Source organism: Oryctolagus cuniculus, chromosome 12, assembly GCF_051225735.1.
Source record: "Oryctolagus cuniculus isolate XC-2025 breed Fujian yellow rabbit chromosome 12, ASM5122573v1, whole genome shotgun sequence".
Taxonomy (NCBI): Eukaryota; Metazoa; Chordata; class Mammalia; order Lagomorpha; family Leporidae; genus Oryctolagus; species Oryctolagus cuniculus.
The window spans coordinates 39,210,006-39,350,000 of record NC_142878.1 but is presented as its reverse complement, the minus strand read 5'-3'; the positions used below and the strand labels follow the sequence as shown (position 1 = coordinate 39,350,000).

The 139,995-nt window shown below is 44.6% G+C and overlaps 3 long non-coding RNA genes and 1 pseudogene across 4 annotated transcripts in view; 1 reads left to right on the top strand and 3 right to left on the bottom strand.

Moving 5' to 3' along the window:
* Positions 1–8,702, bottom strand: part of LOC149123006 (uncharacterized) — an 11,023-nt gene extending 2,321 nt beyond the window's left edge. Inside the window, exons 1-2 of the long non-coding RNA XR_016218515.1 lie at positions 8,650–8,702; positions 3,601–3,743 (exon numbers count right to left, since the gene is read on the bottom strand). This is a non-coding gene — a long non-coding RNA (uncharacterized LOC149123006). The remainder of the gene's footprint in view (positions 1–3,600; positions 3,744–8,649) is intronic.
* Positions 8,703–30,986: 22,284 nt separating this feature from the next.
* LOC100358635 (large ribosomal subunit protein eL32 pseudogene) lies at positions 30,987–31,465 on the bottom strand (annotated as a pseudogene). The gene has a single exon (XR_016217409.1). The product of XR_016217409.1 is annotated as a large ribosomal subunit protein eL32 pseudogene (transcript).
* Positions 31,466–54,404: 22,939 nt separating this feature from the next.
* Positions 54,405–117,465, bottom strand: LOC149123005 (uncharacterized). The gene is made up of 4 exons (XR_016217411.1): positions 117,350–117,465; positions 109,841–109,947; positions 103,768–103,918; positions 54,405–54,538 (listed from the first exon to the last, which is right to left on the bottom strand). It is a non-coding gene; the product is annotated as an uncharacterized LOC149123005 (long non-coding RNA).
* Positions 116,992–119,322, top strand: LOC149123004 (uncharacterized). The gene is made up of 3 exons (XR_016217410.1): positions 116,992–117,195; positions 117,451–117,551; positions 118,531–119,322. It is a non-coding gene; the product is annotated as an uncharacterized LOC149123004 (long non-coding RNA).
* The last annotated feature ends 20,673 nt before the right edge of the window (positions 119,323–139,995 follow it).

Below are 139,995 nucleotides of genomic sequence, written 5' to 3'. Positions count from 1 at the left end.
TGTGGCATTCAGCAGGGGGCTATTACAATCCTAATTTTTTTTTCTAGACCACCTAATTCTAAGTTAAAATTAAATGTAATGAGAGCCACTTGGAGTTCTGAATATTTTAAAGCATAATTCCCACAGAAGGGATTCGACCTAAACTGCAGTGAGCATCAGTTGGCTAATTATAGCTGCATTTTATATTACAGCAGGTGTCAGATGCAGCCATCTCAATAAAGTCCACATAATACTCTGGGAAATAACAAAGACTTTTCTTTGAATGTGGGTACTAATTTCTGCTAGGTGTCATAGGAGCCTTGATACTTCTTATTGGCATTAACAAGAGCACTGCGGCACTCAGAAATGCTTTTTGCTTGGGATGAATTGATACTGTGAAGCACTTACCAGCCAGACTTGGCAGATGTCAATAGTTAATACTAGTGTTGCAGAGGTTGGAATACAATGCAGAGTCTTATGTAAATACTCCTAGATGATGGGCTGGTTTTGAGAGGCGCCCGCACTGCACTAACTCACTTAATGAAAGTTAAATAGATAGCAGTGGGGTATCTGCATTTACTTTGGCTCCTGCTTTACTGCAAGTCCTCCAGAAGTGCAGGGCAGATGCTAAGGCGGCAAACGAGGGGAACAAAGTGCCCCAGACTGGGATAAGGACTCGTGATGTTCACGGTGCTGTCCCTGCACTTGTCTGGGTGCTTCCCGTGACTGAAGTGACAGAGCGAGTTCAAAAGCACGCGTGAAGAGAAGCCCTCCTCGTCTTACTAAAAATCCGATTTAATTTAGAAAATCTGCACATGATGAAATGCAACTGGACAATGGGCTAGATGGTGGCGACTGGCCTGCATGCCTTTCTTCTTCTGAGAGTGACAGTTTGTCCAACCTATTGTAGTCACATTGGATCATAGCAGCTGAGACCAAAATGGAGGACCTTAACAACTGTGGTACAAAATACTCTCTCAGAAAGAGGAACCGGAACTCTACGCACGCTCCGCCTTGGCATCAGTTCCGGGATTTTGTTTGCTTGTTTGTTTGGTTGGTTGGTTTTCCTTTCCAATCTGGTTCACAGTTGGCAAAGCCAAGGCGGTTTGTCCTTAATTCTGATACCCAGCAAGAGCTTCGGGTTCTCCCTTTGTTAGATTACGATTTACGGCCATCTCATAGCGGACCTGGAGGGTGCTGCTGGCAATCAGCCGCGAAGTGGAGGACTTCAACACTCACTGGACGCGGAGTGAGCACTGGGAGGCACAAAGCACCGTCAAGCCAGCAGTGAAATCCAGGATGAGAAGGACGACCCAGGGCCTGTCCCCAGAGCGTGGACTACCTGTTCACAAAAGTCACCGTCCATCGCAACTCTTCTGGGGATTTCTGTCCGTTTCTTTTTGGATCAGTTGTGTTCATACATTTCCATGGAGCGCAGACGAAGCAGTGAGGCTATGCGAGAGGGCGCAGAGAAATCACCACAAAGGAACAGAGGGACTCAGCTGCTTTCAAGTGTCAGCTTACAGAGTTCCCTCCAATGTTCACGTGGGTTTTTAAAATTGAGTTTATTCATTTATTTATTGACAGGCAGAGTTAGACAGTGAGAGAGAGAGAGAAAAAGGTCTTCCTTCCGTTGGTTCACCCCCCAAAATGGCTGCTACAGCTGGCACGCTGCGCTGATCCGAAGCCAGGAGCCAGGTGCTTCCTCCTGGTCTCCCATGGTGTGCAGGGCCCAAGCACTTGGGCCATCCTCCACTGCCTTCCTGGGCCACAGCAGAGAGCTGGCCTGGAAGAAGGGCAACCGGGACAGAATCCAGCGCCCCAACCAGGACTAGAACCCGAGGTGCCAGCACCACAGGCAGAAGATTAGCCAAGTGAGCCGCGGCGCTGGCCTCATGTGGTTTTAATACAGATCCAAGGCCTCAACTGTGAATAATTCTTCTTCTTTCTTTCATAAATGAATGTTTATCTTTCATGGAAAATTTAGGAATAAATGAAAAGGAAAAATCTATATTTCTATGAGTTAGGCTCAGATAACAGTGTTTATATTATTGTATATATCATGTTTATTCTTTTTTAAAAATTTTTATTTACCTACTTGAGAGGCAGAGTTACAGAGAGAGAAAGGTCTTCCATCTGCTGGTTCACTCCCCAGATGGCCACAAAGGCTGGACCTGGCCTTATCCAAAGCCAGGAGCCAGGAGCTTCTTCTGGGTCTCCCATGTGGGTACAGGGGCCCAAACACTTGGGCCATCTTCCACTGCTTTCCCAGGCCAAAGCAGAGAGCTGAATGGGAAGAGGAGCAGCTGGGACTCTGGTGCCCATATGGGATGCTGGTACAGCATACGGCAGCTCAACCCACTACACCACAGCACTCGCCCCTATGTTTATTCTTTTTCCATTCGTGTGTGTGTGTGTGTGTGTGTGTGTGTATATATATATATATACACACATACATATGACGCATATGTGCATTTTAAGTAATGAGATGATACAATTATCTTTTTTTGCAATTATCTTTTAAAACAATCCTTATAAAATATTCAGAATATTGCTTTACTAAATATTCTTGCTCAACATCATTTCAGTGGTTATACAATATTCTAGTAAATATTTTATTTATTGGTACAATATTTTAACATTTTGTATTATTATACATTTACCATATCTCCAATTTTCTCCTACTATAAATCACAGTGTACTGGACACGTGTGTGCTAGATTCTTTTTCTAAGCCCCTGATTACTTGAGTATTCTTGGTAGTAGAATTGCTGTATAAAAGGATGTACGATTTTGATTAAATTTGCAGATTTTAAGACACTGTATCTTAAAGAAGGAAAATACCCTTAGTTTGAAATTCTTCATTCTTTTTATTTAGGTGTGAGATTTTAATCATTGATCAACTTCATAGTAAAAGTTAAGAGTTTGGGGGCCAGTGCTGTGGTGTAGAAGGTAAAGTTGCTACCTGCAGTGCTGGCATCCCATATGGCACCAGTGTGTCCCGGCTGCTCTACTTCTGATCCAGCTCCCTGCTGATGTGCCTGGAAAAGCAGTAGAAGATGGCCCTGGTTTTGGCCTGGCCCAGCTCCTGGCTACAGGCTTCTGGGTTTGGCCTGGCCCAGCCCCAACCCTTGTGGCCATTCCACCATGTCATTGAAGATTCTCTTTCTCTCTCTCTCTCTCTCTGTATCTCTCTATCTCTCTATCTCTATCTCTGCCTCTCCTTCTCTGTAGCACTGACTTTCAAATCAATAAATAAATCTTTAGAAAAAAGAGTTTCATTTAAAATACTAAGTTAGGAATAAAACAACATCTTCTTGTCACTGGGGAAATCAGTCGGTTATTATCTGCTTATAGGCAGCCTCTATAGCCATGAGATTTTCAGTAGAAACAGGATCTACACATGAACTGTATAGTACCAGGTGGCACAGTGTGAACAGCCAAAGCTACCAAGGTCATCATATAGACCCATAGAAGGAAAGAGTTGCGGTGCATATTTGAAAATTGCATATTAAAGGCTGTTGCTATATATCCAAATATGTACAGGAGAATATATACACATTCTTTAACTAGAATAATACCATTAACACAGTGACATGACTGAGAATGAAAGGGTCGTTACCTTTGGACTGTTTCCGGAGTAACTCATCTAATTTCAACCCGCCCTCCCTGTGGCTCAGGTACACCTTGGTGCATCAGGTCTCACGCTGCTGCACACACACAATGCTTAGCCCAGCTTTCTTCAAGCTTCTCCAGGCTGATCCTCTAGGGAGTAAAGGCATTAACATTTATGTTTTCCATTGAAAGTGAAACTTGGAAAGATTTTGCTTTAATAGAAAATTGGGGATAGGATATAATCCAGGAAATATCCTTGCCACATCTTAGGAGGAGAGTTCAAAAAGTTCACAGATGAACAGAATTAAAAGATAAATTGTGGGGGTTGGCACTGTGGCATAGTGGGTTAAGCTGCCATCTGTGGTGCCAGCATCCCATTTAGGCGCTGGTTCGAGTCCTGGCTGCTCCACTTCCAATCCTGCTCTCTGCTAATGTGCCTGGGAAAGCACAAGTGTTGGGCCCCTGCACTCACCTGGGAGACCTGGAAAAGGCTCCTGGCTCCTGGCTTTGGCCTGGCCCAGCCCTGACCATTTGGGGAGTGAAGCAGCAGACGGAAGATCTCTCTCTCTCTCTCTGTAATTCTGACTTACAAATAAGTAAAATAAACTTTTTTTAAAAAAAGATGAATTGTGGCACAAAATTTTTAAAATCCATGCACAGTTTTTCTTCATATGCATTTTATGAATATTTTGAAGACCTTTCATATAACTTAGTCATTAAATAAGTGGGAGAATTTAACTGAGCACTGTAACCCTGCGTCTAACCCTCCCACAGGGCTGATGCATTTCTACTTAGGAGTACTTTGTTAAGCACCTACGTCCTACCCTAGTAATGCATCACATAATTTAACATAGTCTCTCTCTTTAAGTCCCTCATTTCATAGAGTAGACACAGAATGAGAGAGTTGTCTGACACTTGGCATTCCTACATTCTGTCTGGGCTATGGGTCTGCCTGGTTTTGGAAGAACTACTTCTTTCTCACCTGTAAACATCAGTGGAAGTTAACACCTGAATGTGGTTAGGGAAAGAAGGACTGTGGGAGTTCCCCCAAGAAGGCATATTATTTCACGAAGGAGGGAGTGGGAAGATGTAGGGCACTAAAATAACCCAGCCAGTCCAAATAATGAAGCAAATGACAACAGCAAACCCCAGAGCAGGGAGAACAGGACATATCAGGAAAGAGAATGCATGCAAGAAACACTGGGCACACGGGCCCAACTGACTACTTGTCCCAAAGGCCAGTCCCTTGTGTGACGCCTTTATAAGCCAATCATACCCCCCTTTTTGTCTTTTACATGGACCAATTAGAATTGGCACACAGCCCTGGCTGATAAATACTGTTTCTTATTTTTCTACCCTCAGAAAAATTTCCAGAGTTTATAGTGAAAAATTAGAAGTAGGTTCCTCTCCCCTGAGCTCTTAGTTGAGAACCAGAGAAATACTTCCTAAAGATTGATTCACTTATTTGAAAGGTAGAGAGAGAGAGAGAGAGAGAGAGAGATTGATTCCACCTGCTGATTCAACACCCAAATGACTGTAATGGCTGGGTGCTCCACCCAGTTCTCCCACGTGGGTTCAGGGCCCCAAATACTTGGGCATCCTCCACTACGTTCCCAGGTGCATCACCAGGAAGCTGGATTTGGAGTGCAGTGACCAGGACTCCAGCTGCGCTCCCAAATGGGATGCTGGAGTCCCAAGTGGCAGCTGGCTGGGCCACAATGCCCACCTCCAAAGAGAAATATTTAGAGAATTAACACGACAGCCCACGAAATATTCTGAAATTTGTTTTGATAAGTAACTCTTATGTGTATTTTAGTTATTTGATTAAGTCCATTATTCACCACATAATCATTTACTAATGTTTTCCTATGTGCAAGAGACAGTACCGTAAAGGTGTCAATAAAATGGCTCTCCTTACCTTCACGAGGCTTACAACTTGGGAATGACCATGACAGCAAACACATGCCAGGGCATTATTCTATGTGCTTAACACAGTAACTCCTTCGATCCTCATCACAACCCTATGACACAGGAGTTATTATTGCCTCCGAGTGTGGGTGATGAGACAGAGCCATGGACTGCGAAAGCTTGCCTACTGTCTCACAGCTGCTGTGGGATGGAGCTGGAGTTTAGAAACTGAGCTGGTGGCCCTCCAGCCCAAGCTCCTAACCTCTACTCTGCCACTTCTACTGTTAAAGACTCAAACCTTGTGAAAAGCAGTTCTTACATACCAAGGTAGAGTCACTATCCACATTAAGTTCTTTATTTAGCTAAGTGTCAGAAGCACGGATCTTCTTTTTATGAGTTAATTAATTTCTATTTACTTGAAAGGCAGAGAATGAGAGAGTAAGAGAGAGAGAATAAGTTCACATCTACTAGTTCAATCCCCATATGCCTACAAATAGCCAAGGCTGTGCCAGGTTGAAGGCAGGAACCAGAACTCAGTTTGAGTTTCCCACGTGGGTGGAAGAGGATCAACTACTTGAGCCATCACCTGCTGCCTCCCAGGAAGCTGGACCGAGAAGTGGAGCCTGGCCTCGAATCCAGGCACTCTGATGTGGGTACACGTCTTAAACCACTGTGCCAAATGCCTGCCCCAGATCTTCTTAATTGTACCTGTACGAATGTATCTACAAGTTGTTAAAGTATTTACATATGCATAAACATCCATAACATGGATATAAATAGGTTATTTACATGTTTAGCAATTAAAGCTGTTCCTTACGAACACAAACTTCCTTAGTATTTTCTAATTACTTTTTTCCCTGATTCTGAGAAGGATATATTTGTTTTGAATATATAAAAATACTGAAAAATTTCAAAATTATCATTGATTCTATCACCCAAATATCTATTAAAATCATCATTCAGTTCATACCATAATGTTACAATTTTTATTGACATTAGGTAGAACACTGATACCAGCAAGTCCTATTTCACTATGTCACCAAGCAGGAGAATGCCAATTTTAATACATGTTATGAGGTTTCTTCTACTCCAATTTAGATACATAGGGATGTTTTTCAGTATATTATTGGTTTCTTGATAATTTACATTGCTATTGATTGGTGCAACACATAGCTACATTAATATAATCCCTAAAAACTGAGTGTGCACTAATTGTACATTTCACAGCTATTATACTTCATTTAACTGGGTGCATATTATTGGACACCCACAAGCAGGGCTGACTGGCCACTGCTTATTTAAGAAGCATCAACTTGCTTTTCTTTAAGCAAACAAAAAATTTTCCCTACCTCCTGTGTGAAATAAGACTTTAAAAAAAAGACTCACCTGATATTTGAAGGAGTTTGATTTTTAGAATTGCATTGTCCTTTTTTTCTTTTTAAAGATTTATTTATTTATTTGAAAGGCAGAGTTAAGAGAGAAAAAGACACAAAGAGAGAGATCGATCTTCTGTCCTGGTTCATTCAGAAATGGCCACAATGGCCAGAGCCGGGCCAGCTGAAGCTGGGAGCCAGGAGTTTCTTCCAGGTCTCCCACATGGAGGCAGGGGCCCAAGCAATTGGGCCATCTTCCACTGCTTTCCCAGGTGCATTAGCAGAGAGCTGGAGGGCAAGTGGAGCAGCTGGGACACAAACATACCCACATGGGAGGTCAGTGTCGCATGCAGCGGATTAACCACAACACTAGCCCCAGGATTGCAGTTAAAATGTAAATATTCTGGAATCTTAATAACCTTAACTAGTTTCAACCAATGTCTTTTTTTTTTTTTTTTTTTGGACAGGCAGAGTGGACAGTGAGAGAGAGAGACAGAGAGAAAGGTCTTCCTTTGCTGTTGGTTCATCCTCCAATGGCCGCTGTGACCCGCGCACTGCGCTGATTCAAAGGCAGGAGCCAGGTGCTTCTCCTGGTCTCCCATGCAGGTGCCTAAGCACTTGGGCCATCCTCCACTGCACTCCCTGGCCACAGCAGAGAGCTGGCCTGGAAGAGGGGCCACCGGGACAGAATCCGGCACCCTGACTGGGACTAGAACCTGGTGTGCCGGCACCGCAGGCAGAGGATTAGCCTATTGAGCCGCGGCGCTGGCCCAACCAATGTCTCTTAACTTGTAAACTGGAAAGAGCTTAGTTAGTGATCTGGAAAAGAAATCATGGCCTGGCGCTGTGGCGAGCAGGTGAAGCCACCTCTGGAGGTGGTTCCATGCCCGGAGAAGCAGGTTGAGGGCACATCAGTGTCCCCACACCAGGCACCCAGCTGACAGAGGAGGAATAGCAAGTGGAGAGAAGCTTGCCATCATCCGTACCTCCAGCTTGGAGATTTTGCTGGGAGCTGGGAGTGGGTGGGAATCAAATCATAAACCAGACGGTTTCTAATTTCTCTTTCCAGTTGACTTTCCAGTTGACTTCATTTGCAAGGGATTATGGAAAGGTTTAAAGGTGATCTCAAGAAAAGCAGAGGTTGCAATAAAAAGGCAACGGAAAGAGACTGGCGCTGTGGCATAGTAGGCTAAGCCTCCACTTGTGGCCGGCATCCCATAAGGGCGCCAGTTCATGTCTCTGCTGCTCCTCTTCCCATCCAGCTCTCTGCCTATGGCCTGGGAAAGCAGCAGAAGATGGCCCAAGTCCTTGGGCCCGTGTACCCATGTGGGAGACCTGGAAGAAGCACCTAGCTCCTGGATTCGGTCTGGCCGTTTGTTGTGGTCATTTGGGGAGTGAGCCAGCAGGTAGAAGACCTTTTACTGTCTCTAACTCTGCCTCTCAAATAAATATATAAAATCTTTTTTTAAAAAATATACACAACTTAAAAAAAAGGGAGTGGGAAGAGATTTGTGAATCTAATGAAGATATAACAATACTGGTTGCTGGCTAGTTTCCTGGAGAGAAAGGAGGACCAAGACAGCTAGGAGCAGGCCTCTTGGTTTCACAACAAATATCAAACTCTGACATCAGAAACAATTCCTTCAGAGGAGGCATGCTTTGTTTGGATTTATTTGTAGAGGAATTCATGACCCCAGAACACTGTCAGAAACAAAGAAAAATCACCCAGCAATTAGTGAAATTTAACAACCGGGTGTGGTCAGGGAAAAAGTTACCTTGGGCACACTCAAGCCGCATTTCCCTGAGGGTCAGTGTCAGCAATATAACACTATGGGAAGAAAACAGATGTCACAAAATTAGTCCAGCCTATCACTAAACAAATAAGCAAATAACAAGCAGGAACAAACCTTGCACCGGGAGGGAACTAGTATCCACATTTGCTCCAATAGGTTATCTAAAATGTGCAGTTTCTAACAACAAAAAAATGATTATACCTGCAAAGAAACAGGAAAATATAACCCAAGATACACAGGAAAGTGGAGGAAGCAAGCACCAGAAACTACCTGTGAAGGTGACCTGATGTCAGATTAACATAAAAACTATTTCAAAGCAGCTGTTATAAATATGTTCACAGAACAAAAGGGAAGCAGGAGTGAAGGAGTAAAGGTAGTACTATGACAACGTCACATCAAGTAGGAAATATCAAGAAAGACAATTTATATAAAAAATGGAAATTTTGGTGTTAAAAAGTACACACCAAAAGTTAAAAACACATAAGAGGGCTCTATGGTAGATTTAAATTGGCAGAGAAAAGAACTAGTGAACTTGAATATACATAAGTAGAGATTATGCAAGACAAAGAACAGAAAGAAAACAGAATGAAGAAAAATGAACAGAGCTTCAAAGAAAGCTGGATCACCATTAGGTGCACCGGGACACCAGTCATGGGAGTATCAGAAGGAGCAGGGAAAAAAGGAGAAGAGAAAAATCCCCAAGGAATAATAGCTGAAAAGCCCTCTAGTATATTGAAAAATAATAACCTGAACATCCAGGAAGCTTCTCAACAAATTCCAAATAGGACCCATTTAGAAAAACAAACAGACCCATTTAGAAAAAAAATGTCAAAAGTCAACATAAGGAGAAAATCTTGAAAGCAGCAAGATACAAGCCATGAGTCAGTTACAAGGGAACCTCAATAGGATTTTCAGCTGACTTCTTAGCAGAACCAGTGGAGGCCAAAGGCAGTGGGATAATACACAGGAACTTCAAAAAGTTTGTGGCGGATGGGTATCTGGCCTAAAGTTGAAGACTCCAGCTATGGTGCCTGTGTCCCACTTCAGCATACTTGGGTTTGCTCCTTGGCCTCAGGTCTTGATCCCAACTTCCTGCTAATGTGGACCATGGGAGGTAGTGATGATGACTTCAGTGACTGGGTACCTGCCACCCACATAAGAGACCTGCATGAAATTCTAGCTCCTGGCTTTGCCCACCCCAGCTCCCCAGCTGTCGTGGGCATTTGGAGAGTGGGCCAGCCAATGGGAGTGCTCTATCTCTTTTTCTCTCTCAAAACAAGTTTGTGGAAAAGTGGAATTTAAACATAAATTTATTTTGGTGTGAAAAATTTTGAACTTCATGCATAGATCTTTCCATAATATGCATTCAAGAATCCTATATTCTTGAATACATTCTATATATTAGAAATAAAGGCAATATAGACTTTCCATGATAAATAAAAGCTGAGAATTTGTTGCGAGCAGACTCTCCTTACAAGAAACACTGAAAGAAGTTCTTTGGGCTAAGATCAAGTGACCCCAGTGAATGATCTGAATCCATACAAAGAGCAGTGGTAAAGGGCTTCTTGCTGTAATGATGAATTTCAGGATTGTATCAAGGAGATCGCATGAACCTGGATGTTGTATTGTGCCAGAGAGTAAGGAATTGCATAAAGAATGCAAGAATACAAAAGCCAAATTGAAGGGACCTCCATTGTATAAATCTGGGACAATTTGAACATCAAAATAAATATAGTAACTGATAATAAATTATTCAATTAAATAGTAAACCATAATCTGTATATATAAAATACATGAAATCTGTTCACCTATTATATAAATAAAATAATTTTAAAAATAGTAAACCAGGAGTGCCTACTGATGAAATAAATTGCTAGATTAAAGTGTGATTAGAGCTGGCGCCGCAGCTCACTAGGCTAATCCTCTGCCTTGCGGCGCCGGCACACCGGTTCTAGTCCCGGTTGGGAAGCCGGATTCTGTCCCGGTTGCCCCTCTTCCAGGCCAGCTCTCTGCTGTGGCCAGGGAGTGCAGTGGAGGATGGCCCAAGTACTTGGGCCCTGCACCCCATGGGAGACCAGGAGAAGCACCTGGCTCCTGCCATCGGATCAGCGCGGTGTGCTGGCCACAGCGCGCCGGCCGCGGCGGCCATTGGAGGGTGAACCAACAGCAAAAGGAATACCTTTCTCTATGTCTCTCTCTCTCACTATCCACTCTGCCTGTCAAAAAAAAAAAAAGTGTGATTAGGGTGGCTGGTGTTATGACATGCAGGGTGAAGTTGCTGCCTGTGACCCCAGCATTTCATATCAGAGTCCCGGCTGGAGCCCTAGCTGTCCCACTTCATATCCAGGTTCCCACTCAGGTAACAAAATACAGCCCAGTGCCTTGGCCTCTGCCATCCATATGGGAGACAAAAAGGGAGCTCCTTGCTCCTAGTTTTGATCTGGCCCAGTCCTGGCTGTTGTGGCCATTTGGAGAGGAAATTTAAATGTATTTTATGTTAAACCAAAATTTTAAAAAATAATAAATTTTAAAATGCTTCTAGAAGAAATAGGAGACAGTTATCTGGTACTACCAAAAGTGGTTGTATAACTAACTGTAGGGGACCTCTGCACTCTGCTGACTCTGTTTTAGTGTAGCAACTTTCTCCTGTGGAGTTGAGGTCTTACTTCTTATTTATACTATCAGCTGAATATATATTCCATTGCTTTGTACGCAAGACTTTCACCTTTGGTGTGTATGTGTGCATGCACTTGTCTGTCAGAAATAACTCGATGGGGCAGGCATCTGGTGCAGCACTTGGGATGCCTGCATCCCATATCAGAGTGCCTGAGTTTGAAGCCTGGCTCTGCTCCTAATTCCAGCTTCCTGCTAGTACACACTCTGGAAGGCAGCAAGTGATAGATCAAGTGGTTGGGCTCCTGCCACCCATGTGGGAGACCTGGATTGAATTCCCAATCCTAATTAATTACAGAAATATTTTTGATGTAATACAGATAGGTAATTAAGCTTTACTTCTTTCTAGCCTTTTCTGAATGTTTAGGGAAGGGGTATTCAGTGGTCAATGACCATGTGCCACAGCTGTAAAATCTACTTCAGACCATGTGGTAAATATCACTATCCCTTCTTTATAGCCCCAGTAGATCAGATTAGCATCCTCAGTTCTTCTCTGCTGCCCTCTGCCATGTAGCTTTTCAATACTTTCCACGAGACGAGCAGAGTCTGCTTCCTCACTCTACTGATTGATCTTGTCACTCACTTGGCCCAAGGGTATATGGAGGGCAGCAATGTGAACCAAGGATTAAATATATTTGTGTGAGTTGGTTTCTCTCTACTGGTCATCATTTATCAACTGCTACTATTCTGAGAAACAAGAAGAAACGAGGAGTAGAGCTGACTGTAGCTCAAGCCTGGAGCTGGCCAATCCAATCCTAGCTGAGCCCAAAAGAACTACAATCTTCCCAAAGCCCTGGTCCTGAATGAGACTTATCTGTTTACTGTAGCAAGACATTGGACTTTGGGGGTTGTTATATGACATTACTGCAGCAATAGCTTATTGGTATACTGGTTCAAATCACACTTTTGGGGGTGGCCATTGTGGCACAGTAGGTTAAGCCACTGATTGGGATGCCTGCATCCCATATAGACTGCCTGGGTTCAAGTCTCCCTGCATTTCCTATCCAGCTTGCTGCTCACGTGTACCCTGGAAGGCAGCCAGTGATAGTATATAAGTACTTGGGTTGCTGCCACCCATGGGTGAGAACCCGACAGAATATTCCTGTCTTCTGTCTTCATTCTGCCCCAGCCCTGTTTGTTGTGGGCATTTGTGCAGTAAACTAGTTGATGGAGGTTCTCTCTCCCCAACCACCCTTGCTCAGACTTTCAAATAATTAAATATAAACAAATGAACTTTAAAAACCCACACCTGTAGTCAGCAGGTCTAACTCTGAAATTTGTCCTCTTTATTACTCATACACTATTGCCAAGTCAGATCAGACTGTGGTCACAGAAAAAAAATAAACCCTACTAGTGTTAGCTAAAATCTTTTCAAAGTATCTTGGTTATTTTTTTCTTTCTATATTACACATTTGTATATTTTTAAAACCATCATGTTTTGGCAGTATCCTCAGGCACTCATCACAAAACCAAATAAACCTGATATATCCAGACTGGTGATTTAGGACAGATTTACCATGACACAGGTTGTATCAGTTACACTTTTCAAATAGAAAATGTCAATATTAACACTCCAGTAAAATTATCTAGGGTATGGCCAAAGAGTTCATGATTATTTAGGATCTATTATGATTACTATCTATATTAGTAAGAACATTTTACTAACATTAAGGTATGTATCATAGTTACTTAGAACTCTCTAGGATATTGCCGAAGGGTTATAATCCAAAGGATTAAATTCCCAAGTAGCCCATGAGGATTTTTTTTTTTTTTTTTACAGGCAGAGTGGACAGTGAGAGAGAGACAGAGAGAAATGTCTTCCTTTGCCGTTGGTTCACCCTCCAATGGCCGCTGCAGCCGGCGCGCTGCGGCTGACGCACCGCGCTGATCCAATGGCAGGAGCCAGGTATTTATCCTGGTCTCCCATGGGGTGCAGGACCCAAGGACTTGGGCCATCCTCCACTGCACTCCCTGGCCACAACAGAGAGCTGGCCTGGAAGAGGGGCAACCAGGACAGAATCCGGCACCCCAACCAGGACTAGAACCCGGTGTGCCGGCGCCGCAAGGCGGAGGATTAGCCTAGTGAGCCGTGGCGCCGGCTGCCCATGAGGATTTAAAAGTTCTTCAGAGCAAGCTCAGTTGGTATAGGAGGAACCCCTGTAGTCCCCACAGCATCCTTTCAGCCCACCTCTGATCACAGCACGGCTTGGGGGCGGGGGTGCAAGTTCAGAATCACGCTGATGGGCTCCAAGGCCACACATGCACCTTGTGTTTTTCAGGCGTCTGACCCAGAATCTGCTCCACCGATCCAGGAGCTTGCAGGGCCCCCTTGTAAGGGCAGCCCAGAAGTGGAGATGTCACTGTCGCCGGGCACTCTCCACTTGCACTGGGCAAGTGCTCTAACTGGCCTTCTGCTTTTGGGGTGGGCAGTTCTGGAACAACTCTGTAGCTCTCGCAAAGGCACAGGTGTAGTGCAGCCACCTTTGCTAGCAGCCGCCATGACAGCACACCTTTCATTGGTGGCTCCTCCCTCCCTGTCCCCGTGACATCCCTTCACCTCCGCCTCCTAGCATCATCTCCCTAGTAAATCACCTGAACCCAATTTCTCCTGTGGGGGGAGCCTGAACTAAGACAGAGGCATTTCCCAGAAACTGAAGGGCAATTAGTCCTCCTCTAAACCTGTAAAGGTCTGGGCATGGCCGGGGAGATTGGAAAGGCGAGCTCAGGGCCCAGTGGGTTTGGTTGCCCTGTTTGCACTTGTGGAGGTCTATAGATGCATGCATGGGATAGAATTTTTCCTAGTAAAGGAAGAGTGATGAGCTTTAAATATGTGTGCATTTTGGAACAGTTTTTCAGAAAGAGCTTGTGAAGTGTTTGGGTCAAAACCAGTCTGCCCTGGAAACCTGGATACTGACCCCGTCCAACTATAGGATTCTGCTTGAGCCAATAATTTGCATAAAAGAATAGAAAACTGAAATTCAGCCAAAGGGGGGGGGGGAACCTTGAAGCCATATATCCAAACACTGCTGCCTTAAAGACAATATAGCAATGGGATTAAAATATAACCTGAGGAGCTAGTGCTGTGGCAAAGTGGGTTAACGCCCTGGCCTGAAGCGCCAGCATCCCATATGGGCGCTGGTTCTACTCCTGGCTGCTCCTCTTCCCATCCAGCTCTCTGCTATGGCCTGGGATAGCAGTAGAAGATGGACCAAGTGTATGGGCCCCTGCACCCACCAGGAGATCCAGATGAAAACTCCTGGCTCTTGGCTTCAGGTTGGCTCAGCCCTGTTGTGGCCATATAGGGAATGAACCAGCAGGTGGAAGACTTCTCTCCCTCTCTCCCTCCCTCTCTCTCTCTCTCTCTCTCTCTCTCTCTGCACCCACATGGGAGACCTGGAGGAAGCTCCTGGCTCCTGGCTTCAGATCGGCCCAGCTCCGGCTGTTGTGGCAATTTAGGGAGTGAACCAGTGGATGGAAGACCTCTCTCTTTGTCTCTACCTCTCTCTCTGTCTCTACCTCTCTCTGTAACTCTTTCAAATAAATAAAATAAATCTTAAAAAAAAAAAAAGAACAAACATTTTAAAATATATATAACCTGAATCCAGGGAGTTTTTGCAAATAAGATGAAGCTGCAATCTGCGGTTTTTCAATGGACCAGCTGGGTTAGATCTGCTCCTGAGAGAGGCATCTTTTTGACAAGCCCTGGGAACTGTGCTCACTGGAAGGCAGAGTTGATGCCTGCAAAGTTAATTAAAAAGGTAAATGCATAAAAGGCGCGGCTTGATAAGATCCATGCTACACATTTTTCAAACAACCCTGGCTTTATTTATCAGGGTTTTATGAAGAGACATAGAAGCATAGGTAGTGGCTACAGAATGAAATTTGAAAATTAGAGAAACTGAATAGCCAAATTAATGCCTGACTGTAAAGGGTCAGAAAATATACTGTATCTGCTACAGATATTTCTCTGAATAAAATAATTCATTCTGATACTGGACTTTTTTTTAAAAAAAAATATAAGCCCTTTATAGTAACATTTTTTTTTGACAGGCAGAGTTAGACAGTGAGAGAGAGAGACACAGAGAAAGGTCTTCCTTCCGTTGGTTCACCCCCCAAATGGCTGCTACAACCGGCGCACTGCGCCAATCCGAAGCCAGGAGCCAGGTGCTTCCTCCTGGTCTCCCATGCAGGTGCAGGGCCCAAGCACTTGGGCCATTCTCCACTGCACTCCCGGGCCATAGCAGAGAGCTGGACTGCAAGAGGAGCAATCGGGACAGAATCCAGTGCCCCAACCGGGACTACACCTGGGGTGCCAGCGCCGCAGGTGGAGGATTAGCCAAGTGAGCCGTGGCGCTGGCCAATAATAACATTTGAATAGTACTATTTGGGATGTGTGTGTGTGTGTGTATAAAGCTAACATCTTTTTTAAAGATTTGTTTATTTGAAAATCAGTGCTACAGAGAGAGAGGGGAGGGAGAGAGAGAGAGCGAGAGGGAAACAGGGAGACAGGAGGGAGAGAGGGAAAGAAGAGGGAGAGAGGAGGGAGAGAGGGAGAGAGAGAGATCTTCCACCTGCTGGTTCATTCCCTATATGGCCACAACAGGGCTGAGCCAACCTGAAGCCAAGAGCCAGGAGTTTCATCTGGATCTCCTGGTGGGTGCAGGGGCCCATATACTTGGTCCATCTTCCACTGCTTTCCCCAGGCCATTAGCAGGGATCTGGATCAGAAGTGGCGCAGCTGGGACTCAAACTAGCACTCACATGGGTTGTTGGCATCCCAGGTGGTGGCTTTATCTGCTATACCACAATGCTGGCCCCTATAATGCTAACATCTTGAGTTCTTAGAACTTGTGTCATTTCTTCCAAATTGTGCCCCTGTTTCACACATGCCAGTGTAATGTCAATGGAACCAGGATGGATGAGCTGGGCTCTGGTCAGGCAAATCCTAATATTTAGACATACGGACAAGTTCTCTTAGAGCCATGAGACACCATAAAAAAATGGCTAAGACTTCTGGGGCCGAGGTGGGAATTCTTTACCCATAGGATCTGAAGGCATGTAAATTCTGAAGCTGCATCTGTCATCTTGCCATCAGGTGGAGCTTGCAGCCAAGTAAAGCTAACAGCCAACCCTTCCTGAGCACTTCATAGGTGCTAGAGAAGAGTTCTCAGTATTTTGTGTTTTTTAAAAATTATTTATTTGAAAGGCAGAGGGACAGAAAGATGGAGATCTTCCATCTGCTGGTTCATTATCCAAATGCCTACAATAGCCAAGGATAGGACAGGCTAAAACCAGGAGCTAGAAACTCAGTTCCGGTCTCTCATGTGGTTGGGTGGGTCCCAAGTACTTGCACCATCACCAGCTGCCTCCCAAGTTTACATAGGCAGGAAGCTAGAATTGGGAGTGGAGCTAGCACTCAAATCCAGGAACCCTGATGCGTGATACAGTGTCCCAAGCAGTTTTAACTGCTACTCCAAACACCCACTGTCTTCATGCTTCTTAATTTATTTAATCTTCCCTACTATCAGGTAAAATTAATTCCATTATGTCCCACTTATGTGTAGTTGTCCTGTGCTTCATTTAGTTAGTATGGAGTTGGCATGTAGGAGGTCGTATGTCATATGCATCTTGTTGACATGCAAGTTGTATGGTCACATAGTTTGGTGTTGTCCACATGTATTTTGTTTGCAGGTATTCAGAATGTAGGGACATGTAGGTGGCATGACTCTCATGTCATTTGTGCGTAGTTTACATGTGGTCCATCATGTGCTATTGACACATGTGTTTACACAAGGTAGCATGTTACTTGTGTGTTGCCATATCTGCATGCTGACATGCATATCACATGCTGTTGACATATAGAGCTTGTTTTGGCACATAGTTAGCATGTCTAGGTATGTATTTCATGTGTTTTACAAGCTGTTTGGCATGTTGCTAACATATAGCTTGTATGTATTCAGTGTGTTTCATCTAATTATGTAGTTAGTGTGTGGATCACATGTCATTTATATGGATTTGGCATGTGGCTCATGTGTCAATCACATAGTTTGGTGTCCGCACATATTCAATGTTTCCATGTGGATTTCACGAAGTTAACATGCTGTTGAAGTATAGTTCACATACAGTCGGCTTCATTTAGTTGGCATGTAATCCACATGCAGGTCACATGTTCACATGTTTCAACTTGTAGATCCCATGTATTTTGGTGTTGTTCACATTGTGTTGGTGTTGTCTGCTGTAAATAGCACGTAGTTTGTGTATAATTCATCTAGTGTTTGGTGTCATCGTTACATATTTGATATTTATATGTAGTTTGCAGGCAGTTTTGCAGTTTACATGTGGTTGCATGTTTTGACATGTCATTAATATGCTGACATGTATCTGGTGTTCACATGTAGCTGATATGTCACATGTGGTTACCATGTAGCTCATTTTGGTTATGCAGTTAATGTGTAGCTCATATGGGATTAGTGTATTAGGTTCATGTTGGTTGTTGGTGCATACTTCACGAGTTGGTATGCTGTTTGTATGCTGTTGGCATGTAGCCAATATGCAGCTGGCTGCTTTTTAGGTCACATGGAGTTGACATGTATATTGTACATTTTTCAGATGCTATTGACATGTAGTTCTTGTGCAGTTGTGTCATTCACATATAGTTGGCATGTCACTTGTATGTTATGTAGCTCGCATATCATTCACAGTGTTTGGTTTTGTCTGCATGTATTCAGTGCTGTTTATATGTAGTTTGCATGCATTTTGTATGCTTGTTGGCATGTGATTAGTATGACAGCATGTGGTTCCCATATATCTGACATGTAGTACACCATTCATAGTGTCCAGTGTCATCCTTGTGTAGTTGGCATGCTGTTTTGCATATATTTTGCATGTCACTGGCATGTAGTTCACATGATTCACATAGTGTTTGAGTTTGTGAATCATTAAAACTGTTTGGTATCTTATGCATGTGTTGATATTCATGTGAAGTTCATGTGTAGTGCACATTTTTTTCACATGTGGTTGGTATGCCATTTGCTTAATAGTGCTTGGTGTTCATCAATATCTGAGGCACCTATGTAGTTGGCATGTTGTTTTTACGTTGTTCATATGTGTTTTGCATGTAGTTTGCATGTAGCTGGCATAAAGTGGAGGATGCTGATTCCAACCTCATTAATCTACTGTGACGGTAACACAAAAATCACATAAGTAAAAGGGTTTGATGAGCTGTAAAGGCCTTGACAACATACTGGGGATACGGTAGCTCTTCCTTTTAGAGCATCAGATATGGGGGCCAGCGATGTGGTGCAGGTCTACGCTGTGGCACTGACAACCCATTTGGGCACCAGTTCATGGCCCAGCTGCTCCACTTCTGGTCCAGCTCTCTGCGATGGCCTGGGAAATGGCCCAAGTGCTTGGGTCCCTACACTCACATGGGAGACCTGGAAGAAGCTCCTGGCTCCTGATTGGCCCAACTCCAGCTGTTGCAGCCATTTGGGGAGTGAACCAGCAGATAAATAATAATAATAAAAAAAAAAGTTTTTTTTTTTTTTTTTTTAAGAGCATCAGGAGTAAAGCCACCTGAGTCCAAACTACTGTTTCACCTTGGGCAAGTGCCTCCGTGTCCCCACCTTCGATGGGGATAAATAACATTACCTATTTCAGAGGGCCCTTAAGAAGATATAATGGGTAATGCATACAGGATTTAAACAGCAGGTGAAACACAGTTAATAAATGGTAAGTACCATTGTTATTTAATGTGCTATATAATTAAACAAGTTATTGAGTTCATAAAATAAGCAAAGCTTTGAGCAGGAAACACCATGGTGCTGTGGATGGCTAACATTAACTTCTGATGAATACAATCACCATGTACCCAAATAGATACAGAAAACTAGCCGCGGGCTGGCGCTGAGCCGGGCAGGCACGGAGGGACGGCTGCTACACTGATACAGGAAGATGGGGATGGAGTGTTTCAGTCAGCAAGAGGTGCTGGAGCGAGACAGCAGATGTCAGAGTGTCGCGGGATTTCCGGCCAGACAAGTGTGGTGAGGCCAGGTTGTCAACAGTGCAAAATAGCAGGCCCTGGAGGCTGAAGGACTTTTGAGCAAAGTGACGTGCACAGAGCCCTGCTTTAGGAAAACTAATCTGATGGTAGCTTGTGTAAGAGAACAGTGGAGAGAAGGCTTGAGCCCGAGAGAGCGGTGGGAAGAAATGTGCAGTACTCCAGGGGTGAAGTGATACGGGCAGCGGGCCGGAGAAGTGAGGCCGACATGAGAGGCGTTTTGTTGAACAAGTCAAGAGGATGTTACGCTCTTTATCCTGTCCTCATTGAAAAGAGCTTCTCCGCCTGGTTCCCCTCAACACAAAGCAACCGGTATCGGAAGAGCCCGAGGTCCACACTCACGGGCGCAGTGCATCCGTACTTACGGGGCGGGGGCGTGCTCGTGTGAGATTCACAACAGGGGACCTCTCCACGCTGAGGCGCGGGCTTCATCGCTGTGCAGGCCTCTGCCCGTGACACTGGGAACATGAAGAAATGAGTTAGTTCCCCACAGCGGCCAGGACGCGCATTTCCCGAGGGGCAGCCGCGACCTCTGATGAAAGACCTGGAATCTGGGTGTGGGCAGACTGTCAGCATTACTAGGGAGAAGCCCGCGACAGCCCTTGTCGCTGCTTCACCGATAGGAAGACCCAGGCTGAACCTGAGAATGGTATGAAGTTCTTTTCCCCAAATCCTGCCTGTCCTTGCAGCCTGATCACACGTGTCCCCTCCTCTCTGAAGCAATCTGAACTCCCTGAATACCTACTGATACCCTTTCTTCTTTTTAAAGATAGATAGATAGATGCATAGATTTAAAATGCAGAGGGACAGACACACACACACAGAGGGAAGGGTGGGGGGAGGGAGAGAGGGAGAGAGGGAGAGAGGGAGAGAGGGAGAGAGGGAGAGAGGGAGAGAGGGAGAGGGAGAGGGAGAGAGGGAGAGAGGGAGAGAGAGAAGGAGAGAGAGAGAGAGAGAGTTAGTTCTATCTGCTGGTTCACTCCCCAAATGGCTGCAACGGCCAGATCTGGGCCAGGCCAAAGCCAGGGCTCAGGGGCTTCATCCTGGTCTCCCACACAGGTGCTAGGGATCCAAGCACTTGGGCCACCTGCTGCTGCTTTCTCAGGCACTTTAGCAGGGAGCTGGATCGCAGGCAGAGCAGCCGGGACTCCAGCTGGTTCTCACCTGGGATGCTAGCAGCACAAGCAGCAGCTTAACTCGCTGTGCCACAATGCTGGCTTCAGTTCTTTCATGGTAGAACCTGTGTTTACAGCAGCCCTTTCATGCTTTATCTATTTGTTCGACTGCAAATTTGTTAAGAGACGGGTCTCTGTATGAATCTTCCTATTCCCTACAGAGCACAGTCCTAGTGCCTGACATATACCAGGGGCTCTGCAAACATTTGTCAAATTGACTAAAGTGTGAGCACCAATACGCCCTAGCCGACTCTGTGGGTTTATTTGGGTGGGTAATTGGTGCTTTCTCCAAAGATTCCCCTGAAGTGAGTGCGGATACCTCAGCAGCTGTTGCAAGCTCTGGTGCTTTTAATGAAAATGTATCCTCCTTTCAGAGTTCTTGTACCAAAAGGCACACTGCATATGATAGTGTATTCACTGTGGATTCAGCAACAAAAGACCTGTGCATCTGTGCCAGCATTCAGTTAACAAAGACCCCAAGCATGAGGAAGAACAGACTTCTAGTCACCCTAGATCAAATAGCTCCGGCCATTTGGGGAGTGAACCAGTGGATGCAGGACCCCTCTCTCTGTCTCTCCCTCTCTCTATTTGTAGCTCTGCCTCTCAAATAAAGAAATAAAAAATCTTAAAAAAAAAAAAGTAAATGATCATGCTTAGCTTGATACTTAGTATGTGCCTGGGACACAGCAAGTACACAGTAAGTGTCAACTACCCAGCAAACTCTCCTTTCCTACTATCCTATCAGTGATCTTGCCTCCCAGAGGAGGTCGCTATACCCAGGATATTGCCCCTATTTAATTAAAAAAGATCCTCGGAGGATCCTGTTTTAGGATTGGAAAGGATCTCCAGGCCTCATAACACAGGACCCTAAGGGTGCTTGCTAATTTGGGGTCTAGTCCATGCTCACTCGTGATTGCAGATGACTTTTGTAGGACCCTCTCCTGTCCTCCCCCGAGACTGGGGACCTGGCTGACCTCACAGACAGATCCCTCCCTTGCTCAGGAAATCCTCACCTCCTGGTCCTTTGTTGGTTGTAGGGTTTGCCCTTTGCCATCAGATAGCAGAAGTTTTAAGAATGCAGGTCCTAAACCTCAGGGTTTTCTTCATCACTAGCAGTCTAAGAGTTACCCTTGTGAAACCTCTGCTGTAGGTTTGTCCAGTTCTCGCTTTGCTCAGATACCTCTGGATTAGACGCTACAGTCTTAGTCTAGGATTCCCATCCTTTTCCATTGCTTTATGGAAAAATACTCTCCAAGTACCTAATAAATGCACACAAAGACGATGCTGGTGCTTGGTAAATGCTGTGGCCTTGGCTCAGGCCATTCTGCTGACTTTGCCTTGGGAAAATTCTATATTTCCCTGATTCCTTCTCATTTTAAAAGAAATCTGAGACCCAATCTTTGTCCTCTGAATCGCTCCAGTTTTAAGAACCACTTCTTTGTGTGTGCTCATTTGTCAAGCCAAACTTTAACAAACATGTCCTGGAAACGCAGAAAAGAGAATTTGGAGGCATTCATGTGCTTTTCTTGGCATTTACTTCCTTAAAGAAGTCAAGAAATTACCGAAGCCTGACTTTTCATTCCAGAGCCGGCGCGGGCTCCCCTTAATCAAGCTGTGCTTTTCTCCGCGTTCCCCATTTAATCTCCGAAAATACTTCCTAAGACTTCGCGCCCCACAATGGAATCACAACTAAATGGTCTGTAATTTCCTCAAGTGTTCCCAGATCCTGTTGTAAATAATGACATTGTGCTGGCCACTTTCCAGTCTGAATGAGGTGACCTTGTGAAAATGTCTCCTCCGTCTTCTATCGCGTCTTTTGCTACTTTGTGTAGGGCTCTTGGATACACTCTGGCAAACAATGCCTTTTCCAAGACACACCATTCTTCACCTCGTCATGCTATTTCCTTGATATAGGCAGTACTGTATCCAGAGCTAAAGGACATACATTTAAAAGTTAATTAATATTTTGAAATAAGGAATTCGAGGTGCAGTGTGGCAGAAGGCCAGACTAGATGACCTATGAATATTTGAATTGACAAAGAAGAATCTATTGTGGTTTTGCAAACTCTTCAAGAACATGTTGAACTTGCATTCAATCATTAGATAGCTTTTCATTGTCATCAGATTGAATACCTTTTTTTTCTAAAGAAAAGAAACTATTTCCTACTTTGAAACATAAAGCATTTTAAATTAGTTACTCCAAGCCAGCAGTTAGAAAAGGTGTATTTTACCCCAATGTAAAGATGGATGTTCTTTCTGAGCGATTGTGCTGCATTCAATGAGAAATCTGTGATGTTCTGGCCGTCCCCATGCTCCTCCCCCGCCCCCCAAGGGAATCAGGACATCTGGCAAGGCCCAGGGAAAAGCAGCTAAAGTCTCTGAAGGGAGAGGCAGGCTACTTCTCACATGAAGACAGACGAAAAGTACAAAAACCTATTAGAGTGAAATGACAAAAGCTGAAAGGAGAGCACTAGCTAGGACCTCTGAGTCCCCAGCTATCTGGGACCTGCAGCCAGACAAGCTAATTAAAGCCAGCACCCCCATTTCCATTTCGGGAGTTTTACAAGTCGGACATGAACACTGCAGGGAAGAGGAGTTAAATACATGGAGGCACTGCTAGTTTTCAAGCAGATGGTAGTGATTTTCTTTAAGAAAAAAAGTCAAAGGGTAATAAATTTGTGAGAGCATTTTGAATTTAAGCAATCAAATCAAGGTTTAAAGACCTTTCGAGGAGCTGTAAAGCAAGCAAATAGACTGACTACATCTTTTCTTCGTGAAATCGGAGTAAAATAGCTGTTATTTAAGATGTGGACGCACAGTTCGGATTTCGAGGAAAGCAACCCCTTTGGCTTGTACTTCCACGACAATACACATCACTCACAGCCGTGGCGGTCACGCGCACTCCATGACTTTCCCTTGGCATTGTTCATCTCTCACACCTACAATGCAATGTCCTCCATTGTAGGAGACTGGCAGCAAGGTCCTAGCTAATGAACTAATTAGTGGACTCATCCTACACCTAAATTAGCATTATTAGATCTTTTATAATGATTGTTGAAGCATTGTCAATTAATTTTCTTGCTGGCTATGGCCATCATTTGCTGCTATCCCAGTATTAAGAGATAATGCCATGCACAGTAGGAGATCTCTGTGGGCAGAAAACGAACGTGGTCATCCTTGGATCGCCAATTAGGAAAGCTATTGTGTGGCGAAAACATCCTTTCTTGGCTGTAATATGATCAAATAACCATTAATTACCCTCACTAGTGGGAATTACCTTCTCGGTTGGCAAAGTATTGCATTGCATATTATAGTTAAAAAATGTCAGGAGAGAGCAGCCATGAAAACAGTAATCTCTAAAAATGATACATATTAACCCGACATGCTACATGTCAGGTTAAATTAGCATACGCTTTGTTACACAACCTGAATAATACAGCTTACCTCTTAGCCTTCAGATGTATTGATTAAGTAGGTCATCTTCACCTGCCTACAAACACAAATATAATCAAACTGCACTGTTCTCAAGGGAACTGAATGGAGCAAAAACATCAGCCCAGGAACTACCCAGTTCTGGTTCACAGTAACTGGAAGCCTGCTTCCCTGCCTCACCAGAGACGGCAGAATGAAGACAAGCAAGTCCCTGGAAGCCGTCCTCCCAGCTGGACGTGACAGTGTGTTGGTGTGGGTGTACATTTGTCTCTACATGTGTGAATATGCTCACTTTCCATGGACAGAGTCCAGGAACCTTCAGGAAATTGTCAAGGGAATGTGTGACAGGCCCCCTCCCCCTCCGGAACACCGGCTTTCGCCCCGTGAGTGAGCACGAGTGCTAATGTGAGTCCCGCCTCAGCTCCGGTGCCAGGATTTGCTGCTAACTCCTACTCCTTGTACGTCTGCCACCTTAGGCAAGGTCCCCTAATTCTGTGGTTCAATTTTCCTCCTCTTTAGGCTAAGAGACAAGAATTTGTTGTGACTATACGTATTCTCAGGGTGACCTAAACACCAGACCCCAGAAAATAAAAACTAAAAAAACTGACTCCACAAAAATTAAAATCACTACAGAACTGTTGCGACTATAGACAAAAGTGATAGGAAATGGTATATTTATTTTAGATTAATCCAGTAGGGCAGAGAGAGAAGCAGGGCATGGAGAGGCGGTAATAAGTGAATTAAGTTTGCACAGACATTGATCGTTTTAGGTATCTGGACTATAAGACTTCATTAAGCTTTTCTTTGTATTTTTGTGTATGTTTGACATTTTCTGAAATGAAATATTAACAAAGTAAAAACATTGATGATGATACCATAGATGATATCAGAGGAATAATGACAAGTTAAGAAAAAAATTTATAAGATACATAATCCTTAAGCAGCTAAGTCCCCTAATATATAAAGAACTCACACGAGTCAGTAAGCAAGAGTGAAACAGATCCAAGATGGCTGAGTAGGGTAGAGCCACACTAACTTACTTACAGGGCTTTGGGTTAGGACGAGAACAAAGGAAAGACCACGTTTCCAGGGGTCTGACTGATGGAAATTTTCAGTGAAACATGAAAAAAACAACAGCGAAGGCCCCTCGGGGGACACACCGCACCAGCCACGCAGCGCAGCCCTCTGCCGGCGGTGAGCCGCTGCCTAACCCCATCGGGGTAGGAAACAATCACCATTGCCCCGCTGCTTGCCCTTGTAGCTGGGAGGGAATTCACAGTCACCCACCGACTCTCACTTCAGCCTGGAGAGCTGACTGGGTCTGAGCCACTGCCCAGCTTGGAGCAGGGGAGCCACTTGGATTCCTTCCCCTCCCCCACTCCTGGGGAGAAAGCATGCAGCGCCTCTGTTCTCCTGCCTGCATCACAGTGAGGGCAACGCGTGGGACAAAGGTCAGATCCCCTGCAGCCTGCAGCTGTGGGAGGGTTGGGGCATTAGTCCCAGGGCTAGGCTTGTGCATGCTAGGTGAGTGAGTGGGATTTACCCTAGCTTCTGGGCGCTAACACCAGAAGCAGCCCATTAAAAATACATTTCCACCCTGGATGCTGGGGGTAATGACCCCAGTATACCCCGGAACACCAGGACTGGAACAATTCATTCTAAATTTCTCGGCGCCACTGGAATCTACCCAGTGGACGGAGGGAGGAGCCTACCCGCATTCCACCCACCCTGGACTCACAAGCTCCATGGTACAATCTGCTGTGTATCTTGTAGTCAGCCTGGAGGACTGGAGCAGGGTCCAGTTCACATCCCCGGCCCTAGGACTAGGGCTCTTGGTATCAGAAGCCACAGCACCGGTTGGACTCTCCTAGCAGGACCTGAGGAGGGGTGCATCTGTATCACACAGTCCTAGAGCCACGGCGATTGGTGCCACAAGCCCTGGCATCACTCAGGCTTAGCAGTCAGACAAGGGGGAGGCCACCCTTCTCTCCCTCAGCACCAATAACAAGGCCCAGACTATCACATTAGCCAGGGAGACTGACACCAAACTCTCTGTGGGCCAAAGATACACACCCAAGGAAACCATTATTCATCTCAAAGCCACACTTCTATCCCTGCGAACTGCACAGATTATAGACACAGCTGACATTGATTAAGACAAAAGAAATCATGCAGAAACTACACTCCTGGCTCACTTAGAACCAAAGCTAAAGCAACAAGCCATGTGATACCCTGCATTCCAGCTTAACCATAAATTTTCCAATAAAACCTCCTCCCTAAAGAAGAAGGGACAAATAACCAGATGGGCAGATGTCAACGTAGGGGCCCGGGAAGCAGCAAGGTAACCAGATGCCTCCAAAGGAACACAATAATCCTGCAGAATTAGATCCTGAAATGAAGGATTCTGTGGAACGACGGACAGAGAGTTCAAAATAATGGTTGTAAGGAAACTCAAGGAGATGCAAGAGAATACAGAGAATCTAAATAAATGAGGAAATCAATGACTGACATGAATGAAAATAATACTAAGGAGACAGAACTCATTAAGAAGAACCAAGTAGAAGTTTTGGAGATGAAATCTTCAATCAGTGAAATAAAAACTATGAGAGCTTTAACAGAAGAACAGACCAAGTGGAAGAAAAATTTCTGACATCGAAGAAGAATTTTGAAACAAACCAGACAAAAATAAAGAGAAAGGATTTAAAAAGAATGAACAAAGTCTATATAAAATATGGGATACTATTAAATGATCAAATATTTGTACTATAGGTATTCTTGAAGGAGAAGAAAGGGGAAAAAGGCATTGAGAACCTGCTAAATTAAATACTAGTCTTGAAAGAGACATGGACATTCAGATACAAGAAGCTCAAAGAATCCCAAGCAGACTCAACCCAAAAAGGTCTTCTCCAAGGCATACTTTTGTCAAACTGTTCAGAGTTAAAGACAAGACAAGAGTCCTAAAAACAGTAAGGGAAAGGTGTCAAGTTACACATAAAGGAAAACCAATTAGAATAATATCAGACTTCTCAGTAGAAACCCTACAAACCAGAAGAGAGTGGGATGATGTATTCCAGGTCTTGAAAAAAACCTTTTGACCAAGAATATTATATCTAGCAAAGCTATCCTTTAAGAATGAAAGAGAATTATTTTCCAGAAAGGCAAAAACTGAGAGCATTCACCACCAGATCAGCCTTACAAGATATTCTGAAGGATGTTCTGCTTTAGAAGTAAACATGGAGGGCCGGCACTGTGGCTAATCCTCCACCTGCAGCGCCGGCATTGCATATGGGCACTGGGTTCTAGTCCCAGTTGCTCCTCTTCCAGTCCAGCTCTCTGCTATGGCCCGGGAAGGCAGTGGAGGATGGCCCAAGTGCTTGGGCCCCTGAACCCGCATGGGAGACCAGGAAGAAGCACCTGGCTCCTGGCTTCAGATCGGCGCAGCGCCAGCCATAGCAGCCATTTGGGGAGTGAACCAATGGAAGGAAGACCTTTCTCTCTGTCTCTCTCTCTCTCTCACTGTCTATAACTCTACCTGTCAAATAAAAAAAAAAAAAAAGATGAAATAAGCAGTAAACATGGAAACACGTGACAACACCAGAATCACTAACAGAACATGTAGAACCATTACCCAACCAGCAAAATGACAGGTCTTAGTTCCTATCTATCAATACTAACCTTGAAGGTAAATCGATTAAATTCATCATTTAGTTTAGGTTGACTGAATGGACTTAAAGAAACATAACCCCACTATATACAGCCTACAAGAAACTCACTTCACAAAAAAGATACACACGGACAGAAAGTGAAGGGTTAGAAAAAGATATACCAGGCAATGGAAACCAAAAGCAAGCAGGCATTGCTATCCTGATATTAGATAAAACAGACTTTAAATCAAAAACTGTAAAAAGAGATAAAGAAGGACATTATTTTTCAATAAAAGGTTCAATTCAGCAAGAAGACATAAGAATCATAAACATACACGTACCTAACACAAGACCACCCAGATATATACAGCAAATACTATTAGACATGAAGAGAGCGAGTGAGACTTCAATACAAAAATAGTGGGTGACCTCAATACCTCCTTCTCATCAAAGGTCAGATCATACAAAAAGAAAATCAATAAAGATACATCAAAGTTGAAACATACTATCGAGCAGATGGACCTACAGACATTTATAGGATATTTTATCCAACAGCTACAGAATAAAACGTTCTGTTTTATTCCAAAGATTTATTTTATTTTATTGAAAGGCAGAGTCAACGAGAGAAGTAAAGACAGAGAGAGAAGTCTTCATCCACTGGCTCACTCCTCAAATGGCCACAACGACCAGGGCTGGGCCAGGCTGAACCCAGGAGTCAGGAGCTTCTTCTGGGTCTCCCACATGGGTGCAGGGGCCCAAGCACTCGGGCCATTTCCCAATGCTTTCCCAGGCACATTAGCAGGGAGCTGGAATGAAAGTGGAGCAGCCAGGACTTGAACCAGCACCCACATGGCTGGGGCTTTAACCCACTGCACCACAGTGCCAGCCCTAGAATACATATTCTTCTCATCAGCACATGGAACATTTTCTAGGACAGGACACATATTAGATTACAAATCAAGTCTCAGCAAAATTCTTTTTACTCCCCAAGTGGCCCCAACAGCTGGAGCTGCGCTGATCCGAAGCCAGGAGCCAGGTGTCTCTTCTTGGTCTCCAATGCGAGTGCAGGGGCCCAAGCACTTGTGCCATCCTCCACTGCCTTCCTGGGCCACAGCAGAGAGCTGAACTGGAAGAGGAGCAACCTGGACTAGAACCGGCGCCCATATAGGATGCCAGCACCGCAGACAGAGGGTTAACTAAGTGAGCCACGGTGCCAGCCCCAAGTCTCAGCAAATTTAAAAAGACTGGAATCATACCATGTATCTTCTCAGACCATAAAGGAATAAGACTAGAAATTCATAACAAGAACAATAGAACATTCATAAATACTTGGAAATTAAATAACATGCTATTGAATGATCAATGGGTCATTGAAGAAAGTCAAAAGGAAATCAGGAACTTTCTAGAAATAAATTAAAATGAAAACACAAATATCAAAACCTGTGGGATACAGCCGAAGTAGTATTAACAGGGAAGTTTTTAACATTAAGTAATTACATTAGAAAAAGAGAAATGTCTCAAAGATCTAATGATGCATCTTGAAGACTTAGAAAAACAAGAACAAACCAAACCCCAAATCAGCAGAAAGTGAGAAGCGATAAGGATCAAAGCTTCTTTGTTTTTGAAACTAAAAAAAAAAAAAAATACAAAAGATCAACAAAACCAATAGTTGGTTTTTGAGAAGATAAACAAAATATATAAACCTTTAGCCAGACTAACAAAGAAAAAAAGAGAAAAAAACTCAAATAATATTAGAGATGAAAAAGGAGACATATGATACCACTGAAATGCAAAAGATCATAAGAAATTACTATGATGAACTATATGCTAATAAGAGCTGGGGAACATCAAAGAAATGATACATTCCTGGATTCATATAACCTACCAAAATTAAGAAAGAAGATATAGACAATCTAGGCAGACCCATAAGAAGCAATGAGATTGAAGCAGTAATCAAAAGTCTTTCATCAAGAAAAAGTCAGGGACCTGATGACTTTACTACTGAATTCTGTAAGACATTCAAAGAGGAAGTAACTCCAATACTCTTCAAACGATTCTGAAATACTGGACAGAATGGAACTTTGCCAAACTCTTTTTTGAGGCCAGCATTACTTTGATAACAAGGCCAAAGACACAACACAAAAAATATAGACCTATGTCTTTAATGAACACAGATGCAAAGATTCTCAAAAAAATACTAGCAAATTGAACCCAAAACAATAGAAAAGACCATACATCACGATCAAGTGGAACTGAAAAGTGCAAGCGTGGTTCAACATTCAAGAATCAATAAATGCCATAAATCACATCAATAGAGTGAAGAACAAAAAGTGTATGGTCATCTCAATAGATACAGAGAAAGCATTTGACAAGATTCAGCAACCTTCCTGATGAAAATCCTCCACAAATCAGATATAGAAGGAACATTCTGGGACCGGCACTGTGGCTCACTTGGCTAATCCTTTGCCTGCAGCGCCGGCATCCCATATGAGCCAGCAGGAAACACCTGGCTCCTGGCTTCAGATTGGCGCAGCACCAGCCGTGGCAGCCATTTGGGGAGTGAACCAACGGAAGGAAGACCTTTCTCTCTGTCTTTCTCACTGTATAACTCTATCTGTCAAATAAAAATTAAAAAAAAAAATAGAAGGAACATTCCTCAATGTTACAAAGGCTAAATATCACAAACCAACAGCCTATATCATACTGTATGGGGAAAAGCTGAAAGCACTTCCCCTCAGATATGGACCAAAATGTCTACTTTCACCACTCTTATGCAATAGAGTTCTGGAAGTTTTAGCAAGAGAAATTATGGAAGAGAAGGAAATAAAGGAATCAAAATTGGAAAAGAGGAAGTCAAATTATCCATGTTTGCAGATGACATGATGTTGCACATGGAAAAACCTAAACACTCCACCGAAAAGCTGTTAGAGTTAATAAGCCAATGCAGTAAAATTCCAGGTTACAAAATAAACAGACAAAAAACAGTAGCTTTTTTGTATGCTAATGATGAATTCACAGAAAGAGAAATCAAGAAAGAAAGTTCATTCACAATAGCCACAAAAAATCAAATATTTAGGAATAAATGTAACGAAAGACGTGAAAGTTCTCTACAATGAAAATTATCAAATATTGATGAAAGACATCAACAAGGACACAAAAAAATGGAAAGATATTCTTTGCTAATGGATTGGAAGAATCAACATCATTAAAATATCTATACTACAGACTCTGTAATCCCTATAAAGCACCAATGACATTCTTTACAGAATTAGAAAAAGCAATCCTAAAATTTATATGGAATCAACAAAAGATCCAAAATAGCCAAAACAATCTTTTTTTTTCCGGTTTTCAAGGTTTTATTTAAACACAAATAAAATGCGCACCCGAGCCGCCTACTCATTTTCTTCACTGCGCAGCCTGGCGTTGGGGTTGGTGACCCTGATGGCCAGCTGGGCCGCTCTCTCCACAATGGCTTTGTGGTTCTTGGAGGAGACGTTGTGAGCAATCTCTGCACAGTAGGATTTGTTGCACATCAGCAGCACCTCCAGCTCCTTGACGTTGTGGACCAGGAACTTCCGGAAGCCGCTGGGCAGCATGTGCTTGGTCTTCTTGTTGCTCCCGTAGCCAATGTTGGGCATCAACATCTGGCCCTTGAATCTTCTCCGCACCCTGTTGTCAATACCTCTGGGTTTCCACCAGTAATGTGTAATCTTGACGTAGCGGTCCGACTGGTGGCGGATGAACTTCTCAGTCCTCTTTTTGACAATCTTGGACTTCACCAGGGGTCTGAGGGTGGCCATGGTGCCGAGGAGAAGGCAGCCACCTCCGGAGACAGCGCCGAGGAAGAGAAAGCCAAAACAATCTTGAACAAGAAAAATCAAGCTGGAGGCATCATAATACCTGGCTTCAAAGCACACTACAAAGCTATAGTAATCAAAACAGCATGGTACTGGCATAAAAAAATGATACACATGTCAATGGAACAGAATCAAGAGCCCAGAAATTAATCTACATACATACATATAGCCAACTGATTTTTGACAAATGTGTTCAGACCATACAATGGAATAAGGAAAATCTCTTCAACAAATGGGGCTGGCAAAACCGGGTGTATATATGTAGAAGAATAAACTAGATCCATACCTTTTAGCATATACAATAATCGACTCAAGATGAATTAAAGACTTAAATTTAAGACCTGAGATTATGAAGTTGCTGGAAGAAAACAGGGAAACACTCCAAAACACTGGTGTAGGGAAGGACTTCTTGGATAAGACCCCTAAAGCACAGGTAACAAAAGCAAAATTAAACAAATGGGACTATGTATCCAACTCAGAAGCTTTTGCACAGCAAAGGAAATGATCGATAGAATAAAGGGACAGCCAACAGAATGGGAAAAAATATTTGCAAACCACTTGTCTGACAAAGGATTAATATCCCAAATATATCAGCGACTTAAAAACTCAGCAACAACAACAACAAAAAGCCCAGTTGACAAATGGGCAAAGGATTTTGACAGACAGTTCTCCAAAGAAGAAATACAAATGGCCAACAAATATATGAAAAAATGTTCAACATCACTAGCCATTAGAGAAATGCAAATCAAAACCACAATGAGATATCACCTCACCACTGTCATAACGGCTAAAACACAAAACACAGAAAGTAACAAATGCTGATGAGGATGTGGAGAAAGGGGAACACTTTTACACTGTTGGTAGGAATGGAAAGTAGTGCAGCCACTGTGGAAAACAGTGTGGAGATTTCTTTAAAAACTAGAAACTGACTTGCCATATGATCCAGCAATCCCACTACTGGGCATGTACCCAAGAGACTTGAACACGATGTAGCAGAGAAGTAGAGGCACCACCATGTTCCCAGCAGCACTGTTCACAAGAGCCAAAATTTGGAATCAACCGAAATGTCCATCATCACATGAATGAATAAAGAAAATGTGGTCTATGTGCACAATGGCATATTACTCAGCTATAAAAAGCATGAAATTCTACTATTTGCAGCATAATGGACAGAATTAGAGGACATCTTGTTGAGTGAAAGAAGCCAAGCCAGGAAGACAAATACTGCATAAACAAATACTGCTCCCTTCTATGTGGGAGCTAAAATTTAAAAAACGAAAGAAAGGATGAAAAACAGAGAGAAAGAGAGAAAGAGAGAGAGAGAGAGAGAAAAAGAGAGAGAGAAAGATCTGTGTGCACTAGTATTGCTGCTGATAAAATTCTGTAAAACTTTGTTTGATTCCTTTGTCCAACCAATATTTAAGGATGTTATACTACTATAGTTTTAATGATCTGTGATTACTTCAAAATTTACTGTATATGGGTAAAATGGTCATTTTTCCATTCAATTATTGTTTATAGCTGTTCTCTGTATTCCCACTAAACTGGGATCCTTTTGCTTTTTACTTGTTAAACTTCTTATTCAGTGAAGCATCAAGTGTTTTCACTGCAATGTAAATTTAAATATGTTATCTCAAAAACTAAAAAAAGACAGACTGGTAGGGAGACAGGGGGAGAGAAGAAGGGAGGGAGGAAGGGAACATCATGTTCTTAGAATTGTACCTACAGGGGCCGGCACTGTGGTGTAGCGGGTTAAAGCCCGGGTCTGCAGTGCTGACATCCCATATGGGTGCCGGTTCGAGTCTCAGCTGCTCCATCTCCGATCCAACTCTCTGCTATGTCCTAGGAAAGCAGTAGAAGATGGCCCAAGTCATTGGGCCCTGCACCCATGTGAAAGACCCGGAAGTGAACAATTGACAGAAAAGAAGAAAGCCAGATTCCAAAAATGTTTGTTTGTTTTTATATTTTATAAAAATTATGTATTAGTTACTGTTAATTTCACTTAATTCCTGTCAAATTTTAATCAATTTAAATACACATATTTATTATAAAATTTTGTTTACATTTTTATGAACTAAGATTCAGTGTATTTAAAATACACGAAGTAATGCTCAGTTGTTCATAATGGGAGAAATGCAAATAAACCAACAATGAAGGTCCAGTTTGACTAATCCAATCGGCAAAGATCAGAAAGTTAGATAAGACATAGTGGGTAAGAATATAAGTAGTACATCCTCTATGGAGAGCAGTTCTACAATATCTGTGAAGAGCACAGTCCCTTTCACTCTTTAATTCTGCTTGGAGCAATTGGCCTCATCTATACTCACACACACATTTAGAGCACAACATGCAAGAATATTCAATGTAGTCGACAGTAATAGCAAAAATTGGCAATACCCTAAATGTCTCTTAGGAGAAAGCTTGTTAAATGGATGATGGCACATCTATGTAATGGAACAGTCACAGGCAGTTGAGAGAAAATAAGGCACCTCCCAAATAACCTAGGAGTTGGTCTCTACTCCCCGAAAGTGAAAAAAGCAAGGTGTGTGTAACAGTGCATCTTAAGCACATGAAAGTTTGTGAAAATATATATATGCACATGCTTGCATATGTACAGAAATATGTACCTCTAAAAGGACACACAAATTACAGCAGTGTTGGCCTCAGGAAAGGGAAAATGAGGTAGAAGCAGATACAGGTATGAGAAGAGTCTACTCTTTGTTGTAAATGCTTCTGTTCCTTTAAACTTTTTTTTTTTTTTACTCTGGGCATATGTAAGCCATTTATACTTGTATTTTATTATTTTGCATGTAATCACTCAGAAGGTGTTGGTATGCTTTAGATATTCAACAAACGTTACCTACTGGTATTTTCGTCACTGCACTGTCACCCTAGCTTCCATTCCAGAGTTTATCTTCCACTCCACTGCTGCCCAAACCTTTGACAACCACCGAAGTGAACAGCAACCAGTCCCCAGCTGTGCCATATGTTTTCCTAGCTCCATGTTTCTAGTCGCATGCTTATTTCTACTTGGAAGTTCTTTTTTTTTTTCTTTACCTATTGAAAATCTACTTATCCTTCACGGCCCAAAGCAAACATCACCTCCTCTTGAAAAACTCACAAGCACATAACCCTGAAAAGCTCACGTCTCCGTTTTCTCATCCGTTAAATGGGAAGTGATGACAGAAATTGTAAGGATTAAATGTGATAAGGCAAATATATCTCCTCATGCATGTCTCCAACACGTATTTCCTGATCACTTGCTTCGTGCAGGCACCACGGTATGCACTAGGACTAGAACCACAGAAAATGTGGCGACACTATGCAAGCTTGAGCACGGGGTGTGGATGGACAGAGGAAGAGCACTACACCAAAATGACAACAAAAGGCAAACCCTCAGGGGGAAGGCAGCTGGGGTGGTAGAAAGCCAGAAACAAAATCCTATTCTGAGTGACTCCGAAGAAGTCCCCAGCTGGGAGGCTTGACGCGGCTCCTGCCTGTGGCCCTGTTGGGTCACTGGTCTCTGTGCTCCTGATGAGCTGAGAAAACCCACAGGAAAAGGAGCTAGTGTGCACACTGCTTTCGCCCTGAGGGTTCTCAGGGAAGTGGTTCTCCCACCACTCCATGCCTGTCCTCACCCCCCCCCCATCCCCAAGAGTAGAATCTAGGAAAGAATCCTCTTTCCTGAAGAATCAGGCAGCTCTCTAGGGTGTGGTGGACAGGAGTCGAGAGCTGAACTTGGAAGTTAACCGTGGACCAGCCAAGGGACCAGGCCTTGGAGAGTTAGGAGCACAAAAGGGCTTTCCTCCCCAGAGCTCCCACCCGCCTCCATCCTCCGCACCTGCGCTCTCGCTCCTCTCCCTGCTCTGCACGCCAGCCCCCACCCCAGACCGCTCTTAAGTCTCCAACTCAGGCGACCTCATTGCTCTCTCTCGGAGCAGCCCTATTTCACTCTTCAGGAGGAAATCTCTTCATCTGCCTCTTTCCCACACTTGGAAACTCAAGGAGGGATCCAGGTGTGACTAGGTGTGAGCTGACGCTACTCAGTCTGTAGCACCCAGAGTACTATTTGAATTCCCTAACGAAAAATTAAATAACAGTACAATTTCCCCACGGGGGAGAGGTGTAGCCCCAGCGAAGTGAGTGTGACGTGTGACAATCATTCACCTTCTCCATATAGGAAAGTCAGGCCCACCACTCTCACCAACCCCTGCCACCATCGTCTTGACAAACATTCCCCTTTATACAGCTGACGCCTGACAACTTTACAAAAGCAACCGCTGGAGCAATGCAGCAAGAACCTGTGCTACCTCTCCTGGGGTAGCTCCGGAAGACCCTTGGACACTACATGTCCTCTTAATGGAGATCTAAACAGAAGTTTGCCAGTTCACGCACACAAGTCACAGAATTCCTTCTTCAACTATTTAGGTTTGGTTTTCTCTTGGGCAAGGGTTGGGGATAAAGGGAGATAAGAAGCAAAAACCAAAACCAAAACTCTTCCAAAGTGAAACAGAGTACCTCCGAGCCAAAAATGAATCTCTGTGCGTTTCCAAAGAATTCTAGAGTAAACCAAGGTGTCTCCCCATGGAGACAACATCCATGCCTGCCTGAAACTATAGACCACTGAAGCTTTCGGTAGCTTTGATCAAGTAGTTGTGAAGTGGAGACACGATCTGATTCAGCACCATGCACAGTCACAGGTGTCCCCGTGGCACCTGTCACACAGGCTCCACTTTCCAGGCTGCCTTTAAAGGGGGACGCCCTAGGCCTCTCTGAGCATGTGCAAGGCAACAGATTTATGCTGCCCTCTGCTGGTGAGCAGCTGTACTGCAATTTTTACAAGGGGGCCTGGGCCTGGGTAGGTTGACTACATCTCTACTGCCAGACCCACTTCCTAGCAGTCTCAAAGAGAAATAACCTGGAGAGGCTTAGAAGTTGAATTCTGTGTGGAGCTTGAGTGAGAGTGATATAGGGGAAAATACAGTCTTGGAAAGCAGAAAGACAAGCACGAATACGTCACTATTAGAATCCAGCGTAGCCCGTGGAGTTCATTTGGGTCCTTGCATTGCTTGGAGGAGGGGGACGGGACTCCTCATTCTAACTCTCTTGTGACATTTGAGTTACTTAGTACTGAATGCATTCTGTGATGTATTCAGAAAATGCATTTCTCTAATGTTTCCCTAATTCGCGGGGGCTGCTGTTTTACCAGTCACCATGATCCTTAATCAGTGGAGTTGTATAGCATGTAGATAGTCTGTAAAAGTGCTTAATAAAAATCATTTAATTCTAAATTACATGAGTGCACTTAACCCTAAAGATATTAAAACTGATTGTTTGATGTATTGCCACGAGTAAGTAGAAATTCAAAAATAAAAGCTTCCTGCACTTAAATCCAAGAGCACCAAGCTCATAGCCACTCAGTACACGCACATGCATCAGTGTCATGAAGCCGGGCTATGATAAACTAACCCATTTTGGGCTTTTAAACTGTAAATATGAAGTACTTGAATTTGATCAGTGATGAGATACGCAAGTGAGTTTTTCTGAGCAAAGCGCTGTGTGTGACCTGATAGCCTGTTAAAAGCCTGTGCCATCACCTGTCACTTATTTGCCGACTTGGTGAGGGTGGCAGTGGGGCCAGCTGCTGCTGCTTCACAAGACTAAAATGCAACGCCAGTCTAGACGTAGCCTCGAGGCAGATCCAGTGCAAGCAAACAGGAAAGAGAGGCTGTTGTCACTGCCTTTATGGCTGCTCTTGGATTCTTACTGTGGCCACACTCACACCCGCTTAACTCAGCACAGCCCTCAGCACAGCACCGTAGCGATCAGGAGACCAAAACAGGCTTAGCTGTGGATCAAGATAAATCTTGGAGGGATATGTCTGTTGAGTTTGAGAGAACCTCAATAATACCCATGGTTTATTGAATACATCAAGAATATACAATCCAGACCACACCCCTTATTATTCCAGATAACAAATATCTTACTCCTTCATTCAAGATGGTTTTCTCAGTTATGAAATTAATTTCTGTTTTTTTTTTAATCTTTTTATAGGTGGTGAGCTTCTGAGCCTGGGCAAAGAGAAATAAAAAGGGACCCTCTTCTTCCTTTTATGGTAGCAATATTTTCTTGACCTTTAAGACTTTTTTTAAAATTTTATTTATTTGAGAGGCAGAGTTACAGAAAGAAGTAAAGACAGAGAGAGACAGAGGTCTTCCATCTGCTGGTTCACTCCCCAAATGGCTGCAATGGCTAGAGCTGAGCCCATCTGAAGTCAGCAGCCAGGAGCGTCTTCCAGGTCTCCCAAGCGGGTGCAGGGGCCCAAGGACTCTTCTACTGCTTTCCCAGGCCATAGCAGAGAGCTGGATCAGAAGAGGAGCAGCCGGTACATGAACTGGTGCCCATAAGGGATGCTGACACTGCAGGCAGAAGCTTAACCTACTACGGCCACAGGGCCAGCTCCCCTTTAAGACTTCTGTAAAGCTGAAACTTTTAGTCATTTGGGGGGAAAAATGGAGATTTTGAGAACTATCAAGGACAATGTGTAGATCCCCATACATTCTGTTGAAAACAAGCACAGACCAAGCTAATAAGGTAGTCCTATCACTGGAAGCATCTTTGCAGTACCTATTAAGTGAAATATAATATGGTAGGTGCTGGAAGGCCCTGAGAAGGAACTAGAAAGAACTGTCACCTCTGGCAGGCCTAATGCTATTGGAAGACACCCACGCTGTTAACTTGTCGTGCAAGTCCTTCTGAGTGCTGTCCCAGGTCAGCCTGTGGGAATCGGGCTCTGAAATGGAGACTGTATGCAGGAGCTTTGGCAGGGAGCGTAACTGGGGGAGCTGAGGAGCGTGAGAGACGCGCAACGTGGCAGAGAAAGCTGATCGGTGACGCAGTTGCACTAGAGATTCAGCTGACCCTACCAGAAGATCTGGGGCTGGGATGGTCTTTCAGGATGATCCCAAGCCAAGAAAAGGAGGCCTGACTCGTGTACGCCTGGCTTGATGGCGGCTGCCCCAGAGAGCAAGCAGAACATTCTGTGAGCCAGTTCTTTTTGGCTCAGCAAAATTTCCAGAGAAGGAGCCAGCCCTGGGCCTTTAGCAGGCAACATTCACAGCAGATGGGAGGAGGGAGCGCCTGGGCCTGGTAAGGAGGCAGCTGGGTGGTCCCCTGTACCAGCCACCCCGTAGTCCAGTCTGTGTGCTTCTTGGACCCACTCACTTCTCACGGTAAACCTGCTCCATGTGGAAACAGCTGCTCCAGGGGTCCTGTGCTCGTGGCCCCGCTTGTGGGCATCCTCACCATGCCACCGCCTTCCTTTCCTCTGACTGCAGCTGCGGAGCCCTCATTCCGCGTCTCCCGCTAGCCCTTCTGAGCCGTGCTCTCCCCCGGGCTCCGCCTGCCCTTGGAGACCCCCAGCACCTACCCCGCCATTCTGCACGTTATTCTGCGGTAGCACGCACCCCAAGCTGCACTCTGGGACTGTGCACCTGCGTCCTGGGAGCTCTCCCACAGCACAGCCTGGGGTTGATTCCAGCACATTCAGCACACAAGCATCGGCGGAGGGAATTATACTCAGGCTAGATCAGCACTGTCCGCTCAAAGAATAAGGCAAACCACGGAAAGTATTTTAAATGTTCTTTTAAAAAAATTTTTTAAAGGGGTAGAAAAGAACAAATGATGGATCTTTATTTCATCCAATCTATCCAAAATATTATCATTTCAACACATAATCACTACAAAAACATATTGATGTATTCTGCCTGTTTTCCACAGTCTGGGGTTCATACTTCCTGGTTTTTACTGAGCCTATGTAAATCTGCACCCTATGCACTGCATAGAAACGCGAGGGCAGCTCGGACCCGGGGTCCTGTGTGGGAGCTGTGAAAACAGCCAGCAGCCAGCAGCCAGCAGCAGGGTGGTCAGCAGCTGCAAGTTCTGCTACTCACCCAGCACCCTTGACCCTGAGCTGCTTCTCCAGGGAACCTTGAAGGCAGTGGGAGGCTGCATTCTCTGGCATCCAAGCCACACCCTGCAATGCCAGCCAACACTGAGGTTCTGCTCACCAAAGGAAAAAACCACAGAAATGTAAACACAGTTCCTTTGTGGATGCCCTGGGAGAAGTGAGCCCTGGGTGTCCACACCCTCTAGGGACATCATTCCATCTGAGGGAGGAGATAAAAAGAAATTCCTGCAGCAGGAACCTTAGAACCAGCGGGCGACCTGAGCTGTCTGTCTTGCTCAGGCCTGTCTCCAGCCCCCTTGAACTCAGACTGTGCAGAGTGTTTGCCAGGCCTGCCCTCTGCTCTCTTGGGTCAGAACTACAAAAAAGAAACCAACGCTCCAGCTCCTGGGCCTTTACTCTGGTGACCTCATTGGAGAAGCCTGGTGCCAACTGGCACTGAGCTCGGAGTGGAACTGCAAGTCGACTTGGCACCCCCAGCCTGGCACCCTCGCGGTGGGCAGGAACCCAAATCAGCCTAGCCTTTGCTTCTCTTCTCCTGGAGCAACAGGCTCTGCTTTCAATTAAAACAGTCAGGTACACAAATTAGCATCAGGACCAAAATGGTTTCCTGGGAAACTAATGGCAAAAATTCCAGTTCTAAAATATTTTCTTTGCAACCCATGCCTTTCACAAAGACAAAAGCGCTATGCCAAAGAACTCCAGCTCCCATAAAGCAGCGCCACTGACCAAGGCCCTGGACTGGATGAAAAGTGCTACCCTAGGCTTTAAGGGCATGCTCTGTGTATTTTCCTGTACCTTGCTCCCATATAATCCTTACCCACTCACTCGTGCTTGTTTTTCCCTTTAGTTACCAGTACTGAGACATTTCCTCATTCGTGTCTTTTCACAGCAGTCCTTCTTCTTGCAAGAAGTTGGACGGCTGAGAATGTAGGCAGCCAGAGTGCAGAGTCATAGGTTTTTGCCAACGTCAAGTAGAGAAGGCTCAGGTTCTCATCATACCTCCATCCGCCAAAACCTACACTGCTGGGAAATTATCTGAGAAAGGTATCTGCATCCCCATGGGAGACTGTGCGTTTGTCGAGGGGTTCCTGGTTTCCCAAACGCCTTCACTGTATGTCCTCCATTCAACTTCTCAATAGTTGGAGTAGAAACAAAAGGTCAAGTCTCTATGTGATGTCTTAGTCCTAGAAGCATTCATTCAATTGGCAAATGTGTACTGAGAGCCCTGTGTGTGCCCCAGCCTTGTGGAATGCACCAGGGAGCAGAGCCATCGAGACAGGGCTCCTTCTGGGCAGGAAACAATTGAAATTCACATAAACCCTCTGACGGGGTACACAGTCCACAGAGGAACACATACAGGGCCTCCATGTTAACAATAGGGCAAGCTGGGTGTGGGGCACAGGGAAACTCTCTGTACTACCTCACGGTAACGTAGCCTATAAAACTGTTCTGAAATTTAAAGTATATTTCAAAGAAAACGGAGCCTCGGCCGGCGCCGCGGCTCACTAGGCTAATCCTCCGCCTAGCGGCGCCGGCACACCGGGTTCTAGTCCCGGTCGGGGCGCCGGATTCTGTCCCGGTTGCCCCTCTTCCAGGCCAGCCCTCTGCTGTGGCCAGGGAGTGCAGTGGAGGATGGCCCAGGTGCTTGGGCCCTGCACCCCATGGGAGACCAGGAAAAGCACCTGGCTCCTGGCTCCTGCCATCGGATCAGCGCGGTGCGCCGGCCGCAGCGCGCCGGCCGCGGCGGCCATTGGAGGGTGAACCAACGGCAAAGGAAGACCTTTCTCTCTGTCTCTCTCTCTCACTGTCCACTCTGCCTGTCAAAAAAAAAAAAAAAAAAAAAAAAAAAAAAAAAAAAAAAAACGGAGCCTTCAATGCCACATTTTGGTGATAAATAATCCCTTATGATGAAGAAATTAAGCTCCTTAATGACAGAGATAACAGAGTTTCTGATATCCTAATAAGCCAGTAAAGGAGTTACAAGCAGGGAGACCTGCAAAGGAGCTATACATCACAAACCCCACGTCTGACCCGGAGGGTACAGCCATGCTATGGGTTTTGTATGTTTGTACTGCATACAGAGTTATAGTGTGATACCAGAGGATCTGTGGTATCTTAACTTTAGGTAGCACTCCCCAGGGGTAGTGAACTTCTAGACCGCGGGCCACAGAAAGCCCGCAAAATCATTTGTTCTGGCCCTGCCAAGGCAACCACAGGTGGGACCCAAAATTCAATAAATCTGGGGCCGGCACTGTAGCTGGCATCCCATATGGGTACCGGTTCAAGTTCCTGGTGCTCCGCTTCTGATCCAGCTCTCTGCTGATGAGCCTGAGAAAGCAGCAGAAGTCCTTGGGCCTCTGCATTCATGTGGGAGACCAGGAAAAAGCTCCTGGCTCCTGGCTTCGGCCGGGCCCATCCCCAGCCTATACAGTTGTATGCAGTTACTTAGGGAGTGAACAAATGGATGGAAGATATCTCTCTCTCACACTCTCTCTCTCTCCCCTCTTGTCTCTCTGTACCTCTGCCTTTCAAATAAACAAATAAATCTTTGAGAAAATCAATAAATCTATAGTAGCCTAACCATTTGATAATTTGGCTTATGAATGAGGTTATAAATATGCAAATGACCTTTTGCAGAAAAAAGGCTCCCGCCTCGGAAACCAACAGCTCTGCTTTCTTTCATAATTTCCTAGGAATCAAAGGCTGCCCACATGAGCATGAGACTCCAAAGTAGAGCAACGGTTTCTGAACACAGCCATCATTTAAGTCCCCTTCTAATTCCCTTTTGTTGGCATTGTCAGAGTCTGGAGCTAGTCTTCCTCTTCCTTTTTTCCTCTTGTTTCCTAATTACAAACTTAAAAAGTCTCCCACAATCATTTCCTTCAAAAAATACTATTAGAAGTTTGGGGTATATCCTTCCAGAATTTGAAAAGTACACGTGTTTGCACACATTTCTGAAGGCAGGAACGGGGCCACATTATACATACAATGCATTCTACAGCTTGTCTCAGGAACAGCTCCTTCAGGTAGCTTTCCATATTGCCACAGCCTCCTTTCAAATGACTGCACAGTCAGTCAATATAAAAGATTCACCATAAGTTATTTAAGCTCTGTGTTAATATCAGAGAAAATTGAAAACAGAGACAGCATCTGCGGAAACTCCTACTGAGGAACACTGGGGTTTTAAAAAATAATTTTTCAGTCTTATGAACCATTCTGTGATTATTATCTTTATATGTATTAATTTATACATTGCTTTGAATATTCCTTGAAAATAAGTTCCTAAATGTTGAATTGCTAGAACATTCTTTCCAGATCTTCAATGAGGGTAAAATTTTAGCATTTAAGAATAATAAGTTGCTTTGAAGTATTTTTGGTGAAAATACAAAATGACCCAAAGTGGAGAAGGGAGGGAAGATTTTAATGAGCAACTAATGGGTTAGAAACTTGCATTATCTCAATCTAGAAATTCTGATAATTTTGACAATATAATTCCCATTTTAGGGGTGAAAAAACTGGGGCACAGAGGCTAAAGTTCTCCAAGGTTACAACAGCAAGTGACAGAACTGGAATGAGAGGCTAGATCATTCTGATTCTACTACCGCTTGCCTCTCAGTAGGATAAAGTCATGTTACACCTTATCCTTGGGAAATGTACACTGGAGTAGTTAGGGATCAGGCTCACATATTTTTAACTTGATGGCTCAGAGATATCCTAATAAGCCAGTAAAGGAGTGTATGTGAGTGTAGGGTTGGGGGATAGGGAGGTAGGAAACAAATGGGATGAATGTTAACAATAAACAAAGGATGCATGGGTGTTCTTTGTAGGTCCCTACTACAACTTTTCTGTAATCTTGATGATGTCTCCATTTAAAAGGAAAAAAATCACTCCACCTATGCCTAAAAACACTCAAAGATGTTTGTTTCAAAAATGCTGAAACAAATGTGTATCTTTCCAAACATAAATCAATGACACTATTCATCTTAAATATATAAATTCTGCTACATTAATTATAAAATAGCTCATTAACTCAGTCACTTCGTCCCCCTGTTCTTAGTGAATAGCAGTGCTGCTTACCAAAACAATGCACCCAAATACATCTACTTGCTCATTATGAATCCCTCTACTTTATATGCAAATTCCATTGAAACGGAAGTTGGTCTGCCTGTGTTTCACTGTATTTGGATGGATCTCAGTTGTCATCCAGGAGTCTATTCTCCGCTTAATAATTAGCCACTTCTTGCCCTTCAAGCTGCTTCTGAAAATCCACCAGTTCTGTAACATTTTTCAGGGTTTCCCTCTGGAATCAGGCACTGCTAGAAGCAAAACATCTGCACAGACAGCGCAAGATGAGATGGGCACAAAAAAATTGAAAAGCAGGAGGCCAAAGGAATCATATTGCAATGCATCTAATTCCTAGACAGTCTCTCTATTGCTGTCTTGGCTTGTCTACTCACAACACAATGCTGATGCTTTCCAGTGAAAGCTTTCTCTCATACCCAATGCGCTCGTAAGCCTTGGGTCTGCCCTTTGTGCCAGGGTCTCCCATAGCAGCCTTTGTATGCACCCCTCGTGTCACTTCCTACACTGTTTCTCATCCTTCTCCCTCATGGACTGAGACTTCTGGATCACGTAGACCAGGTCACCTCGGCTCATAGCACGCCTGCAGCACACGACAGGTGCTCGATCCATTTGTTGCTGGAGCGGATGGCTTCGGGAGACTTCCTTCCTCTGAACCTTCACTCAGAGGAGCAGACCCTCCAGGAGACTTAATTTGAGGGTGGCCATACAGTCACAGCATCAAAAGTGTTAGGAATTTCGACGGAGGCTTTCCCCAGATGCAGTCTGTTTCCAGCTTTCTCTGATATTAACACGGAGCTTAGTGCACTTTCCACTCCAAGAGATGGGCTTAACTCCCGCTGTCAGCATTGATGGGCAATGTTGACTTCATTGAAATGTTATGGGTGGTGGCTGATCGGTGACAACTGACTCAACACCAAAAAGGAAACCTCCTGAAGTGAAATGGACACTATGAGAAATGGTGACTTGATCAGCATAGCCCTGACTGCTAATGGACAACTTAATACATTATCCCTCATAGTATTTTTTTTTTGTCTGTTCTACTTAATATGACTGGTTTAATTCTGTAATTATCACACAGTTATTCTTAAGTGTTGAAAATTAACTGAAATGTGATCCCTGTTAAACATAAGAGTGGGAATAAGAGAGGGAAGAGAGGTATAATTTGGGGCATGCTCGGGCTGACTTGCCCCAATTGGTAGAGTTGGAAACATACCAGGGGATTCCAATTCAATCCCATCAAGGTGGCATGTGCCAATGCCATCTCACTACTCCAAGTGATCAATTTCAGTTCACAATTGATCATAATGAAAGGACTAAGAGTCAAAGGGAGCACATAAACAAGTCTAGTATCTGCTAACACCAACCGATAGAATAAATAAAGGGGAGAGTGATCCAACATGGGAAGTGAGATACTCAGCAGACTCATAGAATGGCGGATGTCCTAAATAGCACTCTGGCCTCAGAATCAGCCCTAAAGGCACTCGGATCTGGCTGAAAAGCCCATGAGAGTATTTCAGGCATGGAAAGCCAAGACACTCTGGCAAAAAGATCTCTGTGAGTGAGATCCCAGTGGAAAGAACAGGTCTTCAAAGAGGGAGGTGCCTTTCTCTGAAGGGAGGAGAGAACCTCCACTTTGACTATGACCGTGTCTAAACAAGATAAGAGTCGGAGATCTCAAGGGGCTTCCATAGTCTTGGAAACTCATAACTGGTGCATAGGGAGATTACTGATGCCATAAACAGGAGTGTCAATTGGTAAAGTCAACAACAGGAGTCACTGTGCACTTACTCCTCATGTAGGATCTCTGTCCTTAACGTGCTGTACACTGAGGCTTAATGCTATAACGAGTACTCAAACAGTATATTTCACTTTGTGTTTCTATGGGGGTGCAAACGACTGAAATCTTTACTTAATGTACACTAAACTGATCTTCTGTAAAAAAAAAAAAAAAAAAAAAAAAGAAAGAAATTATCAATTCCCAACTTGACTCTCACTAGGACTAAACATGACAATAGGTCTGATCTGATTTCATCATCATTTAAAAAAATCATCTATTATTTTTCACTTTACGTTTCTGTGTGGGAGCAAACTGTTGAAATACTTACTTAAGGTATACTAAGCTGATCTTCTGTATATTAAGATAATCGAAAATGAATCTTGATGTGAATGGAAGGGGAGAGGGAGTGGGAAAGGGGAGGGTTGTGGGTGGGAAGGACGGTATGGGGGGGGAAGCCATTGTAACACATGAGTCGTACTTTGGAAATTTATATTCATTAAATAAAAGATAAAAAAAAAAAAAAAGAAATGTTATGGGTGGAAAGTCAGCTACTTAAAAATCCTGGTTAGACACATGGTCCCTGAGATCCTCCTCTCCTCCTCCTGCTCCAACCTCTCATGCTGCCTCCCTCTCTTAGACAACACAATTCACCCCATTGCAGTAATTGCTTCCAAACATATCACAGCCCACGCAGACACGTGCCTTTAGAAGCAGTTGATGAGGGTGTTAAAATAACATTTCCCTTTTTACATCTGCATTTGCCATTATTAATGCTTTCATTAGATTTTCCCAAGAGTCTAGCTTAAGGAAAAAATCCTGTCTTTTGGAGGCATACCATTTTTTTTTTTTTTTTTTTTTTTTTTTTTTTGCTTTTGACAGGCAGAGTGCGCAGTGAGAGAGAGAGACAGAGAGAAAGATCCTCCCTTACCACTGGTTCATCCTCCAATGGCCACTGCAGCCAACGCACTGCACTGATCCAAAGCTAGGAGCCAGGTGCCCGCCCCCCCAACTCCGGTCTCCCATGCAGGTGCAGGGCCGAAGGACCTGGGCCATCCTCCACTGCACTCCCTGGCCACAGCAGAGAGCTGGCCTGGAAGAGGGGCAACCGGGACAGAATCCGGTGCCCCGACCGGGACTAGAACTCAGTGTGCCGGCGCCGCAGGTGGAGGATTAGCCCACTGAACCACGGCGCCAGCCGAGGCATACCATTTTTAAAGCCGCCCTCTACCTGTCCAGCCAAAGAGAGTTGCCTCCTCCAGGGGGAACTAGACACTTCTTGCTTGTGAGTCCCTCTCATGGGTCAGGTAGGGGTCTTCCTGCTTGGCCCGCAGGTCCTGTCTCTCTGTTCCCCCTCGGGGCTTCATTGTCCCTTGTCCCAGGAAAGAAGGCCTCCCAATGCAATGCTCTGACGTCACCATGCTGCTGGAGCAGAAACTTTCCTCCCCTTGTGACTGGCGTCTCCCTCCTTCCAGCCTCCTGGAAACCTCTCTTACTAATCTAACAATTACAATTCGATTGCAAATTTTCTAACTCAGAACTGTGCCAAGCTCCGGGCTGACTCTCCTTATACATTAAATCACCTCATTTAATCTCTAGAACAACTCTGTAGATGGTTATTATCATTGTTCCCATTTTCCAGATGAGAAGACACAGGCTAAGGGAAATTAAGTAATTTGCCTAAAACTGTTTAATCCACATTGAGTTTGAAAACATTTCTGGCTCCAAAGTTTATGCACTTTTACCTCCTTCTCGCTGAGTACAGGTCCAACATTACATCCTTGTACTTCCCTTCTTCTTGCCTATCTTTATTGACCTACAGCTGCTCAGAGACCATGGCCTTGCCCTTGCCCTAAAGGACTTGGTCAACTATCTTGCTGTCAACTCGGGCTGTCTGACCTGGTGCACATGGCTTCCACCTTCCACCTCCACCATCACCAGCTCTGCACTCTTTTCCTGTTAAGGCTATAGCTTTGGCTACTTTGCTCTTATTTCCTCTTCAGTATTTCTGCTAGTTACTAAACCTATACTGATAGACTCTTAGCTCCATCCACATAAAATCCAGCCACAAGAAACCTTCCAATTTTCCTTTATTATGCAATCTTGGAAAGTTCCCAGCAGGGGGTTATTAGTAGTAGTAGTAATAGTAGTATTCATTTAAGAGACAGAGTGAGACAGAGAGATGCAGAGCTCCCATTGGTTCATTCCTCAAATACCCACAATGGCTGGGGCTGGCCCAAGTCCAAAGTGTGGAGCCAGGAACTCAATCCAGGTCTCTCAAATGAGTGGCAGGAATCGAATCACCTGAGCCACTGCCACCACCTTCCAGGAACCAAGAACTGGGAGGTGAAGCTGGCCATAAAGCCAGTCACTCCGCTATGGGTACGAGCATCTTAGTTGTTGCTTAACTTCTAGGCCAAACTTCTGCCCCCTAGAAGTTCTTCCGTGTTCTCCAGGACTTACATGTCTTAAAGAAGAGTAATTTTATGGCACACGGGGTCTTAAGCAGGGTTAACACTTAGGCTAGACAGTGGAGTAAGGGTAGAAGGAGATCTCACTACATATCTTTTATAATTTTTGATATTTGGATCAAGTAAATTAATTATCAGTGTTATAAATATTTTATTTCTATCAAAAAAATGCAAGTAACTTTTTTGATGGTAGGGAGAGGATATTTTGTTACAAATAGTCTGTAAACAACAATAAAAACAATAACTAGTTTTGAGAAGGAACACCAAGACAAAGAACGTGTTCCATTCAGGTCAGAGAGTAGTTCACATAAATCTGGGAACCAAGACCCCAGCGCTATGGGTGATTTGGGCCATGATCTGAAAGCCATGGGTAGCAGAAAGTACTGGTACAGCAGGAAGTGTCCTGTTTCTTGCTCTGCACATCCCAAGGGCTCAGAGGCTCTCTCGCTCCCATAACACAGGCTCAGTACACGTTCAGCAGTACTAGGGAAGGACTGCCACACGCGATCCCTTCAACACAGCCAGGAGCGAGAGGCCATTCCAGTGCAACTTGCTGAGTCCTACACAAGCCTTGGGGGCCTTGGGGGCACAACTGCGCCGACAGCCACTCGCCCTCTGCTTACTAGCAAAAGGCAGAGGCAGTCACGTGAGCAACACTGCTCTGGGAGAATGGAGAACCCTGGTCCAGCCCAGTCCCACACAGTTCTTCATCCCGGCGGCTGGAGGAAGCCGGGAGCAGTTTGCAGGGAACTGGAGCACCTCAGTAGCTTTAGTTTACAGCCTGCAAATGCTCTTGACTACATCCAGGACAGAAGAAAACACCAAAGCCGTCTCCCCACAGGGGCTGACGGGTCGTCTCTACTCGGACATGACTCACGCTGGCCCCCACCTTGAGACTGCAATGGGTTGGACGTGTCTGCAAGCCTTCTCCACTACACTCAGGCCCATCTCCCCGGCATTCTGGGAGCAGGATAAATGACAGTGTGTTTCTCTCATACCACTCTTATGGCAGATGCAGTTTCAGCCAGCTAGCATATTTTTCCCTCTACACTTAGGGCAAAGGGAAAAATTCCTAGTTCTGTTTGTGCAACATAAGTACAATTTACATGAAGCTGGGAAACACAGGGACCCCTCAACCTTTTCTTGTATTTAAAAATTTATTTTAATTGGAGCTGGTGCTGTGGTACAGCGGGTAAAGCTGTCATCTGCAGTGCTGGCATCCCATATGGGCACCAATTCTAATCACAGCTGCTCTACTTTTGATCCAGCTCTCTGCTATGGCCTGGGAAAGCAGTGGAGGATGGCCCAAGTCATTGGGCCCCTATACCCGCGTGGGAGACTGGGAAGAAATTCCAGACTCCTGGCTTCACATCAACCCAGTTCCGGTTGTTGCGACCATCTGGGGAGTGAACCAGCAGATGGAAGATCTCTCTCTCTCTCTCTCTCTCTCTCTCTCTCTCTCCCTCTGCCTCTGCCTCTCTGTAACTGCCTTTCAAATACATTTTTAAAAAATCTCTTAAAAATTATTTTGATAAAATTGTATCTGTATATACTATGTATATGTTGTTTTGAAATATACATACATTGCGGAATGACTAAATTTTTAAAGATTTATCTTACTTATCTGAAAAGCAAAGTGACAGAGAGCTTCCATCTGCTGGTTCTCTCCCCAAATGACTAAAGTTGCTGGGGCTGGACTAAGAGCCAGAAACTCCATCCAAGTCTCCCACATGGGTGGCAGGGGACCCAAGTATTAGCCACCTTCTGCTGCTTTCCCAGGCACATTGGCAGAGGTGGATCAGAAGCAGAGCAGCTGGGTATGGGCTGCTGCTGTCGCAGGTGGTGGCTTCACCCACTGTGCCACAATGCTGGTCTCATTCACAAACTTATTTTTTTGTTGTGAGACCATTTAAAACCCATCTTCCTGGCAATTTTTAAAGAATATAATACACTGTTATTAACCATAGCCACAATCATCTCTTGAAATGATTCCCCGACCTAACTGTTGTCAGGTGTCGTTTGACCAACCTCAAAGGGAGATGCTGGGCAGAGAGTATTTTAAGTCTTATGTGTGGGTAGAAAGCTGAGTCTCAGCTTTCTTTTTTTTTTAAGTTTTTTTGTATTTTTTAAAAATATCTATTTTTTTAGAGGATTTTATTTATCTATTTGAAAGTCGAGAGTTACAGAGAGAGAAACGGAGAGAGAAAGAAAGAGAGGAGGGAGAAAAGATTTATTTATTTACCTGAAAGGCAGAGTTAGAGAGAGAGAGGAGACACAGAGAGAGATCTTCCAACTGCTGGTTCACTCCCCAAATGTCCACAACAGCCAGGGCTGGGCCAGGCTGAAGCCAGGAGGCAGGAGCTTGGGCCATCCCTTGCTGCTCTACCAGGCAAATTAGCAGGGAGCTGGATTGGAAGTGGAGCAGCTGGGACTCAAACCTGCACCCATATGGGATGGTAGCATTGCAAGTGGCACATTAACCTGGTACGCCACAGCACCGGCCCCTCAGCTTTTCATAATCCTGAGTTGCAGACAAAGCTTAAATCTATTTACATATTCATTTTATTTCTTTGAAAGGTGGGGTGGGCAGAGAGAGAGAGAGAGTGAGCGGGAGAGAGAGAGATCTTGCATCTGCTGGTTTTCTCCCTAGTGCCTTCAACAGCTGGGGCAGGGCCCAAACCAGGCTGAAGCCAGGAACCAGAAACTCAATCCAGATCTCCCACATGAGGAGCAGGGACCCAACCTGCTTGACTCACGCTGTGCGGCCTCCCCGGGTGCATACTAGTAGGAAACTGGAATTAGGAGGCAACTGAGACTCAAACCCAAGTTCTCCTATACAGGGACAGAGGAGGCAGACATCCCATCCAACAAACATTCAACCCTGCTGTAAACATTTTAAAATTTATTTAGTTAACTTATTTGGAAGGCATAGGGTTTGAGAAAGCGAGAGCGAGAGTGCGCAAAGTTCGGTGGGTTCATTGAGCCCCAGTCATTGCAGGCTAGGATCACATGGGCAGCTGGCAATGGATTGCTGGATCCTTTGTCCCATGAGTCTAAATCTGAGACAGTTGTTGAAGTATCTGATAATCATCTGAATTGTACAGTATTTTTTTTAAATAGGCTAAATATAATTCTTCTAAAGATATATTAGATTGAATGCAGGTAGTTTATTTGGGGAATTCAGTTGGCAATAACACCTATAAGAGAACCTTAAAGGGCTTATGGAAAATGGAGCTAGAAGATAATGTGGGGCTGGCGGAGCTGCTGCTGGCAGTGCCAGTATCCCATGTGGGCGCCGGTTTGGGTCCTGGCTGCTCCACTTCCGATCCAGCTCTCTGCTGTGGCCTGGGAGGACAGTGGAGGATGGTCCAGGTCCTTGGGCCCCTGCACCCATGTAGAGGCCCCGGGGGATGCTCCTGGCTTCAGATCAACGGGCTCAGGCCATGGTGGCCGTCTGGGGACTGGGCCAGCAGATAGAGGATTCATATCTCTCTCTCTCTCTCTTCCCCCACCCCGCCTCTGCCTCTACATGACTCTGCCTTTCAAGTAAAATAAATAAATCTTTAAAAAAAAAAAAAAGATAATGTGGCCGGCGCCGTGGCTCAATAGGCTAATCCTCCGCCTGTGGCACCGGCACACCGGGTTCTAGTCCCGGTCGGGGCACCGGATTCTGTCCCGGGTGCTCCTCTTCCAGTCCAGCTCTCTGCTGTGGCCAGGGAGTGCAGTGGAGGATGGCCCAAGTCCGTGGGTCCTGCACCCCATGGGAGACCAGGAGAAGCACCTGGCTCCTGGCTTTGGATCAGCACGGGGTGCCGGCCGCAGCGGCCATTGAGGGGTGAACCAATGGAAAAGGAAGACTTTCTCTCTGTCTCTCTCTCTCACTGTCCACTCTGCCTGTCACAAATAAAATAAAAATAAAAAAAAAGTTAATGTAAGATTCCCATGAACATTTTGAAGTCCCCTCAGGTGAAGCAGGGAGAGAGACGAGATGGGGCAGAACGATAAGGTGAACTCTGACTCACAGCAGAAGCCTCAGTCAGTGCCCTAGGTTACCACTGGACCTGGGATGACCCTTTAGAGCTTTCTAGAATTCAGATGACCGAGTCTTTACCCCTCGATAGACCCAGCACTGGGTATAGGCTAACACAGTCAGAAGGAATCAGCTTGCGCGAAGCAGTCCTCTTAGGCTCACAGTAATTCCTGGACAGGGACTGAGCAGGCAGCACTCCTGAGAGCTGGGAGAACACAGTCCCTCCGTCCTCAAAAGGGATGTGGGCAGCGCACGCCAGCACCCACAACGTCACCAAACACGCAAACGGATACTAAACAAGTGTGCAGAGGTTCTGAAAGTCGCCGCGGTCAGCCCAGAGAATACAGCAAGCAGTATGCAGTTCCGTGGCGCTGTGCCCTCGCTGAGCGTGTTAGCAAAGGGAAGTTCCCAAAGCCATAATTGTCTGTGTATGATTCCCTTCTGCCTCTGAAATTGCCAGTTCAGTAAGCAAAAGGAGGCTGATTAAAAGTCACATCTATTCTAAAACCCAGCCAGGCAGAGCCTCTCAGTGCCGATTCAAAAGGAGCATTCTTGCTATAGATTCTTCCACGATTTTTTCCCTCATTTCTGTGTATTTCATGAGCAGGTGGCCACTACCTGGGGCTGATAATTACAGGCTTTCTGTATGCTGCGCGATGAAAGGAACTTGTCTGGTCAGGGCTGCCAGGGAAGTATACAGCATACGTTTGACCCTGGAAAGGGGGGAAATGCTCCTTTTGTTATGGGCCATAGGGTTTTCAAGGCTGCTATCCATGGCCAGCGTTTATCATGTTCAAGGGCTAAGGGCCAAAGCACGCAGGCTTTTCAGAGCTTGTCGGCAGAAAGTCCATTCACTGAAAGCCTTGGCCGTCCCATGCAACCGGCGCATAATCAGAGCCATCTTGTGTGTCCCACTTTGTGAAAGGCAAAAGGGACATAGCCTCCGCTCCTGAAAATATTTAATACCACACCTTTAATTTCACGAATGCTAGAGACAGTAATAAGCCGCTGCCGTGGACTTCCTAGATAAAAGTGGTTTTGATCTTCAGTGAAACATTTTTTGTCTGGGATGGAGCAAGGCAGGCATTCTGGCAACACCTAAGAAAATGACACAAAAGTTCTGGGCTGGAATGTTACAAAGACTCCATTGAAACTACCAGAACAATTGAAACAAAGAATCGGTCCCTACCTGTGTAATTATGTCCTCCTTCCCTGCCCGGTTCCCAAATCACTGCCACTAGCAGCTGCCAGACCAACACTGACTTCGCGATTGTGGGTGCTGACCAATATTGCATTATTGTGTTACTACCATCCAAATGTTTGATTCAATGTTAATCAGATCATGGATAGCAAGATGCTGAGATCACAAAGTGATAATGGGGAAAAGTACAGCGAGCATGCCCTGTGACAGTAACAGTTGGTTTTCTCTGATGTCTAAAATGATTACTTGAGAATATGCTGAAAAAATCCCACATTCTTTGTTAAATCACATTAAACTTTGGAGATTAAAGGCAAAATGGTGAACTTTTAGAAGCAGAGGTTACTGAGTACAAGTCCATCTTTTGGAAACGAGGAGAGAGAGGTTGAATTGCTCACAGTCCTCTGTTCAGGACAATGAGCTCAACCTCTTAGACCCCTGAGAAGTCTTTTTTCCACTGGAAGGAACATGTGTCCTGGCTGTTGATGGCAAATGTGCTGGCTAAAAGAAAAGCAAAGCCTAAACGCCTTTTCACTCGACCGGATTTTGGGTTATTTCTTCCATCCCAGAGAAAAGTGGATTTGAGACAGTGTGAACCCCCACTGTGTTCGAGCCTCAGTCACAGCAGATTGCTTAACCTTGAAGCTGGTCCGCTTGTGATCACTGAGGCTGGGAGCTGCGGCAGGGCTGATGTTCACATCCCTGTGTGCACGTGGACTTCACGGGGTGGTTATGACCACTGCACTGGTGAGACGGCTAAGTCTTCAGAGATACTAACGTAGATTTGTAGATTGCAGCATCCCATTTGCTAAGATTCCACCACCACGGCAGGCATTCCCAGATGATGATTTGGATACGTCCCCCCATCAAGAATCTATCATGCCTCTACATTGGGTTCTCTTAAGGCAAATGGTGGGAAAGACAATGAGAAAGGTCAGAATGCAGATCGCTCATATGCAAAAGCTCCTGTCATTAAAGTGGATCCTTGCAAGCAGTATACAAAGCTTCAACAGAAAGCACAAGGGGCAGGCTTTGGGCCTCGTGGTTAGACATCAGTAGGATACCTGCCTTCCATACCCGAGTACCTGGGTTCGATGCCAAGCTCCAGCTCCTGACCACAGTCTCCTGAGAATGCAGACCCTGGAGGTCAGCCATGATTGCTCCGGTGATTGGATTCCTGTAACCTAGAATGAGTTCTTGGCTCCCAGTTTCAACCTTGCTCAGCCCTGGCTACTGTGGGCATTTGGGAAATGAACCAGAGGATGGTAGGGCTCGCTCTCACGCACTCTCTCTCTCTCTCTCTCTCTCTGTTTTAACAAAGAAATAATTCTTAAACAGCATCTGTCTTTAGAATGTATTTCTTACTTTATTTTCACAGGACTTTTCCGTAACGACCAAGTTCTCTGATCTCCACACAGCTTGAAAAATCCAGTCTGGGAAGTGGCACACGTAGAACAAGCATCTCCTCTAGAATGACACACAGCCCGTCCAGCTAGTCCACTTGCTCTGCAACACAGCATATGGATATGTACTGAGCTGTAAGCGATGTGTTTGCTTCTTTAAATGAGGGAGGCACAGATTTGTGTTGCCAGGGACAGAGCAATGACAAGATCTGCCAGGTGGAGCTGGAGCAGTGCCAGTGGAGTCCGTGCTAAGTCCACAAATAAAGCCTTAACCTGCATCTGTCACCTGACACTCCCTCCTTTGCCTTCCCTTCTTGCTTGGTCCAGGGTCTCCGCCACGTGAGAGAGGGGACCTGTGAGAGTCTGCTGACGTGTGAGTGTGAACCACAGCTGGACCCGTTCAGCTGTGACTGAGCTGGGCACGGGGTCAGGATGTTGGGGTTAAAATGTGGACTGGTTTCTATGGGTACAGAAGCAAAGGGCCACAGACGGGGTGTCTGAAACCGCAGAAATACATCGTCTCCCGGTTCTGGGGCCTGGAGATCCACACTCATGGTCTCAGTGGGGTTGGTTCCTTCTGAGAGCTGTGAGGGAGAAACTGTCCCATGCCTCTCTCTGAGCTCGCAGTCTTTGGCATCCATGGCCTGCTGATGTGTCACTCCTATCTCTGCCTTCATCCTCATATGCTGCTCTCCCTGTGTGTGTGTGTGTGTGTGTGTGTGTCTATGTCAAATTCCATTCTTTAATAATAACAATCATATTGGATTTGACCTCACTCTATTTACTTCGTTTGCACTTAATCATACACAACGATGCTATTTCTAAATAACGTTGCTTTCACATTATTGTGCTGGGGGCTAATACTTAAGGAGTTTTGAGGAGCAATACAATTCAATCTATAATGAAGTCTTGAATGTTGGTCCAAGGCAAACAATGGCAGCTATCGGACTGGGCAGTCAGCCCTCTCCTCCCAGGTGTTTCCTAATTCTCCAGCCCCGCACAGCCACCCCGAGCTGGGGCTTCTGTAGGAGCAGCTCTTCTTTGGCCTAGGCTGGGAGGAAGCTTCCTCCTATGTGTTGAGGCTGTGGGCCTGGTGCTCACAATCTGTGCCTGGATTCTGATTCTCCTCTTACCCAGCATCTGCCTGTGCTTCTGACTCCAAGGTGTAGACGAATTGTCTGTGCTCGTGGCCTTCTTCATCTACACTTACACTGAAGGTAATATAATATGGGGCTAAGAACATGGGCTCTGAAGGTTGACCTGCTATTCTGAAACTTCAAGACTCACACCTTGGACACACCACTCACCTGCCTGATACACCTCCTCATTCTCATTACCTCAAGAGTTGTTAAGATGTGAAGTGAAATAGTGCATATGAAGCCGTTGAACTGTGCCCAGCACTTAGTAAGCACTCACTAAGGTGCTTTGACCTGATTACCAGCTTTGCCCTGTTCCATGGAGCAGGCACTGGTTCTTGGAGAGACAGGCAGGGTCAGGATGACAGGTGTGGTGTCAGGGTGTGGAGAGAGCCCCACGGGTGAGCAATAAAGGAAACGAGGCCTTGTTTGGCAGGCACCTGCTGTGGGATGAGAGGAAGCCAGGACTCAGCAAAGAAGGAGTACAGGCAGGAGCTGCAGGCATCCGAGACCATCCCAGTAGCAGCAGCCCGAAGCAACCAAGCAAAGAACCTGGGGGGAGTCTTCTGTCAGCTTCCTCACTGGGAACAGAACGATCTCAGTGTGTAGGCACACTTGAGCCTCACGGCCCACATGGAGGTAGGCCAGAACTGGAGGGAAGGAGGGAGGGAGGGAGGGAGGGAGGGAGGGAGAGAGGGAGGGAGAAAGAGCTGGTTCAGAAATTACTGGGAACTTATTTGAGCTAGCTCCTGAAGCCCTGTTCTATAATCTGTACTTGTATCATAAGACGATGCTGGGGCCTCTCCTCACCCTTTGAGCTTTCCCTCCAGTGTCTCAGTATCACACCCATGACTTTCGTCCCGAAGGGCTGCCACCCTGGGCTGCTGACGCCAGCACAGGGGTACTGCTTGCAAAACTCTCTGTTTGGTTGTCACTGTTTGGCTGTTACCCCACTGCAAAGGAACGATTCAACAAATGAGTTTAAACTATTCACTTGTCAAATATTAGGTTAAGACTATCTGAGGTTTGATCAAGATATGGCGGATAAGAAGTCACTGCCCCTCCCAAAAATTTAGGTTATGATTCAAGTGCTCTTTCAAGAAGCATTTCAGAGTGTTGACTGCATGCATTACCCCAGTGCCCAGCAACCGCGGCGGAGCTGCATTTCATCAGCCTTTTGTGATGAGAGATGTATATGGGTGAAGCATTTGGCCATTCAAGAAACCACCAACCTTCCCCTGACCCTGCTGTTCCCTCCAGGTACCACCCTACCTCTCACTTTCTCTCTACTCCCCAAATTGTCAAGAGGCTAGCCCACACTTGCTGTTTCCACTGCCTCGCTACCCACAATGACATGGTATTGTATAATCCTTAACTCTTTGCAGCCTCGTCACCCAGCTGAATTTGCTGTTTGGGGGTTGTCATTAACTATCACATCACCAAATTCAAGGGCTGCATGACAGTCTTCAACATTGCTGGCTTCTCTGGAGCACTGGAATGCTACCTTGAAAACACCTCTCCTTTCAGGGTTTTAATCAGCTGGATCCTCCCCACCCCCACCCTAGCCTTGCTGTTTTTCTGACAACTCCTTCTCTGGATCTTTCTTTGTCTATTCTTACTTCTTCCCACTAAAAGCAGGTATGTCCAAAATATGTGCACTCATGCCTGTCTTTTCTCACTCTGTACCCTCTCTTTGGCTTGGATATGGAGGGGTCCCTAGACAGTGAGCTATTAGAAACACGGACTATTCAAGGCCAGGTTTGTTTGGCTGTGAGGTGTTGCAGAATCTCTTATCGGGAACTAACAGCAGAAATTGGCACAATCATCGAAGCAGGAGAAACCAACATAGCAATCCCACGCTGGAGCACTATGCAGCTTAGAATAAAGGACAGACACCAAGGCGCTTGACCAGACGACAAAGGAAAGACAGAAAGCAATCAGTAGACTACGGTGCTGGGAAGAAGCTCATTTTGACGGTTGTACACAGCAGCTTGAACAGTGTCCCCAGGCTCTGCACAGGAGTTAGCTGTCCTCTCGTGCTTCCCCATCAAGTCCTTCAGCCCTCTAGATACAAGGTTCTGGATATTTTCTGGCCTGTATCCTCCTCTAGACTACAAGGTCTGCAGGATAAAGCCCTTGCATATATTTTTCATCATTCTATTTACAGCACTAGATCACTGTTTGTGCCATAGGAGGTGCCACATGTTTACTGAAAGAATGGATGGACAAGATTTTTTACATTCAGAAATCAACTATGGAAAATAAATCAAGTACAGAAATCCCACGGAAACCAAGCCAAATGTGTGTAGAGTGCAGATTCTACAAGTACAGCTACCCAGCCTTGCTGGAGGTGGGCCGCAGACTTCACCCTGAACTTCTTACCGGTCAAAGCTAAGGGGAAAAAAATCACAGCTAAGATTTCTGGTGGACAGGATTTAAACAGCAAAGTTGCTCAAATGAAGCACATCTATAGAATTAGAGACAATGAATACCAGGGCCGCTCTATAGTAGATACAATGGTAAATTTTCTTAAAATACTTATTTATTTGAAAGGCAGCATGAGAGAGGGAGAGAGAGAGAGAAGGAGAGAGAGAGAGAGATCTTCCATCCATTACAGTATTTTCTAAATGACCACAATGGTCAGAGCTGAGAGCCTCCTCTGGGTCTCCCATGTGGGTGCAGGGGCCCAGAGACTTGGGCTATCATCCACTGCTTTCCCAGGCACATTAGCAGGGAGCTGGATTGGAAGTGGGGCATTTCGGACTCGAACCGGCAACCAAATGGGATGCCAGCACTGAAGGCAGAGGCTTCACTCATTATGCCATTGTGCCGGCCCCCAAGGGGTTATTTTTAAACCATGTTCTTCAGTATAGACTATTCACATACTATAAACTCAAAGTAATTCTATGACAAGGAAAGCACAGTAATGTAATCAGGTATGCAAAATGCTGATGGCCTGGCTTGATGCCAAAATAAAATGTAGAACATCTAGAACAGGGTGGGTGCTAAGACATGCGAGTATCCCTTGTCAAGTGTTTCAAGGAAAGAGCTCAGCACTCAAGCACACGTAAGACATACTCCATACGCAGATCCTTCTTATTCGGATATTTACATGTGCAAGTGACGGGTACTAAATGCCCTAAGAAGTCTTTCAGGAAAGAAATTTCATCTCATCTAGAGTTTCAGAAAATAATTTGATCACTTTTTCATGGACTACCTGTTGACATTTCAAGGAAATCTGAGGATGACACTTTGAGTAGCACTCACTTAGGGACACTATGGAATACATATTTTCAGGAAAACCCTACGTGAATATTATCTTTCTTTTTTAAAATTTCTTTTTTTAATTATTTTTAAAAAGATTTATTTATTTATTTGAAAGTCAGAGTTACAGAGAGGCAGAGGCAAGAGAGAGAGAGAGAAGTCTTCTATTCACTGGTTCACTAGCCAGATGGCCGCAACGGCTGGAGCTGGGCTGATCCAAGGTCTGGAGCCAGGAGCTTCTTCTGCGCCTCCCATGTGGGTGCAGGGGCCCAAGAACTTGGGCCATTTTCTACTGCTTTCCCAGGCCACAGCAGAGAGCTGGATAGGAAGTAGAGCAGCCAAGACTCAAACTAGGACCCATATGGGGTGCTGACACTGCAGGCAGCAGCTTTACCCATTATGCCACAGCATGGGCCCAGAGAACATTATTTTTCACAACTAAGTTTGTAAGGCCATCACAAAACACACCAAACACCAGAATAAGGGAAGGGGTTTACTGAGGGGAACCCAACAGACCGGAGGGAAGGGGCGAAGAAGGAGAAAGAGAGCACGTGTCTGGGAAACAGGTCCCAATATCCCTTTTCCAGGGGGTGGGTAGACAGGTAGGAGTAGTGAGTCCCATTAGGGTGGGGGTGGAGCTGACACCAGGGGTTGGACCATGAGGTTTAGGGCCAAAGACTATCATGCAGCTGGCGACAGGGGCCAGGGCCTAAGATGGTATCTAGGGTGAGATGGCGCCACAAGTAAGTCAGCGCCATTTTACTAACAAAGTTCTTTTTTTTTTTTTTTTCATTTTCAATTATCTTTATATATAGAAGATCAGTTTAGTATACATTAAGTAAAGATTTCAACACTTTGCACCCACATAGAAACACAAAGTGAAAAATACTGTTTGAGTACTAGTTATAGCATTAAATCACAATGCACAGCACATTAAGGACAGAGATCCTACATGAGGAGTAAGTGCACAGTGACTCCTGTTGTTGACTTTACAAATTGACACTCTTGTTTATGGCATCAGTAATCTCCCTATGCTCCAGTCATGAGTTTCCAAGGCTATGGAAGCCTTTTGAGTTCACCAACTCTTATCCTAACAAAGTTCTTGATAAGAATCTGTTCACAGTGAGTTATAGGTCATTCTCTGGCAAGAACTTGGAGTAGAGATACTCTGCACTGTCCATTACAAATGGATGCGGCTGGCATTGTGACATCTGGGAAGAAGCTCCTGGCTCCTGGCTTGGGTCTGGCCCAGCCCTGGCCATTGTGACCATTTGGGAAGTAAACCAGTGGATGGAAGCCCCTCTGTCTCTCCCTCTTTCTATCTGTAACTCTGCTTTTTGAGTAAAATGAATACATTTTTTTAAAAAATTATAAATGGACCCTCAGCTTTGACAGACAACTGGAAAACTCCTAATCAATCCTTGTGCTCATACACTCCCCAGGAAAGACCCACAGGCAGGCCAAATACTGCATTAAGAAACAGCTAGAGCTCCAGTCTACTGAAACCCAGTAATACAATCTGAATCAACTCAGTAAAAAACAATCTGAAAATCTAAGCCAGTCTGAGTTTTCCCAAGAATTTCTAGGTGGTTACTATGTTTTGAATGTAGTTTTGTTCCCTAAATCTCTACATAGGCCAGACACTGGGTGCCCACTGGGACAGGGTGGAGGTGGTGGCATCTTTAAGATGTGAGCCCAGTGGGAGGTCGCTTTGTCATGGAGGCTCTACCCTCAGTCGTGGATTGATACTGTCGGCAGGAGTGGGCCAGGTCTCAGGGACTGGATCAGTGCCTGCAGAGCAGGTTGTCACAGAAGAGCAAGCCTGACCACTCTGGTGTTCTCTTTGCTCCATCACACTAACTGTGGGGTTGCTGCTTTGGCACATGCTGCTTTTGCATGAGCTTCTGCCACGCAAAGCTATGCAACACGGGGCCCGCACCAGACGCTGCGCTGGCACTATGCTCTTGAACCTCCAGAATCAGCAGTCAAGCCTCTTTTCTTTATGTCTGACCTACCATAAAATACTCTGTTAGAGCAACACAAAGTTAACTAGCACGGGGCACACTGGGTCCTCAAGAGCTGGTGAGGAAAACAAATGATATTGTGATTGAAAATAACATCTAAAAGGCCGGCGCCGCGGCTCACTAGGCTAATCCTCCGCCTAGCGGCGCCGGCACACCGGGTTCTAGTCCCGGTCGGGGCGCTGGATTCTGTCCCGGTTGCCCCTCTTCCAGGTCAGCCCGCTGCTGTGGCCCGGGAGTGCAGTGGAGGATGGCCCAGGTGCTTGGGCCCTGCACCCCATGGGAGACCAGGAAAAGCACCTGGCTCCTGGCTCCTGGCTCCTGCCATCGGATCAGCGCGGTGCGCCGGCCACATCGCGCTGGCCGCGGCGGCCATTGGAGGGTGAACCAATGGCAAAGGAAGACCTTTCTCTCTGTCTCTCTCTCTCTCACTGTCCACTCTGCCTGTCAAAAAAAAAAAAAAAAAGAAAAGAAAATAACATCTAAGGGATCCATGAGGTCCAATGACACTGTGCTGATAAAGTTCTGGGAGGAATTTTAGGAATTCCGCACCCAGGAAGGTGTCACTCCCCCTCTTCATGGAGGAGCAACACTGAACCCTGCCTAGGCTTCATATCCGAGTCACGGCACCATTATGTCGCTCCCCCTCTTCGTGGAGGAACGACACAGGACCCTGCGCTGTTCTTTTGTCTGCTCGGCCCTTCCCGGGTTTTCTGCTGGTTCTTCCCGGGTTGGCTACCGTCCCTTCCACCTCCGTGGAAGGGCAGTTCCCCCTGCCACTTTCCCCACTTCCGCGGGGGAGCGGCACACCGCCAGCCGGCTCTCTCGGGGGCTGCTCAGGTGTTCCTTCAGATAGATGTTCCCCTTAAATGTTCCTGGTGCATGTTGTCTCTCTCCTCCTTTATAGTCCTTTTCCACCAATCCCAACTCTGCTACCCACACGCCGAGTACGCTGCTCTCCTCCAATCAGGAGCAGGTCCTGCTGTTTATTGGTTGAACTGGAGGCAGCTGTGTAGAAGCTGTTACTCCCTTCTCAGCGCCATATTGTGGGAGAGCAGATGCATAGAATAAGTCTTAATTCCAGTAACTTAGTCTAGTCTGAGTTGCTCCCCACAGGAAGGCTTCCACCCAGCAAAATCCCAGAAGGTGGGAGTGGTAGAAACGGTGGGCCCACACCCACATCCATCAAAACTCCGGTCCGAATGCAGACTGTGGTCTCAGTTCCCTGAGACACCTGCTTGGTGTATCAGGTGTATTTCCCTTCATTAAACTTTGCTATTTTGCTTATCACTAAAAAAAAAAATCTATGTATTATCTTAACCAATGACTATTCTTTGTAACTAGCTATACCAATAACTCAAGCTGTTCTGTTTTCTCCACGGGAATTTAATATTGAAATCACTAGATAATTTTTTAAAAATCATACAGTGCATTTCTCCTTCTATCTGGGCAGGCAGGCTTCAGATTCACGAGAGTGGGAAAATATCATTTCCATGACAAGAGAGAGGAGAGATGAAGCTTGTGTTCTGGCATATTACTTACTTCTAAGCAGCAAAAGACATTCCTCTGTGGTATGTCATCAAACCATCAGTCAAATGAGGGATGAGAGACACACTCAAAATTATTTGAGCAAAATGAGAGGGAGCCCTTAAGAAAGAGGAGTAAGACCTAATTTTATTTATTTTTCTGTTACTAACCTCTTTGAAATCTTGAAAATATTTCCTGTTCTAACTCCCGAGGCTTCGTAGAATCAAGGAAAAGCATTATATAAGAGTATCAGTGAGCTAAAAATATTTTACATTTCATTCTGGAGTTCATTATATTTTTGGCAGCAAATTTATCTTCCTAATTATGTTTTTACTTACATCGAAATTAATTTTAATTGGTATTTCCTGTGAACACCCTGAGTGGGAGCAGGAAAGCCTGCCTGGGCTTCAACATTGCCCGTGGATCACCCCACACGCACACTCCCTCCTAGTGATGCCTGTGGTTTTCCCCAGCTTTGACGACGGAGGACTTCCCAGTCAGCACCCACCCTCTAACCTCCATTCTCCAACCTCTCTCCTGAGCTACGCGGCGCCTCCCAGCGCACTCTGGGGCAACTGCATCTCTACATGTACACGTGCACTATGAGCTCATCATCTTTCTGGCCATTTTCCACCCGTTTTTCCCTCCCCAGTGATGAATCCACCTCCTGCCCAACTGCACAAGCCAAACTCTGGAAGCCTCTCTCGCCCCCTTTATTCTCACTCACCACCTTTCTTGGGACTAAAACCTAAACTCCCCGGACTCACTGGAGGGCCTTCACAGTCTAACCCAGTGTTTCCCAGTGAAGGCCCTGTCGGCAACAGGGCAGGACTTTTTCACCCCGTAAATGCCAGAAACAGTTCCTATTCAGCACAACTGGAAATCAAACAAAGATCATTCACACTTCCTGATGCTCATGTGGTGTTAAGACCGCCTCTAGCCAAAATGCGCAAGTCCAGCTTGTCTACCTTCCAGGTCCATCTCACACTGCACTGGCCCGCAGAGTGGATTTCCAGCCATATTGCTCTTCCTGGGCGTGCTGAGCTCCCTCAAACCGAGTCTCTGGGCCTTTGCACCTGCCCTCTCCCCTGCCTGGAACACTCTGCCCACAGCCCTCTCCTTACAGACTGTGATGCCTAATTTTCCATGTCAGTCTGAGCCAAAGGATGCCCAAATAACTAACCAAACATTATTTCTGGGTGTGTTGGTAGAAGTCTCTGGAAGAGATTAGCATTTAAGTCAGGGGACCGAGTAAAGATCCACCTTCACGGATGTGGGTGGGCACCATGTCGAGAGCGTGCTTTGAGCAAAGACACAGAGAAAGGGCACATTCTGTCTCTCTCTTCTCGAGCTAGCACACCCATCTTCACATGTCCCCGGTCACCAGACCTCCTGGTTCTCGTGCCTTGGGACTCCAGGACTTCCACCAGCAGCATCACTGCTTTGTTCTCGGGCCTCTGACTTGTACTGGGAGCAACACTATTAGATCCCCGAATTCGCAAGCCTGGAGACTTGCACTGAACCACACCATCAGACCTCCTGGTTCTCCAGCTGGAAGACAGTAGACCATGGGGCTTGTCAGCCTCCAATATCATGTAAGCCAGTTTCCACAGTAGATGGCTTCTGCCTCTCTGGAGAATCCTGACCAACATACTGGGCCAACCACAACCTCAAGAGCCAATTAAAACTTTTTGTCCTCCACAAACTTCTTTTCCAACCCCCACCACAATGCCCCCTTGTCCTTGTAAACCCAGCTGGTAATTACTAGAGGGTTCTCCCTTTTGGATAGAGCTAGACAGACCAATCCTGAAAATCTCTGCTATGCCCACACCCCACTTTGAGGGAACCCACCCTTTCCATTGCCCAGCCTGTACCAGAGCAGCCCTTTGCAGATCTTACGATTGCCTCACAACTGATGGTCCAGGAGTGGTACTGGAAGCAAGGATGGGCCACCCATGGGCTGGTGATCTCCGGTGTGTCCTGGCTTAAAAAGATGAGCTGTGCCCATCAGATTCCTTCCGCCACCCCCAAGAATTTTTGCTAAGAACCACAAATGGAATGAACTGCCTGTCAAGAGTTGCTATTGATGAAGGGTCTTAGGGTGGAGGGAAAGGTCCTGACTTGGAGTCTCTGTGAACCGTGAGAGAGATGCAGAGACCCGTGGAATTACACAGGTAGCACATGGTCTGACACTACCATTGTCCCAGCTGCCCGCAGCAACACTGAGAGTGAAATTAGGGGACCCTAAGGGCAAGCACTGAGAAAAAGCAGGGCACTAGGAGACTGAACACTAGAGAATGCCTTGTGGAAAGAAGTAATGCTATCCTCTGATCTGCCTCCAAACTGCCTCCCAAACTCCGACATGACAGGTCTTCTTTATTGTCCTGCACCAACCCACAGTGGAAAGAAAATGCTGAAGGAGGAATTTTTTTCTAGTTCTTCCTGCACTGACTACGATCCCCATGGCCTCAAGAAAATGTTTCTGGAGAACTTTCACTCATTTGTGAAACATAAATTCTAGTATCCTCCATGCCTGAGGTCTTCTTTGATGCCTCAGTAGCTGTTTAGCCTTGGGCAAGCCCTTTGCCTTTATGAGGTCAGTGTCCACAATCTTAAAATAAGATTATCAAAACTCACTTCGGAGGAGCTCCAAGATGGCAGAATAGGGAGGGAGCACACTGATAGTCTGGGAAAAAATGGTTTAATAAAAGTGGAGATACTGTAATCTCAGGGAAGAGTTAGGGGAAAAACTGCAGAGGAAACTCTTCTGGAACTAGTGGGACATGGTGGACCTACGTGGAGGGCACGGGTGCCCATGGCTTGGGACCCCAGTGGCCAAGTCTACGCACCAGCGCTGGAAAGGGAGGTGAGGTGAAACCTCAGTAGCTGGAGACACTGGCAGCAAAGCAGCAGGAAGAGTCTAGAAGGAACAAGGCTTGAAGCCCCATGGGGGAAAGTTTACCAACCTAACTAGAGGAGAGAAAAAAATAAAATAAAAGGGACCAGTATGGACACGATTCTCTCTCTCCACTCACTTTATAAAGGTGGAGAAAACATTACAGCAGGTGCCATTTTGGACATACATAACAGCTGTGCCAGCTCAGGGCTGTGCTCACCCTCAGACAAGCAGAAAAACCTGATTCTGGTGCGGAGAAATAACAGGAAGTTAAGACCTAGTGAATGTGTGGAGCTTATGAACTGAGACTGTGAAAAAAAAAACTGAGGGTGTGTGGGAAAACTCACAGTGTGCCTGAGACGTACTCTTGGTAGGAGATGCCACAAATTCAGGGGATTTTGGTTACAAGGTGAGAGACATTGCAAGGGAATCTGAGCTTACACTGAGGGCTGCACAGATCCTTGGTGTGGTCCTTGGGACAGAACAGACGAATATTATACCCACTGGGGCTAGCGCTCAGGCAGATTGCCTTCAAGGAGAATAGCTCAGCTGAGCAGAATTACTTCCCTTCTGAATAAAGAGAGAGAGAGAGAAAGATTTACCACACCAAACCTGGGTGTGTCACCTTTGGCACACTCTTAACCCTGAGGAACAGAACTGAACAGAGCTCTCTGGTCACACCCACCACAAGCCTCTAGAGATTCACCAAAAGCAGACAATCCACTTAATCTAGAGTCATAGTATAATGAGAAAAGCCACCACAGCAAGGAAAAAAAAAAGAAACCAAAGAATATCTCTACAATGCCAAACAACAAATGCAGAAACTGAGGAAACAAGAACAAGGAAGACATTATGATGCCCCCAAATGAACATGACACTCCAATACAAGATTATGAAGATGATGAGATAGAAGAAATGCAAGATATGGATTTCAAAAAATTTATGATAAGAACAACTAGAAGTTGTCAAAACACAAATTCATGAACTACAGAAATCCATACCGGATAGGATAGAAAATCTCTCTCATGAAAATAAAATCTTAAGGAGGAATAAAAATGAAATGAGGAATTTAGTAGAACATGAAATTGTGATATTGAAGATAAATCAAAATGAAATGAAGAATTAAATGGAACAAATGAAAAACACATTTGAGAACCTTAAAAAACAGTATCAGTGAGATAGAACAGAGAATATCAGACTTAGAAGACAGAGCACAGGAAAGGATACAGTCAAACCAAAGAAAAGAAGAGGAAATTAGAAATCTAAAAACTATTATTTGGAATCTACAGGATACTATTAAAAAGCCCAACATTCGGGTTCTAGGAGTTCCTAAAGGCATGGAGAGAGAGAGAAAGGATTAGAAGGCCTTTTTAGTGAGACACTAGCAGAAAACTTCCCGGGTTTGGAGAGGATAGAGACATCCTAGTACAGGAAGCTCATAGAACCCCCAGTAAACATGACCAAAAGAGATCCTCACCACGACACATTGTAATCAAACTCACCACACTGAAACATAAAGAAAAGATTCTAAAATGTGCAAGAGAGAAGCATCAGATTACTCTCAGAGGATCTCCAATCAGACTCACAGCAGACTTCTCATCAGAAACCCTACTGGCTAGGAGGGAATGGCGAGACATAGCCCAGGTACTAAGAGAGAAAAACTGCCAGCCCAGAATATTATATTCTGCAAAGCTCTCATTTCTGAATGAAGTTGAAATAAAGACCTTTCATAGCAAACAGAAATTGAAAGAATTTGTCATCACTCATCCAGCCCTGCAAAAGATGCTTAAAGATGTGTTGCACACAGAAACACAGAAACATGGCCATCAATATGAAAGAAGGTAAAGGAAGAAAACCTCCCAGTAAAAGATCACAGGAAGTTCAAAGCATATATTAGAAATATCTTTGGGAAAATGGCAAGGCAAAGTTACTACTCTCCAGTTAAAAGACACAGATTGGCTGAATGGGTTAAGGAACAAAACCCATCTATTTGCTGCTTACAAGAAATAGATCTTTCCAACGAAGATGCATGCAGGCTGAAAGTGAAAGGCTGAAAAAAGAGATTCCATGCCAACAGAAACCAAAAAAGAGTTGGCATAGCCATATTAGTATCAGACAAAATAAACTTTAACACAAAAACTGTTAATAGAGACAAAGAGGGGCACTATATAATGATTAAGGGATCAATTCAACAGGAAGATGTAACTATTATAAATGTATATTCACCTAATTACAGGGCACCAGTTTATTTAAAAGATATGTTAAGGGACTTAAAAGGAGACTTAGACTCCAATACAATAATATTGGGGGACTTCAACACTCCACTTTCAGAAATAGAGAGGTCAACCAGACAGAATATCAACAAAGAAACAACAGATTTAATCGACACTATAGCCCAAATAGATCTAACAGATATCTACAGAACTTTTCATCCCACACATAAAGAATTTACATTCTTCTCAGCCTTACATGGAACCTTCTCTAGGATTGACCACATACTAGGCCATAAAGCAAGTCTCAGCAAATTCAAAAGAATTGGAATCATACCATGTAGTTTCTCAGCCCACAGTGGAATGAAGCTGGAAATTAGCAACTCAGGAATCCCTAGAGCATACGCAAACACATGGAGACTGAACAACATGCTCCTGAATGAACACTGGGTCATAGAATAAATCAAAAGAGAAATCAAAAACTTTCTGGAAGTAAATGAGGATAACAACACAACATATCAAAACTTATGGGATACAGCAAAAGCAGTGTTAAGAGGAAAGTTTATAGCAATAGGTGCCTACATCAAGAAATTAGAAAGGCACCAAATAGATGAGCTTTCAATGCTCATGTATCTACAAAAACTGCAGCAAACCAGACCCAGAACTAGTAGGAGAAGAGAAATAATTAAAATTAGAGAAGAAATCAACAGAATTGAATCCAAAAAAAGAAAAGTACAAAAGATCAGCCAAGCGAAGAGCTGGTTGTTTGAAAAAATAAATAAAATTGACACACCTTTGGCCCAACTAACTAAAAAAAGAAGAGAAAAGACCCAAATAAATAAAATCAGAGATGAAAAAGGAAACATAACAACAGACACCACAGAAATAAAAAGAATCATCAGGAATTACTACAAGGACTTGTATGCCAGCAAACAGGGAAATCTATCAGAAATGGATAGATTCCTGGACACATGCAACCTACCTAAATTGAACCAGGAAGACATAGAAAACCTAAACAAACCCATGATTGAGACAGAAATTGAAACAGTAATAAAGGCCCTCCCAACAAAGAAAAGCCCAGGACCAGATGGATTCACTGTTGAATTTTACCAGACATTTAAAGGTGAACTAACTCCAATTCTTCTCAAACTATTCAGAACAATCGAAAAAGAGGGAATCCTCCCAAATTCTTTCTATGAAGCCAGCATCACCTTAATCCCTAAGCCAGAAAAAGATGCAGCATTGAAAGAAAATTGCAGACTGATATCCCTGATGAACATAGACGCAAAAATCCTCAATAAAATTCTGGCCAACAGAATGCAACAACACATCAGAAAGATCATCCACCCAATGTTTGCAAAACAATCAATGTGATACACCACATTTCAAACTGCAGAAGAAAAACCATATGATTATCTCAATAGATGCAGAGAAAGCATTTGATAAAATACAACACCCTTTCATGATGAAAACTCTAAGCAACTTGGGTATAGAAGGAACATTCCTCAATGTAATCAAAGCAATTTATGAAAAACCCACGGCCAGCATCCTATTGAATGGAGAAAAGTTGGAAGCATTTCCACTGAGATCTGGTACCAGACAGGGATCCCCACTCTCACCACTGCTATTCAAACAGTTCTGGAAGTTTTAGCCAGAGCCATTAGGCAAGAAAAAGAAATTAAAGGGATACAAATTGGGAAGGAAGAAGTCAAACTATCCCTCTTTGCAGATGATATGATTCTTTATTTAGGGTTCCAAAGAACTCAACTAAGAGACTATTAGAACTCATAGAAGAGATTGGCAAAGTAGCAGGGTATAAAATCAATGCACAAAAATCAACAGCCTTTGTATACACAGGCAATTCCTCAGCTGAGAAAGAACTGCTAAGATCAATCCCATTCACAATAGCTACAAAAATAATCAAATACCTTGGAATAAACTTAACCAAGGATGTTAAATATCTCTACGATGAGAATTACAAAATCTTAAAGAAATAGAAGAGGATACCAAAAAATGGAAAAATCTCCCATGCTCATGGATTGGAAGAATCAATATCATCAAAATGTCCATTCTCTCAAAAGCAATTTATAGATTCAATGTGATACCAATCAAAATACCAAAGACATTCTTCTCAGATCTGGAAAAAATGATGTTGAACTGTACATCTCTCCTCCCTCTCTTATTCCCACTCTTATATTTAACAGGGATCACTTTTCAGTTAAAATTTAAACACCCAAGAATAATTGTGTGTTAATTAAAGAGTTCAACCAATAGTATTAAGTAGAACAAAAAAAAAAAAAACTAAAAGGGATAAAGTATTAAGTTGTTACTTGACAGTCAGGACAAGGGCTGATCAAGTCATTGTTTCTCATAGTGTCCATTTCATTTCAACAGGTTTCCTTTTTGGTGCTTGGTTAGTTGTCACCGATCAGGGAGAACATATGATATTTGTCCCTTTGGGACTGGCTTATTTCACTCAGCATGATGTTTTCCAGATTCCTCCATTTTGTTGCAAATGACTGGATTTCATATTTTTTACTGCTGTATAGTATTCTATAGAGTACATATCCCATAATTTCTTTATCCAGTCTACTGTTGATGGGCATTTAGGTTGACTCCAAGTCTTAGCTATTGTGAAACTGAGCTGCAATAAACATTAATGTGCAGACAGCTTTTTTGTTTGCCAATTTAATTTCCTTTGGGTAAATTCCAAGGAGTGGGATAGCTGGGTTGTATGGTAGGGTTATATTCAGGTTTCTGAGGAATCTCCAGACTGGCTTCCATAGTGGCTTTACCAATTTGCATTCCCACCAACAGTGGGTTAGTGTCCCTTTTTCCCCACATCCTCGCTAGCATCTGTTGTTGATAGATTTCTGAATGTGAGCCATTCTAAAAAGGGTGAGGTGAAACCTCATTGTGGTTTAGATTTGCATTTCCCTGATTGCTAGTGCTCCTGAACATTTTTTCATGTGTCTGTTGGCCATTTGGATTTCCTCTTTTGAAAAATGTCTATTGAGGCCGGCACCGTGGCTCAATAGGCTAATCCTCCACCTGAGGCACCGGCACACCAGGTTCTAGTCCCGGTTAAGGCTCCAGATTCTGTACCGGTTGCCCCTCTTCCAGGCCAGCTCTCTGCTGTGGCTCAGGAAGGCAGTGGAGGATGGCCCAAGTGCTGAGTCACTCTCCACCCCTTCCCCCCAGCACACACGAGTCACTCTCCACCCTCTCCCCCCAGCGGCTGTGTGTTGGAAACGGGGACTAGCCCCTGTTCTGCAGCATTCGAACACCTGAGCTGAATTTAACAGAACCTCAGACTCTGGTCTCCACCTTCCCGCAGGCACCTCCGTTCTCAGGCTGCTTCCCCCATGGCACTGCCCTTCCTTAGATCCTTCGAGGCACCAGGCTTACTTGTGTCCCGGACCTACCTCCTCTGTCCCACTGATGGTAACACCCTTCCCCTTGGCTTCACTTGGCTGCTTCTCGCTCACCTTTGGGACTCTAGAGTGAGCATCGCTGGCTAGACAAAGCCTCTCGAAGCCTGTCTGGGAACCTCCATCTCACTCCTGCTGACCCTCAACCACCGCACTTCTAATTCCAGCTGTGCCTTCACTTCAGACCTCTGGGGAGGAAGTTCAGGGAGCCTTATGGTGACTGCTCCTCCTGCGGCCAATACTGTTTTCATCAACTGTTCTTTGGCTGAGGACCCCAAACTGTCCTGCGATGCATTCATTATCTTTAAAATCCTTCTTGAATGCACGGGTGGAAGAAACCACACCTCATCATTATAATACTCACAATAGCATTTCTACTGAGGCTCTCACCAAGGTGGTTACAGACATATATGCACAGCTTCCTTAAACAGACCCCAAAGCAGAGGAATAACACAGCCAGAGAACCCTAACATCAGCAAAGTCTACTGCAGCCTGCAAGCTGTAGGAGGAATAAAAGCAAATCCAGGTTTCTAAAATCACATCCCCAAGCTAGGTACAGAAAAACAGAACTGACATTCACCTTTGATGGTTACCTTCTACAAATAGAATGCGAAGGCTCAGAATATGAGTTTAAGATGCTTTAAATCCTGCTACAATGAAATAACGCCTCACTGAAATTTCCTTTCACTGAAATTTGTATGCAATCAGCTCCCTCCTACAGCAACGAGTTTTTCAGAAATATGACAGCAGAGGTGGAACCCGCAGCTTTTGCTTCTTAACCCACACGGCTGTAGCCTGCTTGATGCTAACCCTTAAAATACTGAAGGGTGTTTACAGTTCTGAGCAGAAATTGCACAAAGTAATGTAAATACAGATTAGTGATGTATTAGTCAACAAGCACCTCCTGTCTGACACTGGCAAAAAGTCCAAATAAGAGGAGGATGTCATCACCGCCTTTGAGCCCCCACACAACCTGGGAAGCCCACCTTCACTCTGGGCAGAAGCCACTTCACTGCCAAATTCCAGAGGTGGCTTCCAAGAGATTCTCCTGCTAAAACATCAAGCTTCTTCCGCTGGCTCTAACAACATCAACAGTAGGAATCTTGCCTATTTTACCGACATCTTACTTGTCATAAGGGAGAATATGAGATGCTAAATGTTTGCAACAAGCTCAAGAGGAAAATCAGTAAAGAAGTAGAGGCAAAGGGACAATGGGAGACCCTAAGATGCAGCCTGGAGCAAGACAGCACCACGTGCTCAATGTCTGCGCGCACGGATTCCTGGCAGCTTACAGTTCTTCTGCATGTGTTAGAGAGACTTGTTACTCTGTCCGCACTGTCCGTATGCTCTGTAGAAAACAAAGACAGAACTCTTTCTGGAATTTAGCCTCCATCTCTTCCTTAATGTTATTTGTAAGCACCAAGAAGTCAAGCCTGCCTGATTGCTCTGTCAGTGCCTGGTTCATCCAGCCTACAGATTCTTTCCAACTCTTCCGTATTGAATGAACATGGCCAACGGCTTTAACACTGATAGTATTCTGATGGTGTTCGCAATCACCTGTTAAGGGTAAAAGAAATAGGACCCTTGTTTGACTCTCCAGAGGAGACCCCGAGGCTCACAGCTCCTGGCTAGTGTCACTTCCTAGTGTCGCTTCCCAGACTGAGTCCCAAAATGGTGACCACATTTAAAGAGACAGCAATAGCAATTCCCTAGAAAGCCACTTGGTAGAAGGGATTTTTTTTTTCTTTTTTCAATCTTTCACAAAATTTTTGTTCTCTCACTAGACGCATCCCTTCTAGGGCACAAGAGTTTTAAATTATTTCTTCTGATTTTTTTTGGGGGGTCACTGCCTTTTCCAAATACATTTTTGTTGTTTTTTCTATCACAAAGAGACAAGGGCACGTGTAAGGGGCATGAGCAGACCTTCTCACCAGTTACTGCAAAGGAACACACATGAAATGAGAAGCACTCATTATTGAGACCTGTTTCCCATGTCCAGGAACTGTGACCAGGATGGTCTGCTGGGTTAACGACTGACATTAGGGTTGTGTGTGACCCAAGAAGGTGGCAGCTTCGGGCCATGGACCAGGTGTTAGAGAAGCAATGGTAGATTGTGTGAATGTATTAAAACTGTTTAAAAACAATAATCAATGTGAATATAATATAAGGATAAAACAAGGGGAAGTGATGAAAGCAGTTATTAAGTACAGGAAAGCAGAAAAGAAAGACGTTCCCCTCCCCTGTGAGCCATGAGGCAAGCACCCAGGTCTTCGGTTAACTGTCCAGAATTGTGCAATTTAGTTCAATGAGCTGAGGGGGGTCTTCAGAGATTCCATGAAATTATGAAATTTACGTGGGGGAAGGGAATTTAATTTCCATCCTAGGGAAGCCTCATCTATTTTTTTTTTAAAGATTGATTTATTTATTTGAAAGGCAGAGTTACAGAGAGGTAGAGGCAGAGAGAGGTCTTCTATCCTCTGCTTCACTCCCCAAATGGCCACAACAGCCGAAGCTGGGCTGATCCCGAGCCAGGAGCCAGGAGCCAGGACCTTCTTCTGGGTCTGCCACATGGGTGCAGGGACCCAAGGGCTTGAACCATCTTCTGCTGCTTTCCCAGGCACATTAGTAGGGAGCTGGATTGGAAGTGGAGCAGCTGGGATGTGAACTGGTACCCATTTGGGATGCCGGCCCTGCAGGAGGCGGCTCTACCCACTATACCACAGTGCCAGCCCCAGCCTTGTCTAATTGATTCGGAGAACAAGCGTTTTGCCCAATACCTGCTCTCCACCTTTATTTTATACAGTAATATTGGTCAGCTACATGGTTTACAGGGGAGAAGGCGGGGGAGTTAGTAGAGAGTTAGTGGAAGAAGGAGGCCAGGGTTGTAAAATGCTCAGATGAAATATTTTTACAATCTGTTGAAAGCTTTTGATGCCTTCCTTAAAAGCCCACAGCCTCCCAATTGATTTGATTGAAGCTGAAATGGCTGAGTTTTACAAAACTATATTTGCAGCAATACTGATAACACAGACAGTTCTTTCTTTTTTTCTTTTTTGCTGTAATGTAATTTTACAGTGTTATCTCAAAAATGGAAAAACAGACAGAAATGGCCAAGGGAAGTGGGTAGGAGGGAAACGGGGAGGGAGGGAGGGAGGAAGGAAATATCATTATGTTCTTAGAATTATGTCTACAAACCACATTGAATTAAAAATTAAATTAATTAAAATTTTAGAATGTTATTAATTTTATTCATTTAATTAAAAAATTAAAGTAATAAGAATTTAATTAATTTTAATTAACAATTAAAATTTAAAAGTACAAAAAAACTGTGAAAGATAAAGCCAAAAGAGAGAAGAGAAGAGAAGAGGAGAGGAGAGGAGAGGAGAGGGGAGGGGAGGAGAGGAGAGGAGAGGGGAGGGGAGGGGAGGGGAGGGGAGGGGAGGGGAGGGGAGGGGAGGGGAGGGGAGAAAAAAGGTGACTGCAGATTAAATGTTAACTGGTGTGAACAGGGTATGAAGCCTCTCCAGGTAGGTTCTGGCCTGGGGCTTCTCAGGAAGTCTGATACTGCAAAAAGCTGTGGCCAAACCCTTGCTGAATCAGAGAAGCTTGAATACTTTGGTTGCAATTTCAGGAGATTGAGAAGTTGAACAAGCTGGCAAGTGGAGACAGCCCTCTTCATAGTATGCTCCCCTTGGATAGCAATAAACAGTCCCTTCTCTGTCTCACTGCATGTGTGGCCAAGTGACAGCAGGAGGCTGCAAGATGGCAGGGAAAGGGAGCTAGTGGATGGGAGCCTCCCTGGAATGGGGGCAGAGCTGGCGCTGCACCCCTGAGGCTTCCTGTCATCACCCCCACCTAGCTGGGACGCCCTGACTCTCTCAGCTTCACCTCAGAGCAGGTGCAGGAATCCTACCTTCTCACAGCCCCAGGAACACCCACAGTCTGACGGGGCTTCATCCTGGGCAGGGCTGCAGGCCACTTCCCTCGTCAGAGCAGCAGCACGGTTGGTTTTTGCTCACCAGATTTTGGGGAATACAGAAGCAGCCCGACACAAAACACTTGTCATGTGGAAGTTACAGTCCAGCCAGTGATGTGAAATAAGTGCAGATAACACGTTATGGCTGTGCCAAGTTAATGAGAAAGGTGTAGGTAAGCTAGTCCCCTCCTCTGTGTAACATGAAATTCACTCTAGGAAGCTTTCCTTGAAGGTGAATTTCCACTCACACTGCGAAGGAGCATGCAAATGGGAGCAGGGACTCCCTGCCCTACATGCACATTGCCAAGGTCAAATGGAGGGAAATAGGGGTGGGGTTCATCTCGCCATGGCTGTTTCTGGGATGAAGTCAAATGAAATCTTGGAAATACAGCTCCAGCTCTGCTGACCACAGCCACCCAAGTTCAAGGCAGAAGCAGGAAATGCATCAAGGTCTGGCAGAATGGGCACTGTCGTGTATTGACTATGAATTACGCTGGCCCAGTTGTAGTCAGGGAGAGGCCTACCTTGAAAAACAACAAAGATGGCGGCAGTCTAACTGCCAAGTCTTCTAACTCGGGGGGTTAGAAACGATTGATGCCAGGAAGCTTCTGGAAGCTCCTGAGAGAGAAATGACATTATGCAAAGGAGTCTAAAGAAGTCTGTTATAGGGGCTGGCACTGTGGCGTAGCGGGTAAAGCCGCCACCTGCAGTGCCAGCATCCCATATGGGTACCGGTTCTAGTCCTGGCTGCTCCTCTTCTAATCCAGCTCTCTGCTATGGCCTGGGAAAGCAGTAGAAGATGTTCCAAGTCCTTGGGTCCCTGCACCCACATGAGAGACCCGAAAGAAGCTCCTGGCCCCTGGCTTCAGATCATCAGCCCAGCTCCGGCTGTTGCAGCCATTTGGGGAGTGAACCAGCAGATGAAAGAACATTCTCTCTGTCTCTCTCTGCCCCTGCCTCTCTGTAACTCTGCCTTTCAAATAAATAAATAAATCTTTGGGGGAAAAATGAAATCTATTTTAGGGACCAACAGTGTGGAATAGAGGTAAAGCTGCTGCCTATGATGCCAGCATCCCATATGGGCACCGGTTCAAGTTCTGGCTGCTTCATTTATTACCCAGCTGCCTGCTAATGGCCTGAGAAGTCTATTATAATATATGTGTCCGGTGAGTTGAAGAGGACAGAGACTGTGAGGGGAGGGCTGCGAGGGGTGGGCGCCCACTCACGGGGAGTCTCTGTAGCCAGGCGCAGTGCCATCTGTTCAACCCTAAAGCAAAGGCTTACTGATTTGGGATTAATCAGGGTTAAGTTTCTGGTCTATTGTGGTAGGCATCAACTTTTCAGGTGAAAAAAAAAAATGAATATAGTCTACCAATCTCTTGCCTCAAGCAACAATTTGTGGCAAGACACAGACACACATAAACACACACACACACACACACACACACACAGTGGAATCACGATTGCTCACTCAAATCTATTATGTTACATGAAATGTTTCTATAGGGCCTGAAGTTTGCCAAAGGTGACTGCCAGTATGGTGTAAGCCTGCTAGAGCGTATTACTGATCCAGAGGCTAGAAATGACATCACCAAAAGGTCAATTGCAGTAATTAAAACAGAATTCTACTTGTGCAGTATTTTGGTCTATTTTCAACAGCATTATTTTAGAAATCAGCCCTGAGCAGTGAACTCACAGATCCAAAGAAGTGATGTGTATGTTCCCTATATGCAATCAACCTGCCTGTTGTCCTGTGGCTGCACGGTGGTGTGTGGCTGATTGTCACTCAGCAGGACACAAAGGTACAAGTGGAGCCGCCGAGTTGTGCTGAGGCCTCCAGACCCTGTTTGTGCTTAGACTAGCGAGTTCCAGCCCTGGTTGGGCATCCTAACCTCCTGCGGAGCTTTTCAAAGATAGGACATGCAGAGCCCTTGCCAAAACCTGAATCTCCAAGCAGAAACTAAATTTACTCACAAGAGGTCTTCAAAAAAGTTCACAGAAAATGTATACCACAAAAAAAACTATGCATGGATTTCAAATAATTTTGGCACCAAAATAATTTCTCTTAATTCCATTTTTAGTGAACTTCTTGAAGTACTCTCATGTCTTTTTTAAAGATTCACTTACAATATTTGAAAGCCAGAGTGATAAAGAGAGGGCAAGAGATTTTCCATCTGCTGGTTCACTCCTCAAATAGCCACAATGGCCGGGGCTGGGTCAGGCCGACACCAAGAGGCTGGAACTCCATCAAGTGTCCCATGTGGGTGGCGGAGACCCAAGCGCTTGGGCCATCATCTGCTGCCTTCCCAGGCACATTAGCAAGGGGCTGAATAGGGAGGCCGGTGCGGTGGCTCACTTGGTTAATCCTCCGCCTGCGGCGCTGACATCCCATATGGGTGCCAGTTCTAGTCCCGGTTGGGGCGCCAGTTCTGTCCCGGTTGCTCCTCTTGCAGTCCAGCTCTCTGCTGTGGCCTGGGAAGGCAGTGGAGGAAGGCCCAAGTGCTTGGGTGCCTGCACCCGTGTGGGAGACCAGGAAAGAAGCTCCTGGCTCCTGGCTTCAGATTGGCATAGCTCCGGCCGTGGTGGCCATTTAGGGAGTGAACCAACGGAAGGAAGACCTTTCTCTCTTGTCTCTCTCTCTCACTGTCTGTAACTCTACCTGTCAAATAAATAAATAAATCTTAAAAAAAAAAAAAAAAAAAACAGGGGGTGCTGAATAGGAAGCAGAGCAGCCTGGACTTGAACTTGCAATCCATTATGGGATGCCAGCATTGCAGGCAACAGCTTAAACAGCTGAACCATAACACTGCCCCTCCCCCACACGTCTACATCATCTGTAGGTCCCCAGATGATCCTTTAAAAAAAAGATTTATTTATTTTATTTGAAAGTCAGAGTTACACAGAGAAAGAAGGAGAGGCAGAGAGAGAATCTTCCATCCACTGGTTCACTCCCCCAAATGGCTGCAATGGCTGGGGCCGTGCCAAATCAAAACCAGGAGTCTCTTCCTGGTCTCCCATGTGGGTGCAGGGGCCCAAAGCACCTGGGTCACACTCCACTGCTTTCCCAGGCACATTAGTAGGGAGCTGGATCAGAAGTGGAGCAGTCGGGACCTGAACCGGTGCTGCAGGTGGTGGCTCAACCCATCACGCCACATCTCTGGCTTCCACTCTCCTCAGATGATTCTGACTCACTAGAGTTGTGAGCCACTGGCTTAAAAGGTGAGGCTGAAATGGTTTTACAGAAAAATCCACAAACATGAGCACGTGCATGCGCACACACTCACTCACACACACATTTCAGCGCTAGCCAGTCAAGCTTATCCAGGTTTATCAACAGAAGTGTTCACAGAATTTCTAAGCTCTGCCACCCATAATGAGCTCAGTCTCCGGGGTTTTGTTAAAGCTGCATACTATTACGGTAACTTTTGCTAATACTGGCACTTTCTTAAAAAGCAACGTTCCTAAGCATAGATGAGCCCTCGCTCATGGCCGCGTCACAGAGCTGGAAGTCCTTGTCCTCGTCTGCCTCGTTTTAAAGCCCATCTTTCCTTCACCTTCTGTGTGCCATCCGCAGAAATGAGAATGGGGCAGGGGAAGCTCAGTCCCACCACAGCAACAGAGGAGCCACTGACTCCCCTTAGCCCCTCCATTGAGTGCAAACACAAACACAATTAGCTGCTGGTGCTTTCCCCTGCTATAAACGTCTTGGACTACTTCGAGGACTTGGGGGGTGGGGGGCAGGCCCTGAAGCCCGGTGCCCACTCCACAAACACTGCAAATGGCCAGAGTCTGCCCGCCAAGAGACGGGGCTGTTCACGCTAGTATTATTTATTGAAAAATTACCAATGCGTTTGGCTCTCTAGGATACAGAGCTGTCCACAAGGTAAAGTACACAGATAAGACGTGGAGAGAGGGAAGGGATAAAAATATCCTTCAGCAGAAATGGGGCTTGCAGTGCAAAGGGAAGGGCTTTAGGGAAACATTTTACGTTCTGCCTTTTAAGCAAACTGAAAACACAATTCCTGAAAGAAATGCACCTTGAGAGTGCACTCAGAAAGAGCAGGGAGTTCTTAGACAATTTTTGGGGGGAAGTAGAAGCTGTGCATTTTTTTTTTTTGACAGATAGATAGTGAGAGAGAAAGGTCTTCCTTCCATTGGTTCACCCACCAAATGGCTGCTACAGCCAGCGCGCTGCTCCGATCTGAAGCCAGGAGCCAGGTGCTTCTTCCTGGTCTCCCATGGGGTGCAGGGCCCAAGCACTTGGGCCATCCTCCACTGCCCTCCCGGTCATAGCAGAGAGCTGACCTGGAAGAGGAGCAACCAGGACTAGAACCCGGTGCCCATATGGGATGCCAGTGCTACAGCAGGAGGATCAACCAAGTAAGCCACAGCGCCGGCCTGAGGCTGTGTATTTAACACCCAATATGATGTCTTGCATGTAACAGACCCAGAGAAATATTTATTGAATTGAACATTCATTTCAGTATAGACTGAGGTCATATCTCCAATCTATGATTTGAAAAAGATGAGCTGAAAAGGATTTGGATGTTATCAAGCATCTCAACCAGAGTTCCAATACCAGCCTACTTGGTTTACATGGGAGGATCATCTCACATCCCAGCGGGGCTGGGATCTGCCTGCCAGGTCTTTCCCTTGGCAGCTGCTCCTAAACAATCTTCCAGGAAACCCAAAGGCTTGGTTTGGAAACCTCTAGCCTGGCACCTCTGGTTTTGTAAGTAATGAAACTAAAATTCAGAGAGTGTAGGCGTCAGAGCCAAGGGCTCTTTCCACCATATCAAGGTGAGGTCCTACTAGAGGGATGGCTGAACACGCCTTTTCCACACCACCTGTGGACACTTTGTCCTGCACCTGTGAGGCAGCATGGGACAGTGAAGAGGCTATGAGTTTGGGGATTGATCAAACCTCTTTCTGAATTCTGGCTCTGTGCTTATTTGCCCTATATCTATATTCTTGGGCAAAGTATTTATTTACTTTCATTTCTTTTTTTAAAAAAAAGATCCGTATTGAGGTATAATTGATAAGCAAATAATGCACACATGTTATACAGACATCTTGATAGGCATATATCCCTGAGGTCATCGGCACACACTTTGATCATGTTGGGCACTCACTGTATGTCAGTGCTTTCATGCATCACTTTTTTTAATCATCGCAGACTCCTAAGAGAAGGGGCCATTACCCAGAACCACAGCAGATGAAATAACTTGCCCACAGCCACAGGCTTCATCAACAGTGGGGCTAGGATTGGAAGCACCCAGGGGGCCTTTACTGCTGCCCAGACTCCCAAGTACCTCTTCCTGTACTTGTATATAAAACCCCTTTTCAGGCATGAGTGTTGCGGTGCAGCAGGTTAGGCTGCCAATGAGATGTCTTCATCTCATATCGGAGTGCCTGGGCTCAGGTCTCTTCTCAGCTTCCGACTCCAGCTTCCTGCCACTGTGCATCCTGGGAGGCACCAGATGACTGCTCAAGTACTTGGGTCTTTGCCACCCAACATGGGAGACCCTGATGGAGTTCCTGGTTCCTGGTTTTTACCTGGCCCAGCCCTGGCATTTGGAGAATGAACCAGTGTATGAAATGTTGACCTCTCTCTCTGCCTTTCAAATCAATAAAAATAACTTTAAAAAAAACTACTTTTATTACCCTTCTTCACCTTTAAATTAACTTGCCCATTCAATAAAAATAACTTTTTAAAAAAACTACTTTTATTACCCTTCTTCACCTTTAAATTAACTTGCCCATTAGCTAATAACTGATAGAATTAAAAAGGAGAGAACGATCCAACATGGGAAGCAGGATACACAGCTGACTCATAGAATGGCAGATGCCCTAAACAGCACTCTGGCCTCAGAATCAGCCCTTAAGGCATTCAGATCTGGCTAAAAAGCCCATGAGAGTTTCTCAGGCATGGAAAGCCAAGATACTGTGGCAAAAAAAAAAAAAGACCTAAATGAAAGATCTCTGTGAGTGATCCTAGCAGGAAGAACAGGCCATCAAAGAAAGAGGTACCTTTCTCTGAAGAGAGGAGAGGACTTCCACTTTGACTATGGCCTTGTCTAAATAAGATCGGAGTTTGTGAACTCAAGAGGCTTCCATAACCTTGGCAGCTCATGACAAGAGACTCAGGTGATTACTGACGTCATAAATAAGAGTACCAATTGTTAAATCAACAGCAGGAGTCACTGTGCACCTACTCCCATGTAGAACCTCTGTCTTTAATGTGTTGTACTATGCAAATTAACGGTAAAACTACTACTCAAACAGCACTCTATACTTTGTGTGTCTGTATAGGTGCAGTCTGTTGAAATCTTTACTTAGTATATACTAAGTTGATCTTCTGTATATAAAGATAATTGAAAATGAATCTTGATAAAGAATGGGATGGGAGAGGGCGTGGGAGATGGGATGGTTGCAGGTAGGAGGGAGGTTATGGGGGGAAAAGCCGCTATACTCCAAAAGTTGTACTTTGGAAATTTATATTTATTAAATAAAAGTTGGAAAAAAAAGAAAAGAAAAAAACTTGCCCATTAGCACTAAAATCATCTGTAGATGTCAGTGGTTTGTGTAACTCTTCACTTGTGGCCTCTCAGGTCACTTTTTGAGTCTGCAAATGACATCTTAGTGTTATTCTCTGCTGGAGAGAACCTCTCTCTGTGGGTCACAGCTACAACCCTCTTTAAGTATCTGACCTTTGCCCCATCCCCATTCTTGCAGATAGCACCACGGTGGATCAGCTCATCTCCCCTGTCCAGAAACAACTGCACTTGTGGAGTGGAAATGACGACTACTGACAAGAGCGTTGGGGGCGGGTGCTATGGTGTAGCAGGTTAGCTGCCACCTGCAATGTGGCATCCTATATAGATGCCAGTATATGTCCTGGCTGCTCCACTTCTGATCCAGCTTCCTGCTAATGCCCTCTGAGAAAAGTAGCAGAAGATGGCCCAAGTGTCTGGGCCCCTGCACCCATGTGGGAGACTTGCAAGAAGCTGCTAGCTCCTGACTTCATTGCAGCCAGCTGGGGAATGAACCAGCAGATGGAAGATTCTCTCTCTCTCTCTCTCTCTCTCTCACACACACACACACACACACACACACACACAAGTACATCTTAAAAGAAATAAGAGTGCTTCAGACTCCCTGAGGAGAGCTCTGCTGGGCTCGGTCAGGGGCCACAGAACATTCCTTTCACATCCATAGGTGTCCTCTTCCTGGGGCAGCCTCATAGAACTGGCAAAACAACAGCTCAGACAAAATGGGGACAATATGGATCAGAGTCTCCTTGGAGGAACCTTTCTTGGAAGGCTTCATGAGTAGCCATAAATCCAAAGGGAGAACTCTCTGATCTCTGAATTGAGTTTTTTCTTCATGTTCAAAGGCTGACAAAATCAATTCATACATGCTTCCTCAGTGATTTTTTTTATCTGAGTCTTCAGTTTGGACATTTAAAGTGAGAAACTCATCATCCTACCCAAAGCCTGTTCCTTTCACCTCCAAGAGTATAGCAGAAATTATGTTGTTAATGCTCTCTGTTGTCTAAGCAAAGCAGACAAGCTAAAAGCTCTGTCCACCTTCACTCTCATAATTTATTTACAGGTGTATGGTTTTTATTTGACTCACCAGAGGCTAGGTTTACAAATGTTTTATAACAAAAATCAAGTTATTTAGGCCAGGGTTAGGACCATTTGTTGGGGCTGGCCTTGTGGCACAGCAGGTTAAGTTACCTCTTGGATGCTGGCATCCCATAACTGAGTGCTGGTTTAAGTCCCAACTGCTCTGCTTCCCAACCAGCTTCTTGCTAAAACACCTGGGAAGTCAATGGATAAGGGCCCAAGTACTAGGAACCTTGCACCCATGTGGGAGACCTGGAAGAAGTTCTTGGCTTCTGGTTTCAGCCTGGCCTAGACCTAGCTGTTGCAGCCATTTGGAGAGTGAACCAGCAGATGGAAGATCTCTGTCACTCTGCATTTCAAATAAATAAATAAAAATTATTTTTAGAAACAAGACCATTTGTAGTAGTTTACAATGTTAGTGCTAATAAAAAATAGAAACCCTGGGGACAACTCCATTTCTATAGAATGCATGCTGTAATTCTGCAAGGGTAATTTTCTGCAAGAATCCAGTTTTCTTTCCTGCTACAATGAATGTAATTTTGGTTGTCATGTGTCAAAGTTTATACTTCTGCTTTAAAGCATCTCTTCAACTTTAACAGCATAAGTGAAATCACCCAAGTGTATGGCCTCACTGGTAATATGGCTTTTTAAATATTTAAGCCCTTCTCCTTTATATCCCTTGTCATTAACTGGTAAATTACTAATTTATTTCCTATTAGAATTTATATAGTTTGCAGCAATTAAGAAGAAAGGCGTAATTGCTGACAAACCCAGGGCACTATTTAAATCACTTCCTTGTTGACAACATATTTCTCTTTCCTCAAACTGAATGTCACTGAAATCTGATTTGTGCAGAACCCTTGTGGACGAGCGTGCTGCACCTGTCACCTGGGCGCTAGCATTCTGCTAAGGATCAATTTACATAACCTCATTTAATGGTTCATAAATCATACCCATTAAGCCCAGCTAACAGGAACCAAGGGTTCTAATTTATGCTGCCTTTCATAGCAGAAAATTGGGAGGCTGGAGCCTGTGGATAAAGAACCCAGGTCTTGCCTTTGATTGTTGATTGTGATGGTAAATGTATGGATGATGAGAACAGATTTTCACTTTATTGATTTCCTGCCAAAGCTCAGCACGCTTTATTGTGAAAGGGCGCCTTTTGGCAGCAGCGCTGAAAGTGGCAGTTGTTTAGGAGCCCTCTGCCAAGATGAGGTCTAAGACAATGCAGAGCGGTAAATACTAAAATAATATCAAGCTGAAACATTATTCTTAAAAAAAAAAAAAAAACTACCTCTAACCTTTGTGGAAACCAGTGACCTTTTCTCCTCCAAGGCATCTCTGCCCGCCAAAACTGTACGAAGCCAAGAATCAGCACAAGATGGGTTCAAGGAATGCAAAATGACAACGGTGTTTGCACAGCCTGCCCTAAGCCACTTGCTGATGGTAGCTCATGCAAAATCATGCAGATGTCTAGAATCCTTCAGATAATGACATTGCAGCCAGCATGCTCTACAGGCCAAGTCTCAGCCCTCACTCCCTCTCCTGCCATGCACTGCTTTTTGGTTGAAAACCCGGAAACACTATTTTTCTTTCCATTTCATTTTTCCCCTTTAGGTCAAGATATTGTATCCAACTCTATATAGTTCTCTGGAAAATGCAATATATAAAAGGCCATCTTCTCACAAGTGCTAGGGCTGGATTTCAAAATAGCAAAAGTGGCCCTAAGATCATTTTCCAGATGAAAAACATCTCTTAAGTATTGCTGAGGCATACTGATTCCCTTCTCTCCTCTGAGTGCTGCCCTATAATGGACAATGTATATTCTCATTTTCGCTTGTTCTCAAAATCTTTGTTAAACATGGTGATTTGTTCCCTATAAAATGTAGTGCCTTCTCCTCCTCCCCGGTCTCTGCTCAAGTCAGGATTTTCTTGAACACTCAGACTTTTATTCCAGGTATGCATGTTTCTGGGGACGTTACTGGACATGGATTACAAATACTGTGGTCTCCTCCCCACGCCTACCTTTACATTCTAAACCTGCCACATAATATACAGTTGGAGCCAGGCAAGAGACTTGAAGCTAGCTGGGTAATCACTTGCCTGCTTTCTCATCCAACTCAAAATGTCTCCTGCCTTGCTACCAGTCCTTTTACATCTTTTCTGTCATCTGAGAGGGTTTATCTATAGCTATCCGAGAACTGCCTGCAGCATGCCCGTGGATATCCAGAGTTTTAATGCATCCGGAACACCTTACCTCACTCTCCTGGTAATGGCACCTTCTTTTCCCAAGGGAATCCATTCTATATCATAAAGACAGAATCTGTGGCTGGCACTGTGGCATAGTGGGTAAAGCCACTGCCTACAGTGCCAGAATCCCATGTGGGTGCCGGTTCAAGTCCCAGCTGCTCCACTTCCAATCCAGCTTTCTGCTATGGCCTGGGAGGGCAGTAGAGGATGCCTGAGTCCTTGGGTCCCTGCACTCTTGTGGGAAACCCAGAAGAGCCTCCGGGCTCCTGGCTTCAAATCGGTGCAGCACCGGCCATCACGGCCATCGCGGCCATCTGGGGAGTGAACCAGCAGATGGAAGACCTCTCTCTCTCTCTCCCTCTGTAACTCTGCCTTTCAAGCAAATAAATCTTAAAAAATAAATAAAAAATAAAAACAGATGGGATGGACCCTGCCCCAAACTCTACCAAAGGGACAAGCCCAAAACACAGGCCTGACTAGTACAAGTATAGCCATGTTTCTGGCTGCAGTGGTTGGTTCAGGAATGGATACTAAACATGACTTGGGAATTGTCTGGAGTTGCTATCTGGAAAGACCAGCTCTGTTCTCTGCAATTATTTAGTAGTGGCCAAAGTCTACCCAAGAAATGGAGAGAGAGTGAGCTTCAGTGGCGTTCTCTGAACACCTGGGTCCAGTCATAACTGGTTACATGTACCTCTGGACCTGCCAGCTTTGTGAAGCCTTAGGCTCTCTCGATTCTCTCTCCCATCCTTTTTTTTAAAAAACTAAAGATTTATTTTATTTTATTTGAAAGTCAGAGTTACAGGGAGAAGTAGAGAAAGAAAGAGGTCTTCCATCTGCTGGTTTACTCCCCAAATTGTCACAACGGCTGGAGCAGAGCTTATCCGAAGGCAGGATCCAGGAGCTGCTTCCGGATCTCCCACATGGGTGCAGGGGCCCAAGCACTTGGGCCATCTTCCACTGCTTTCTCAGGCCATAGCAGAGAGCTGGATCGGAAGTGGAGCAGCCAGGACTCAAACCAGCATCCCTACAGGATGCTAGCGTTGCAGGCCAGGGCTTTAACCCATTGTGTCATAGTGCCAGCCCCTCTTCCATCCTTTTTTATGAAGCCAGATGGAACTGAATTCCCTTCCCTTGAAATCCTCTAAGTTTGGCTTCATACACAAAGGACTTCAATATACAAGAACTGCACAAATGTGGGAAATAGCTTTTTTCATACTAGAAGTGAGGAGACCCAGGTTCCAACCCTGAAAATGTCACTCAGTCTCATTAGGTGTTAAGTTTTCCTATTTAGAAAGAGACATGGTTCTTTTAAGGAGATCGTGTACATTTGCTCATTTATCTATCCAATAATTCAATATTCATCCCGCAAATATTTATTGAGAACCTACTGACTAGCACTGTCCTATTCACCTGATATAGAAGGGAACAGAATAGGGGGAAATGCTCTTCCTTTATTGAGCTTACATTCGAGTTGGTGGAACTTAAAGAAATATCAGGGAAGAATTGAAATTTCGAGTAGCATTTCCATGACCTAATACTATATAACAAACTTTTCCAAACTAAGCAGTTTAAAACAAGAAGAATTAGTTATTTTTCATAATACTGTGGGTCAATAATTAGGAATGAGCTCATGTGGGAGGCTCTACTGCTGACCTTGTTGGGGTCACTCATGTGACACCAGACATCTGACAGCTTGGCTGGCACTGATCAGTCTGGGACCTTGCTGCAGGCTCTCTGCCAGTCCTCTCTGCGGATTCAGGCTCCCCTTCCTCTGTGTCTAGCTTTATTCACATGCGTATAGGAGCCTCCCAAGACAGCAAAAGCAGATGCTGTAAAATCCCTTGAGGTGCAGGCTCTGAAACTCACTTGCATTGCTTCCACCACTTTCTGTTAGCCCAAACTAATTACAATATTAACTCTGAATCACTGGGTAGATAAGTAGATTTCACCTCTTGATGAGAGGATCTACAAAGTATTGTGGCCATATTTTTCAATCTATAAGTAGGTGGCCAGAGAAACCTCCTTGAAAAGATGATGTTTGCGTGAAGATCTGAGTCATGAATGCATGTTTCTAAAGGAAGAACATTCCAAGCAGAAGGAATAAGTATAAAGACTTAAGGCAGAAAAAAGACACCCTAACCCACTGTTGGTGGGAATGTAAACTGGCAAAGCCATGATGGAAGGCAGTATGGAAATACCTCAGAAATCTGAATATAGACCTACCATATGACCCAGCCAACCCACTCCTGGGAATTTACCCAAGGGAAATAAAATCAGCAAATAAAAGAGTTATCTGCACCCTCATGTTTATTGCAGCTTGATTCACAATACCTAAGATATAGAATCAATGCAAATGCCAGTCAACTGAAGAATGGATAAAGAAATTATGAGATATTTACACTATGGAATACTATACAGTGGTAAAAAATGAAATCTGGTCATTTGCAACAAAACAGATGAATCTGGAAAGCATCATACTTAGTGAAATAAGCCAGGGGCTGGCACTGTGGCAGAGCAGCTAAAGCCACAGCTTGCAGTGTCAGCATCCCATGTGGGCACTGGTTCGAGTCCCTGCTGCTCCGCTTCCAATCCAGCTCTCTGCTATAGCCTTGGAAAGCAGTGAAAGATAGCCCAAGTGCTTGGGCCCCTGCACCCATGTGGGAGACCCAGAAGAAGCTCCAGGCTCCTGGCTTCAGATAGGTGCAGCTCCAGCCATTGCAGCCAACTGGGGAGTGAACCAGCAGATGGAAGACTCTCTCTCTCTCTCTCTCTCTCTCTCTCTCTCTCTCTCTCTGCCACTCCTTCTCTCTGTAATTCTGACTTTCAAATAAATAATAAATCTTAAAAAAAAAAGCCAGTCCCCAAAGGGACAAATACCATACGTTCTCCCTGATCTGTGATAACTAATAGAGCACCTCAAAGGCAATCTGTAGAAGTGAAATTGACACTTTGAGAAGCAATGATTTGACCAGACCTTGTCTTGACTGTTGAAGAACAGTTTTTTTATACTATTCCTTGAGCTCTTTACTTAACATAGAGTTAAACATATGTGTATAAAGTCAGTTGAAAATAGACAGTAAAAAATAAGAGTAGGAATAAGAGAGGGAGGAAGAAGAAGGGTGGGAGGCAGGCACAGTGGGAAGAATCACCGTGTTCCTAAAGTTGCAATTATGAAGTATATAAAGTTTATAACTATAAAGCTGTATGGTTCTGCATAAATTCCTAAGGACTTACTTCTAAGGTTACAGTTTAAAAACTTGCCATGGGACCACAAATCCTCTTAGGCTGGGTGGTAAATATACCTAAGTGATTATATGGATAGGATTAAATATCTGATAATAACAGTATAATTTACAAGGAATGAATGCTCCAACATGGGAAGCAATCCACACAGTGGAATCATAGAATGACAATCACTTTAAATAGCACTCTGACCTCAGAATCAGCCCTTAAGGCATTCTGGTCTAGCTGAAAAGCCCATGAGAGCCTTTCAGGTATGGAAAGCCAAGACACTGTGGCAAATAATGTCCTGCATGGACCTTGTTGGGTGAGACCCAGTGGAAAGAAGTGGTCATCAAAGAAGGAGGTACTTTTCTCTGAAGGGAGGAGAGAAGTTCCACTTTGCTTGTGGCCCTATCTAAATACTGACAGAGTTTGTGGATTCAAAAGACTTCCATAGCCTAGGCAGCTCATGTCAAGAGCCTCAGGTGATCACTAACATCATACATAAGAGTGTTAATTATTAAATTAACAACAAGAGTCATTGTGCACTAACTTTCCATGCAGGACCTCTGTCCTCAAAGAGGTGTATTATAATTACGTCTAAGTGCTTGCAAAAGATATATCATTCTTGGGTGCTTTTTAAAGTTAATTAAGTTTCAAAAAAGAAAAAGACTGAAATTAACTTCAAGATGCAATGATTTTGAATAGCCCTTGTCTAGACAATTGAGGAATGTTTTTTGTTTGTTTTCATTCAAATTGGTAAGCTCTTTACTTAGTATAGAGTTAGTCTTCTGTGTATAAAGTTAACTGAAAATGGATTTTAGTGAAGAATGGGACTGGGAATGGGAAAGGGAGGAAGAGGAGGGGTGGGACATGGGTGGGAAGGCAGGTATGGTGGAAAGAATCACTATATTCCTAATGTTGTATTTGTGAAATGATGAAGTTTATATTCCTCAAATAAAAGGTTTCTTTGGGGATAAAAAAATAAATGTTTCTAGGGGGGAAAAAGACCTACAGTAGAAGCAGGAGGAACTACAGGAAGTAGAAAAAGAAGTCCAGTGGGGCTAAAGCAGAGTAGGGCAGATGAGCTCAAACTGATAGTGAGGAACTGGACTTTGAAAAGGGTTTTAAGGCCTCTGACTTCGGATCAAAGGAGGAATTACAAGGTGGGTAGGGGAGCTTGAGCAAAGGAGTGCCACAATTTTACTTACATAAGGGAAAATAGTCCAAATCCTAGGTTTGAAGGCACAGAATGGGTCGAGCATGAGGGAGATCAGTTAGGAGAATATTGCAATGATTCAGGGAAAGGGAGGAGGAGGTGGTGACTTGACCTAGGAGGTAGTGAAGGAGGTGATAAGAAGTGGTCCGATTGTGGATAAACATGGCAAGACAGAATTAATAGAATTTACTGATAAGGAGTGTGAAAAAATAGAAGCATTGAGAATGGTCCTAAGGTTTTTAGCTACACAACAGAAATAAAAGAATTGCTATTCATTGCTGAAATGAAAGTTATTAAAGGTGCAGGTTTAGAAGAGAAGACCGGAGCCTTATTTGGACATTTTGCATTTGATATGTGTGTTAGCTATACAAGCAGCAAAACTGAGCAGGCAGTGGCCATGTCATACAGTTTTTGTGTCTATTACAATGGCTTTGAAAATTTTACATTGTATGCAAATATATTTTTTTAAATTGTATTCCTATAAGAATTTGTTATTGGCATTTTCCTGAGGAACACATGCAGCTGTGACAAGTTTCCAAGTACATTTCCCCATAATTTTCACAAGCTTTCAAAGGAATTTCTAACCAGTCTTAGGAAAAAAAAGCAGATTGCAGTTTTATCATTGCCACTCTTGGAAATCAATATCTATTGATTCTTTTTCTTTTAAAATCCTCTCACCCATGTATTTTAGACCTAGCTTTCATTGAGAAAGGAAAACAAGGTGAGCCAGCGAAGCACTGTATTGGAGAAGATGAGCCTGCTCTGGGGGTTGGCAATGTGGACTGTAGGTTCTGACTGTTGATTCTTGATAGGCACTGGGCATGTAGAATTCAATAAAACAGTACCTCATGTGAAAGGTTCACCTTTCAGTGGGATAGACAGAGACTTACAAATGATTGTACTTTACAAAATTATTAGAGCAGTAGTAGAAATACACACAGGGAACACAGGAGAGAGACACCTTGCCTAGTCTGTGAAAGAACCTAGCAGGAAGATTCCTAGGAAATACAATGCCTGGACTGAGAAAGAGTGAATGGAGATTGGTCAAGGGGAGGGGACATTCCTTTGACCCATTGAGTAGGAAGGCCAGCTCAATGAAGACCCAATGGCAAGAAATGGTAGGTTTAGCCGGCGCCGCGGCTCACTAGGCTAATCCTCCGCCTTGCGGCGCCAGCACACCGGGTTCTAGTCCCGGTCGGGGCGCCGGATTCTGTCCCGGTTGCCCCTCTTCCAGGCCAGCCCTCTGCTGTGGCCAGGGAGTGCAGTGGAGGATGGCCCAGGTGCTTGGGCCCTGCACCCCATGGGAGACCAGGAAAAGCACCTGGCTCCTGGCTCCTGCTATCGGATCAGCGCGGTGCGCTGGCTGCAGCGCACCGGCCGCGGCGGCCATTGGAGGGTGAACCAACGGCAAAGGAAGACCTTTCTCTCTGTCTCTCTCTCTCCACTCTGTCAAAAAAAAAAAAAAAAAAAAAAAAAAAAAAAAAAAAGAAATGGTAGGTTTAGTAAACTGTAATTCTGCTCATTTGTATGACCAAGTTTGAGACTCAGACCATGGAAGGCCTTCTATGCCATGGGAGGACCTTGGCTTATATCCTGGATGCAAAGGGAAGAATAAAGCAGCAAGAATAAAGCAGAAAAGAGATCAGAAAAGGCACATATATCAGTGTTATATCAATGTAGAGAACTGTAAAGTTATTTTTATGGAAAAGCACTTGTGAAGCACCTAATGCTACACATTGAGTATCAATGTTTTTATACCCCAATATTTAATACTTGTAGTACCTACCCCTCATTGGTCATTTACTGCAAATGTATGGGAATTTTGGTGAGTTTTAAAAACTAGGTAGAATTTGGATACAGATGCAGGGTGCAAGTGGGGGCATGAAAGACATTCTGAGTGAATGGGGTCCCACAGATGAAAGCATGGACATGGGAATGCTTCCCAGCGGCTTCGAGCAGGGGAAGACGCAGGCACACTGAGCAGTCTGCCTTAGCTGGTGTAGCAGGTGCATTAAAGAGGAAGAGTGAAAGTCAAGCTCAAACCACAGTTTGGAGCCAGTTTGTGGAGGACCTGTGCTAAGAAGTAGGTTGGTGTAGTCAGTGAGTTTCTTTAGATTTAGACTCAGAATTTCTTATCATCCACAAAAAAGTACAAGAGGACAGGGAGAGGGGAATATTTTCCAACTGAATTCTGGTCACCGTTTCAGAAAGTTTAAAACAACCAATGTATTGAGCTTTTGGTTAGAACTACCTATTGGAGGGTTGAATAGGGAAAGCTATGCTGCTTTTGTCCAGGGGAAAATAGCAGAAGAAAATTGGAGCAGGTACATTCTCAGGAGAGAAGCTCACAGAGGAAATTCTACAGAAGAAAGAGGGGCCCTGTGGAGTAGTGTGGAAGGTATGGACACAGAGCAGCAAGTGGGGCCACCACACAGGACCTCCACTGGCTAGGGGCTGGAGGAGACGCCAGCTTCTGAGCGTAAGGTGACAGCAGATTGTGGCGCCTGTGCCACTGGTGATACTGCCTGAAGGAGAACCTTGCAGACCACACTGACTTTGAGTCCATCCTGGAGCCCTAGCGGGAGACAGGACGTCTACTTAATCCAGCAAAAGAAAAACACGTTTCTTTCTCCCCATGTCCTCAGAAGGGCGCCCGGCAACTGGTGGGGAGAAAGTACCATCTTCACACCAGTAGAGGCTGTGGAGGTTCTCATGTGTTCGTGCAACCAAGGGATTTTACCAGAGAGGAAAAAATTCATGCTCTCCACTGACGCTGAATCTGGCTGAAATGGTTGATAGTGGCTGGGCACCCAGGTGGGAATGTGGAGGTACTCCATCCTCTCAACATATCACAGGCTCTGGGTCTCAAACTGCCAAGATGGAGCACCCACAGGCAGCTGGCTCTGGAAACATCCCTGCTCTGTCTGTGGATGGGGCAGGCTCCTGGGTCTGAGAGGATCCTCTGCACCCCGTGACTGTGGGAGCTTTGCATGCTGTGACTATGGGAATTGCATGACGGCACAATAGGTCATGGGTCTCTGGGCAATCACTGTGTCTGATGTCAGAGGCTCAGAGCTCTCTGATGGCCTGGGGTAGGTCACTGGAGAGGGTTCCTTGCTCACATTGAGGACCACACAGATCCTTTGTGCAGTTCATGTGCCAGCATGGTTGGGGGTTGTACCCACTGTAAGCTAACCCTAGTCACGGATCACCTTTTTAGAGAGGAGGTGAGATGGTGATTACACCAACAGGTGTGACACCCTCTCCCCTGCTGACAATAGAGGAGATCTACCATGCCAAATTTGGGTGTCACCCTGGATTCTTGCCCCACTCTTGGGCACTGACCAGAGTTCCCTGGCTCTGCCCAGCACATGCCTCTGGGTGTTCACTGACGGAGCAAGCACTCCACTTAGCCACACAGGCATAGAGCAAAGATAAAACCCATCAGAGGAGAAAACCAGCAAGTATTTCCACAAATAGCTAAAAATAAATGCAGAAATACAAGAATCCAGAAGAAGGAAGACAACATGACTCCTGCAAAGAAACATACTAACATCTTAATATTAGAATGTGAAGACTGCTGGCACCATGGCTCACTAGGCTAATCCTCCGCCTGCAGCACCAGCACCCCAGCACCCCAGGTTCTAGTCCCAGTTGGGGTGCTGGATTCTGTCCGGTTGATCCTCTTCCAGTCCAGATCTCCGCTGCGGCCCGGGAGTGCAGTGGAGGATGGCTCAGGTCCTTGGGCCCTGCACCTGCGTGGGAGACCAGGAGGAAGCACCTGGCTCCTGGCTTCAGATCGGCGAAGCACGCCAGCCATAGTGGCCATTTGGGGGGGTGAACCATCTCTCTCTCTCACTAACTCCGCCTGTCAAAAAAAATTTTTTTTTAAATAAAAGAAAAAAGAAAGAAAATTTCCCTAATTTGTAGAAAAACAAGGACATCCAAATACAGGAAGCATGTATAACTCCTAGTAGATGTGACCACAAAAGATCTTCACCATGACACATTGTAGTCAAGCTTTCAACAATAAAACATGAAGAAAAGATTCTAAAATGTACATGACAGAAATGCCAGATTACCTTCAGAGGATCTCGAATTAGACTCAGCAGATTTCTCAACAGAAACCTTACAGGCTAGGAGAGAATGGACAGACACAGTCCAAGTTTTAAAAGGAAAAAAAAAAAAATGTCAACCTGGTGTACTGTAGCTTGCAAAGCTATGGAATACTATACAGTAGTAAAAAAAAATGAAATCCGGTCATTTGCAACAAAATGGAGGAATCTGGAAAACATCATGCTGAGTGAAATAAGCCAGTCCCAAAGGGACAAATATCATATTTTCTCCCTGATCAGTGACAACTAACCAAGCACCAAAAAGGAAACCTGTTGAAGTGAAATGGACACTATGAGAAACAATGACTTGATTAGCCCTTGTCCTGACTGTCAAGTAAAAACCTACTACTTTATTCCTTTTAGTATTTTTTGTTCTACTTAATACTATTGGTTGAACTATTTAATTAACACACAATTATTCTTAGGTGTTTAAATTTTTAACTGAAATGTGATACCTGTTAAATATAAGAGTGGGAATGAGAGAGGGAGGAGATGTACAGTTTGGCACACACTCAATCAGGTTTATCCCTAATGGGAGAGTTAGAAACGTGCCAGGGGATTCCAATTTAATCCCATCAAGGTGGCATGTACCAATGCCATCTCACTAGTCCAAGTGATCAGTTTCAGTTCATAATTGATCATAATGATAGGTCTAAGAGTCAAAGGTATTACATAAACAAGACTAGTGTCTGCTAATAATAACCGATAGAATTAAAAATGAGAGAACAATCCAACATGGGAAGTGGGATACACAGCAGACTTATAGAATGGCAGATGTCCTAAACAGCACTCTGGCCTCAGAATCAGCCCTTAAGGCATTCAGATCCAGCTAAGAAGCCCATGAGAGTATCTCAGGCATGGAAAGCCAAGACACTGTGGCAAAAAAAAAAAAAAAATGACCTAAATGAAAGATCCCTGTGAGTGGGATCCCAGCGGAAAGAATGGGCCATCAAAGAAGGAGGTACCTTTATCTGAAGGGAGGAGAAAACTTCTGCTTTGACTATGGCCTTCTCTAAATAAGATCAGAGTTAGCAAACTCAAGAGGCTTTCATAGCCTTCGCAGCTCATGACTTGGGTGATTACTGATGCCATAAACAAGAGTGTCAATTGTTAAATCAACAACAGAAGTCACTGTGCACTTACTCCCCATGTAGGATCTCTGTCCTTAATGTGTTTTACTATATGAATTAATGGTGTAACTGGTACTCAAATTGTACTTTATACTTTGTGTTTCTGTGTGGGTTCAAACTGTTGAAATCTTTACTTAGTATATACTAAATTGATCTTCTGTATATAAAGATAATTGAAAATGAACCTTGATGAAGAATGGGATGGGAGAGGGAGTGGGAAATGGGATGGTTGTGGGTGGGAGGGAGGTTATGGGGGGAAAACCCGCTATAATCCAAAAGTTGTACTTTGGAAATTTATATTTATTAAATAAAAGTTAAAAAAATACCAAAATACAAAAAAAAATCAGTGAAAGGAAGAGTTTTTTTTTTGAAAAATAAACCAAATTGATACACCATTAGCCTAACTCACAAAAAAGAGAGAAGACCCAAGTCAATACAGAGATAAAAGAGATATAACAATGCATATTACAGAATAAAAAGAATCATCAGAAATTACTACAAACAGCCATATGCCAACAAATTGGAAAATCTAGAAGAAATCGATAGATTCCTGTACACATACAATTCTACCAGAATTGAGTCATGAAGACATCGAAAACAAAAACAGACCAATAACGAAGATGGAGATTTAATCGTAATAAAGACCATCCCAACAAAGGAAAGCCCAGGACCAGATGGCTTCACTAAGGAATTCTACCAGACTTTTAAAGAACTAATTCCAATTCCTCTCAAACTATTCAAAACAATTGAAAGGGAGGGAATCCTCGCAAACTCCTATGAGGCCAGCATCACCTTCTATGAGGCCAGCATCATCCAAAACCAGAAAAAGATACAACAAAGATAACTATAAACCAGTATCAGTGATGAACAAACTATGCAACTGATAAAGGATTAATATCCAGAATCTATAAAGAATTCAAGAAACACAACAAGAAAACAAACCAGGGGCCAGCGCCATGGCTCACTTGGTTAATCCTCCGCCTGCAGCGCTGACATTCCATATGGGTGCCGGGTTCTAGTCCTGGTTGCTCCTCTTCCAGTCCAGCTCTCTGCTGTGGCCTGGGAAGGCAGTGGAGGATGGCCCAAGTGCTTGGGCCCTGCACCCGCATGGGAGACCAGGAGGAAACACCTGGCTCCTGGCTTCAGACTGGCACAGCGCGCTGACAGTAGCGGCCATTTGGGGGGTAAACCAACGGGAAAAGGAAGACATTTCTCTCTCTCTATCTCACTGTCTAACTCCGCCTGTCAAATAAAAAAATAAAAAATAATAATAAAAAAGAAAACAAACCAGTTAAGAAATAGGCAAAGGATTTGAACAGGCATTTTTCAAATGAGGAAATTCAAATGGCCAACAGATACATGAAAAAATGCTCAGGATCACTAGCCATCAGGGAGATGCAAATCAAAACCAGAATGAGGTTTCACCTCACCCCCGTTAGAATGTCTCTCATATAGAAATCAACAAACAAGAAATACTGGCAAGGATGTCAGAGATAGCCTAATCCACTGTTGGTAGCAATGTAAACTAGTACAGCTATTGTGGAAGACAGTATGGAGGTTCCTCAGAAATCTGAAAATTGGGGCTGGTGCTGTGGCAGGATGGGTTAACGCCCTGGCCTGAAGCAAAGCCCATCCCATATGGGCACCGGTTCTAGTCCCGGCTGCTCCACTTCCTGTCCAGCTCTCTGCTATGGCCCTGGAAAGCATTAGAAGATGGCCCAGGTCCTTGGGCCCCTGCACCCCTGTGGGAGTCTGGGAAGAAGCTCCTGGCTCCTAGCTTCAGATCGGCACAGCTCTGGCCGTTGTAGCCATCTGGGGAGTGAACCATCGGATGGAAGACCTCTCTCTCTCTCTCTCTCTCTTCCTCTCCTCTCCCTGTGTAACTCTGACTTTCAAATAAATGAATAAATCTTAAAAAAGAAATTTGAAACTAGGTCTACCATATGACCCAGCACACTCCTGGGAAGTTACCCAAAGGAAATGAAATCAGCATCTGAAAGAATTATCTGTAACCCCATGTTTACTGCAGCTGAATTCACAATAGCTAAGAGAGAGAATCAACCCAGATGTCTATCAGCCAAGGACTGTATAAAGAAAATGTGGTGTATATATACAGTATGGAATATTAGTCAGTTGTAAAAGAGAATGAAGTCATGACTTTCACAACAAAATGGATGCAATAGGAAAGCATCATACTTAGTGAAATAAGCCAATCCCAAAAAGACAAATATCATATGTTTTCCCTGATCTGTGGTAACTAATAGATTACAAAAAATGTAATGAATAATTATTTGCATTGCAATCTCCATAAAATTATTCCTGTGCATATACTATTGAGAGGAAATGGATTAAAGTTTAAATGAACTTAATTGTTCTCTTATAAACCTACAGGAAATATTTAGATGTTACATTGTCATTGGTTTTATTTCATTGAAAGAAATTATGAATGACTAATTGACAAAAAACTGTATATGGGTGAAATGGCCATTTTTCCTTTCAAATTTTGTTTATAGCCATTGTCCATATTCCCACTAAACTAGGGTCTTTTTGCTTTTTACTTGTTAAACTTTTTATTTCATGAAGTATTAAGCCTTTTTTTACTGTAATATAAGTTTAAAATTTGTTACCTAAAAACTAAAAAACATCAGAAAGAAAGGTAGAAGGAAGGAGGATGGGATGGAGGGAGGCAGAAAAGGATGAAGGAAATATTATGTTCTTAGATTTGTATCTACAAATCATAATGAATTTGTTAAAAATCAATTAAAATTAAAATTAAATTGAAAAAAAAAGGACTATCTATCACCTTTTCCTGTGGTTAGATCATGTTGGTAAGCAACATGGTTTAGGGCAGGCATTTGGTGCAGCAGTTACACATTGATTAGGATGCCTACAACTCACATGGAGGTGTTTGGTTCAAGTCCCAGCTCTGCTTCTGATCCAGCTTCCTGCTAATGCGCACCCTGGGAACAGAGTTGGTGACAGCTCAAGCACTTGGGTCCCTGCCATGGAAATGGAGATCCTAACACCTGGCTTCAGCCTGGCTATTGAGTGCCATTTTTTTTTTTTTTTTTTTTTTTTTGGATAGGCAGAGTGGACAGTGAGAGAGACAGAGAGAAAGGTCTTCCTTTGCCATTGGTTCACCTTCCAATGGCCACCAAGGCCAGCGCACTGTGGCTGGCGCACCACGCTGATCCGATGGAAGGAGCCAGGTACTTCTCCTGGTCTCCCATGGGGTGCAGGGCCCAAGCACTTGGGCCATCCTCCACTGCACTCCCCGGCCACAGCAGAGATCTGGCCTGGAAGAGGGGCAACCGGGACAGAATCTGGCGCCCCGACCGGGACTAGAACCCGGTGTGCTGGCGCCGCAAGGCGGAGGATTAGCCTAGTGAGCCGCAGCACCAGCCTAAGTGCCATTTCATTTGGGGTGTGAGCCAGTAGATGTAAGATAGTTTCTCTCTCACTCTCACTCTCCCTCCCCTCGCCTTCTCTCTCTCTCTTCCTCTGTTTTCCAAATAAAGTGAAAATATATTAATTTTTTAAAAGGTGTGGCTTGACTGTCAACTGGCATCATAGGTGTCTCAGGGATGGGACTGGACACCTGTGCCTGTTATCAGATCTACAGGCCAGGCCAGGCAGTCACTGCACAGCATCTCACCAGTAAGCACTTCAGTGCTTTTCCACACTGTAATCACTTTATAATCTTATTATTAAATCCTGATAACTATTGGTTATTGATAAAAACTTGACTCAGTATTGAAGCATTGTGCCAACACTTATGAAATGCTACTTCTCTGGAACATAAGAGTTTCCAACAGAGGGCATGCACCTGCGCAATGTGTATGCTGTTGAGGAAAGTAAGTGAAAGTTGCCTTTTTGTGGGGAAAAAAGATCAGGTTACCCTCGTATATGCTCCATCATTGGGACAGCTAGTAAAGAAAGCTTTCCACTTAAATTGATTCCTTTAGTTTCACAGTAATAATGGAAGATACAAATCTTTTACTGTAAGTCTTTTTGGGACCTGGGTGAGGCATAAGTTATAAACAATAATGCCCCCAAAAAGAGGGAGGGAATGGTAATTACATAACCATTCAAGATAATATTGTAAAACACTTATTGAGTGAACAAGTTTAGACTGCAAACCACAGATATGATATGATCGTATTTTAAAGTGTGTGTGTACATGTATGTGATATGCACATATGTGCTTAAGAAAAAACTGGACAAACACAAACATCCCAATGGCAGTTATTTTTAATGGTGAAATAGATGGGCTTTATGCTAGAAATGTATTTGCATTTTATATTCTTGTACAATAAGAATGTGTTGTTTGTGTAATGTTTACTGCTAGAGGAAGGCCTGATAAAATTACTTCTCATACCAGGCATCCTAAGTTTGACTCCCTGGGCAATATGGCAATATGAGTTGTAGCAAAAGGCAACCTGAGACCTCCCAAGCAGTTCCTTCAACCGCTGTATCTGAAAGGGATCTTAGGGATGCCTTTTGTCCATCTGGAGTCTCACACAGAACCCTTTTGCATGGAACACCTATTAATATTGCCAATGCCTGGGGTTCCAAGAAATCCAATTTGTGAAACCTGATCTAGACATTTTCAAAATTACAAATCACAGCTATTGAGAGCCTTCTAGAAAGTGCCTTCTCTCAACAAGACTGATTAAATACATTGCAGAGGGGAGGGAAGAGTTGAGAGGTGAAGGAGGTGAGGGATTATTAGTGGAAATTATAACCGAGCAACCTGGGACATAGAATTTCTTTCTCTTTTATTCTTCTATCTGTAAACCAGTGCAACAACACGTCAATAAAAGAGATTTGGCTGCATCTGCTAGATTAAACCGTTAAAAATTTTTACCTAGGAGGATGTGTAATAATAAGAATTAACTTCCTTCTCCCTTTGCAATAGAAGCACATTTTTAGATTTAGATTTACTGATGGCATTCTTTATTCACGAACTTGTTCCCTCGCTCTCTGTCAAATCTAGAGAGTACCGTTACGGGTTCCTCTGAGTCAAGAGGCTAACGAAGCACCTGTGGGTCTCAGGCGTTGAATGACATTTCAGGAGCAACACAGAAATAGGTTTCATACGCTTCATTCTTTCTCCTGTGGCTTTCACTTAGGACATTAGTGCTGTGTTTGGTATCATCAAATAAATAACATTCTATATTGGTACAGATATTATTTTATTAATGTTGATTTTCCTTGATCATGGAAAATGTATTCTTTCTGTCTAGGGAAACATTTTTGGCCAGCTGATCTTCCCAGAACAGAGAGGTTTGAGAACAGTGATACCCATGTTTCTTGTTTTAAATCAAAGTGGCCCTGATATCATTTAGCAATTGGATTATAGGAAAAATCCCAACACAGCATAGCTCTTCTATTGAAATTGGTTTGATTTCTTTAGAGACCATCTGATCTCAGCAGCAGTCTGTAAAAAAAATCCTCTGGACCTTGAAAGAAAACGGAAATTAATGGAATTTTTTTAAAATCTAAGCTCTCAGTTTTTTTGAGCATGAAAGATCCCTCCTCCCAGTAATTTGCATCTAAAAACAAAAGTGAAAATGTACGTGTCTGTACATATAAAAAACCTGATATTTCATTCTCATCTTGTGCTGAACTTTTTGATTTCTGTTTATAAGGAGAATTACCATATTTTCAAGCATACTAAAATTTTCTTTGAAATGTCTCAGCAGCTCCTAAACTCAAAGTTCTCTGAACTGCATATACTTCTTTCAAAAAAAAAAAATGAAGGGCATACTTTAAAAGAAAGAATTATAATGTCCTTTCCATGCTTATAATACACAGACACTCATTAAGTTTTGTGCAATCCAAATTAGGGGTCTAAACTGGAATGCAAACATCCCTCTCTTGAAGGAACATGAAGCCAAAACATGAAATTTTGAGACATTTACTGTACAGAGTGATTATATTCTAGTGAGGATTCAAGGATTCATCATAGAGTTTCACTAATTAGTAGCCTGAGGTCGATGTTGTGACACAGCAGATTATGCCACTGCCTTCGATGCCAGCATCCCATAAGAGCATCATTTTGAGTCCCGGCTGCTCCACTCCCAATTCAGCTCCCTGCTAATACATCTGGGAAGGCAGCAGATTAAGTCCCAAGTAAAATGTGAGAGAGCTGGGTGGAATTCCAGGCTCCTGGCTTTGGCCTGGCCCAGCCCTGGCTGTTGTGGCCACTTGGGAAATAAACCAGCAGATGGAAGATATCTCTCTCCCCACCCCCAACTCTGCGTTCAAATAAATTTTTAAAAAGCCACTTTTATTGCTTTTTACCTTTGACTCATCATAAGAAATAATAATAATATGCTGATATTCCTTTTTCTGGTACAGAATAAAGTTCTAACAATTAAAATGAATATTTTCATGAACATACCTTAAAAAAACAGTGGCATGCATATCTTAGTTTGGGGAATGCTGTCATTAAGAAGCTGTTTCTGGGTAACGATATTGTCTTGTAGTAAGTAAAACCATCGCCTGTGACGCTGGATAATACTGTCTACCCAAAATGAGTAAGATTTTGCCAAGGATTAGGGGAAGAATTAGATGTGGGGAGCAACTGGGAGCGACTCGGACTAGACTAAGTTACTGGAATTAAGACTTATTCTATGCATCTGCTCTCCCACAATATGGTGCTGAGAAGGGAGTAACAGCTTCTACACAGCTGCCTCCAGTTCAACCAATAAACAGCAGGACCTGCTCCTGATTGGAGGAGAGCAGCGTACTCGGCGTGTGGGCAGCCGAGTTGGGATTGGTGGAAGAGGACTATAAAGGAGGAGAGAGACAACATGCACCGGGAACATCTATCTGAAGGAACACCTGTGCAGCCCCCGAGAGAGCCGGCCGGCGGTGTGCCACTCTCCTGCGGAAGTGGGGAAAGTGGCAGGGGGAACCGCCCTTCCACGGAGGTGGAAGGGACGGTAGCCAACCCGGGAAGAACCAGCAGCAAACCCGGGGAGGGCCGAGCAGACGAAAGAACAACGCAGGGTCCTGTGTCGTTCCTCCACGAAGACGGGGAGCGACATTAGAGAATCATTTCTTTCAGGGGGAACAGTCCTGTGTGTATCGCTGAGGAATCCAGCAAAGCCAGAGTCAGCCATTCTCCTCCCTGGAGTTTGCCACAGCTCTGGTGCAGGCTTGTGTGTCTCCAGTCTGAGTCCGTCTTGATCTACACCATAGCACTTACTGACCCACCAAAGGTAGGGCAACTATCAGAGAGCTCCTGGGATTGTCAGCATGTGGCCAGGCCGCATCTGGAGGTCAGCCTGCTAGTTTTCTGAAAACCTATTTGATGTCCTACCAAGTTCTGTCCCTTGTTCCCAGCCAGAGTATTTGGACCCAGAGCTACACTTCCACTAGTGGGACACTGATGGCATTTAGCACCTGGGAGACAGACAAGCTACCTCCTTGACACTCTGATCCCAGGACTCGAGACTTGTCTAAAGCAGAACACCTAGAACTGGACCCAGGACCCAGGCCGGTTCCAGATTCAGTGACCATGAAATGCAGCTTCCCCTGCTAATTCTGCATTCCAGCTGGGGCTCTACAGCTGCTAATGTGTCTGACTTGTTTACAAACACAGTGGAATTGAGAAGTGCGACTCCTGTTCCTACAGGTCTATGCGTTATGTGCATATGGATACAGTCAACTTTTAGTCGTCTACAAATAGAATTGTTCAGCTGTCAAGGATGGAGTCCGTCAGAAGAGGTTTGGGGCTACATACAGAAAATTTGAAGATATGCATAAAACGTAAAAAAAAAAAAAAAAGTGAAGCATGAGAGAAGGATGAACTGTGCGCCAAAAGCAGTGGAAATGTTCTGCTCCTGATGTCACCAACCTGGATACAGAGAGGTCGGATGACAGGCCATGGGAGTTTACGTACAGATAGACTGGTGAAGTTGCATCCCAAATATAAACCATCCGTGTGTGTGATGGGAGGGGGGAGGGTGCCCCCACCCACACACACACATTACGAGTATGCATGAGCTACCCACGCACAGATAAACCTCACAATGCTTTCCCACTTCTCAGGCCATTTAATTTATGCTCCATTTCCCTTAAAATATTATGATGAGCTCATCCTCATTCCTAAAATGAGTCATGAACACCGAGCTTCTATGTCCTTTTATTATTTTGAAGCAACTGCCAAACACTGTGAAAATGGTTTCATTTACCTTCAGGACTGCCAAAAAAAAAACCACAACAATAACAACCAATGATGACTGAAACCAGTAATGACTATTTTCTATTTTCTTTCCCCTAAGTAATTGACCATTAATTATAATATCAATAGGCAGTGGGGAAGGAGAGCAGACCATGCAAGGGCTACATTTCATTTGTAACTGTTTTGTATATATCATAAATCTCTAATATCGAGCTATTGTCACCCATGATGAATTATTGTAAGCATGTCAGCACATGGTGGAAGTCAAGTACATTCAAATACTACTCAGTCAGAATTGAATTTGGCATGATAGTCTCATAAAAGGGGGCTCAATTGAGAGTTTCCACTTGCCTGCTCTAAACTTGTCACTTGTAGGTGCTAAAGAGCTTGTTGTGTTGGTTTAATTAGTCAACAAATCGGTCCTTACTTGATTGCGTGGTCGTATCACATATGTTAACACTTCAGTGTTTGATGGAGATATTAACAAGTGACAAGAGTCTCTTGGTCTGTGGACTTTAAAGAAGAGAAGCTCTTCTATATTATTTCATTTGGCTCTGCCAATATTTATTAGATCATGCAGCCTGCAGGCTGCCAGTTAAAGAAAGACAACACAAACATTTTTCAGGGTTATGCTCATCTGTATCCCAAAGAAGGGTCAGGGAACAATCGATGAGAGAAGAGCATAAGGAAGATAAGTGTTTTCTTCCACCGCTTATAAATTCATTATTGGATACAGTTTGCTGCAGCCCTGCTTTGAGCTTTTTTCACTTAAAGATAATTTATGACAAGAACAGAGAGGTTCTTGAAAATGCTATAGCAACTGAAGCTGAATGATACCACTCGGGGACAAGACGCAGAGCCGCCCGAGGCTGGTAAACAGGAAGTCTGCAAGCTATGAAGAACTGTATTCGTTAAGCACTCACCCATGGTGGAGAAATTAATCATAGTGATAGTTCATAGGAGATGAAAGGGGGAAAAGAATTCAATAATCAAAATGCTTATTCCCAGGAGTGGGGGGAGGGGATAAAAGTTGGGACCCTGAAAGTTTGCAAAAGACCCGTCTATTCACTTTTTCTATAGCAGAACAAACAAAAGGGCAGTGCTTACTTTGAAGAACAGGCTGTATTTGTTCCGTCACCATTCTGTTATGGCTTTTATCTGTGCATTAGCAAGGATCAGGTCTCCACGCCATGTGCAGTAGGGATGTGAAGTACATGAGCCAGAACCATCAGATAGTTCACTTTGGTGGGACACGGCTCTGCCAAAAAAAAAGAAAAGAAAAGAAAGAAAAACAACATTTAAATGACTGCAAACAAGGCAAAGATTGTGAGCACTTAACTACTGAATATAGCAGGAGATAAAATTGTGAGTGAAGAGTTTTCTGTCAAGACTCCCTAGTGGGAACTTTTACAATTCAATTTACTTCTATTTCTTGGGGAACTGCCTGGTACTCCAAAGATCCTTGTCTCCTATGGCGTTTGACATTCCTCTCCTTAGAAGAGCTCACATTAGTTTGTTCAGCATTTAATTACAGGGTCCTCACCATGGTGGGGGGCAGGTGGAGGCCAACCCTGATTTCTTCCTTGACTTCCATGTGGTGAACTTCCCTGGCCCTGGCCTAAGCGCTCACCTTCTGGTTAACTGACAACTGTCTATGGTCATGGCAAGGCCCTGGGAGGAAGCGCACATGAATTGGTGAGACCCACCAGTGTCTGGGCATGCACAAATCCACAGAGCACAAGTAGCAAGAGAAAGAGAAGGATTTTGTCGAAATCAAATTACATATATATTCTCCAGAGAGTTGTAGCATCTTCCCACGACCCCTGCACGCCAGCCAAAGCCTGGGAGAGCGGCTGCTGCAGCATCTACGACAAAGCCGCTTTCTACTCCCAGGTCAACGTGCACCAAGTGGGAAGGACAGGTGCCCTTTCTCACTTGCTTTTGCCTCAGCTTTCACTTAACCTAACAGCCAGAGTAAACCACCTTTAGGAAGCTACTGAACTCCACTGCTTTCTCTTCCCGTCCCCCATGATCACAAATGCTTTTCATCTGAGTTACACATCATCGCCAGAACCGGCCAATCAGGCTGACCTTCAACGAATGCTCGGGAAATAACCGATGGATAGATGGGGGTACACTATGAGGGTCAGCCGAAGTGACAGTAACAAAGTGTAATGTAAGCAACAGCATCCCTAGTGCAAGGTGCAGAGAGCAAGTTGGGTGCACAGGGCGGGGGAGCACGCATTGACCCGAATGAGAAAGCTTGGGGAGAACATCTTTGGAGGGTTTGGGAGATGGGAAATGGGGCAGTTGGCCTGCAAAAGATATGGGGACCCTTGGTGCAAGAATTGCTCTGCACTGAGCTCTAAAGAAAAAAGAAGAAAGGCTAAGGATACGGAGAATAAAAAGCCATTTGATGTGAGGTGAAGAGGGAGGATTAGGGGGAGGGGAGGGAGCAGAAGCTGTTATCAGGGAAGCAAAGGAAGGAGGCAGGCAAGCAGGTCCGTGGGTGACTTAATTTAAGGCGCCAACTCCTAGAGCTGATAGCATCACAGTGCCATAAAGAACATCCTTATACACAGAGCTGTATGCACTTTTGAAACTTATTGAGAAGAGCGGAAGCATAAGACACTTCTTTACTTCCTTCTTTTGATTCTGTAAAGTTGGCATTTCAAATAAGCAAAATATATTGCTTTCATAAATCGGGGTGGGGGGAACCATTCAGAAAATTAAAAAATCTTGTAGCTGTGACTGTCCTCAAAGAGAAGTCAGAGGGAACATCAAGCTCTGAGACTGTGGTGATGAAACTGTTTTCAGTTCGTTTAGGAATATTTACTTTGGTTTGCAGAAATGGTTTCATCTCTTTAAGCAGCTCCACTTCCCAGACAGTTTACCATCTTCTCCCTCAATTCTTCACTTGTTGCCTCCAACAAGCACAACACCATTTCCCCAGTCTGGCAGAAAACCCATACTGCAATTATTTTTTTCCGGTCCCTGACCGCCTGAGGATGGGAAAACTGTGCTGCGCAGTGGAATGGGCTGGCTGGGGCCCGGCGTGGGGGAGGGACCTGACGGGGGGGGGGGGGGGGGCAGGGGGGCACCAGGACCGAGGTGCGGTGGTTATGTAATTGTCTATGTTTGCACAGATTCGTCAGATATACACTTACAATGGGTGAATTTCACTGCACATACATCGTACCTCAATCAAACTATTTTTCAAAGAGCTTTAACAATGAAGTGAATGAGTACATTCTTTGCTGATCATTTGCAAGAATATTCCAAATTCCATAAGGACCAGGAATGTTCTCTTTTCAAAAGTCCTAAAAGTAAGTACCAAGTACTGTGTTAGACTAGAAGAGCTGAAAGGACTTTACATCCTTAAAGTGCCATTTTTATCTACTTGGAGGTAGTACATAAAGGAGGGAAAAAAAAGTTTTGAAAATTACAGATTTTTGTTCCTTTTTTTAATCCCTGGGGTGGGGGTGCAGGGGACCCTCACTTGGTATCGATATTTTAATTAAAACAGATATCCTCCCACTCGTTAAAAGTTTCTCTCATATAAAGGAATTCAATTTTTTTTGATTGGTGCTAAACTCACAGACAGACAGAAGTAAGCTGCCATTCTTCCATTTGATAGCCAGACTCTGCCAGTTGTCGCCAAGGCAGGCATGCTGTTAAATTAGGTCTAATGAAGGAGTAATTGCTTTAGATACAGTGAACCATTTCAAAGAAAACAAGGATTCTAATTGATTTGCAATTTGTTTGGCACATTGCATTGTCCGCAGCTATTGATTAGTCTTCTGGATTTCACACTGCATGTGTTTCCCTTTATTAAGGGAATAACAGGTTACTGATTACTTTCTTTCTGGGTTTAATGTAGCGGTTAATGTCTACTTTGTTCTTGTGTCATGTCACAGGCGAGGAAGGAATAATAGACAAGTGGGTGGCCCTTTTCTAAGCAACTTCCCTGCTGTTCCGCGCTGTGTGCTGTGAAAAGCAGATCAAGAGAAAGGGTTAGAATAGCAGGACTCGCAAGTTAAGGCCTGAGTCAGGGCAGACCGAGCTCGCAACTTGGCTTTCTCCTCCCAGTCAAAGCAGAGCATGGGACGAAGCAGCTGGTGGTAGATTTGTTCTTGTATCATTCGATTATTTGTGAACAGGATATGAATCTATGGCCATTGTTTTGCTTAATAGGAATGCATACGAAATGTGTGCAGAAAAAGAATATGTGAGGTTGGGGCCTTGTGGTTCATTTAACCCTTTGGAAAGTGACATTTTGTTGGCACCTGGGAAGCACTTGTTGCTGAGGTGTCGATATGATCATCAAAATGGCTGTTGTGTTTATACCAACTGCAGGGCAGGGAGAAAAAGTTCTCAGGGTTACAGTCATTTCATTGCCCTCAAAGCACAGCAGGAATTATTAGCTTCCCCTGGCGTGCCCCTTTGTTTTCCTAGGGCTTTGCTCCTCCAGCAGATATTCATTTAGGGCGAATCCACTGCTTTCTGAAATGTGTTTTGCAATGGTGCACAGAACAGGCACTCACTTAGCGGATCTAATCCTTTCCCGGCTCAGCTTGTTAATGTAGCAAACTGCTGAAAATGGGAAATGGATTCTTTAATGAGACTGGGCCCTTCGCGGCTTTATTCTCCCGGTCCACCCCCCACGCATTCATTCAAGTCTCCCCTCCGCCCGCCCAAGCCAGGATCAGGCACCCCCACTTCCCACCCAGCAAGCTACCCATTTCCCAGCTCGCAGCCCCGTCTCAAGGCCCCTTGCCTCCCGACGACCTTCCCAGGGCCCCTGGAAGCTCCCAAATAACAAAGGGGTGTGGCTAGGGAAAGATTCCCTCTCTGTCAGTTACCTCCCCCCTTAAGCTTGAGCCAGTGTTTTCCTGAGCTCCAACCTCACCAATGCGGTTTTTGAAGGGACTTTTCCTCCAATGAATTTGCAAAGTAGTAAACACCCAGGGATTGCATCTACACTTAGAAGGGGAAAAAGAGCCTCTATCTTTGCTGTATAACCCGATCTATTTATGTATCTTATATTGTTCGTTAACACTGCTTGCCACTACGCTGGACTGTGCAAGGATGCTCATTGCCGAGGACTTGAAACTTGGGCTTTGGTCTCAGTTCTTTTTCTTTTACCAATTGTACTCCCATGGACCTCCCGAATGCCTTTGTACTTCTCCTCCAGAAATCCACACCTCCTCAAAACCAAACCAAACCAAAAACCTAAGAAGGTAAAACAGGTGGAGAGGAACAGTAAAGAGAACATGGACATCAGGACAGAGCAGCCTGCACTCTCAAATATGCATTTCCAAGAAAAATCAGGGGAGTTAGACTTATTTTGCTTTGCAGATAGTTGATTTGAGAAAGTCAATTATGTGTCACGAGCTCAGGTCGTCCTTTGGTCTAGGGCTCAATGTTTTGTGTGTATGCAATGGAATCCTTGGGCAATCGGCTGAACCCTGTGGGCTCCTTCTCAGAATAATATTTTTAAAGACTTAAAATCCAATGCCTAGAAATCCCATTATATTGAAATAAAGTTATTGAAATATTTCAAAACAAATCTAGATTCAGCAAGGTCTTTATTAGTATCTGTTATTAATGAATTTATGGCCTTGAACAGCAAAGCACATGGACGGATCTTGCAACTCCTATCATTCTGAAGTAACAACAACTAACTAAACTTTGAATATCTATAAATAAATCATTGAAAAACCTGTGATTCACTTTGGTGACACCATCACAGGTATGAATAACAATTGTCTTTGTTGTTTGAATCCACAACTGAAAGAAGTTAGGAAAATAAAGATAAAATTCTTTTCCCATCCAAATTTGTGGATCCCCCTCTCTGTCCACAAACTTAGGGATTCTGCCCCCTGCGGTAGCAGCCTGTTATCATTGCCCCAGGAAGGGCAGAGGGAGGAAAAGTGAGCCTTGGATGGGAGCAGGTGGTGGCAGCCTGCATGTGAGCCACAACACGTTACAACCATTGTCAGTGTCATGGGGCCTATTTGCCTCTACACCTTCCCCCTGGCCCACCTATGCAATTCCTAGATGTTTATCACACAAGCCCATATACCATGACACAGGGAGAGAGGAGAGCCTGGCAAAAAGCAAAAGGGAACAAGCAAAATCCTGTGCTTCTTTGCATTAGAAGAGTTTGATGACAAGGCTCATCGAAGACAAACAGTTTAATGCATAAAATCTTTCTGGGGATGGGTAAACTGTAAACGTGAAAAAGCCAAAATGTTATCACGGAAAACTTTAGCTCACATTTGGCTAACTAGAATTGACATATATTGTAAATAAACATATAAATATTGCATGGAACATACTTAGACACACACAAAAATGATTTCTTGGTTATCTGAAATTCAGATTTACCTGGTGGCTCTGCATTTTACCTGTAAATCCTAAATGACTATTGTAAAAAGCAAGTCAACCCAAATGCAGATTATAGTTAAGTGACACGAGATGACTTATGTCTCACTGGCCAAATAATTTGCACTAAACTCGAAGGAGCAAATAAAAACTGTGCCAGCAAAATAAAGGTGATTTGTTTTGAAATTAAAGAGGATTAGAAGAGACGTAAAGAAATGAGAGGGAGTGAAGAGGTGAGGAGGAGGGATGAGAGACTGACAGGATGGAGGAGGGGAGCCAGAAACACAAGCACAAAAGATGCCCCAGGCAAGTCAGCACCCAAGGGTACCTGGCTCAGGGCGTCTGTCCTGACAGCCACTCTGCCCTGACTCTTGGATGAATTCTGAGTTGCTCCTGCTTCTGTTTAATCCACCCAAGAGATACAGGAAGCAAAACTTAGGGAAGTAAAACAAAGTGCCTGAAGTTGTCCACCAGGAAGCTGCAGAACTGGGACTCCGCTCCAGATGTGATGCACTCATCACCACACCTGATTGTTCCAGGATGCACAGCCCCACTCCTTCCACTGCCGCCTCTCCTGGTAACCACAGAGGAGGGAACCCGCCAGAGCCATGGGTTTGTGGTTGGTGTCAAAAAGTAAGGACGCCAACTCCCCCCCCCCCACCGCCCGCCCCACCAGGGTGTCCCTCTTGTCTGAGAAAGAGAAATTAATCAGATGGAAAGTTTATTTCCTGGGAAGGAAAAGACCAGCTCAAGCTAATTCCTTATTAGTAACAATGCCCACCAGGCCAGGTACCTGGCACAGTGCGAAGATACTGCTTGGCATCCCAGCATCCCACGTTGGAGTGCCTGGGTCTGAGTCCTGGCTCCGTTTCGGGTTCCAGCTTCCCGTGAATGCGCAGCCTGGAAGACAGTAGATGATAGTTCACGTCCTTGGGTTCCTGCCACCCACATGGGAGACCTGTATTGAGTTCTAGGCTCCTGGCTTCAGCCTGATCTAGCCTTGGCTCTTCCTGGCATTGGGGAGAAAACCAGAGGACAGGAGATTTTTCTCTCTCTCTGCCTTTCAAATAAAATGAGAAATAAAGTAATCATATATATAACTTTCATTAAAAACTACTATAAAGAAAAACCAAAACCACATCAAGTCAGCATATTCCAGCCTTTCATTTATCCCTAGTAATGTAAATTTAGACTTGGAATTTATAATTTTCTATTTTTAATGTTTTAAAAGATGTATTAACTTATTTGAAAGGCAGAGATGCAGAGAGGGAGAAAGAGAAAGAGGGAGGGGAGAGAGAGATTTTCCATCCACAGGTTTATTCCCCAAATGGCTGCAACAGCTGGGCTGAGCCAGGTTGAAGCCAGGACCTTAGAAATCCATCTGAGTTTCCCACATGGACAGCAGGGGTCCAGGTACTTCAGCCAACTGCCGCTGCTTTTTCCAGGCGCATTAGCAGGGAGTTGGATCAGAAGTGGAGCAGCCAGGACTTGAACTGGCGCCCATATGGGACACCTGCACTGGAGGTGGCAGCTTAATCCACTGCACTACAATGTTGGCCCCTAATTTTTTATTTTTAAAGATTTATTTATTTATTTGAAAAGCAAAGTGACAGGAGAGAGAGAGAGACAGAAACAGACAACAGAGAAAATGAATCTTCCATCCATGCACTGGTTCATTCCCCATATGGCCAGGGCTGGGCCAGGCTGACACCAGGAGCCTGGAATGCCATCCACGTCTCCTACATGGGTGGCAGGGTCCCCAGGTGCATGAGCTATCTTTTGCTGCCTTCCCAGGTGCTTTCATAGGGAGGTGGATTGGAAGTGGAGCAGCCAGGACTCAAACTGGCGCTCTGATATAGGATGCTGGTGTCACCACTGACAGCTTCACCCACTGTGACATGACACCAGAATTTTACAACAGAGGAGGATGGGTTCCCATCCCAATGGCTGGCTGTGGGCTTAGGTGTTCAGACACAGCTCATCTGCTCCATGCTGGTGCCACATCACAGAGGCGTCTCCAGGTCAGGCTCTGGGGGCCCCGTGCAAGTGAAAGTGGTAATTTCTCATTCCTTGTCATGCCCCAGAGCACAGAGGCAAAGGCAACCACAAGCAGAGTCCAGGCTTTCTAGGAAACATCTGAGGTGGGAGCCTGTGTCAGCCCGGCTGGAGCCCTGCCACCCAAGGATAGGCCTCCCTGAGTGAGGTCTCGCCCAAACCCTGGGTGCCACCTCTCCGTGTTGATGCTCAGATATTTACCTGCTTTGTAGGGGCATTTTCTCTAGCTTTACCACAAGTGGTATCAATAGGTTATTTATATTTTGAACTCTATTGAAAAGAGGATTATGCCAGGGCATTTAATTTTCGTTAAGAAAATATAGAAATTACTCCCATGTATGAAAAGCAGTGCTTTAAAATGAAAGAAAATAGTTCACTTCTCACTGTCACAGCAGTAGCACTGGTAAGTACTTCTAAATTGCTCCACTTTGCTATTGTCTGAGGTCCTTGGTAAGCATTCTGCATTTTACAGCTTTATCTATTTCTCATCATTAAAAAGCTCATTAGTCAGTCGGCGCAATCGTACTTTCTTTATAGTTCATAAATTCAGATTATAACCTTTCGTCCTGTAAATGGGGCCACTCATTAAGTCATCCAAAACACTAGTATGGAGACATTTCATGGTTAAGATTTAAAATTAGATTTTGACATTTGGAAGTGCCACTATAATACCCTGACTGCCTAAAATTTTAAAGAGAGACACAAAAACAACAAGATTTGTTGTGAGACGGGACTGGGCTTCTCACTGAGCTATTGCAGATTACCTTAGAGGACCTGTGATCACCACTGCACGTACAGTATCTGAACAAGGCCATATGGAGTCAGAAGATCCAAGGCTGAATTTCTTTCTTTTTTTTTTTTTTTCACTAGCTGGGTGTCCTTCTACAATATTGTTTTATTTTTATGATTTTTGAATTTCTTTTTTTTTTGAAGATTTATTTATTTGAAAAACAGAGTTACAAAGTGAGATAGAGACAGAGAGACAGGTCTTCCATCCGCTGGTTCATTCCCCAGATGGCCACAATGGCTGGAGCTGTGCCGATCCAAAGCCAGGAGCCAGGAGCTTCCTCCGGGTCTCCCATGAGGGTACAGGGGCCCAAGGACTTGGGCCATCCTCTACTGCTTTCTCAGGCCATAGCAGAGAGCCGGATCCAAAGAGGAGCAGACGGGACTAGAACCAGCGCCCATATGGGACGCCAGCACCTCAGGCCGGGGCTTTAACCCACTGCGCCACAGCACCGGCCCCCGATTTTTGAATTTCTAATACCAAGATCTTCTTTCCTGGTCTAATGTATTTCCTGTTTCCACAATGGTCAACTTCTGCAAGGATGGCTTGTGGTGAAGCTAATGAGTCCTCATTTGAACCCAGGATTCTTGAAGGGTACTGGGACACTGTGTATACTAGAAGTAGTCCTCAGTCACAGACTGACAAACCATGGGGCGGGCAGAACCCAGCGACCGCACCCAGGTAGCCCTGAGATTCAGAGATATGGCATCCTGTTGGACAACTTGTCCTGGCAGCAGCGACTGGGAGTAAAAGGGCGAAGCAGCCTGGGAAAACTGGAATCCACAGGCAACACAGTGATCGTGCCCTTCATATTCACATTCTTTGTGTTTGGTATTTTACCCAGACTGGACGCCATTGATTTGAAATGGACACATAATGAGCTGATACTGGCACCTTTCTCTTAAGTGGCTACCCACTTCCACTCTGTGTGGCTCTTTTAAAATGTATTCATTTATTTTTTATTTGAGAGAGAGAGAGACAGACTTTCCCACAGCAGCAATAGCCAGGGCTGGGCTCTATGCTGGAGCCAGAAACTACATCCGGGTCTCCCACATAGCTGGTAAGGACCCAGCCACTTCAGGCATCACCTGCTGCTTCCCAAGGTGCACATCAGCAGGAAGCTGGAATCAAAAGCAGAGCCAGGACTCGAACCCAGGCACTCCAGCAGTATGGGATCTGGGCATCCCAGACAGTGCCTTAGCCAGAACCAAACTCTGGCCCCTGCTCTGTGTGTTCTTAGTGAACTCGCTCCTGGTGCTGGCGATGATGTAATGAGGCCGAAGGATGATGGCAGAGCAGCTTGAAGGCATGAGCAATGGCCGTGGCCTGGCATGCATTCCCCCACAACTGCTCAAGCTGGGCACAACGCGCCTTACACCGGAGAACTCCAGCAAACACGCTCTGTCCTGTGCTGTGCTTGACGGACAGCCAAGTTCAATAATGTGAACATGGATAAACTCGACTCTTTGTATTATACCTGCTTATAAAAGCTAAGTAGAAGAGTGAGCCCTTACCGTTTCATTTTCTTTATAGTGAATGTTTTACCTTCCTAAAGGAAACTGTATTTCTAAAAATTTGGTTGATAAATAAAAATTGTAGACATATATCATTTACCACTTTAGAGTGACTTTTGACAGCATCCCTGACCACAAGAAGATACTGAGTGGATGGCTCATCATTTGTGTCTCCTGAAGCCTGCCTGACAACCTTCCCTGATGGCCAGGATGTGGGGCTGCATGGCCCACGGCCTCATAAGCAGTTGCTGCATAAGAAGCATATATGGCTCACTGTTTCCTAAACACCAACCCATCTTCTCTCCAGCCACTCCTCTGCCTTCATGCCCTGCACAACTTCCTCACCTCCCCCAGCCCCTCATTGGGAATATACACCCATAGATACCAATATCCGAGTACAATTCAGCACTTCTAGGTTCTATTCCCAAGTCTAGAAGGCTTGCCTCTGGGAATCCAAACCCACTATGTCTTGCCATCTACATTGAAAACCATCTGGAATACTGGTGAAATGTCACAAGTGAAGAAATATTGTGAGGCCAGCACTGTGGTACAGTAGGTTAATCCTCCGCCTGTAGTGCAAGCATCCCATATGGGCACTGGTTCTAGTCCCGGCTGCTCCAGCTCTCTGCTATGGCCTGGGAAGGCAGTAGAAGATGGCCCAAGTGCTTGGGCTCCTGCACCCACATGGGAAGACCCTGAAGAAGCTCCTGGCTCCAGGCTTCGGATCTATGCAGCTCCGGCTACTGAGGCCAACTGGGGAGTGAAGCAGCGGATGGAAAAACCTTTCTCTCTCTCTTTCCCTCTCACTATCTGTAACTCTACCTCTCAAATAAATAAATAAATCTTTAAAAAAATATTGCCAGGTCTTGGAGAATAAAAAAAAAAACCTGCATGCCTGCTTTAAACCATTTTCATTCCTCTAAATATGCCCCAGTTGTTCTTACACGAGATGATGAAAATCCTCTGCCAATATATCTTCATATTGGAATACATTTTTCCTTTGACATATCACTCGGCTTTAGTGCCATTGTTCTTTTTTTTTTTTTTAAGATTTATTTATTTATTTGAAAGTCAGAGTGCTGGCGCCGCGGCTCACTAGGCTAATCCTCCGCCTTGCAGCGCCAGCACACCGGGTTCTAGTCTGGTCAGGACACCGGATTCTGTCCCGGTTGCCCCTCTTCCAGGCCAGCTCTCTGCTGTGGCCTGGGAGTGCAGTGGAGGATGGCCCAAGTGCTTGGGCCCTGCACCCATGGGAGACCAGGAGAAGCACCTGGCTCCTGCCATCGGATCAGCGCAGTGCGCTGGCCGTGGCAGCCATTGGAGGGTGAACCAATGGCAAAGGAAGACCTTTCTCTCTGTCTCTCTCTCTCTCACTGTCCACTCTGCCTGTCAAAAAAAAAAAAAAAAAAAAAAAAAAAGTTACACACACACACAAAATAAGAGTTACACAGAGAGAGAAGGAAAGGCAGAGAGAAAGAGATAGGTCCATCCACTGGTTCACTCCCACAAAGGTGCAGGGCCCCAAGCACTTGGGCCATCTTCCACTGCTTTCCCAGGCCATAGCAGAGAGCTGGATGGGAAGTGGAGCTGTACCCACATGGGATGCCAGCACTGCAGGTGGCAGTCTAACCCGCACACTACAGCGCCGGTCCCAAGCGCCATTGTTCTAACAGCCTTGCCTCACCACTGGGCAGGCTGAGCTCTACTGAACCTCTGTCTCCACATCTTGGCCAGCGTCTTGAGTGGAGGCGCACACCTCGGGATTTTCACAAAGCGTTTGAAAGTATTGGCTCCACCGTTTCCCCAAGTTCTCCTGGTCCACTGTCTTACAACACAGTGTGGATGATAGGCTACTGGGGGTGGTCAGCACATTTCTTGTGGACAGAACTTTACTGTAAATATATAAAACAGCTTGCTCTAGCAAAAGCTGATCAGAAGGATTATTTTATAAAGTGGAGAATCTAACGCATTTCTATTTTGAAGAGCAAATTTTCATAAAGCAAGGCCTGTCTCAACGTCCCAACTCTTACAGACACTTGGCAAGAATTTCTGAGGCTGTGTGGTCTCACCTTCTCCACCCCCACCCATCAGCAATGAGCTCTCAGGATCTTTGACTCCTGCCTGCTCCCCAGCCTGCGCACCTCTGCTCACTCCAGTTTCCTCCCATTGGCATACAACATGCTGCCTTGTTTTCCCACCACAAGCCTCACCCCAGCATCACCATACAGCTCACGGCTCTGACCTCTCCGGCTAAGTCAGGCCCTCCTCTGCATCCTAAGCAGGGCCCATGGCTCCGATTCTCTGGACGTATCTGCTACAGCCCTGCTGATCCCTGATGCTCAGCTCATGCTGATGCACGGGAAAAGTTGCGGCATCCCTTCCTGGGAATGCAAGGCTTTGTCTCTGTGCCTGCATTTCAGATGTCAGGGCTGTAGTCGGTGGTGTTTCTTCATGTAGTTCAGGGTTGCTGTGGACAGCCGCCTCGGTCACTCCTTTGCACAGTAATCTAGCATGCTGCAGCCTGGCACTGTGATAAAGCACAGTGTGGGGCTGATGCTGTGGCGTAGCCAGTAAAGCCGCCACCTGCAGTGCCGGCATGACATATGGACAACAGTTCAAGTCCCGGCTGTTCCATCTAGCTCTCTGCTGTGGCTTGGGAAGATGGCCCAAGTCCTTGGGCTTCTGATCCCACATGGGAAACCTGGAAGAAGCTCCTGGCTCCTGGCTTTGAATCAGCTCAACTCCGGCCACTGCGGCCATCTGGGGAGTGAAACAGCAGATGGAAGACCTCTCCCTCTCTCTGTCTCTGCTTCTCTCTAACTCTGCCCTTCAAATAAATAAATAAATAAATATTAAAAAAAAAAAAAGCACAGTGTATGTGATGACAACTCTTTGCTAGGGCAAATCCATGCCCTAAAAAGTAAAGCTGCCGCCTGTACTGCTGGCATCCCATATGGGCACCGGTTCAAGTCGTGGCTGCCCCACTTCCAATTCAGCTCTCTGCTATGGCCTGGGAAAGCAGAAGATGGCCCAAGTTCTTGGGTGCCAGCACCTGTGTGGGAGACCCAGAGGAAGCTCCTGGCTCCTGGCTTGGGATCAGCCCAGTTCCGGCTGTTGCGTCCACTTGGGAAGTGAAGCAGTGGATGGAAGACCTTTCTCTCTCTCTCTCTCTCTCTCTCTCTGCCTCTGCCTGTTACTCTGCCTTTCAAATAAACAAACAAACAAACAAACAAATAAGTGTTTTTAAGAAAAAAAATAGAGGGTGAAAAGGCCTTCCAAGCTCAGGAGCCAGGGAGCAACAGGACAAAGCACAACCTGCGCTGGTTCCAAGTGTCAGTTAAGGGACCTGGCGTGGGAGGGCCAACACGGAAATCCACCGCCCCACATTGCCCTCTCCTAAGTAACCCAGTTCCAAGGCATTAAATGTACAATGACAACTGGAGAGAAGCACAAACTCAACTTTTTTGGCTTGTGTGTGATAGACCCAATGATGACCTTCCCATAAGGTTCATGTCCCACTCCCAGAACTTGGGAAGACGCACATGTGAGCTTACAAGGCAAAAGACACACTGCAGGTGTGGTTAAAGTGAGGCCCTTCAGATGAGGAGGAGGGCCTGGATGATCCAGGTGCGCCAGTGTAATCCCCTAAGGTCTCAGAACCAGGGAAGCTTTCCCAGCTGTGGTCAGAGGGAGACGCTGGCTGCGCAGGGGCCTGGGAAGCCCCAGGAAACAGATTCCACCCTAGAGGCTCCAGAAAAGAAGGCAGCCCTGTGACACTTTGCTTGTCGCCCGGTAAGACCCCCGTGGCCGGCTGGCCTCCAGAACCTAAGATCACACATGTGCATTGCTTCTGACGCTCCATTTGTGCTCATTTGTGGGCCCCCACAGGACGCTAATACAATTCGGAACAGCAGTGGGCTACATTTGCTGCCACGGTTTATCTTACCTAATGCTTTGAGAGCTCTCTCTACATTGCAGTCTTCTGGAGGCTTCTGGAAACAAATGACTCCCTTACCTTTGAATTTTCTCTTTTCTTTCCCACGTAAGCTGGGGCCTTCTTCCATCCACTAAAAGGCTTCGGCCATATTATCTCCGCGTATAGCTCCTATCAGGAACAATCCGCACAGGACGCTACATTTTCTCCCTCGGTAAGTGGGGCGGAGGGGCCTCGTGCGGGGGCAGGGAATGCATTAACCAAAGACACACTCCAGGGAAGAATGAAAGAAGATGTTTGGACCAGCTTGACTGTGGCACTTCATCCCTGGAGCTGTCCCCTGGAGTCTAAATTGCCGCTGGCCGGGCGGTTTTCCTTCTGAAAGCCTCGGGATGCCCGGGTGGGCTGCCCTGGGCGCCAGGACAATGGTTGTAAAAGCAGCAGAGCTGTCCCCCTGACCACTCCCCTCCCCAACAAGGAAAAGTTGAGAAAACAACCAAATGTGTGCCTGAGAAAAATGCCTAGTCAAGCAGTTGCTTCACTTCTGCCTGTTGAACATTTGGGTCGCCCAATGCAAACGGGAAAGCTGTGTTCAAACCAGAAAAAAATAAAAATAATAAGCTGTCAGAGTAATTACTAAGAACATGCAAGGATTATACAAAGTAAACTGCAGCCTGCAGAAGAGAGAATTGCATGTTAGCTAATTGTTAATTTTAGCAATCGCAGTGGCTAATTACCGCGGCACACACTGACTATTAGCTTGATGGCCCGGCACCTGCTTTCTCCAGTGAACAGATTTCTTCATCGCTAGCACAGGAGCAAAATGTGTAATTATTGGCCATCATTGGGGCGATTTTTCAGTGATTCTTTTGTGCGATGTGAATAAAGCATAATGACATATTTTATTAGAGGGCAAATAGCTGTTTGTTAATGGAAATGATTTGAAATCCGAAAAACTAGAAGCTAGGAGCATGTTTTCGGTATCAGCGTGAATTCAAATGTATTTTCTTTTAACTCTTTATAAAAGGAGCAGAGAAATCAAATCTAAACTGAGTATAATATATTTAATGATATGTACAAACACAGCATTGATTAATTACCTCAAATGCTTTCAGTGGTACACCATTTATTTTGTTTCAGCCATGTGTTAAATTTTAGTATTTCATATTTAAATTCTCATTTCTTGCTCCCAGCGTCTTGGCGAAGCTGATGTGCGTCATACCTCGTTTCCTGGAGAACTCTTTTTATTGGTACACGTGGCGCTCGCCCCAGGTGCTCCAAACTCTGGGCTTCCCGGCGGCAGGAGCTGGTGCCTCCCTAGAAAAAAAAACGTGAGTGAGGCTCTCGAAGCCCAACGACAGCCACAGGGCAGATCACGAGTTGGGATCAAGGTGCGCTGGGACAAGACTGGAATGCATGCAGGCTTGCAAGTGACAAAAGTGACGGACCACTGCCCCGGGAACCTATCCAAGAATGAAGCATCTACTTCATCTTACAAATGAGCACATTTGAATGTGTAAGAACTTATCTAACTGGTAAACATTAGCAGGAAATAATGTCTTCCTTTTCAACTCTGTCCCTGGCCAGGTTCTCAATCCTCTGCCTCCATTTCCCTGTTCTCTCCTTCCCCTCATTATGTTTTCATAATGAAATAATTGTTCTAAATACAGTGCTATAGAGCTTCAGTCTAAAGTTCTTTGGAAGTCTCAAATGGGAAAAAAAAATGAGAATGGATTACTGAAGAAATAATACAGTGTGGGCATTTAGCCTAGTGGTTAAGATGCCTGCATCCTACACTGTGGGCCTGGGTTCGATTCCCAGCTCCAGCTCCTGACTCCAGCATCCTGCTAACGCAGACCTGGGAAACAGTACTGGTGGCTCCAGTAATCGGGTTCCTGCAAACCATAAGGGAGACCTGGGTTGCATTCCTGGCCACTGACTCCAGCCCCAGCCCAGCCCAGCCCAGCCCATCACTGGCTACTGCAGGCATTTGGGGGAGTGAACTAGCAGATAAGAATACTCTGTGTGTATGTGTATCCCCATTCTCTGTGTTTCTGTGTCTCAAAAATTCTTTTACAAATAATACTAACATGATCAACATACCCTATTGTTTTGATCAAGCTCAAAGAAAACACTGGTTTGAAGCCAGCGTCTAATTCCCCCACATTTTTTGTTATCTTGTTTGTATTTCTAACTCAGAACACTCTGTGCTGAATTCCTCCTGAACTGTGCACCTCTCCTCCTCCATCAGGAAGATGAAAGGGCTGCACTTGAGACGTGTGTTTGCGGAGATGTCGTCACTCCGTTCCACCCTGGGGTCAGTTATGAAAGTTGTGTGTTTTCAGAGGTCACTGACAGGCAACCAGTGCTGTTTTCCAAGCTTGGGGAGCTTGCTCCTAATTGCCAGGCTGATTGTTTTTCTGCCACTGTTTACAAACAGGGCGGAACCCCCTTGAATGGGCACTTCCCCTCCTTACCACGGCTTCCCCACTATTTTACGATGTAGATAAGTTCAGTATTCAGGTTCACTGTGTGACCCATTAAACTGGTATTGAGGTATAATTTGTGTGTTTTCCCAGTACCGTTGCACATAGAATGGGGTTCATTTCCACACGTTTGAATAAATTTATCCAGTTCAGTGAACCTGTTGTGAGGCGCAGCAAAACTCAGTAGGTGGCTTTAAAGTCCTGTAATTAGCCCATTACAGAAAATCTGTACTTTAGATGTGTGCACATTGGTTAATAAGCATAACACGCTTCATATATAAATAACATTACAGTAAATGATGCAATATAAAGGAATTAAAGGCCAATGGAGTTAAACAAAATACTTGAAAGAGACCTCAAATTAGCATGTTTCATTCCAACTCACTGCACAAGGAAAAGCCTCCGGCTCTTACTGTACCGATCCCAGAGCAGCGTGGGCCATGCCCAAGGTGCCCGGCTCTCTCCCTACCTGGCCTCTCTCCACTCTGTGTGCTGGGGACAGACTTAGCTTTTCCTCACTTCCTCTCCTCTCTGATCGTGGACAGGAAGGTGAGTTGAAGGAGCAGAAGAAAAAACACTCCCGCTCGCTGTGACTTCCTGGGATGGCATCTACTTGATCACTTCCTCCATGATTCCTAAGGGTCCAGCGAGCCAGCCCGGCTCCTCCTTCCTCTCTGCTGGCTTCTCTCTCTCTCAAGTCTGTTTGACAATCACTTCAGGATGAAGTGCTATGTGAATGTCACATATGCAAGAACTCACTGTTCGGGTTTTGAACATTTCATTAAAACTTACTGTCAAACACTCCTGTGTGATATTGCCTCACTCTGGCCTATTTCAAAAAGTGTTTTCATCTCTTCTGTAATGAAGTTCATTTCCATTTAAATGGCCCCCAAATATCATGTAGCAATAACATCCATCCACCTGTTCTTAGGAATCTAAGAGTAAGTACAAGCCCAACACGTGAAAAAGTAACACTACGGTGATGATAATCACTGACAGACTAAATCTACGCTGGAGGGCAAGCCAGGAGTCCTGCAGTCTTCTTTCCTTTTATTCCCCTCATCCAGAACAAGTCACTCATTCACTCACCAGTTGTTCACCGAGTACCCACGGCACGAGGCTCCACACTCAACTACACAGACACAAGGATAAATTGAACCCCCTTTCTGAATAAAAGAAATTGTCCAGTTGGCCAGAACTCAACCCCACAGGATCCATTTATCAGTCAATCAACTGAATGAGTCACTAATTTGTCAAACTTACCAAAAGCATATGTTTTTGATCTGTTTATAAAAATTTGCAATAGTTTGCATAAGATTGCTTTAGCGGTCTGGGTTTCATTTGCTCTTTTTAATGGAATTTTGAGGAATAATTTGTCAAAAGCTAAGGATACTTATGAACAGATTTTTAGTTGGCATATAATAAATGCATTCAGGTATATGGAGCAATGTGATGTTTTAATATTTTTATATTGTGGGATGATTGCATCAGTCACATTACTATTTTGTAGGGAGAACATATCAAATATAATGGTTAAGGCCGGCACCGCGGCTCAGTAGGCTAATCCTCTGCCTTGCGGCGCCGGCATACCGGCTTCTAGTCCCGGTTGGGGCGCCGGATTCTGTCCCGGTTGCCCCTCTTCCAGTCCAGCTCTCTGCTGTGGCCAGGGAGTGCAGTGGAGGATGGCCCAAGTCCTTGGGCCCTGCACCCCATGGAAGACCAGGAGAAGTACCTGGTTGCTGCCATCGGATCAGCGCGGTGCGCCGGCCGCAGCGCACCGGCCGCGGCGGCCATTGGAGGGTGAACTAACGGCAAAGGAAGACCTTTCTCTCTCTCTCTCTCTCTCTCACTGTCCACTTTGCCTATCAAAAAAAAAAAAAATATATATATATATAATGGTTAAGCAATTTTGAAATACGCAGTGCATTTTTGTTGGTAATAGCAACCGTTCTGTGCCACTGGTCAGTGAAGCTCATTCCTCCTGTCTGGCTGAAACTCTGCACCCTTTAACCAGCACCTTCTCCCCCATCCACCCCAGTGCCAGGCCTCAGGCAACCCCCATTCTACTTCACTTCTATAAGCTGGACAAATTTCAAATTCATAAAATTTCTCAAATGATAGTTGTTTTCCTTAGGAATATTCAGTATTATATAGATTTATTATTTAGGTTATTTACGGTTTTGTCAATTCTTAGCACTGAAGGATCATTTTTGCCCATTCTGATTAGTATTTTAAAATTCTAATTTTAACTTGTAAGGAGGAATATTGGCCTTCGTATATGATGCTGCTCATTCATTATTTCCTAACTTACTTCTTACTTGGCCTATCTTTAGCATTTCTAACTAGTCTTTCATGTTCCTTTTTTTCTTTTTGCAAATCTCGAGTTACGGTAACTTATGAATATAAATCAGATTTTAAGTTTTATCATTCATTATGTCAATCCCTCCAAACCTCCTGACTTCTTTTATGTGTCTTTGAACACATTTGCTCTTTCATTTCAAATCTTGGCGCACTGCAACCATGTAAAACTGTCTCCATTTCTCCTTTTTTTTTAAACTTTTATTTAATGAATATAAATTTCCAAAGTATGGCTTATGGATTACAATGGCTTCCCCCCCATACCGTCCCTCCCACCCGCAACCCTCCCCTTTCCCACTCCCTCTCCCCTTCCATTCACATCAAGATTCATTTTCAATTCTCTTTATATACAGAAGATCAGTTTAGCATACATTAAGTAAAGATTTCAACAGTTTGCTCCCACACAGAAACATAAAGTGAAAAATAATAGATGATTTTTTAAATGATGATGCAATCAGATCAGACCTAATGTCATGTTTAATCCCAGTGAGAGTCAAGTTGGGAATTGATAATTTCTTTTTTTTTTTTTTTTACAGAAGATCAGTTTAGTATACATTAAGTAAAGATTTCAACAGTTTGCACCCCCATAGAAACACAAAGTGAAATATACTGTTTGAGTACTCGTTATAGCATTAAATCTCAATGTACAACACATTAAGGACAGAGATCCTACATGAGGAGTAAGTGCACAGTGACTCCTGTTATTCTTAAGTGTTGAAAATTAACTGAAATGTGATCCCTGTTAAACATAAGAGTGGGAATAAGAGAGGGAAGAGATGTATAATTTGGGACATGCTCAAGCTGACTTGCCCCAAATGGTAGAGTTAGAAACATACCAGGGGATTCCAATTCAATCCCATCAAGGTGGCATGTACCAATGCCATCTCACTAGTCCAAGTGATCAATTTCAGTTCACAATTGATCATAATGAAAGGACTAAGAGTCAAAGGGAGCACATAAACAGGTCTAGTACCTGCTAATACTAACTGACAGAATAAATAAAGGGGAGAGTGATCCAACATGGGAAGCAAGATACTCAGCAGACTCATAGAATGGCAGATGTCCTAAACAGCACTCTGGCCTCAGAATCAGCCCTAAAGCCATTCGGATCTGGCTGAAAAGCCCATGAAAGTATTTCAGGCATGGAAAGCCAAGACACTCTGGCCAAAAAAAAAAAACAACTAAATGAAAGATCTCTGTGAGTGAGATCCCAGTGGAAAGAACAGGTCTTCAAAGAAGGAGGTACTTTTCTCTGAAGGGAGGAGAGAACCTCCACTTTGACTATGACCTTGTCTAAACAAGATAAGAGTCAGAGAACTCAGAGGGCTTCTATAGCCTTGGAAACTCATGAATGGAGCATAGGGAGATTACTGATGCCACAGACAGGAGTGTCAATTTGTAAAGTCAACAACAGGAGTCACTGTGCACTTACTCCATTTCTCCTTTTTAAAAACTACAATTAAGGGGCCAGCATTGTGGTGCAGCAGGTTAACGCCTTGGCCTGAAGCGCCAGCATCCCATATGGGTGCTGGTTCTAGTCCTGGCTGCTCCACTTCCAATCCAGCTCTCTGCTATGGCATGGTATAGCGGTAGAAGATGGGCCGAGTCCTTGGGCCCCTGCACCCACATGGGAGACCCAGTGGAAGCTCCTGGCTCCTGGGTTCGGATTGGCGCAGCTCCGGCTGTTGTGGCCAATTAGGGAGTGAACCAACGGATGGAAGACCTTTATCTCTCTCTGCCTCTCCTCTCAGTGTAACTCTTCCTCTCAAGTAAAAAATAAATAAATCTTTAAAAAACAAAAAACACACAATTGAGTGTTTTATCTTCAGTCACTTGTAATGTCTGTCATTTTTCTTTTTCTTTTTTCAAATTATAACCATGGTTAACATTCCCTTTATAAATGCTCAGTGTCATGGTAGACTTAATGTTACATCTCACAATTAAGACTTTAAACATTACATGTAGGATGAAATTCTTCAAACTGACCATTTACCTCCACCTTTTTGAATGTTGTTTAGAATTTCTCTACCATTAATTGTATATTCTTCTACCAATAGGTCAGATGGTGTATCAGCCTTCATTTTATTTGACGAGTAATTAGTATCTGAAATCTCTGCATCTCATATTGATTTACTTGTCCTGAATCTTTAGCAATTTCATATTTAAAGAGATGAATATCAGGGCCGGCGCCATGGCTCACTTAGTTAACCTACCTGCGGCGCCGGCATCCCTTATGGGTGCTGGGTTCTAGTCCCGGTTGCTCCTCTTCCAGTCCAGCTCTCTGCTGTGGCCTGGGAGTGCAGTGGAGGATGGCCCAAGTGCTTGGGCCCTGCACCCACATGGGAGACCAGGAAGAAGCACCTGGCTTCTGTCTGGATCGGCACAGTTCTAGCCATGGCAGTCATTTGGGGGGTGAACCAACCAAAGGAAGACCTTTCTCTCTGTCTCTCTCTCACTGTCTAATTCTGTCAAATAAATTAAAAGAGAGAGAGAGAGAGAAATGAATGTCAGAACTGATGTGCCAATCTTAAATAGAAGTTTGGGGTTTTTTTAAACACCCTTTCCTGAATAATATGCACTACTCTAAAAGGCTAACCCATACTATGGCCCAGTGTTACCAATTGACATCTTTCAAAGGATAGTCTGAAGAAAGAAGTAAACTAACTCAACTAAATCTTCACAGAAATCACCGAATACTGTTTTTAAAGTGGTCACTGAATACTACATGTTCTCTCTCTCTCTTTTTTAAAGATTTATTTATTTTACTTGAAAGAGTTACACAGAGAGAAGGAGAGGCAGAAAGAGAAAGAGAAAGAAAGAGAGAGAGGGAGGGAGGGAGGGAGGGAGGGAGGGGTCTTCCATCTGCTGGTTCACTCCCCAGTCGAACACAACAGCTGGAGCTGTGCCAATCCAAAGCCAGGAGCCAGGAGCTTCCTCTGGGTCTCCCATGTGGGTGCAGGGGCCCAAGGATACAGGCCATCTTCCACTGCTTTCCCAGGCCACAGCAGAGAGCTGGATCAGAAGTGGAGCAGCCGGGACTTGAACTGGTGCCCATACGGGATGCTGGCACTGCAGGCAGCAGCCTTACCTGCTATGCCATAGTGCCGACCCCACCAAATACTGTAAAACATTCTATATAGTATAATTTGCTGTATAAATTATAAACAAAAAGTTAACCCATTCTATTAAACTGATACCTTGCTAAACATGGCAAAAATGTCATTTAGAAAACTTCAATTCAGCAAGTCGTTTTTAAGTAATTTAAAACTAGAATAAAAAGGACAATCCTGTCCTGATGGCACCTACGAGTGGGAGGACGGACAGGTCTGCTGGGGCCACAGGGCGTGTGTTGGATGCACCAGCCTTGCTGGCAGCAGTGAAGTCAGCAAATCCAGGGAAGAGAAAATCCTAACAACAGTGAATCCACAGGAAGTCCTCGACCCCGTTCGAGACAAAAGACGCTGGCACTCCTCACAGATGGCTCTCCTTGAAGCTCTCCACCTGCTGGGAACCCTGGAAGGCCGGCCCAGCTAAGACCAGCAGGGGCCACGCTGGAGTGCCACCTCACGCACCCACAGTCTGGCCTCAGCTTTCCCGGAAGGAGGTGTTGAGGGAGGACAGAGAACTTTCGGACAAGAGCAGCAGTCATCCTCAACTAGCTCTCCAAAAACAAGCATCCCCGGAGAATCATATCATTAAGGGGCTCTACCCTAAATAACCTCCCAGAGTGACAGCTCTCCAAGCACTTGCCTAACTCCAGGGTGATTCTCTTCATTTATTTCTCTGATCCTAGACAGGACAATCTTTTGGGGTTGGTCTAAAATGCAGAATTCAGGGGCCTGCCTCTGAACCCACCAAGTCAGTCTGAGGAGCTGCGATGTGGGCGTCTGCATCCTAACAACCTCTCCAGGTTACCCGGCAGCCTACGCTTGGTGACAGGTGCTGTGAAGGCTGAGGGGAAGATGGGGCAGAGTTCACCAGCAGGGGCTGGACCTGTTTCTTTGCACGCATTGTTCAACTGCACTCTCTTCCTCATACTGGAAAATGGCCCTGCTCCTGCCTTCCTCCCCACATCCATTACTCCTAATACCAAGGAGAAGTCCCCCTGCAGAAGCCAAGTTCTGGGTTCCGTGGGTCAGGGTGAATTCACCTTGCACACACCAGGGTCTGGGTTTCCTGAGCCTCAAGTGTGCAGTCACAGTTCCCAGGTGGGCGAGGGGATCATGTCTTCCATGCCTGGGCCCACCGCCCAGGTGCACGCCCATTCTCAGTCACCTGTGTGTGTGCCCCCTCCCTCGGGCTTGCAGAGAAGTGCCTGTGTCTTCACTCCTTGTACAGTAGGGGACCCATCATCCTCAGCTCACCCCCTGAGCCTGCCGCCTTCTGTTCCCTAACTGCACTGCCAAGCAACCCAGATGACAGAGAGAGAGGATTTCCAGGTACTTACTTCTGTTTCAAAATGGTGTGTTTGGCTGGGTACCCCATGCATCCTTGCCCGTAGCCATGGAGTTTGGCTTGCTCTCCATAGCAGTTCCTATAAAAGTCTGCAAACACCCACTCTGTTCAGTCACTCCCCAGGAGACAGAGTGAAGAAAACCAGGAAGTCAGAGAGAAGGAAGGAGAAGGATTGAGAACTCGGATCCTGGATTTGAACAGGCCAGGGTCCTGATTCTACTCTACCCACAATCAGAATATAACTGGGGACAGCATCCAAGTTCTGAGCTCAGTTTTTTCACCAGTCCTGTAGGAGTCATAACAGTCTCTGCTTTGGGAGATTGTTGTCAGGATCAAAGGGGACGACGCTGGTCAAGTCGTCAGGGCAGCTCCTGCCACACGGCCCTGAGAAAGTGTTGACTTTTGTTATATATTTGATAAACTGACTTGTTCTGCCAAATGACCAGAATAACAAATAAACAGCAACGAAAAGAGCCAGGTTTTGTTGGGGTTTATCAATTTTCAACAAGGTATGGGGATGTGGTAAGAAACCCCATGATGTCACCCTGTGTTAGACACCAAATGTTTTGCCACAGAAGTAGAGGCACTTTTAGAACCTGGCAGATGGAAGACAATGGACCCTTCCTGCACTTTAAAGCTTCCAGACTCACAGCAATGTGAAAAAAAGGCTCCGTAGAACACATAAACAACATGAATGAATTGAAAAATAAATGTCCAAGTTTACAAAGTTTACATTGTGGTTGTTCAATGTAAAATCATCATCTTAGAAAATGTTCAAGACTTTGAGAGAAGGAAAAATCAAGTACAGGAAATGGTTCTGAAACAGCTTCAAACAAGGAGGCCGCTGACAAGTCTCCTACCTGCACAGCTCTCACTCTCAAACGTGTACCAAAATCTTGTCCTAGTATCTTCCTGGGAATCCCACCCCAAGGAAGCAGCCAGTAAGCCAGAGTAAGATAATTATCATTATCCCCTTAGGACAAGAAGGTAGCGAGCCCCAGAAATTCAGAACATTATGCAAAATTTTTCGTGTGCCTTTAGAGATTCACAACTCTTGGTGTCAACATTTTTATAATACTTTAATCACACTAGCCCATACCTTTCCCAAGAGAAGACTGACAGATGGACTTGTGCTGATGATCCCGCCTGTCAACAACCCAAGCTTAAAATGGAGCAAGCTGTATTCCTGGTTTTATGGGATGAACTCTCATTTTGGAGTACTATATACATGGGTGTGATTTCTTTTTTGTTTTCTGATATTATCTCAGCCTGCCACCTCTTGGGTATACTGAGAAGAAACAGTAGCTGACGTGTGCAGAGAACATATGTGATTTTTCATTCATTTGACCAGCTTTGAGTGAGCACCTGCTTTATGCCATTCCCTCGATACACACTGGAGATACAGGAACAAATAGTAAGTCAGCCTCTGCCTTCATTTGCTATACAATCTAAAAACAGGGAAAAAGGCTTTCAGGTATTCAAAATACAGTGAGAAATGTGTCCACCGAAGTAGCCTGATTCTGCAGAGCTGAGGGTACAGGAATAGAGCTAGAACTTTCTTAGACAACTAATGATAAGAAGGCTCCACCACCATTATCATAATTAGTACATCAAGATATGGGGCCATTATGTGCATCACAGAGTTGCACATTTTTAAAAAAAAATTTTTTTGACAGGTAGAGTTATAGACAGTGAGAGAGAGATACAGAGAGAAAGGTCTTCCTTCTGTTGGTTCACCCCCTTAATGGCCACTATGGCCGGCGCTGCGCCTATCCGAAGCCAGGAGCCAGGTGCAGGGGCCCAAGCACTTGGGCCATCCTCCACTGCACTCCAGGGCCACAGCAGAGAGCTGGCCTGGAAGAGGGGCAACCGGGACTAGAACCTGGCGCCCATATGGGATGCCGGCACTGCAGGCGGAGATTAATCAAGTGAGCCACGGTACCGGCCCCGAGTTGCACATTTTTTGGGATCATTTCTGGATAGACTGAAAATGGGTGCCTTGTTTTGAGATCCACAACATGGCTGTTAATAGCTTGATGGTACCAGTTTTTAGTCCATTAGGCATTTTCCCTCATTTAATCCTTAATGTAACCATGTGAGGCAAACATTATTATTATACCTGATCTATAGATGGAGAAATTGAGGCTTAGAAAGATTATGTAGCATATTCAAGGCCACAAAAATCCATCCATATGATGTTCATGATTGAGAGCTGGCATGAAAGAGTCAAAATTTATATTATTTGTATGATAGCAGGGGTAGCAGCAAAAATTCCAGCTGAGTTACCAACTAGTTTGTCTTTTATTCTGACAAATCCAAAGAACAAGCAGTTGCCTGCTATCTGGAAATCAATAAGAATATTACGGGGGCCGGCGCTATGGCTCAGCAGGTTAATGCCCTGGCCTGAAGTGCTGGCATCCCATATGAGTGCTGGTTCTAGTCCTGGCTGCTCCACTTCCCATCCAGCTCTCTGCTATGGCCCAGGAAAGCAGTGGAAGATGGCCCAAGTCCTTGGGCCCCTGCACCCACGTGGGAGACCCAGAAGAAGCTCCTGGCTTCAGATGGGCACAGCTCCAGCCGTTGCAGCCATCTGGGGAGTGAACCAGCAGATGGAAGACGTCCCCCCCTCCCCCTCTGCCTCTCCTCTCTCTGTGTAACTATGACTTTCAAATAAATTAATTAATTTAAAAAAAAAAGAATATTACTAAACTTCAATGCTGTATCAATGCTGTATTCTAAAGTAAGGTCATTCTTAGAATATTTTACATTTCTTTGGTTGTTGCAACTCTTCACTATATATAATAATGGATCATTGGCCAGCATATAACTTGGTAGAGTTTTTTTCTACCACAAATGCTTAGAGAGAGGGAAGGAGAGGGCAGGTCTCTGGTATAGCTGTTAAGACACCAGTTCATTCAAGCATCAAGTCAGTGGTTTCCAAGGGCAGGGTGTGGAGAGAGGGAGTTGAAGTACAAAGTAAGTTTCAGGAGTGATGAAATTAGACCTGTGTCATGTTTTTGATGGTGGGTATGTAACTGTACACATTCATCAAAATTCATTGAATTGCATATTTTGAATGAGTAAATTTTATTGTATGTAAATTCAATCTCATTTGAAAAAATGGAGGCAGAAAAGAGGGGGAATTCACAAGTTTTTAAATGCAGCAAAAATTAATAAGGAGTTAAACTGTACAAGACCAAAATGTAAAAATATACAAAGATCTAGACTCAAAACTGGGCTAAGGCCGCCTAACAAGGACCCAGATCTATTGCTAATTAAAGGAAAACCGAGAAGAAAAAGAAGACCCAGCTAAGCTGTCCACTTCCCCGTTAGCATGCCTGCGTTTGTTGTCTTAGGTCTGCTCCTGATTCAGTTTCCTGCTGAGATGGACCCGGAGAGGCGGCAGTGGTGGCTCAAGCTTGGGTTCCTGAAACCCGCAGGGGAAGCAAGATGGAGTTCCAGGCTCCAAGCTTTGGTCTGACCCAGCTCCAGCCGCTGCAGGCATTCGGCGAGTGAGCCAGAAGATGGGAGCTCTGCCTGTCTGTTGGTCTGTCTTTGAGGGAGGGTCTCTCTCTTCTCTGCTTCTCAAATAGACTTTAAAAATATTTACAAAATATGTTTGTTAAAACTCTTTCCCCAGTTGATTCATTCAAGAAGTGCTGATTCTCTGCTCACAACATATAAGGCACATGGAATTGGTTTAGAAGCAGATACCATTCCCAGAAGCCTGTGAGGAACAGGAATGATGAAATAGACGTAAACAGAAGAGGTAGAAAAGTAAGTTGTTCTCGTGGCTTAGAAGAGAGAGGGACTCCTTCCAACTAGGACAGTGGAGAAAGCTTCACGGAGGAGAGAGCATTTGACCCAAGCCTTGGGAGGAGACAACAACGCCAGCACTCGCCAAGGCAGGACAGAGGGGCCAGAACAGATAGGACAAACACGAAGCCCTCACCTACAGTCTACTGGGGACAGGAAAAGAAAGATTCTTTTTAAAATAGACACTCAAAATCAGAAATAGTCCCTGCATAGATACTTCATTAAAGTTTTGTAAATTAAAAAATTATGAACATACATATAAAAACTACACATATTAATGAGACCATGTGATGTTTCTCTATATATACATGGATACTGTCCCATCAGGAGTATGTCTATCTCCTCAAACACTTAACATCTCTTTATGGTGAAATATTCAAAATCCAGTCTTCTAGTTGTTTCTGTAGAGAACCACACATACGTTAACATCATCTGTGGTCATCCTACTGTGGAACAGAACACTGGAGCTGCCTGCTCCCACGTGACTACAACTCAGGACCTGTTATTCAGCCTTTCCCTCCCCTGCACCCTCCCCAGCCTCTGGTATCCACCAGAATACTTTTCACTACTATGATATCACATTTTTTACGCTCACATAGGAGTGAGATCATGTAACACTGGTCACTTAACATAAGGATCTCCAGTTCTATCCATGTTCTTGTGAATGACAAGATTTCATCCTTTTTCACAGCTGAGTAGTATGCCATGATATATGCATGCCACACTTTCTTTTATTCAATTTTTAAAAAAGAAGGAGTTATACCCTGGTAAATATTTCAGGTAGGAATATCATGGGGGCCAGTGCTGTGGCATAGCAGGTAAAGCCGCCGCCTGCAGTGCCAACATCCCATAACAGTACCAGTTCAAGTACCAGCTGCTCCACTTCTGATCCAGCTCTCTGCCATGGCCTGGGAAAGCAGTAGAAGATGGCCCAAGTCCCTGAGCCCCTACACCCATGTGGGAGACCTGGAAGAAGCTCCTGGCTCCTGGCTCCAGATCGGCTCAGCTCCAGCTGTTGTAGCCATTTGGGGAGTGAACCAGTGGATAGAAGACCTCTCTTTTTGCCTCTGCCTCTCTGTAACTTTGCCTTTCAAATAAAATAAAACTGCTTGGTATAAAATAAAGAATATTGTGACCAGACTTTATGAATGATATAAAACTTCCAATGATGCTGAGAATAATAGTGCAACGTACAATAAATTCCTACTATTTGTGTCACACACACCACATCCTTTATGAACTATCCTTAAAGCTACCTGGTTACCTCTCAGATTGTGAGGTATGTTAGATGATTAAAATGATCCATAAACTTAATGAAAAGAATCATTCGGGACTGGAATTGTGGCATAGTGGGTTAAGCTGTAATGCTGGCATCCCATACAGGCACTGGTTCCTGTCCCAGCTGCTAGACTTCTGATCTGGCACCCTATGAATGGCCTGGTGAAAGCAGTGTGAGGGGGTGGCACTGTGGTGCAGCAGGTTAATGCTCTGGCCTGAAGCGCCAACATCCCATATGGGTGCCAGTTTGAGTCCCAGCCGCTCCACTTCTGATCCAGCTCTCTGCTGTGGCCTGGGAAAGCAGTAGAAGATGGCCCAAGTCCTTGGGCCCCTGTATCCGCGTGGGAGACCCAGAAGAAGCTCCTGGCTCCTGGCTTCAGATTGGTGCAGCTCCGGCTGTTAAGGCCAGTTGGGGAGTGAACCAGCGGATGGAAGACATCTTTCTCTCTCTCTCTGCCTCTCCTCTCTCTGTGTAACTCTGACTTTCAAATAAATAAATAAATCTTTAAAAAAGAAAGAAAGAAAGAAAGAAAGAAAGAAAGCAGTGTGAGATGGCCCAAGCGTTTGGGCCCCTGCCACACATGTGGGAGACTCAGATGGAGATCCTGACTCCTGGCTTTGGCCTGGCCCAGTCCTGGCTATTGCAGCCATTAAAGGAGTAAACCAGCCGACGGAAGATCTCTCTCTATATATATTATATATACATATATAATTTCCAATTTTTTTTAGCAACACAGGTCAGATTTAACAGATGAGCTGCATCATTTGATAATGGAGCTCATTTATTATAGCATTTGGGAGAGGAAGTTTTGGCATCACTCAATGGTAGAAAGAAAACTAGTTTGAGTAAAAAGTTGTATGTGTTTATGCCTTAGGTAAAATAAAAGTTAGAGTAGACTTTTTTTTAAATTTTTTTAAAGATTTATTTATTTATTTGAAAGGCTAAGGTTTACAGAGAGACAGAGATTTTTCCATCTGTTGGTTCACCCCACAAGTGGCCGCAACAGTTTGTGCTAGGCCAGGCCATTGCCAGGAGCTTCTTCCAGGTCTCCCACATGTGTGCAGGGGCCCAGGCACTTGCGCCAACCTCTGCTGCTTTCCCAGGCACATTAGCAGGGAGCTGGATCAGAAGTGGAACAGCCAGGACTTGAACCAGCACTTGTATGGGATGCCACCATTGCAGGTGGGGGCTTAATCCACTGTACCACAATGTCGGCCCCAGCAGACTATTCTTTTAAATAAAAAATATTTATTTAATCGAAAGACCAAGTGACAGAGAGGGAGAGAGACACACACAGCAGAGATCTCTTATCAGCTGGTTCACTCCCCCAAATGCTTGCAACAGCCAAGGCAATTCAGGCTAAAGCCAGGTGACAAGAGCTCCATTTGGGTCTCCCATGTGGGTGGCAAGAACCCATGTACTTGGGTCATCACCCCCTGCCTTCTGGGTACATTAATAGTAAACTGGATGAGGTTACTGGAGTGACTGGGGCTCAAACCACATGTTCCAATATGGGATGCGGGCATCCCAAGTGGTGGCGTAGCCCACTGAGCAACAACATCTGCCCCCATGATAAGCTATTTAATTTTGTGGAAGAGCAATCCAAAAGCATAAGTTCAAAGACAAAAAAAAAATCATTGCACTAGAAAAATTGCCTCAATAAACATTGTATAAAATTCTTAAAACTTGATGTATTATATAGAATGCATGTGACTAGAATATGCAAGTAAGACATGCAATGGACTAGAATAAAAAAAAGACTTGAACATGTGAAAGAGAATGCACAAGAAACTGTCCAAATGGCTCCATTTGGTAGAAGAACCTGGTACTGGTGGTGGACAGTGAGTAAAACGGACTTTAAAAGAAACTGTTTGAATAGTTAACCTTTATATGATCACATATGACCTTTACCTTCTTTCACATTAAAAAATCACGTTTCAAGGCATTAGTAAAATGTTCTTAATATTTGTGGTGGGGCCTGTGCCGTAGAGTACTGGGTAAAACTGCCGCTTGCGGCACCAGCATCCCATACGGGTGCTGGCTCAAGACCTGACTGCTCCACTTCCGATCCAGCTCCCTTCTAATGCACCTGGGAAGGCAGAAGAGAATGTCCCAAGTGCTTGGGCCCTTGCACCCATGTGGCAGACCCGGATGAAGCTCCTTGCGACTACTTGGGGAGTGAACGAGTGGATAGAAGACCTCTGTCTTTCCCTCTTTTTCTCTCTATAACTCTGCCTTTCAGATAAATAAATAAAATAAATCTTTTTTAAAAATTGTGGTGTTTCTCTCCTAAATTATCACTTGCTATGTACTTGCCTGAAATCAATTTTTGGAAGTTGTTGGATTGCAAATGGTAAGTGGGTAAATAATACATAAAACCCCATGAGAAAGCACTTGGAGATGGGTAGGCTGAGGGGGATTAAAGCAAAGTATTTCTTTGCCCTGAATTTTCCACCCATCCCTTTTTTATACTCCACATTCTAAACCTCATAGAATCTCTCTGTAGATTTCATAATTTCAGTTTTACCCAACTCATCCACCCAACAATTATGAATATATGGACATAATTAACTGAATCACTTTGAGAGACAGAGAAAAAAATACCGTACTTAAGGCTAATTAGATGAATCATGAATGCTTGGAAGAATGCATTTCAATAAGGTAAAAAAACTTTGGATAAAAATTTAATGAAGTTTCCAACTGCATCTGACCACAGAGAATATTGGTAAGTGTCCATTCCATGCAGATTATTAAACTGTATTGATTTAAGATCCCAAACTCTAAACACTGCTGTCGCCTCCAGAGGAGACCTGATTGGACTTACATGTCACATTCATAAAAAACACGGTGCACTAATTGGGAGTCTCCCGCCATCTGCACACTTGCTTCCAGGCGCACATGAAATGATCAATGGGAAAGCAGGGTCAATCCAGGCAGACTGTGAGTGAAATTAAAATAATAAAATGTCTAAACATTTAACTGCAAATAGGAAATCTTTATACCCACCCACACCCTATTCTGTAGCATAAAGCTAAGGCACAATTATTCATATACCTCAAGTAATTTGCAGGCTCCATACAAAATCTCATTTAAAATAAGAAATTGCTATTTCTGCACATTTATTCTACCAAATGCCAGCTAATTGCTGCAATGGCCATTATAAAGAATAATTTTCGCTTAGTGAAAAAAAAAAAGGAATGAAGAGAACATTTTCTGGTTTTGTTCCACGGCGAAGGCTCTATTCAGTGAATGCTGAATGCACAGCGTTTCACTGCTACATTTATTATGCTGAGAGGTCAAGTATTACACAGCATCTTGTATTACGCTTTGCATGCTAAGTATTTCACTTCACAAATTGACCCTCCGGTGTACTTACTACATAATGCTTTAAAAACCCAGCTAAAACGCAGGACAATTAGCAATACTTTCACTCCCTGTGAACAATGGGAGCACCAATGTAGGTGATTGCATTTACAGTGTAGCTTTCTTCACAAAACATTTTTGACACATTAAGGTACTTCGGAATTGTGCAGTACCAGTCCTCTCTTGTGAATGGCTTTCCAGCATTTGCAGAGAGAAACAGTTACTGTATGTTAGAGCTTAATTGAAAAGAATTCAGCCACGGCCTATGAAGCACCAATTAGGGTGATATTATATCATAAAAAGCTGTAATATCCATTTTCAGACTTGTGCATCAGCCAATACAAAGTAGGACACAATTAAAAAGGTATACAGTTTAAACTCTTGAAACTGTTAAATTTAATTAGGAGTTCAGTATGAGGGAAAAAAACGTGGGTGGGGGGAGCAGTGGCAGAGAGAAGCCGGAGCTCTGACAGGCCGGAAGACCAGCAGGCGCTAGCTGCCCGCGCCCACCGCACACGTGGATGCGTCCTGCAACCAGCAGCCGCGAATGTGAGAGTGGACAGTCGCTTCGCCCACGACCAGTAGCCGGGGTCAGAGGCGTATCCACAGCAGCTTGGAAGCGCGGCGTCTCAGTACCGTGTCAGCTGACACCTGGGATGGCAGGAGACGGGGCAGCAGGTGCTCGGGACCAGGGACCAGGGACCAGGGACCAGGGACCAGGGACCAGGGAGCCAAGTATTGGTGGTCTCTTGGCCACACATTCAGACACAACTAAGAGGACGTTGACTGCATCGCTGTCCACGAAGAAAGACACTGAAAATAACCATGCGATAAAATGGACGGGGCCAGACTGGTGTAAGAGCCTTTGCAGGCTTGGCTTGGAATAGAATATTGAAATACTGGAACCTGCATGAAATCCCGCTTTGAGGTGACAGCAGCAGGTAATTATCAGTAAAACAACGTGATCAAAGTTCGTGTGCGTAGCATGTTTGACTGACTGGAGTGCTTCTCCTTACAAATCCCGCGGATATCCATTTCAGTCTGCTTTAATATGTTCACAAGTTGGGGCTTATTTTGAATTCCACTGGGTAAATGAGGACAGCATACATTGAATCTGCATATCCTACACAGTCCTTTCTTTTAGAAAGGGTTTCCGGTGTGTTTCTTTAAAGAAAACTACTAGCCCAGAATTTAAAAAAAAAAAAAAAAAAAAAAGCCTTCACGGTAACTAGGGTGAAACTAGACAGCTCATTTATTCATTGTATTTATTCCATTTAGATTTGTACAACAGGTCTGTGAAAAATCTTTATTTGAAAAACAAAGTTATTTTTGTAATTTATGAATAATAACACATTTTCTAAGGAGGTTTACAAAAGTGTGTTTGCAGAATGCAAGTGGAAACGTCCTCATTTCTGCTTTGAGAAGTGGTCTCTTCAGCCCATGAAGTACTCCAGATCTTTCAAAAATATATTCTACCTCTTTCCCATCCAATAAAGATGTGGAACCAAAGTGTGATGAACCTGAGTTGTGGATGATCTAAAACCAGATATTCCACGTTCCCTTCTTTCTCAACTAGTCATGCATGACCTTTAGAAAACCAGGAAACAGGCTGGCGCTGTGGCGTCGCAGGTAAAGCCACCGCCTGCAGTGCTGGTGTCCCATATGGGCACTGGTTCGAGTCCCAGCTGCTCCACTTATGATTTAGCTCCTTGCTAATTCTCCTGGGAAAAGTAGCATAGAATGGTCCAAGCCCTTGGGCCCTTGCACCCATGTGAGACCCAGATGAAGCTCCCCGCTCCTGGCTCCAGATGTGTTCAGCTCCAGCAACTGTGGCCATTTGGGGAATGAACCAGCAGATGGATGACCTCTCTGTCTCTCCCTCTGTCTGTAACTCTGCCTCTCAAATAAATAAATAAATATTTAAATAAATAAAAACACATCTGTGGTCCAGTTCTAGCTCACAGGCTACCAGTTTGCAATCCCTGATATAAATCATCATCTTCAATTGTGTTTTAAGTTTCCTTCCTTAGACTCAGGAACCTTCCACTGTAGGATGGAGCCATGTTGGGTGGGAGGGCAGATCTCTGTTGCAGGACATGTGTTTCTTCAACCACCTGAAAATAAACCATGTAGGCAGAAGGGCCTGTCTTGGGACATGAGAATAAGTTTATCATTATTGTGACTCACTGATAATTTTATTGTTGCTGATCTGTAACTTGGCTCCTGACTTTGGATACAGGCTTTTATATCTGAGTACTTAAGCCTCGCCACCATCTCATCAACTGGAGTTAACTTGGGGATCACTGATGAAACACATCTCCTCACCATCTCTGTGCCTTGCTACAACCACAGTTTATTTCTCACTCATTCTGTGTGTCCATCAGGGGACTCTGTTCCTCACTGCCACTCACATATCCAGTCTGAAACAAGTTTCATCTCAACAGGTGCTTCCCTGATCACCAAAGTAGGTGGAGAGGCTGAGGCAGACCACACGCTGGCTCCTGACTCCTTCGTCCAGAACAAACATATAGCACTTCTGCCTGCAGTGCCAACATCCATATGGGCACCGGTTCGAGACCCAGCTACTCCACTTCCAATCCAGCTCTCTGCTATGGCCTGGGAAATCAGTGGAGGATGGCCCAAGTCCTTGGGCCCCTGCACTCGTGTGGAAGACCTGGAAGAAGCTCCTGGCTTCAGATCGGTGCAGCTCTGGCCGTTGCGGCCAATTGGGGAGTGAACCAGCAGATGGAAGACCTCTCTCTCTCTCTGCTTTTCCTTTTCTCTCTGTGTTACTCTTTCAAGTAAATAAATAAGTCTTTTTTTAAAAAAAAAAAAAAGAACTTCTGCTTATACTCATCGACGTTAAACTTTAATTACAGGAACAACTACCCGAATAAACCATTTTTAAGAAGAAAAAGAATAGTTAGGAGGGACATGCTTTATCAAACAGCAATAAGACATTACAAAGCTCTAAAAACTAATCAGGAATTTGCAGCTCAATAAACAAAGAAAACAGTGGAACAAGGCATAGATTACAGAATTAGATTCTGACAGAAATGAGCTTTTAATGTACAGTTCAATGGGAAGGGGTGGATTATTTCTAAATGATATAGAAAACTCAAGTTGAAATATTAAAAGCAATTTCAAATAGATTAAGAACTTGAAAAGAATAGATATTTTACAAGAATGTACATTTATGGGAAAGTCTGCATAATTTAGACAGTAAACCTAGAAAGCTACAAAAGATATGCATATTTAGTTACATTAAAGTAAATGTATTTCAAATATCATAAGCAGACATATGAGAAATACAAAAAAAAATTTAACACGGAAGGGAAATGTAATATGTAGACTCTTCCAACACAAAACTCAGAAAGAAAGCAGTGAACTTGCAGAGGAGCAATGACAGACGACTACAAATTTGTGAAAGACATTTGAACTCAGTAGTAACTGAGGGACTCTAAAATAAACCGACACTGAAATTTAAGCCCATTACTTTGGCAAAAATAAAAGGAGACTACAATCCATTTGATAGTGGATTCAGGCAGAAATGGTGCTTTTTTTTTTTTTTTAAGATTTATTTAGTTACTTGAGAGGCAGAGAGAGAGAGATCTTTCATCTGCTGGTTCACTCCCCAAACGGCTGCAACACCCAGAGCTACGCCAAACACTTGGGCCATCTTCCACTGCTTTCCCAGGCCACAGCAGAGAGCTGGATCTGAAGAGGAGCAGCCAAGTCTCGAACTGGCGCCCATATGGGATGCTGGCACTGCAGGCAGTGGCTTTACCTGCTACGCCACAGTGAAATTGGAGAAAACCCCCTAAAATTTACACTGAAATGTGGCCCCTTAAAGTTCCCTAGAAATGCTATCCGGGGTGCCACATGTACTACTGAAATCTGGGGCGCCTTCCGATTTCACCACGGGCTTATTACTAAATCCCGATATTAATAAGCCCAAGAGGGTTCTTGCCTAATATTTAGAGAAGAATTCTAAATATTGGCACAGATAAACGAGGCAGCATGGTACGTTTTAAGCTTTTATTTAGTGAGAAAGATGCATAGGAGAGTGAGAGCTTTATTTAAGAGAGAGGTAAATAGGGGTTCATACCAAGCACCAGGAACCAGCCACGTGGAAGAGCATCTAGGCCAGGAAGCCTAGAGCACATGGCCCGAAGACCATGTGCCCTGGAGGCACGGGGCTACAGCAAGCCCCTCCTGACAAGAGGCCAGGGAAAAAGAGCACACACAGTGTGACCCGGCTTTTAACCCACTTCCAAAGGGGCGTGGTTAATTAACCTGATTGGCTGGTAGGCACCCAAGTGTGGCCAGGTAGGGGCATGAGGCCACACAGGGGCGTGGCAAAGGCATGGTCTTCCAGTTCACAAATCTGATCAATTTTAACCTGTATGCCTGCCTACTTCAACAGCACCAGCCCCTAAATAATATCCATTTTAAAAAATTAAATATCCAAATCCCTTTGTTATGGGCTAGGTTGGCCCTAAGTTAATTTTCCAGACTCTTGTCTATTACTTAGGGAAGAATTCCAAGTACAGACCCAAACATGGCATGCAATGTAATAAACTTTATTTACAAAGTGAGGAAAATACACAGTCTCGTTAGGGCTTTATGAAGGGAAAGTGGGCCAAAGAAAGAGACTTATCATGGGGCCGGCGCTGTGGCACAGTGGGTTAACACCCTGACCTGAAGTGCCAACATCCTATATGGGCACCAGTTCAAGTCCCAGCTGCTCCTCTTTTGATCCAGCTCTCTGCTATGGCCTGGGAAAGCAGAGGAAGATGGCCCAAGTCCTTGGGCCCCTGCACCCACAGGGGAGACCCAGAAGAAGCTCCTGGCTCCTGACTTCGGATAGGCGCAGCTCCGGCCGTTGCAGCCATCAGGGG